Source organism: Ranitomeya variabilis, chromosome 5 (genome assembly GCF_051348905.1).
Source record: "Ranitomeya variabilis isolate aRanVar5 chromosome 5, aRanVar5.hap1, whole genome shotgun sequence".
NCBI lineage: Eukaryota > Metazoa > Chordata > Amphibia > Anura > Dendrobatidae > Ranitomeya > Ranitomeya variabilis.
Window position 1 is genome coordinate 329,058,738 of NC_135236.1, and position 144,179 is coordinate 329,202,916.

Consider the following 144,179-nt stretch of genomic DNA (forward strand, 5'->3'; position numbering starts at 1 on the left):
ACTGAGCTGGCAGCTAAAGTCCGCCTTCAGGTTCAGACCTCAGGAGGTCTGACTGCCCCGGGGAAATCCGCCAGTGACACTGGTGCAGCATCAGCTGCTGGCCAAGGATCGAAGCCTGCACAGTCGGAAGGTGTCCACTTTCGGCTGATGTCTTGTGATTTGCTATAAGAATAAACCTCGAAACCATGAAGATGTAAATAGTTCTTAACTGTTTGTTTTCTGATTTTTACTACTGAACCCGTCCAGGGTTAACTCTTAAGGGGATCCTTCTGTGGACCTGGGATCCCTATTGTTTTGCTTTTGTTTGATTTTTCTAAGGTTTTATTTGCACAAGTTTCTAGAACTGCTGAAATCATGAACAGTGCATGATCCGAACTTCTTGTACATAGTTTGCACCTTATTAAAGGCGCTCCCTACTGGTTTTACTTAAAGAAGGACTCTTTGTGAAGATACCACACTGGAACCTTTGCTGAGTATGGACTGGTAGCCTGAGAAGGCGTGCTACCTCATAGAGACTTGGTCCCCTCTTAAAGGGGATGTTCATTTGTTGCGCTTCGACCGTGATATTGCTTTAAGATTGGAAGCAATAATGTCTTGACCAAAGAAAATGATGATAATGTTTACATGAGAAAGTTATATGTATTTAATTAGTTAATTGTGAAGAAATACTGATGATGTTCTCTGAGAAGAAAAAGGTGAAAGAAGAAGGATGCAGTGGACCCGTAGGGATAGACGTGGTGTCCAGCATGCAAGATAGAAAGAAAGATAATGAGAAGGCTTAATGTTCAATAGAAAATGTTTTTGATAATGCTGATAGATAGTTAGGATAGAAGGTAAACCCTGAGTCCTCATAGGAGTCATGAAGAGATGACTCAGTGCTCTTAAACTGAAAGTAATGTTATGTTCTATACTGTGTATAGTAGTTGAAAAGGCAGTAGGCCCTGGCTGAACGGGGCGGTCCTGTAACTGAAAGGAGAGGCAGTAGGTCTGGTGCCGATAGGACAGGCGGTCCTGCAGATTTAAAGAAGGAGAATGAGAAAGTTAAATTACCTTATAATGTGATTATAGGAAGGTCTTTAGTGGATAAAGAGTGTATGTCCTTAAAGGCGATGTTAAATTATTGTCCAACAATTTTGCACTTAGTAGAATACCCGGTTGGGTAACAGGAGTTATTTATAGCCTGTGATTTATAATGTTAACCATGTTTGTAACGTTCAAGTGTCCTTACCTCCCATAAAGGGAAGCCTGTTCAAGTATACTTATTGTTATTGCACTCAACAAAACTGTATGTCTTTTTGCTAACTTGTATTGTTGTTTTCTTCCCAGTCCCGGAGTACTGTGTTTAACCAGGGGGGAGTGCAGCGCCCCAGAGTCCTGGTCGTTGCAGTACTGTGGCTCCGCCACTATGGGGAGCCATGGTGCGTCCGTTGGCACTGAAGGAGTTCATCTGATCAGGTATCACAGACACCAATACATTTCACAGCTGGGCCTCCGGGGGGAGCTAAGGGTTCTATTCACTAGGCCACTCCCCACCATAGTGGGTAAACTGGGGGTCAGGCAGGAAGTTAGATCAGAAAGCTGACTGGGTTGGAACCAGGCAACACCTTGTGGCAGAGGGTGTTGTGGGGGGAAGATACAGTAGGGTCTCTGTCAGGGGTGGGATCCTGACAGAGGCTTGGCAACTTGAACGAACGTAACGGGACCGCGCCTGCTCCGGGTAGCGGCGGTGCCCAAGGAAGGACTAGAAGCGAGATAGATTGTGCTGAGTGAGAAACGAGATCAAGCAAAAGGAGAATACCAGTAGGGGTCGTGCTGTAAGACCGGAGCAACACCCTACTGAGGCGCACTACCGGTGACCGGAACGCCGAGGGAGTATCATAACATTCAGCTTCAAGCAATACTCTAAACAGCGGCAGGACAGTCAGTCTAAGGCGGGCTGTCTCACCTAAATCACCTATGCAGTCTTGGGGGGCAACTTGTGGAGAGGGGCGACTCTAGGGTCCCGGAAGAGCTCCGAGCCTACCCGTCAAACGGGTGCCGTCCCAACCAGAACAACAGGGAGGGACGGAGGATTAGAAGAACATCATTTAATCAAGTTGTGAGGGAACTTAAGAAACAGACACAACGGTTGTGGGGACTTTCCGTAAGCACAGCAGGGAAGGACCACAACACATAGCGCTAGAAGGAAAGCACCGATTTCCACCTGTGAGGGGAACTCCGGAGGTGCCATTGGACCGGCCGGACTTGCGCAGCCTGGTGAACCGTATTCCGGACTGAGGACCCAGAGATCTTCAGTAAAGAGGTAAAGAGACTGCAACCTGGTGTCCTCGTTATTTACTGCACCGCACCACTACAGCCTCACCCCCATCTACATCATCCACTCCTAGTAATCCCCTGTGCGCCCCACGGCAGGGTCACGGACCGGGGCCTAGCCGCTGTGACAACCCCAGAGCAGAGACTCAGAGGCCCGGTACCGGGTACCCCTCGGCCCTGCGGCAGTGGGGGCGCTACATATGTATTTTGTTTCTGTTTTTTTCCCTAGCGATTGTATGATTAAGGCTCTGGTAGAGCCGAATAGTCATAATTTCCTCTGGTCGCTTTCATATCACATAGTTGTTCTGTCAATAAATTTTCACCATTGCAATATACAAACAGAGTGTGCGGTGTACTATATTCTATATCTAGGCAGAAACTATAATTGACATGATCTGCAGGACACAACGGGGCTAAATAGCAAACCTAAAACCAGACTAGAGCTGAGAAAAGTTAACCCCTGACATGATCAGACCGGGAAAAGGGAAGACAGGACTCAAAATCCGGTCTGGATCATGACACTAACTTAAAGGAACTGTAATTGTCTGGATTACTTTCAGAATTGTGAAGGGACCGACTTGCATAAGGGATCATCCTCTCTCTCCCGTCCTGTATCTGTGACAACACAGCCCCAAGACCCAGCAAACTCCCATCAGTGTGGCGAATAAATGGTTGAGAAAAGTCTGCATAGGCCAACACAGGAGCTTCCGCCAATGCTTTCTTCAAATCTTGAAAAGCTTCCTCCTGATGTTCCCTCCAATGAATGCTCCAGTTCTTGGCACCTGAGGGCACCCCTTTAAGCAGCTCCAGCAGTGGTCTTGCTCTGCTGGCAAAGTTCTTCACAAAGCAGCGGTAATATCCAGTAAATCCCAGAAATGTTCGGACATCTTTCACTGTCTCTGGAGTGGGCCAATACTGTATCACCACAATCTTTTCTCAGGATGGTTTCACCCCATCCACAGAAACAACATGGCCCAAGTACTCAGTCTGTGTGCATTTTTGAGGTTTCACCTTTAATCCGTGCTTTTGGAGATGACTCAAGACCTGTTCCAATGTATAAAGATATAAAAGACAGCGCCTCACACGTTGGTGAAATAGATCACAATTTATTCTGCCTTCTGTGGCGACGTTTTGATCCCAAAGATCTTTTTCAAGCACAGTGCTTGAAAAAGATCTTTGGGATCGAAACGTCACCACAGAAGGCAGAATAAATTGTGATCTATTTCACCAACGTGTGAGGTGCTGTCTTTTATATCTTTATACATTGGACTACATACCAAGAAGGACTCCTTGGCTGAGACGTGCGCTCTTTATATGGGTAATGTTGACGCTGCTTTTCCCATGAGGTGCTGTGTTCTACTGATTATGCTCAACACCTGTTTCAGTCGTCGGAGATGTTCTTCAAATGAGGCAGCGTCGACTATAATGTCATCTAGATAGATAAGTGTGGCTTCAACATTTAAGTCGCCCAGACACCTTTCCATGAGATGCTGAAGAGTTCCGGGAGCGCTGGCACTTTCTAATAGCCGCTGGCAAGGTCCAATGTAGAAAAGAATTTGGCTTTTCCTAGCATGGTCAGGGATTCCTCAATCCTGGGTAATGGGCATGAGCTACCTCTTGAAGCTCATCAAGAGAATGCCAAGAGTGTGCAAAGCAGTCATCAAAGCAAAAGGTGGCTACTTTGAAGAACCTAGAATATAAGACATAATTTCTGTTGCTTTACACTTTTTTGTTAAGTATATAATTCCACATGTGTTAATTCATAGTTTTGATGCTTTCAGTGTGAATGTAAAATTTTCATAGTCATGAAAATACAGAAAAATCTTTAAATGAGAAGGTGTGTCCAAACTTTTGGTCTGTACTGTACTTCAGCTTCCAATGCAGGGGTCATGGGGTGCATCCTCATCATACCCTTTATACGTTCAGTCCAGCTCCACAACATGGTATTAGACCCTGTAAATTTTGGTAAATTGTTCAACATTGACCCCAGCGATATACTAGACCTAGGGCCACCCCTAACTGCTTGGTCTGCCGCCTCCGTGCTGTTAGACTGCATCCTGCCGACTACGCCAAGTGTAAGGTTTTAGCAGGAACGCGGGATGCAGTGATGAGCAGGAGCCAGAGCAGGAGTTAATGGATTTTATATACTGTATATGATTATCTCAACAGTCAATACTCCACGCAGGGAGTGGGGGTAGTAAATATACAGGCCCACAATGTGTACATAACAGTAAGGTAACTATAACGGGTGAAATAACAGGTTAACTTATCAGTCTCTGGTTCCTGGACAATGGTGGCTGGAAAATCCCACGATGGCACCGTAGGTGGTGTGAGAAATCCCTGAGCCAGTTCTGAAGAAAAGCGTAGCACTGTCTCTGTATGGTGACGAAATATCCTGGACTTCTTTCACGTGGCCTTGTGATCCTTGTAAGGAGTGCTGAACGGTGAAAGGTCTGCTGTATGGCTGAGGAAATACAACGTCCCGGACTGGAGCCCGCAGTCTCACCGCTGTGAGCCATGTGCAATGCCAGATCAGCACTACCAAGAGAGACTACAGATGTTAGATGCACCAACTGCTTAGTGATGTTAGGGTCGGAGAATAACGGGGGGTCAGTCTCAATAGAGGCACAGTCTGAATGCGTGGGGATGGCATGCTGCAAAGCGGGCCTGTCAATTGACGTCGGTCAGCGGAGAGGGAGTCAACCTTCTCCTGTATCACACGCTGGGTCACCACCAAAAGCCCCATTCCCACGCATGCAGTCTCTTTTATATCACACCCGCCCCCAACAGTCAGATGCAAAGGTCTGCAATTTCACCAGAATTTTGACATGGATTGTTCTGAAAAGTTGCAAAATGTTTGTGCAATACAGAGTTGTGTAATAATTTTGCTTTTGTTTGCATATTGACCTCAGTATCTCCCAGCTTTGCCAGAATGTTCACCGCTAGAGCAGGATGGGGGTGTGACAGGGGTGTGACAATACATCTTGCCTAATTCATTCCTTATTTATGACAGAAATCTTACTCCAGTCTGGGAATACTATAAACCAAATCATGGACAAAACAGAATTCATCATCTTTCCCCCATCTCACTCGACCCGCCCAACAGACTTATCCATTAAAGTAAAAGGCTGCTCACTCTCCCCAGTCCCACAAGCTTGCAACCTCTGGGTAATCCTTGACACTGGTCTCTCCTTCAAATCACATATCCAAGCCCTTTCCACTTCCTGCTGACTTCAACTCAAAAATATTTCCCGGATCCGTAAATTTCTCAACCAAGAATCTGCAGAAACCCTAGTCCATGCCCTCATCATCTCCCACCTTGACTACTGCCACCTCCTGCTCTGTGGCCTCCCCTCTAACACTCTTGCACCCCTCCAATCTATTCTAAACCCTGCTGCCTGACAAATCGACCTGTCCCCCCAACTATTTCCCGGCCTCTCCACTCTGTCAATCCCTGCACTGGCTTCCCCTTACCCAAAGACTCCAGTTCAAAATCCTAACCATGGCATACAAAGCCATCCACAACCTGGATCCTCCATACATCTGTAACCTCGTCTCCTGGTACTTGCCTGCACGCAACCTCTGATCCTCTCAAGATCTCCTTCTCTACTCCCCTCTTACCTCCTCTTCCCAGAGTCGCACACAAGATTTCTCCCATGCATCTCTTCTTCTCTGGAACTCTCTACCTCAACATATCAGACTCTCGCCTATCATGGAAACCTTCAAAAGGAACCTGAAGACTCAACTTTTCCGACAAGCCTACAACCTTCAGTAACCACCGATCTACCAAACCACTGCACGACAAGCTCTGCCCTCGCCTATTGTATCCTCACCCATCCCTTGTAGATTGTGAGCTCTCGCGGGCAGAGTCCTCTCTCCTCCTGTACAAGTCGTGACTTGTATTGTTTAAGATTACTGTACTTGTTTTATTATGTACACTCCTCTTCACATGTCAGGCACCATGGAATAAATGGCGCTATAATAATAAATAATAATAATGCAGTCGTTTTGCAAATTAGTCTGTCTCTCTATACAATTCCCAACAAACTTGATCATATTGAGCTAAGGGCTCATGAGGGTTAAAACATCATGTCCATAATTCCTTGTTCTTCTTTACCTTGAAAATTATTCAAAATTACATTGCCTGTATGCTTAGGGTCATTTTGCTGCTGCATAATACATGTGGGGGCAGTCAGATGACTCCCTGATGAAATGTCATGATTAGTGTTGAGCATTCCGATACCGCAAGCATCGGGTATCGGCCGATACTTGCGGTATCGGAATTCCGATACCGGGATTCCGATACTTGCCGCGTATCGGATACCGGAATCGGAAGTTCCCAGATTCAAAATGCACAAATTCAGCCAATGAGAATGATTCCAAGTGTGGGCACATCCTGTTTAGCATGGAGGGCATGAAACTACTGGCAAGGCTGTGATTGGCTGCTGAAATGATGTCATGATGCAGTTTAAAAGTCGCTGGCGCCATTTTGCGATCACTCTGCTGTGAATTCAGTTAGTGACAGGACGCTGTTTGCTGACTGAGGGCCAGTTTAGAGATAGCGATTTGCTTCTTTGTGCTTTCCAAAGGCTAATTTAGCAACCGCTGTGTTCACCTACTATTCACCTTGCTTTTGCCTTGTAGCGCTGTTTTCACAGCGATCTGCAAGGTCTGTGTGTGTGTGTGTGTGTGAGTGCAGCCCACTCTCTAGTCTGAGTGCAGCCACATAGGCCATCCATAGCTGGTTGTATTCAGTTGAGGGAGGGTGGTTCATTGCCTCATACTGTTCTTTTTTTTTTTTCCAAGTAGTGTAGTCTGCTGCTAATTTATTCAAAAAAATCCTATTAGTGTCTTTCCACCCGTCTCCAGCTAATTTGTGGAAAAACACTACATAGGATAACGTAGAGGAGGGTTTTTGGGCCTTGCAGCGCCATTTACGGCTGTCTGCACGGTCTCCGTGTGACTGCAGCTCGCCCTGTAGTCTGTGAGCAGCCATAGCCTGGTTGTCTCCAGCTCAGGGTTCTTCACTGCGTCATACTGCCAAATCAATTTTCATTTTGTTTTAAGTAGTGCAGGCTGCTGCACATTTTTTCAAAAAATTCCTATTAGTGTCTTTCCACCCGTCTCCAGCTAATTTGTGGAAAAACACTACATAGGATAACATAGAGGAGGGTTTTTGGGCCTTGCAGCGCCGTTTACGGCTGTCTGCACGGTCTCCGTGTGACTGCAGCTCGCCCTGTAGTCTGTGAGCAGCCATAGCCTGGTTGTCTCCAGCTCAGGGTTCTTCACTGCGTCATACCGCCAAATCAATTTTCATTTTGTTTTAAGTAGTGCAGGCTGCTGCACATTTTTTCAAAAAATTCCTATTAGTGTCTTTCCACCCGTCTCCAGCTAACTTGTGGAAAAACACTACATAGGATAACGTAGAGGAGGGTTTTTGGGCCTTGCAGCGCCGTTTACGGCTGTCTGCACGGTCTCCGTGTGACTGCAGCTCTATCTGTTGTCAGTTCAGCCCCCAAAAAATAAATAAATAATAAAGTTCACCAAACACACCAGTTACACCACTTTACATTTGTGTAGGCCACATTAGCTCATATTAAAGTCTAGTCCACACTTTAGAAAATTAGTGTTTCTTATACCTGTTAGGAGGAGTTGTTCAGGAATAAGCACACAAAGCCGTTAGTACTTTTCTGCTTATCTTTATCAGTCAACCAAGATGAAGAAGGCAGTGAGTAAGGCACGTGGGCGTGGGCGTGGGCGCGGAGCAGGGAGGGGACGTGGGGATTCTGTGCCTGCTGCGGGCACCGGTGACTCATCAGCACCCACTTTCACCAGGCAACAGTCATTCATGCGCAGCTTTGTGTCAGAGCGCCGTACACCGCTGCTGCGTGAAGAACAAATTGAAGCCGTTGTCGGATGGATGGCAGCTAATGCATCAACTTCAATTAGTGCCACATCCTCTCAGACACAGAGCACTGGAGAGCAGCCATCTGTCTCTTCACCACCTGCCAAATTGCCCAGGCAGACAGAGAGCCCAGGACAGGAGCCGTCTCTACTTCTGTTCTCTGAATCTCTTGGCTTGGAAACAGGGGGCCAGCCAAGCAGCATTGGAGAAATGGAAGAAGAGGCAGGGTGCAGTGATGCCCAACAGCTTTTTCTCTCTTCCTCTGAAGAGGCGGGTGGGCCAGTGGCTCCGGTCACCACATCGCAGGCTGCATCAGCTGATGATGACACTCAGGTGCCACTTACTGGTGCGTGCTCTGCTGCTGAGACTACCCAGGAGGAGCAGTTGGGGGCAGAGGGTAGTGTAGATGATGAGGTCCTTGACCCATCTTGGCGTGAGGGACAGGAAGGTGGTGGGAGCAGCTCTGAGGAAGAGATTCCCCGTACGGCCCAAAGAGGGAGAGGGAGGGGGAAGACTGCGGATCCTGCAGCCTCCGCTTTGGCACCCGTTAGGAGCATGTCTCTTCCAAAAGCCAAAAAGGGCGCTCCCAAGACTTGCAGTGCCTGGTCCTTTTTTGACACAGTTGCAGATGACATTTGCTATGTCAGATGCAAGGTGTGTCATCAAAAAGTCAAAAGAGGGAAAAATGTCAGCAACCTCAATACCTCCAACATGTGGAAACATGTGCGCACCAGGCACCCGGCGGAGTTAGAAAAACACACTGAAGAGCTAGGCCAACCAACAGCGGCAGCTACCACCTCTTCAGCTCGTGTTGCCTCTTCCTCCAGCTCACACGCAGCTGGTTCGGCTTCCTCCCAGGATCGCCGTGGAAGAACCTCTGGCCCTGTTGTCCAGAGACCCGCTGTAATTCCACCCGCAGCACCACTTTCCCAGTCATCCACACACTCCCAGCCCAGTCTACAGCCATCGGTAGTACAGGCATGGGAGAAAAGGCGGCCTTTCTCGTCAAACCACCCACGAGCACAGGCTCTGACTGCAGGCATTGCCAAACTTCTGTCACTGGAAATGCTGTCATTCAGGCTGGTGGAGACTGACAGCTTCCGTGACTTGATGTCATTGGCAGTCCCACAGTACAATGTGCCCAGCCGCTTTTACTTCAGCAGGCAAGCCGTCCCTGCCCTGCACAAGCATGTGGAGGGACACATAAAACACGCGCTACTGAACGCCGTCAGTAGCAAGGTCCACCTCACCACCGATGCGTGGACCAGTCAACATGGACAGGGGCGATACCTTTCCCTCACTGCCCATTGGGTTAATGTCATTGAGCCAGGTACAGACCGTGCGAGTGGCGCAGGACGTGTCCTGCCCACTCCAAGGATTGCAGGAATCCATTCTGTACGCATTGACTCCTCCTCTTACACCAGTTCCTCAGAATCATCGCTGCAGGAGCCGTCACAGTCCACCTCCACATGGACCCGTGATGAACGTGTACCTGTTACGACCGACATGAGCACAGCTGTCATGGTTCTCAATGGCAAGAGAACGTAGTAAAGCATACAAAAAGGACTAGCTCTTGGAAGATGGGAACTCGAGCTGACTGTGAGCTAAACCTACTGCACAAATAACAGTGGCCGGGTAGCGTGCCTACGTTTTATCCCTAGACGCCCAGCGCCAGCCGGAGAACTGACTGACCCTAGCAGAGGAAAATACAGACCTGGCTTACCTCTAGAGAAATTTTCCCCAAAAGGCAGACAGTAGCCCCCACATATATTGTCGGTGATTTCAGAGGAAATTGACATACGAAGTATGAAGATAGGTTTAGCAAATTGAGGTCCGCTTACTAGATAGTAGGAAGACAGAAAAGGGAACTTCACAGTCAGCTGAAAACCCTTTCAAAACACCATCCTGGAATTACTTTAAGACTCTAATATCAACTCATGACACCAGAGTGGCAATTCCAGCTCACAAGAGCTTCCAGCCTCAGAAATAAACAATCACAGAGAACTGGAACAAAAATGCAAAACAAACTTAGGACTACAAGTCCAACTTAGCTGATAGTAGTCTAGGAGCAGGAACATGCAACAGAAAGGCTTCTGGTAACATTGTTGGCCAGCATAGAAATGACTGAGGAGCAAGGCTAAATAGACAACTCCCACATCCTGATGGAAACAGGTGAACAGAGGCGATGAAGCACACAAGTTCAGTACCACCAGTGACCACCGGGGGAGCCCAGAAACCAAATTCACAACAGTACCCCCCCCTCAAGGAGGGGGCACCGAACCCTCACCAGAACCACCAGGGCGATCAGGATGAGCCCTATGAAAGGCACGGACCAAATCGGAGGCATGAACATCAGAGGCTGTCACCCAAGAATTATCCTCCTGACCGTAGCCCTTCCACTTGACCAGATACTGAAGTCTCCGTCTGGAAACACGGGAGTCCAAGATCTTCTCGACAACGTACTCCAACTCACCCTCAACCAACACCGGAGCAGGAGGCTCAACGGAAGGCACAACCGGTACCTCATACCTGCGCAACAATGACCGATGGAAGACATTATGAATAGAAAAAGATGCAGGGAGGTCCAAACGAAAGGACACAGGGTTAAGAATCTCCAATATCTTGTACGGGCCGATGAACCGAGGCTTAAACTTAGGAGAAGAAACCTTCATAGGGACAAAACGAGAAGACAACCACACCAAGTCCCCAACACAAAGACGAGGACCAACACAACGACGGCGGTTGGCAAAATGCTGAGTCTTCTCCTGGGACAACTTCAAATTGTCCACCACATGCCCCCAAATCTGATGCAACCTCTCCACCACAGCATCCACTCCAGGACAATCCGAAGACTCCACCTGACCGGAAGAGAAACGAGGATGAAACCCCGAATTACAGAAGAAAGGAGAAACCAAGGTGGCAGAACTAGCCCGATTATTGAGGGCAAACTCCGCCAAGGGCAAAAAGGCAACCCAATCATCCTGATCCGCAGACACAAAACACCTCAAATAAGTCTCCAAGGTCTGATTAGTTCGCTCGGTCTGGCCATTAGTCTGAGGATGGAAAGCAGACGAAAAAGACAAATCAATGCCCATCCTAGCACAGAACGCTCGCCAAAATCTAGACACGAATTGGGTTCCCCTGTCAGACACGATATTCTCCGGAATACCATGCAAGCGAACCACATTTTGAAAAAACAGAGGAACCAACTCGGATGAGGAAGGCAATTTAGGCAAGGGAACCAAATGGACCATCTTAGAGAAACGGTCACACACCACCCAGATGACAGACATCTTCTGAGAAACAGGGAGATCAGAAATAAAATCCATGGAGATGTGAGTCCAAGGCCTCTTCGGAATAGGCAAAGATAACAACAATCCACTAGCCCGAGAACAACAAGGCTTGGCCCGAGCACAAACATCACAAGACTGCACAAAACCTCGCACATCTCGCGACAGGGAAGGCCACCAGAAGGACCTAGCCACCAAATCCCTGGTACCAAAGATTCCAGGATGACCAGCTAACGCAGAAGAATGGACCTCCGATATGACTCTACTGGTCCAATCATCAGGAACAAACATTCTACCAGGCGGGCAACGATCAGGTCTATCCGCCTGAAACTCCTGCAAGACCCGACGCAAGTCTGGGGAAACAGCAGATAATATCACTCCATCCTTAAGGATACCTGTAGGTTCAGAATTACCAGGGGAATCAGGCTCAAAACTCCTAGAAAGGGCATCCGCCTTCACATTTTTAGAACCCGGTAGTAGTGTTGAGCATTCCGATACTGCAAGTATCGGGTATCGGCCGATACTTGCTGTATCGGAATTTCCGATACCGAGATCCGATACTTTTGTGGTATCGGGTATCGGGTATCGCAACAACATTAATGTAATAATGTGTAAAAAAGAGAATTAAAATAAAAAATATCACTATACTCACCTGTCCGACGCAGCCGGGACCTCAGCGAGGGAACCGGCAGCGTTGTTTGTTTAAATTTCGCGCTTTTACTTGGTTACGTGAAGTCCCGGCTTGTGATTGGTCAGGGCGGCCATGTTGCCGGGACGCGGACCAATCACAGCAAGCCGTGACGAAATTACGTCACGGCTTGCTGTGATTGGTCCGCGTCCCGGCAACATGGCCGCCATTAACCAATCACAAGCCGTGACGTCACGGGAGGCTGGACATGCGCGTATTTTGAAAAGCGCGCGTGTCCAGCCTCCAGTGACGTCCCGGCAACATGGCCGCCATTAACCAATCACAAGCCGGGACGTCACGGGAGGCTGGACATGCGCGTATTTTGAAAAGCGCGCGTGTCCAGCCTCCCGTGACGTCACGGCTTGTGATTGGTCAGGGCGGCCATGTTGCCGGGACGCGGACCAATCACAGCAAGCCGTGACGAAATTACGTCACGGCTTGCTGTGATTGGTCCGCGTCCCGGCAACATGGCCGCCATTAACCAATCACAAGCCGTGACGTCACGGGAGGCTGGACATGCGCGTATTTTGAAAAGCGCGCGTGTCCAGCCTCCAGTGACGTCCCGGCAACATGGCCGCCATTAACCAATCACAAGCCGGGACGTCACGGGAGGCTGGACATGCGCGTATTTTGAAAAGCGCGCGTGTCCAGCCTCCCGTGACGTCACGGCTTGTGATTGGTCAGGGCGGCCATGTTGCCGGGACGCGGACCAATCACAGCAAGCCGTGACGAAATTACGTCACGGCTTGCTGTGATTGGTCCGCGTCCCGGCAACATGGCCGCCATTAACCAATCACAAGCCGTGACGTCACGGGAGGCTGGACATGCGCGTATTTTGAAAAGCGCGCGTGTCCAGCCTCCAGTGACGTCCCGGAAACATGGCCGCCATTAACCAATCACAAGCCGGGACGTCACGGGAGGCTGGACATGCACGTATTTTGAAAAGCGCGCGTGTCCAGCCTCCCGTGACGTCACGGCTTGTGATTGGTCAGGGCGGCCATGTTGCCGGGACGCGGACCAATCACAGCAAGCCGTGACGAAATTACGTCACGGCTTGCTGTGATTGGTCCGCGTCCCGGCAACATGGCCGCCATTAACCAATCACAAGCCGTGACGTCACGGGAGGCTGGACATGCGCGTATTTTGAAAAGCGCGCGTGTCCAGCCTCCAGTGACGTCCCGGCAACATGGCCGCCATTAACCAATCACAAGCCGGGATGTCACTGGAGGCTGGACACACGCGCTTTTCAAAATACGCGCATGTCCAGCCTCCCGTGACGTCACGGCTTGTGATTGGTTAATGGCGGCCATGTTGCCGGGACGCGGACCAATCACAGCAAGCCGTGACGTAATTTCGTCACGGCTTGCTGTGATTGGTCCGCGTCCCGGCAACATGGCCGCCCTGACCAATCACAAGCCGGGACCTCACGTAACCAAGTAAAAGCGCGAATTTTAAACAAACAACGCTGCCGGTTCCCTCGCTGAGGTCCCGGCTGCGTCGGACAGGTGAGTATAGCGATATTTTTTATTTTAATTCTTTCTTTTACACATTAATATGGTTCCCAGGGCCTGAAGGAGAGTTTCCTCTCCTTCAGACCCTGGGAACCATCAGGAATACCGTCCGATACCTGAGTCCCATTGACTTGTATTGGTATCGGGTATCGGTATCGGATTGGATCCGATACTTTGCCGGTATCGGCCGATACTTTCCGATACCGATACTTTCAAGTATCGGACGGTATCGCTCAACACTACCCGGTAGGTAAGAAACCACAAAATTAAACCGAGAGAAAAATAACGACCAGCGCGCCTGTCTAGGATTCAGGCGCCTGGCAGACTCAAGATAAATCAAATTCTTGTGGTCAGTCAATACCACCACCTGATGTCTAGCCCCCTCAAGCCAATGACGCCACTCCTCAAAAGCCCACTTCATAGCCAAGAGCTCCCGATTACCAATATCATAATTTCGCTCAGCGGGCGAAAATTTACGAGAAAAGAACGCGCAAGGTCTCATCACGGAGCAGTCGGAACTTTTCTGCGACAAAACCGCCCCAGCTCCGATTTCTGAAGCGTCGACCTCAACCTGAAAAGGAAGAGTAACATCAGGCTGACGCAATACAGGGGCGGAAGAAAAGCGGCGCTTAAGCTCCCGAAAGGCCTCCACAGCAGCAGGGGACCAATCAGCAACATCAGCACCCTTCTTAGTCAAATCAGTCAACGGTTTAGCAACATCAGAAAAACCAGTTATAAATCGACGATAAAAATTAGCAAAGCCCAAAAACTTCTGAAGGCTCTTAAGAGAAGAGGGCTGCGTCCAATCACAAATAGCCTGAACCTTGACAGGGTCCATCTCAATGGAAGAGGGGGAAAAAATGTACCCCAAAAACGAAATCTTTTGAACCCCAAAAACGCACTTAGAACCCTTTACACACAAGGAATTAGAGCGCAAAACCTGAAAAACCCTCCTGACCTGTTGGACATGAGAGTCCCAGTCGTCCGAAAAAATCAAAATATCATCCAGATACACAATCATAAATTTATCCAAATATTCACGGAAAATGTCATGCATAAAAGACTGAAAGACTGAAGGGGCATTTGAAAGACCAAAAGGCATTACTAAATACTCAAAATGGCCCTCAGGCGTATTAAATGCGGTTTTCCACTCATCCCCCTGCTTAATTCGCACTAAATTATACGCCCCAAGAAGATCAATCTTAGAGAACCACTTGGCCCCCTTTATTCGAGCAAACAAATCAGTAAGCAGTGGCAAAGGATACTGATATTTAACCGTGATTTTATTCAAAAGCCGATAATCAATACACGGCCTCAAAGAGCCATCTTTTTTAGATACAAAGAAAAAACCGGCTCCTAAGGGAGATGACGAAGGACGAATATGTCCCTTTTCCAAGGACTCCTTAATATATTCCCGCATAGCAGCGTGTTCAGGCACAGATAGATTAAATAAACGACCCTTTGGAAACTTACTGCCCGGAATCAGATCTATTGTACAATCGCAATCTCTGTGCGGAGGTAGTGAACCAAGTTTAGGCTCCTCAAAAACGTCACAATAATCAGATAAAAATTCCGGAATCTCAGAGGGAATAGATGACGAAATGGAAACCAAAGGTACGTCCCCATGAGTCCCCTGACATCCCCAGCTTAACACAGACATAGCTTTCCAGTCGAGGACTGGGTTATGAGATTGCAGCCATGGCAATCCAAGCACCAACACATCATGTAGATTATACAACACAAGGAAGCGAATAATCTCCTGGTGATCCGGATTAATACGCATAGTTACTTGTGTCCAGTATTGTGGTTTATTACTAGCCAATGGCGTGGAGTCAATACCCTTCAGAGGTATAGGAACTTCCAGAGGCTCTAAATTAAACCCACAGCGTTTGGCAAAGGACCAATCCATAAGACTCAAAGCGGCGCCAGAGTCGACATAGGCGTCCGCGGTAATAGACGATAAAGAGCAAATCAGGGTCACAGATAGAATAAACTTGGACTGTAAAGTACCAATTGAAACAGACTTATCAACCTTCTTAGTACGTTTAGAGCATGCTGATATAACATGAGTTGAATCGCCACAATAGAAGCATAACCCATTTTTTCGCCTAAAATTCTGTCGTTCGCTTCTGGACAGAATTCTATCACATTGCATAATCTCTGGCGCCCTCTCAGTAGACACCGCCAAATGGTGCACAGGTTTGCGCTCCCGCAAACGCCGATCAATCTGAATAGCCATTGTCATGGACTCATTCAGACCTGCAGGCACAGGGAACCCCACCATAACATCTTTAATGGCATCAGAGAGACCCTCTCTGAAATTCGCCGCCAGGGCGCACTCATTCCACTGAGTAAGCACAGACCACTTACGAAATTTTTGGCAGTATATTTCAGCCTCATCTTGCCCTTGAGACAGGGCCATCAAGGCTTTTTCAGCCTGAATCTCTAAATGAGGTTCCTCATAAAGCAACCCCAAAGCCAGGAAAAACGCATCCACACTGAGCAACGCAGGATCCCCTGGTGCCAAAGCAAATGCCCAATCCTGAGGGTCGCCCCGGAGCAAGGATATTACAATCCTGACCTGCTGTGCAGGATCTCCAGCGGAGCGAGATCTCAGAGACAAAAATAATTTACAATTATGTTTGAAATTCTGGAAGCGAGATCTATCCCCGGAGAAAAATTCAGGCAAAGGTACTCTAGGTTCAGATATAGGAGCATGAATTACAAAATCCTGTAAACTTTGAACCTTCATAGCGAGATTGTTCAGACCTGTAGCTAAACCCTGAGGATCCATTTTCATCAGGTGAAGTCAGAACCATTCAAGGATTAGAAGGAGAGAGAGACGAAGGCTGCAGTAAGCAGAGAAGCTAGTAAATCAACTAATGAGCAAACTCAGAAAAAAAAAAAAAAAAAATTCTCTGCAGACTTCTTTTCTCTCCTTTCTTCTGCCAATAATTTTAACCCTTGGCCGGCCAAACTGTCATGGTTCTCAATGGCAAGAGAACGTAGTAAAGCATACAAAAAGGACTAGCTCTTGGAAGGTGGGAACTCGAGCTGACTGTGAGCTAAACCTACCGCACAAATAACAGTGGCCGGGTAGCGTGCCTACGTTTTATCCCTAGACGCCCAGCGCCAGCCGGAGAACTGACTGACCCTAGCAGAGGAAAATACAGACCTGGCTTACCTCTAGAGAAATTTTCCCCAAAAGGCAGACAGTAGCCCCCACATATATTGTCGGTGATTTCAGAGGAAATTGACATACGAAGTATGAAGATAAGTTTAGCAAATTGAGGTCCGCTTACTAGATAGTAGGAAGACAGAAAAGGGAACTTCACAGTCAGCTGAAAACCCTTTCAAAACACCATCCTGGAATTGCTTTAAGACTCTAATATCAACTCATGACACCAGAGTGGCAATTCCAGCTCACAAGAGCTTCCAGCCTCAGAAATAAACAATCACAGAGAACTGGAACAAAAATGCAAAACAAACTTAGGACTACAAGTCCAACTTAGCTGATAGTAGTCTAGGAGCAGGAACATGCAACAGAAAGGCTTCTGGTAACATTGTTGGCCAGCATAGAAATGACTGAGGAGCAAGGCTAAATAGACAACTCCCACATCCTGATGGAAACAGGTGAACAGAGGCGATGAAGCACACAAGTTCAGTACCACCAGTGACCACCGGGGGAGCCCAGAAACCAAATTCACAACACACAGCCGTGGCCAAACGTCAACAGGCCGTCTTGAAATTAATTTTTTTGGGGAATCGTAGCCACACAGCGCAGGAGCTCTGGAATGCCATCAAGCAGGAGAGCGATGTGTGGTTTGTGCCAGCGAATCTCCAGCCAGGCATGGTAGTGTGTGATAATGGCCGAAATCTGGTGGCAGCTCTGGGCCTCGGCAACCTCACTCACATCCCATGTCTGGCACATGTGCTCAATTTGGTCGTGCAGAGCTTTTTGAGGGACTATCCGGATCTTGATGCACTGCTGCACAAGGTCCGCCTAGAGTGTGCTCACTTGCGGCGTTCCAGCACGGCAAAAGCGCGCATTGCGGCTCTTCAGCGCCGACACCGCCTGCCGGAACATCGCATCATATGTGACCTACCTACCAGGTGGAATTCCACGTTACATATGTTGGAGCGGTTGTGTGAGCAGCAGCAAGCTGTAATGGAGTACCAGCTGCTTCAGGCGCAAAGAAGTCGCACTCAGCGCCGTACAGACTTCACAACCACAGAGTGGGCCACTATGAATGACGTCTGCCAGGTTTTGCGTCCCTTTGATTATTCCACGCGGATGGCGAGTGCAGATGATGCACTAGTCAGCATGACTGTCCCCCTTATCTGTCTGCTTGAAAAATCACTGCAAGCGCTAAGGGATGATGTTGTGGAAGAGGTGGAGGATGAGGATTCACCATTTCCATCATCTTCTGGACAGTCAGCGCCACGTGGTTCCTCACAAACGCGTAGGCAGGGGACAGTTTGTGAGGAGGATGAGGAGGAGTCAATGGAGGAGGAAGACATCCGTCCAGAGGAGGGAGTTACACAATTGTCCAGTACTCAGTGTGTACAGCGAGGGTGGGGTGATGACAAGCGGGCAGAGATCACGCCTCCAGCAGGGGACAGCGTTTCTTGGGCAGTTGGCAGTCTGCAGCACATGGTGGATTACATGCTGCAGTGCCTGAGAAACGACCGCCGCATCGCCCACATTCTCAACATGTCTGATTATTGGGTGTTCACCCTCCTCGATCCTCGCTACCGGGACAACGTAGAAAGCCTCATCACACCGTTGAACCGGGAGCGAAAAATGCGGGAGTACCAAGACACACTGGTGAATTCCATCATCTTCTCCATTCCAACTGAGAGAAGTGCTGCTAGTGCATTCCAAAGCAGCTCAGTGCGTCCAGGCAGTGGTGGAGGCTCTGCACAAAGAGGGAGCAGAAGCAGTGCCTCTGCCCAAGGCAAGACCAGTATGGCCCAACTGTGGCACAGTTTTCTGTGCCCCCCACAAAAGTCTACACCATCACAGATGGCTCCAGTCAGCAGGAGGCAACGGTTCCGTCAGATGGTGACAGACTACATGTCTTGCCCTCTTGCTGTACTCCCAGACGGCTCTTCCCCTTTCAAGTTTTGGGTCTCAAAGCTGGATACATGGCCAGAGCTAAGCCAGTATGCATTGGAGGTGCTGTCTTGCCCTGCGGCCAGTGTATTATCGGAACGTGTCTTTAGTGCTGCAGGTGGTGTACTAACTGACCGTCGCATGCGACTATCCTCCGATAACGTTGACCGGCTTACTTTCCTGAAAATGAACAAGGCCTGGATCTCGCAGGAATTTGCCACTCCTCTTCCTGATTAAATAATTAGGTCACTGTATACGTTATCCAGGTCTCCTGTTGTGTTCATCTTTCTACCACCTGAACTTAAATTCCTGGGCTCCAACACCGCTAGATGTCTTCTGACATCATTTGGTGTCAGGCTGGCTGCGCCTGTGCGGGTGCGCTGGCCGAGATCCCGCCTCACAGTGTCGTCTAATGTAATCCCACCGCGGGCCTGGGATCCGTGGCCATGCGCAGTGCATATCCTCGCCTCTCACTCCCCTCCCTACGGCTTCTTCAGACTGTGCGGTGTCAGCTGATCCCTAATAGCATGCCACGGCCGTGACACCGCACAGTCTGAAGAAGCCGTAGGGAGGGGAGTGAGAGGCAAGGATATGCACTGCGCATGGCCACGGATCCCAGGCCCGCGGTGGGATTACATTAGATGACACTGCGAGGCGGGATCTCGGCCAGCGCACCCGCACAGGCGCAGCCAGCCTGACACCAAATGATGTCAGAAGATGGGCAGCGCAACATGTGTGCATGGCCAAGGGCTAACCTAACAGCGCAGGCTCCGGGACAGATTCAAACAACGCTGAGGAGGCGGCGCACGGCGCCAAGGGGGTAAAAATGATGGCTGTGCTGCGTCACACGACAAAGGAAAGTTCCACCTACCGGACGGTTTAACGCTGTGAGGGGACACATTTCATAAGTGTTAGGTTCAGCAAGTGCAAGGACCATAATTAAAAGAGCTAAGTTTACCTTTTCCAGCATTAGTGCTGTACACAATGGCTCTTTCAGCTACAAACGCCTGGGGGGGGGGGTTAAAGGTTTCCTTTCAACTTGCTCCAGTGCAGGCTTTGGCCTACACTCCACTCCCCCTGCTCCTCCTGCTGACCCTGGGCTCTAACACCGCCAGTTTTGGCCCAGATGTGCTAGCTGCACAGAGAAAAACACCAGCCAATGTGTCAGTGGGGTTCAGCACCGCCAGCTGTTCCCCTGCTGTGTAGCCGGCAACGTGTCCTGCGACCGCCACGCAGACACAAGAACTGAAATTGAAGGGAACCTGTCCCCCCTCCCCCAGGTGTTTCTATGTTTTACAGCCACCTTGTACAGCAGTAATGCTGCATGTGTGCAAGGTGGCTCAGAAACTTATTCTCCTTGCACTCGTGGAACTGAACACGTCTAAAATGTGTCCTCTGTGACCATTAAAACGTTCCTCAGGTGTGATTTTCCTTTGTATTGACACGCAACAAGCTCCTTGGTAACGCTGCCCGTCTTCTGGCATCATTGTTTGGCTGGGTGCGCCTCTGCGGCCGCCTTGCCCCACACAACGCCCCTCGGTGTCTTATTTATTTTGACTGCGAGGGTGTGATTGACGGGCATGAACGGTGCATTTCTTCGCCTGTCCCTCATCTCCTTCCGCCTTCTTCGGACTGTGCGGCTTCATAGCCGTGGCATGCGATAAGGGATCAGCTGACGCCGCATAGTCTGAAGCAGGTGTAAGGACCCGAGTGTGAGAGGCGAACATATGTGCTGCGCCAGGCCATTAATCCCATCCCCGCAGTGTTTTAACTATGTCAAGACACTGCGGGGCTGGGATTCGTGGGCATCGCGAACCGCACCGGCCGACATCAAATGATGTCAGAGGACGGGCAGCACTAACAGCGCAAGGCCAAGGGATAACACGACAGCGCAGACTCCTGTGCAACAAATAACGATGCTCAGGAGGCCGCGCAAAGCACCAAGGTGGCATTTTTGCAAGCTGTGCTGCGTCTCCTTACGAGGGGAACTCACGCCTCCAAAACAGTTTGACTGTGTAAGGGCCTAAATGTTGTACGTGTTCCTTTCAGCGTGTGCAAGGAGCAAAATTAAAAGAGCAACCTTTGACTTGTGCAGCACTACTGCTGCATAAGCTGTGGCTCTTCTACTTTGTAACCCCTGAGGGGGGGTTAAAGGTTACCTTTGAAATTGGTTCAATTAGGCTTCGGCCTACACTCTGCTCCCCCTGCAGAGCCCGGGCTCCAACACCGCCAGTTGGGGCCCGGTACTGCTAGCTGCACAGAGAAAAACACCAGCCAATGTGTCAGTGGGGTTCAGCACCGCCAGCTGTTCCCCTGCTGTGCAGCCGGCAACGTGTCCTGCAACTGCCACGCAGGCACAACAGACCCAAAGCTGCCGCCAGTGCAGGCTTCGGCCTACACTCTGCTCCATCTCCTCCTCCTGCTGACCCCGGGCTCTAACACCGCCAGTTGGGGCCCGGTACTGCTAGCTGCACAGAGAAAAACACCAGCCAATGTGTCAGTGGGGTTCAGCACCGCCAGCTGTTCCCCTGCTGTGCAGCCGGCATCGTGTCCTGCAAAAGCCACGCAGACACCAGAACTGAAATTGAAGGGAACCTGTCCCCCCTCCCCCAGGCGTTTGTACGTTTTACAGCCACCTTGTACAGCGGTAATGCTGCATGTGTGCAAGGTGGCTCATAAACGTATTCTCCTCGCACATGTGGAACTGAAAACACGTCTAAAATGTGTCCTCTGTGTGACCATTTAACCGTCCCGGAGGTGTGACTTTCCTTTGTAATGACACGCTGCAACCCCCTTGGTAGCGCTGCCCGTCTTCTGGCATCATTGTTTGGCTGCCTGCGCCTCTGCGGCCGCCCTGACCCACACAACGCCCCTCGGTGTCTTATTTATTGGGACTGCGAGGGTGTGATTGATGGGCATGATCAGTGCATCAGTTCACCTGTCCCTCATCTCCTTCCGCCTTCTTCAGACTGTGCGGCTTCATGGCCGTGGCATGCGATAAGGGATCAGCTGACGCCGCACAGTCTGAAGCGGGTGTAAGGACCCGAGTGCGAGAGGCGAACATATGTGCTGCGCCAGGCCATGAATCCCAGCCCCGCAGTGTTTTAACAATGTTAAGACACCGCGGGGCTGGGATTCATGGTCATCGCGAACCGCACCGGCCGACATTAAATGAGGTCAGAAGATGGGCAGCGCTAACAGCGCTAGGCCAGGGGATAACACGACAGCGCAGACTCCTGTACAGCAAATAACAACGCTCAGGAGGCTGCACCCAGCACCAAGGTGGGATTCTTGACATCTGTGCTGCGTCTCATTACAAAGGGAACTCGCGCCTCCAACACAGTTTGACTGTATAAAGGGCTAAATGTTATACGTGTTTCATTCAGCGTGTGCAAGGAGCAAAATTAAAAGAGCAACCTTTGACTTGTGCAGCACTACTGCTGCATAAGCTGTGGCTCTTCTACTTTGTAACCCCTGAGGGGGGGTTAAAGGTTACCTTTGAAATTGGTTCAATTAGGCTTCGGCCTACACTCTGCTCCCCCTGCAGAGCCCGGGCTCCAACACCGCCAGTTGGGGCCCGGTACTGCTAGCTGCACAGAGAAAAACACCAGCCAATGTGTCAGTGGGGTTCAGCACCGCCAGCTGTTCCCCTGCTGTGCAGCCGGCATCGTGTCCTGCAAAAGCCACGCAGACACCAGAACTGAAATTGAAGGGAACCTGTCCCCCCTCCCCCAGGCGTTTGTACGTTTTACAGCCACCTTGTACAGCGGTAATGCTGCATGTGTGCAAGGTGGCTCATAAACGTATTCTCCTCGCACATGTGGAACTGAAAACACGTCTAAAATGTGTCCTCTGTGTGACCATTTAACCGTCCCGGAGGTGTGACTTTCCTTTGTAATGACACGCTGCAACCCCCTTGGTAGCGCTGCCCGTCTTCTGGCATCATTGTTTGGCTGCCTGCGCCTCTGCGGCCGCCCTGACCCACACAACGCCCCTCGGTGTCTTATTTATTGGGACTGCGAGGGTGTGATTGATGGGCATGATCAGTGCATCAGTTCGCCTGTCCCTCATCTCCTTCCGCCTTCTTCAGACTGTGCGGCTTCATGGCCGTGGCATGCGATAAGGGATCAGCTGACGCCGCACAGTCTGAAGCGGGTGTAAGGACCCGAGTGCGAGAGGCGAACATATGTGCTGCGCCAGGCTATGAATCCCAGCCCCGCAGTGTTTTAACAATGTTAAGACACCGCGGGGCTGGGATTCATGGTCATCGCGAACCGCACCGGCCGACATTAAATGAGGTCAGAAGATGGGCAGCGCTAACAGCGCTAGGCCAGGGGATAACACGACAGCGCAGACTCCTGTACAGCAAATAACAACGCTCAGGAGGCTGCACCCAGCACCAAGGTGGGATTCTTGACATCTGTGCTGCGTCTCATTACAAAGGGAACTCGCGCCTCCAACACAGTTTGACTGTATAAAGGGCTAAATGTTATACGTGTTTCATTCAGCGTGTGCAAGGAGCAAAATTAAAAGAGCAACCTTTGACTTGTGCAGCACTACTGCTGCATAAGCTGTGGCTCTTCTACTTTGTAACCCCTGAGGGGGGGTTAAAGGTTACCTTTGAAATTGGTTCAATTAGGCTTCGGCCTACACTCTGCTCCCCCTGCAGAGCCCGGGCTCCAACACCGCCAGTTGGGGCCCGGTACTGCTAGCTGCACAGAGAAAAACACCAGCCAATGTGTCAGTGGGGTTCAGCACCGCCAGCTGTTCCCCTGCTGTGCAGCCGGCAACGTGTCCTGCAACTGCCACGCAGGCACAACAGACCCAAAGCTGCCGCCAGTGCAGGCTTCGGCCTACACTCTGCTCCATCTCCTCCTCCTGCTGACCCCGGGCTCTAACACCGCCAGTTGGGGCCCGGTACTGCTAGCTGCACAGAGAAAAACACCAGCCAATGTGTCAGTGGGGTTCAGCACCGCCAGCTGTTCCCCTGCTGTGCAGCCGGCATCGTGTCCTGCAAAAGCCACGCAGACACTTGCTCTTGTACCTTCTGCTCCCCATCCTGGTTCCAGTACCGTCAGCTGGTTCCAGGCAGAGCCTTTGGCTTAGGTGCCTCCCTCTGGGTATCCGAGTTCCACCAACGTCAGGTGGTCCTTGGTAGTGCTTTCAGGCACGGGTACGTCCTGCTTAGTAACCGGGTTCCAGTAACGTCAGCTGGTCCTCGGTAGTTCCATTGGCTCTTGGACCTTCGGCTACCCATCCGGGTTCCAGCACCGTCAGCTGGTTCTCGGCAGTGTCTTTTGCTGTTGTACCTTCTGCTCCCCATCCTGGTTCCAGTACCGTCAGCTGGTTCCGGGCAGAGCCTTTGGCTTAGGTGCCTCCCTCTTGGTATCCGAGTTCCACCAACGTCAGGTGGTCCTTGGTAGTGCTTTCAGGCACGGGTACCTCCTGCTTAGTAACCGGGTTCCAGTAACGTCAGCTGGTCCTCGGTAGTTCCATTGGCTCTTGGACCTTCGGGTAGCCATCCGAGTTCCAGTTCCATCAGCTGGTTCTCGGCATTTTCTCAACCTTCTTGTACCTTCTGCTACATTTCCAAGTTCAAGAGACTAAACACGATGACCCGGAAGACCACCCCTAAGATGACGACGACACCGGAGACGACAACCACCGTGATGACGACGACCCTGGAGACGATGACCCTGAAGACCACCCCGATGACGACGACCCCGGAGACGACGACCCTGAAGACCACCCCGATGACGACGACCCCGGAGACGACGACCCTGGAGACGACGACGACCTGGAAGACCGAGAAGCAGAAGAACAAGAGGCTGCAGAACAAAGAGCAGAAGAACATTAAGCATAACACTAAATATCAGAGCAAAAAATATTATCTAAATTATAAGCAGAAGAAGACTAAGCAGTGTATGGGGGTGAGTCCGTTCCTCCTCGTGGTGCCCCTGGATAAAGCCTGATGCTGCAGGCCAAACTGAACGCGGACAAATGTAACTGTTTTGTGACAGGCAGAACGGAAGGTGTAATCTTCAAACTTTTATAGATAACAACTACGGGAATGCCTGTCACAAATAAGAATATGATGAAGAAGTAGAATATGATGAAGATAATAGTAAAATAAAAAGAATATGAACAATGTAACCAAAAAAATAATAGGTAGAAGATGAAGAAGAAGATGAATAAGGTAAAGAAGTTGATGTCAAAGAAGCTGATGATGAGGATAATGAAGAAGAAAATGTGGGAGAAGTAAAAAAGAAGGTGAAGGGCGTGGAAGTAGTGAAACATCAATATCTGACAAAATAAAAAAAAAATTAACATAGTCAAAATCTTTCTAACGCCGAACGTCATAAAAAACAAAACAAAATCCTGCTATTCTGTTACATTGGGCTAAACCTCTGTGCCTTTAATGTCTCCGCCATGTCCCCCAATACATCCTACATTATTCTTAGTTGTTTTCCTTCATGTAGAATGAACCTACAAGTTTATAAAGGGTTTATTTTAATTCCGATATTTTCGTCCCATTGACTTGCATTGGGATCGGGTATCGGTATCGGATTAGATCCGATATTTTGACGGTATCGGCCGATACTTTCCGATACCGATACTTTCCGATATCGGAAGGTATCGCTCAACACTAGTCATGATTGATTAGTGTCTGCTTGCATTTCCCAAAAATTCTGACTAAATCCCTAACTTAATTTAGTGAAAAACAGCCGCAAACTTACAAGGAACCTCGACCATGCTTCATTGATATCACACACATTCAGTTTTGTAATATTTAACATTTTCACTCATCCACCTGTCCAAGGCACCTGAAGCCATAGTCTGCATTCAAAAATACTCTATGTATGACTAACTGAATGTAGAAATATTTTTGAACATTTCTTTGCAGTGTTATAGTGGGTACGGAAAGTATTCAGACCCATTTAAAGTTTTCACTCTTTGTTTCATTGCAGCCATTTCTTTAATTCAAAAAAGTTCATTTTTTTCTCATTAATGTACACTCTGCACCCCATCTTGACTGAAAAAAACAGAAATTTTTGCATATTTATTAAAAAAGAACTGAAATATCACATGGTCATAAGTATTCAGACCCTTTGCTCACACACTCATTTACAACACACGCTGTTCATTTCCTTGTGATCCTCCTTGAGATGGCTCTACTCCTCTAAAGGTACCTTCACACTAAACGACTTTGCAACGAGAACGACAGCGATCCGTGACGTTGCAGCGTCCTGGATAGCGATATCGTTGTGTTTGACACGCAGCAGCGATCTGGATCCTGCTGTGATATCGCTGGTTGTTGCGCTGAAAGTCCAGAACTTTATTTGGTCGTCAGATTGGCGTGTATCGTTGTGTTTGACAGCAAAAGCGACGATGCCAGCAATGTTTTACAATGGTAACCAGGGTAAACATCGGGTTACTAAGCGCAGGGCCGCGCTTAGTAACCCGATATTTACCCTGGTTACCATTGCAAAAGTAAAAAAAAAAAAACACTACATACTCACCCTCTGATGTCTGTCACGTCCCCCGGCGTCCGCGCTGCTGCTCAGAGCTTCCTGCACTGAATGTGTCAGTGCCGGCCGTAAAGCAAAGCACAGCGGTGACGTCACCACTGTGCTTAGGGCCGGCGCTTACACAGTGCAGGGAAGCTGAAGGCGACAGACACGGCAATGTAAGTATGTAGTGTTTGGGTTTTTTTACATTTACACTGGTAACCAGGGTAAACATCGGGTTACTAAGCGCGGCCCTGCGCTTAGTAACCAGATGTTTACCCTGGTTACCCGGGGACTTCGGCATCGTTGGTCGCTGGAGAGCTGTCTGTGTGACAGCTCTCCAGCGACCACACAGCGACACTGCAGCGATCGGCATCGTTGTCGATATCGCTGCAGCGTCGCTTAATGTAATGGTACCTTTAGGAAGCCAGATGTGTTTATTTAAACTGATAGGACTTGATTTGGAAAGGCACCCAACTGTCTATAAAAGAACCCACAGCTCACAGTGAATGTCAGACCGAATGAGAATCTTTAGCTCAAAGGAACTAGCCAAGAGCTCAGAGACAGAATTGTGGCAAGGCACAGATCTGGCCAAGGTTACAAAATAATTTCTGCAGTACTCAAGGTTCATAAGAGCACAGTGGCCTCCATAATCCTTAAATGGAAGAAGTTTGGGACCACCAGAAGGCTTCCTAGACCTGGCTGTCCAGCCACACTGAGCAATCATGGGAGAAGAGCCTTGATGAGAGAGAAAAAGAAGAGCCCAAAGATCACTGTGGCTGAGCTCCAGAGATGCAGTAGGGAGATGGGAGAAAGTTCCACAAAGTCAACTATCACTGCAGCCCTCCACCAGTCGGACCTTTAACCCCTTCATGACCCAGCCTATTTTGGCCTTAATGACCTTGCCGTTTTTTGCAATTCTGACCAGTGTCCCTTTATGAGGTAATAACTCAGGAACGCTTCAACGGATCCTAGCGATTCTGAGATTGTTTTTCGTGACATATTGGGCTTCATGTTAGTGGTAAATTTAGGTCGATAATTTCTGAGTTTATTTGTAAAAAAAACGGAAATTTGGCAAAAATTTTGAAAATTTCGCAATTTTCACATTTTGAATTTTTATTCTGTTAAACCAGAGAGTTATGTGACACAAAATAGTTAATAAATAACATTTCCCACTTGTCTACTTTACATCAGCACAATTTTGGAAACAAATTTTTTTTTTTGCTAGGAAGTTACAAGGGTTAAATTTTTTTTGATTTCTCATTTTTACAACAAAATTTACAAAACCATTTTTTTTAGAGACCACCTCACATTTGAAGTCAGTTTGAGGGTTCTATATGGCTGAAAATACCCAAAAGTGACACCATTGTAAAAACTGCACCCCTCAAGGTGCTCAAAACCACACTCAAGAAGTTTATTAACCCTTCAGGTGTTTCACAGCAGCAGAAGCAACATGGAAGTAAAAAATGAACATTTAACTTTTTAGTCACAAAAATTATCTTTTAGCGAAAATATTTTTATTTTCCCAAGGGTAAAAAGAGAAACTGGACCACGAACGTTGTTGTCCAATTTGTCCTGAGTACGCTGATACCTCATATGTGGGGGTAAACCACTGTTTGGGCGCACGGCAGGGCTCGGAAGGGAAGGAGCGCCATTTGACTTTTTCAATGAAAAATTGGCTCCAATCTTTAGCGGACACCATGTCGCGTTTGGAGAGCCCCTGTGTGCCTAAACATTGGAGCTCCCCCACAAGCGACCCCATTTTGGAAACTAAACCCCCCAAGGAACTTATCTATAAGCATAGTGAGCACTTTAAACCCCCAGGTGCTTCACAAATTGATCCGTAAAAATGAAACAGTACTTTTTTTTTCACAAACAAATTATTTTAGCCTCAATTTTTTCATTTTCACATGGGCAACAGGATAAAATGTATCCTAAAATTTGTTGGACAATTTCTCCTGAGTACACCGATACCTCACATGTGGGGGTAAACCACTGTTTGGGCACATGGTAAGGCTTGGAAGGGAAGGAGCGCCATTTGACTTTTTGAATGAAAAATTATCTCCATCGCTAGCGGACACCATGTCACGTTTGGAGAGCCCCTGTGTGCCTAAACATTGGAGCTCACCCACAAGTGACCCCATTTTGGAAACTAGACCCCCCAAGGAACTTATCTAGAAGCATAGTGAGCACTTTAAACCCTCAGGTGCTTCACAAATTGATCCGTAAAAATGAAAAAGTACTTTTTTTCCACACAAAATTTCTTTTAGCCTCAATTTTTTCATTTTCACATGGGCAACAGGATAAAATGGATCCTAAAATTTGTTGGGCAATTTCTCCTGAGTACGCCGATACCTCATATGTGGGGGTAAACCACTGTTTGGGTGCACGGCAAGGCTCGGAAGGGGAGGCGTGCCATTTGACTTTTTGAATGGAAAATTAGCTCCAATCGTTAGCGGACACCATGTCGCATTTGGAGAGCCCCTATGTGCCTAAACATTGGAGCTCCCCTACAAGTGACCCTATTTTGGAAACTAGACCCCCCAAGGAACTTATCTAGATGCACAGTGAGCACTTATAACCCCCAGGTGCTTCACAGAAGTTTATAACGCAGAGCCGTGAAAATAAAAAATAATTTTTCTTTCCTCAAAAATGATTTTTAGCCCAGAATTTTTTATTTTCCCAAGGGTAATAGGAGAAATTGGACCCCAAATGTTGTTGTCCAGTTTATCCTGAGTACAATGATACCCCATATGTGGGGGTAAACCACTGTTTGGGCGCACGGCAGGGCTCGGAAGGAAAGGCACGCCATTTGGCTTTTTGAATGGAAAATTAGCTCCAATCATTAGCGGACACCATGTCGCGTTTGGAGAGCCCCTGTGTGCCTAAACATTGGAGCTCCCGCACATGTGACCCCATTTTGGAAACTAGACCTCCCAAGGAACTAATCTAGATGTGTGGTGAGCACTTTGAACCCCCAAGTGCTTCACAGAAGTTTATAACGCAGAGCCATGAAAATAAAAAATAATTTTTCTTTTCTCAAAAATGATTTTTTTAGCCCAAAATTTTTTATTTTCCCAAGGGTAAAAGGAGAAATTGGACCCCAAAAGTTGTTGTCCAGTTTCTCCTGAGTATGCTGATACCCCATATGTGGGGGTAAACCACTGTTTTGGCACACGTCGGGGTTCGGAAGGGAAGTAGTGACGTTTTGAAATGCAGACTTTGATGGAATGCTCTGCGGGCGTCAGGTTGCGTTTGCAGAGCCCCTGATGTGCCTAAACAGTAGGAACTCCCCACAAGTGACTCCATTTTGGAAACTAGACCCCCAAGGGAACTTATCTAGATGTGTGGTGAGCACTTTGAACCCCCAAGTGCTTCACAGAAGTTTATAACGCAGAGCCATGAAAATAATAAATGTGTTTCCTTTCCTCAAAAATATTTTTTTAGCCCAGAATGTTTTATTTTTGCAAGGGTAACAGGAGAAATTGGACCACAAAAGTTGTTGTCCAGTTTCTCCTGAGTACGCTGATACCCCATATGTGGGGGTAAACCACTGTTTGGGCACATGCCGGGGCTCGGAAGGGAAGTAGTGACGTTTTGGAATGCAGACTTTGATGGAATGGGCTGCGGGCATCATGTTACGTTTGCAGAGCCCCTGATATGCATAAACAGTAGAAACCCCCCACAAGTGACCCCATTTTGGAAACTAGACCCCCCAAGGAACTTATCTAGATGTGTGGTGAGCACGTTCAACCACCAAGTGCTTCACAGAAGTTTACAACGCAGAGCCGTGAAAATAAAAAAATAATTTTTCTTTCCTCAAAAAAGATGTTTTAGCAAGCAATTTTTTATTTTCACAAGGGTAACAGGAGAAATTGGGCCTCAATATTTGTTGCCCAGTTTGTTGTGAGTATGTTGGTACCCCATATGTGGGGGTAAACCACTGTTTGGGCGCACGTCAGGGCTTGGAAGGGAAGTAGTGACATTTGAAATGCAGACTTTGATGGAATGGTCTGCGGGCGTCACATTGCATTTGCAGAGCCCCTGATGTGCCTAAACAGTAGAAACACCCCACAAGTGACCCCATTTTGGAAACTAGACCCCCAAAGAACTTATCTAGATGTGTGATGAGCATGTTCAAACCCCAAGTGCTTCACAGAAGTTTACAACGCAGAGCCGTGAAAATAGAAAATCATTTTTCTTTCCTCAAAAAAGATGTTTTAGCAAGCAATTTTTTATTTTCACAAGGGTAACAGGAGAAATTGGGCCTCAATATTTGTTGCCCAGTTTGTTGTGAGTGTGCTGGTACCCCATATGTGGGGCTAAACCACTGTTTGGGCGCACGTCAGGGCTCGGAAGGGAAGTAGTGACATTTGAAATGCAGACTTTGATGGAATGGTCTGCGGGCATCACGTTGCATTTGCAGAGCCCCTGATGTGCCTAAACAGTAGAAACACCCCACAAGTGACCCCATTTTGGAAACTAGACCCCCGAAGGAACTTATCTAGATGTGTGGTGAGCACTTTCAACCCCCAAGTGCTTCACAGAAGTTTATAACGCAGAGCCGTGAAAATAAAAAATAATTGTTCTTTCCTCAAAAATTATGTTTTAGCAAGTAATTTTTTATTTTTGCAAGGGTAACAGGAGAAATTGGACCCCAACAGTTGTTGCCCAGTTTGTCCTGAGTACGCTTGTACCCCAAATGTGGGGGTAAACCACTGTTTGGGCGCACGTCGGGGCTTGGAAGGGAGGGAGCACCATTTGACTTTTTGAACGCAAGATTGGCTGGAATCAATGGTGGCGCCATGTTGCGTTTGGAGACCCCTGATGTGCCTAAACAGTGGAAACCCCTCAATTCTAACTTCAACACAAACCCCAACACACCCCTAATCCTAATCCCAACTGTAGCCATAACCCTAATCACAACCCTAACCCCAACACACCCCTAACCACAACCCTAACCCCAACACACCCGTAACTCTAATTCCAACCCTAACCCTAATCCTAACCCTAATCCCAACCCTAACCCTAATCCCAACCCTAACCACAACTGTAACCCCAACACACCCCTAACCCTATCCGTAACCCTAACCACAAGCCTAATCTTAACCCTATTTCCAACCCTAGCCCTAATTCCAACCCTAACTCTAATTCCAACCCTAACCCTAAGGCTATGTGCCCACGTTGCGGATTCGTGTGAGATTCTTCCGCACGATTTTTGAACAATCTGCAGGTAAAAGGCACTGTGTTTCACCTGCGGATTTACAGCAGATTTCCAGTGTTTTTTTGTGCGGATTTCACCTGCGGATTCCTATTGAGGAACAGGTGTAAAACGCTGCGGAATCCGCACAAAGAATTGACATGCTGCGGAAAATAGAACGCAGCGTTTCTGCACGGAATTTTCTGCACCATGGGCACAGCGGATTTGGTTTTCCATAGGTGTACATGGTACTGTAAACCTGATGGAAAACTGCTACGAATTTGCAGTGGCCAATCCGCTGCGGATCCGCGGCCAATCCGCTGCGGATCCGCGGCCAATCCGCTGCGGATCCGCAGCCAAATCCGCACTGTGTGCACATGCCATAACCCTAACCCTACCCCTAACCCTACCCGTAACCCTAACCCTACCCCTAACCCTAACCGTACCTCTAGTTCTAACCCTAGTTGAAACCCTAACCCTAGTGGAAAAAGAAAAAAAAATAATTTCTTTATTTTATTATTGTCCCTACCTATGGGGGTGATAAAGGGGGGGGTTATTTATTATTTTTTTTATTTTGATCGCTGTGATAGAACCTGCCACAGCGATCAAAATGTACTTGTAACGAATCTGCCGAACGGCAGATTCGGCGGGCGCACTGAGCATGCGCCCGCCATTTTGGAAGATGGCGGCGCCCATGGAGAAGACGGACCGACACCGGGAAACTCGGTAAGTATAAGGGGGGGGAGATCGGGGCACGGGGGGGCGTCGGAGCACGGGGGGGTGACATAGGAGCACGGGGGGAGCGGGCAGGAGGACGGGGGAGCGGAGCACAGGACGGAGGGGACTACGGGACAGATCGGTGGCTTGGGGGGGCGATCGGTGGGGTGGGGGGGTCACTTCAGTATTTCCAGCCATGGCCGATGATATTGCAGCATCGGCCATGGCTGGATTGTAATATTTCACCAGTTTTTTAGGTGAAATATTACAAATCGCTCTGATTAGCAGTTTCACTTTCAACAGCCAATCAGAGCGATCGTAGCCACGGGGGGGTGAAGCCACCCCCCCTGGGCTGAAGCACCACTCCCCCTGTCCCTGCAGATCGGGTGAAATTGGAGTTAACCCTTTCACCATTCCATGACGCATACGCTGCGTCACAGGTCGGATTGGCACCGACTTTCATGACGCAGCGTATGCGTCAAAGGTCGAGAAGGGGTTAAAGAAGATTGGCCCGACAAAAGCCTCTCCTCAGCGCAAGACATATGAAAGCCCACTTAGTTTGCTAAAAAACACATGAAGGAATCCCAGACTATGAGAAAATAAGATTCTCTGGTCTGATGAGACAAAGATAGACCTTTTTGGTGATGCTTCTAAGCGGTATATGTGGAGAGAACCAGGTAATTCTCATCAACTACCCAATACAATCCCAACAGTGATACATGTTGTTGGCAGCATCATGCTGTGGGGGTGTTTTTCAGCTGCAGGGACAGGATGACTGGTTGCCATTGAAGGAAATATGAATGCTGCCAAGTACAGATATATCATGTTTGAAAACCTCATCCAGAGTGCTCTGGTGTGGACCTCAGACTTGGCTGAAGGTTCACTTTCCAACAAGACAATGACCCTAAGCCCATAGCTAAAATAACAAAGGAGTGGCTTCAGAACAACTCTGTGACCATTCTTGACTGGCCCAGCCAGAGCTCTGACCTAAACCCATTTGAGCATCTTTGGAGAGACCTGAAAATGGCTGTCCACCAATGTTCACCATCCAACCTGACAGAACTGGAGAGGATCTGCAAAAGGAATGGCAGAGGATCCCCAAATCTGGGTGTGAAAAACTTGTTGCATCATTTCTAAGAAGACTCTTGGCTGTACTAGCTCAAAAGGGTGCTTCAACTCAATACTGAGCAAAGGGTCTGAATACTTATGACCATGTGAAATTTCAGTTTTTCTTTTTAAATAAATTTGCAAAAAAATCTACATATCTGTTTTTTTCAGTCAAGATGGGGTGCAGAGTGTATATTACTGAGAAAAAAAATGAACATTTTTGAATTTACCAAATGGCTGCAATGAAACAAAGAGTGAAAAATGTAAATGTAAAGATATGGTTGAGAAGATGGCAACTGCTTAGATGTATAAAACTATTTGATTCTACATCTTTATGAAAATCTTTGGTGTTTAATTTATTATCTTCTACACAAATAGTTGTAGTTGACACTGGTTTTGCTATAGGTGGGCGTAAACTCAAAACCAAAGTTGTTAGAGTTGAGACTGGAAATGAAGGATTGCGGCTCTAATAGGGGTCCTTCCCAGATAAAGAGGATGTCGGCTATAAATAAACGCCAGAGCCTAAGGCCAGTATGTAGACAGTTATCCTTATAAATATAATTTTGTTCCCACATGCCAACATATATGTTTGCAAAGCTTGGTGCGAACCGCGTACCCATAGCGGTACCATGTACCTAAAGGTAACACTGCTTGTCATACATGAAGTAACAAAGGAACACATGAGCCGTGCGCACAGTGAACAAGGCTGTAGAGACATGTTCACACCACCAAGAGACTTGAAAACACAAAAAAAGCACAGTAAAACCAAAAACACGCTGTTGCAAAAAAAATCACAGTGAACAGCAAGTGCTAGTAAAAAGATGGAAAAAACAGGGTATTTGGTTGATACGTTTTTTGCAAAAAATGTATACTAAGCCGCTCTACCAAACGTCAAGGTATACCCATATCAGAGCAGTCCTAACTGATGTATGTAAGCCCTATCTGATGTATGGAAAAAACTGGTCATCTGTACAATACATACATGTCATACATGAATGTTGTGAAATTGGATTCTGGGCTCCCCCGGTGGCCACTGGTGGAATTGAACTTGTGTGCATCATCCCCTCTGTTCACCTGCTCCCATCAGGATGTGGGATTCGCTATATAACCTTGCTCCTCTGTCAGTTTCATGCCGGTCAACAAAGTAATCAGAAGCCTTTCTGTGCATGTTCCTGCTACCAGACAACTCTCAGCTAAGTTGGACTTTTGTCCTTGTTTGTTTTTGCTTTTTGTTCCAGTTCACAGCTGCTGTTTCGTTACTGTGTCTGGAAAGCTTTTGTGATCGGAAATTGCCACTCTGGTGTTATGAGTTAATGCTAGAGTCTTAAAGTAATTTCTGGATGGTGTTTTGATAGGGTTTTCAGCTGACCATGAAAGTGCCCTTTCTGTCTTTCTGCTATCTAGTAAGCGGACCTCGATTTTGCTAAACCTATTTTCATACTACGTTTGTCATTTCGTCTTAAATCACCGCCAATATATGTGGGGGCCTCTGTCTGCCTTTTGGGGAAATTTCTCTAGAGGTGAGCCAGGACTGTATTTTCCTCTGCCAGGATTAGTTAGTTCTCCGGCTGGCGCTGGGCATCTAGGGATAAAAAAAACGTAGGCATGCTACCCGGCTACTTCTAGTTGTGCGGCAGGTTTTAGTTCATGGTCAGTATAGTTTCCATATTCCAAGAGCTAGTTCTCATATATGCTGGGCTATGTTCTCTCGCCATTGAGAATCATGACAGTTTGACCGGCCCAAAAAGGGTTAAATTACTGCTGAGAAAGGAGAGAAAAAAGAAGTCTGCTACAATTTTTTTTTTTTTTTTCCCTCTAGTTCTGAGTGTGCTCATAATTGAATCACTTGCTAGTCTGCCTATACTGCAGCCTCCCTCTCTTTCTCTCCTTCTAATCCTTGAATGGCTCTGTGTTCACCTGTTTGAAATGGATCTTCAGAGTGTAGCTACAGGTTTGAATAATCTTGCCACGAAAGTACAACATTTGCAAGATTTTGTTGTTTATGCACCTATGTCTGAGCCTAGAATTCCTTTGCCCGAATTCTTCTCAGGGAATAGATCTCACTTTCAAAATTTTAAAAATAATTGCAAATTGTTTTTGTCCCTGAGGTCTCGCTCTGCCGGAGACCCTGCACAGCAGGTCAGGATTGTAATTTCCTTGCTCCGGGGCGACCCTCAAGACTGGGCTTTTGCATTGGCACCAGGGGATCCTGCGTTGCTCAATGTGGATGCGTTTTTTCTGGCCTTGGGGTTGCTTTATGAGGAACCTCATTTAGAGCTCCAGGCGGAAAAGGCCTTGATGTCCCTATCTCAGGGGCAAGATGAAGCTGAAATATACTGCCAAAAATTCCGCAAATGGTCTGTGCTTACTCAGTGGAATGAGTGCGCCCTGGCGGCGATTTCACTGGCCAACAGTGAAAATGTTTCTGAAATGAAAATAGCTGGTTTGTAATAATTTTAGCATCCTAAAAACGAATATGTTACTTAAAAATCATTATTAGCTCTTGTTGCTGAGATACAGGTCATTTAAGATTATTATGCAGGAAAATAGGGAAATTTTGAATTTTCAACAAATGTGTATTGGTAAACCTGATTACAGACCTGTTGAACCAATGTCAGCCATTTTATAAATTGTGTCTGCATAGTTTGTACTAATTGAAGTCTCTTTCTCTTGTTGCAGTAATTTTGTGGAGAGAATTTACACTTTGAAAATGCCTCGTAAATGTGCAAATATTGTTAACAATTTTTGTTACGTGTGTGGTTATGTGACATTTGCCAACCAAAGAAGACCAATTACTCCACTTGTGAAGACTGCTTACCATCATTACTTTGCTTATACGTGGCACTTAAATACGTGGCACTTATACGTGGCACTTAAATACGTGGCACTTATATACGTGGCATTTTGAGACCTATAATTTTTCCACATTTTGGTCCACAGAGTCATGTGAGGTCTTGTTTTTTGCGGGACGAGTTGACGTTTTTATTGGTAACATTTTCGGACACGTGACCATTTTTTATCACTTTTTATTCCGTTTTTTGTGAGGCAGAATAACCAAAAACCAGCTATTCATGAATTTCTTTATACCGTTCTGCGTTTGGTAAAATTGATAAAGCAGTTTTATTCGTCGGGTCAGTACGATTACAGCGATACCTCATTTATATCATTTTTTAATGTTTTGGCGCTTTTATACGATAAAAACTATTTTATAGAAAAAATAATTATTTTGGCATCGCTTTATTCTGAGGACTATAACTTTTTTATTTTTTTGCTGATGATGCTGTATGGCGGCTTGTTTTTTGCGGGACAAGATGACGTTTTCAGCGGTACCATGGTTATTTATATCCATCTTTTTGATCGCGTGTTATTCCACTTTTTGTTCGGCGGTATGGTAATAAAGCGTTGTTTTTTGCCTCGTTTTTTTTTTTTTTTTCTTACGGTGTTTACTGAAGGGGTTAACTAGTGGGACAGTTTTATAGGTTGGGTCGTTACGGACGCGGCGATACTAAATATGTGTACTGTACTGTGCAATTTATACTCTTGTAATGAATTCTTCTCGCTACCTACAGCACATACTTCCATGGCGTGTATCTAAAAAACGAGAGCTAATTAAACAATTCTGTGGGTATATTTGAGTTTCTCGACCCAAAATTAGTAATATTTGCCTATTTTCATCAAAGAAACATAAAAAAAGTTGTTTTTTGTTGGCCTGTGTTTTCAGAGAAGGTCTCTCTGATGCCATTAAGGATGTTATGGTCGGGTTCCCTGTGCCTGCGGGTCTGAATGAGTCCATGACGATGGCTATTCAGATCGATAGGCGTCTGCGGGAGCGCAAACCTGTGCACCATTTGGCGGTGTCTACTGAGAAAACGCCAGAAAATATGCAATGTGATAGAATTCTGTCCAGAAGCGAGCGGCAGAATTTTAGACGAAAAAATGGGTTGTGCTTCTATTGTGGTGATTCAACTCATGTTATATCAGCATGCTCTAAGCGTACTAAGAAGCCTGACAAGTCTGTTTCAATTAGCACTTTACAGTCTAAGTTTATTCTATCTGTGACCCTGATTTGTTCTTTATCATCTATTACCGCGGACGCCTATGTCGACTCTGGCGCCGCTTTGAGTCTTATGGATTGGTCCTTTGCCAAACGCTGTGGGTATGATTTGGAGCCATTGGAGGCTCCGATACCTCTGAAAGGGATTGACTCCACCCCATTGGCTAGTAATAAACCACAATACTGGACACAAGTGACTATGCGTGTTAATCCGGATCACCAGGAGATTATTCGCTTTCTGGTGCTGTATAATCTACATGATGTTTTGGTGCTAGGATTGCCATGGCTGCAATCTCATAACCCAGTCCTCGACTGGAAAGCTATGTCTGTGTTAAGCTGGGGATGTAAAGGGACTCATGGGGACGTACCTTTGGTTTCCATTTCATCATCTATTCCCTCTGAGATTCCTGAATTCTTGTCTGACTTTCGTGACGTTTTTGAAGAACCCAAGCTTGGTTCACTACCTCCGCACCGGGAGTGCGATTGTGCCATAGACTTGATTCCGGGTAGTAAATACCCTAAGGGTCGTTTATTTAATCTGTCTGTGCCTGAACACGCTGCTATGCGAGAATATATAAAGGAGTCCTTGGAAAAGGGACATATTCGTCCTTCGTCATCTCCCTTAGGAGCCGGTTTTTTCTTTGTGTCTAAGAAAGACGGCTCTTTGAGGCCGTGTATTGATTATCGACTTTTGAATAAAATCACGGTTAAATATCAATATCCGTTACCACTGCTTACTGATTTGTTTGCTCGTATAAAGGGGGCCAAGTGGTTCTCTAAGATTGATCTCCGTGGGGCGTATAATTTGGTGCGAATCAAGCAAGGGGATGAGTGGAAAACCGCATTTAATACGCCCGAGGGCCATTTTGAGTATTTGGTGATGCCTTTTGGTCTTTCAAATGCCCCTTCAGTCTTCCAGTCCTTTATGCATGACATTTTCCGCGATTATTTGGATAAATTTATGATTGTGTATCTGGATGATATTCTGATTTTTTCGGATGACTGGGACTCTCATGTCCAGCAGGTCAGGAGGGTTTTTCAGGTTTTGCGGTCTAATTCCTTGTGTGTGAAGGGTTCTAAATGCGTTTTTGGGGTTCAAAAGATTTCCTTCTTGGGATACATTTTTTCCCCCTCTTCCATCGAGATGGATCATGTCAAGGTTCAGGCTATTTGTGATTGGACGCAACCCTCTTCTCTTAAGAGTCTGCAGAAATTTTTGGGCTTTGCTAACTTTTATCACCGATTTATTGCTGGTTTTTCTGATGTTGTTAAACCATTGACTGATTTGACTAAGAAGGGTGCTGATGTTGCTGATTGGTCCCCTGATGCTGTGGAGGCCTTTCGGGAGCTTAAGCGCCGCTTTTCTTCCGCCCCAGTGTTACATCAGCCTGATGTTGCTCTTCCTTTTCAGGTTGAGGTCGACGCTTCTGAAATCGGAGCTGGGGCGGTGTTGTCGCAGAGAAGTTCCGACTGCTCCGTGATGAGACCTTGTGCTTTTTTTTCCCGTAAATTTTCGCCCGCCGAGCGGAATTATGATATTGGGAATCGGGAGCTTTTGGCCATGAAGTGGGCTTTTGAGGAGTGGCGTCACTGGCTTGAGGGGGCCAGACATCAGGTGGTGGTATTGACTGACCACAAAAATTTAATTTACCTTGAGTCTGCCAGGCGCCTGAATCCTAGACAGGCGCGCTGGTCGTTGTTTTTCTCTCGGTTTAATTTTGTGGTGTCATACCTACCGGGTTCTAAGAATGTTAAGGCGGATGCCCTTTCTAGGAGTTTTGAGCCTGACTCCCCTGGTAATTCTGAGCCCACAGGTATCCTTAAGGATGGAGTGATATTGTCTGCCGTTTCTCCAGACCTGCGGCGGGCCTTGCAGGAGTTTCAGGCGGATAGACCTGATCGTTGCCCACCTGGTAGACTGTTTGTTCCTGATGATTGGACCAGTAGAGTCATCTCTGAGGTTCATTCTTCTGCGTTGGCAGGTCATCCTGGAATTTTTGGTACCAGGGATTTGGTGGCAAGGTCCTTCTGGTGGCCTTCCCTGTCACGAGATGTGCGAGGCTTTGTGCAGTCTTGTGACGTTTGTGCTCGGGCCAAGCCTTGTTGTTCTCGGGCTAGTGGATTGTTGTTACCCTTGCCTATCCCGAAGAGACCTTGGACGCACATCTCGATGGATTTTATTTCGGATCTGCCTGTTTCTCAGAAGATGTCTGTCATCTGGGTGGTGTGTGACCGTTTCTCTAAGATGGTCCATCTGGTTCCCTTGCCTAAGTTGCCTTCTTCTTCCGAGTTGGTTCCTCTGTTTTTTCAAAATGTTGTTCGTTTGCATGGTATTCCGGAGAATATCGTTTCTGACAGAGGGACCCAATTCGTGTCTAGATTTTGGCGGGCATTCTGTGCTAGGATGGGCATAGATTTGTCTTTTTCGTCTGCTTTCCATCCTCAGACTAATGGCCAGACCGAGCGGACTAATCAGACCTTGGAGACATATTTGAGGTGTTTTGTGTCTGCGGATCAGGATGATTGGGTTGCTTTTTTGCCTTTGGCGGAGTTCGCCCTCAATAATCGGGCCAGCTCTGCCACCTTGGTGTCCCCGTTTTTCTGTAATTCGGGGTTTCATCCTCGATTTTCCTCCGGTCAAGTGGAATCTTCGGATTGTCCTGGAGTGGATGCTGTGGTGGAGAGGTTGCATCAGATTTGGGGGCAGGTGGTGGACAATTTGAAGTTGTCCCAGGAGAAGACTCAGCTTTTTGCCAACCGCCGTCGTCGTGTTGGTCCTCGGCTCTGTGTTGGGGACTTGGTGTGGTTGTCTTCTCGTTTTGTCCCTATGAGGGTCTCTTCTCCTAAGTTTAAGCCTCGGTTCATCGGCCCGTACAAGATATTGGAGATTCTTAACCCTGTGTCCTTCCGTTTGGACCTCCCTGCATCCTTTTCTATTCATAATGTTTTTCATCGGTCATTATTGCGCAGGTATGAGGTACCGGTTGTGCCTTCCGTTGAGCCTCCTGCTCCGGTGTTGGTTGAGGGTGAGTTGGAGTACGTTGTGGAAAAGATCTTAGACTCTCGTGTTTCCAGACGGAAACTCCAGTATCTGGTCAAATGGAAGGGATACGGTCAGGAGGATAATTCTTGGGTCACTGCCTCTGATGTTCATGCCTCCGATCTTGTCCGTGCCTTTCATAGGGCTCATTCTGATCGCCCTGGTGGTTCTGGTGAGGGTTCGGTGCCCCCTCCTTGAGGGGGGGGTACTGTTGTGAAATTGGATTCTGGGCTCCCCCGGTGGCCACTGGTGGAATTGAACTTGTGTGCATCATCCCCTCTGTTCACCTGCTCCCATCAGGATGTGGGAGTCGCTATATAACCTTGCTCCTCTGTCAGTTTCATGCCGGTCAACAAAGTAATCAGAAGCCTTTCTGTGCATGTTCCTGCTACCAGACAACTCTCAGCTAAGTTGGACTTTTGTCCTTGTTTGTTTTTGCTTTTTGTTCCAGTTCACAGCTGCTGTTTCGTTACTGTGTCTGGAAAGCTTTTGTGATCGGAAATTGCCACTCTGGTGTTATGAGTTAATGCTAGAGTCTTAAAGTAATTTCTGGATGGTGTTTTGATAGGGTTTTCAGCTGACCATGAAAGTGCCCTTTCTGTCTTTCTGCTATCTAGTAAGCGGACCTCGATTTTGCTAAACCTATTTTCATACTACGTTTGTCATTTCGTCTTAAATCACCGCCAATATATGTGGGGGCCTCTGTCTGCCTTTTGGGGAAATTTCTCTAGAGGTGAGCCAGGACTGTATTTTCCTCTGCCAGGATTAGTTAGTTCTCCGGCTGGCGCTGGGCATCTAGGGATAAAAAAAACGTAGGCATGCTACCCGGCTACTTCTAGTTGTGCGGCAGGTTTTAGTTCATGGTCAGTATAGTTTCCATCTTCCAAGAGCTAGTTCTCATATATGCTGGGCTATGTTCTCTCGCCATTGAGAATCATGACACATGAAGTAGTTATGTGTGAGTATAAAATTTATACTTTCGACTAGTGTTAAGCAATACCGTCCGATACTTGAAAGTATCGGTATCGGAAAGTATCGGCCGATACCGGCAAAGTATCGGATCTAATCCGATACCGATACCCAATACCAATACAAGTCAATGGGACTCAAGTATCGGACGGTATCCCTGATGGTTCCCAGGGTCTGAAGGAGAGGAAACTCTCCTTCAGGCCCTGGGATCCATATTAATGTGTAAAATAAAGAATTAAAATAAAAAATATTGCTATACTCACCTCTCCGACCTCTATACCTCACCTCTCCTGAATGCAGAATTAGGCATACAGGACCTGAAATTACATCACGGCTTGCTGTGATTGGTCGCGTCGCGGTCACATGGGCGGCACGCAACCAATCACAAGCCGTGACGTAATTTTAAAATGTGCGCGTTTCCTGCCTCCCGTGACGTCACGGCTTGTGATTGGTCGCGTCGCCCATGTGACCGCGACGCGACCAATCACAAGCCGGAACGTAATTTTAAAATCCTGAATGCCTAGAATTAGGCATTGAGGACCTGAAAATTACGTCACGGCTTGCTGTGATTGGTCGCGTCGCGGCCACATGGGCGGCACGCGACCAATCACAAGCCGTGACGTCACGGAAGGAAGTAAACGCGCGCATTTTAAGCAAAGAACGCTGCCGGTTACCTCGGTGAGGTCCAGGCTGTGTCGGAGAGGTGAGTATAGCAATATTTTTTATTTTAATTCTTTATTTTACACATTATTGTTGTTTCGATACTGATACCCGATACCACAAAAGTATCGGATCTCGGTATCGGAATTCCGATACCCGCAAGTATCGGCCGATACCCGATACTTGCGGTATCGGAATGCTCAACACTACTTTCGACAATGAATTGGATTTCAGTATCCTTATAGGTATTTAAAGCTTTAAGAAAAGATTCTGCTACTTTACAACTCATTTGGGGGTCAATGACTGTGTATAGGGATTTGATATCTAAGGTGCCTAGGATAAAAGTACTGTTCTATTCGAGGGAATCTAAAGTTTGGAGGGTATGAGTGGCATCCTTTATCTGCAAAACGCCGCAGCAACATTATCATCATCAAATTGGTACGGGGCAGATTCCAGTTAATTACTGGACAATGGACTAACTGCATCTATATATAACATATCAGCCATCTTCAGATCATTTGCAGTTACCTGCTAGACCAAGGTCTATAGGTCTCACCTAAGCAGGAATTATAAACGCAGTAAGTGCCACCATACTAACCCTAATTTCAATACATGGTGATTCTCTCTCATTTCCATTATTGTGACTTTTTGCATCTGTAGTTAATTATCCCTAAATCCCAGTCGACCTACAGCAGCTCTCCTAAACGGACAAGTTTTGGCACTCCTCACCTGTTTTTCGAGTAAGTCAATTAGTAATTATATAAAAGCAGTCTGCTTGTTTTTGTCCATGCTGACATAGGGTATTAACTACTGTATCACCCTATCATCTTCTACCACTGGACACTCCATCCTTCTATGGTCCCATGAACAATTTTCCACTTCCTCTACTACAAAAGTGAGTATCTCTTACTTTTTGTCATTCACAAGATACAATTTTAGCGCGGTGAATATTGCAATATATATCTCTTTGGTTCTATGTATTAACAGGGTCAGACACAGCACCTGTTATTCACCAGCAGCTGTTGTACAATTTTTTGTCTCTAGTGGATAGCGCCAGTGTATAGTAGCTTGAATATTTAAAAACTCATGATAAAAAAGCAGAAAATGCTGTATAGGGGATGCCGAGCACAAAAATACTTGATAAGAAACAGAGAGGTATACTATAACATGTAGCACAGAAAGTAAAAGTGGGTAGCTGTAAAGAGCAAATCAAGGTACAGTGACCTCCATTAAAATAGATCACCACCTTTTATGTTATTTATATTTTTGCACCACCTCACAGTAACAATCAATGTGGGCCTGACTACAGGGTATATGAACACAGAAACCAGTTGCTAGGCAAAATGTCATATTGGCAAATATCAATTAATCCTGAACATTCCCTCTACTGAACATAAATGAGGGTAAATAACATCAAAAGAAGATGCCAATGATAGCCAAAATAAATTATATATGCATGTTGCCAAGTATGAAAATGCAATGAACGGTATATTTCCTGTAGGTATGAATACAGCCACCATGAAAGTACTCCAGGCATCCCCCAATGCGCGTTTCGCTGCCAGCTTCTTCCGGGGTGTATCAGGGTAAGGGGCAGCCGAAAATATAAATGAGCGCCATCCTACCAGTGCTTGCTAGATGACGTGCTTCCTGGTAATGCTTATTTATGCAAAAGCCGAGCCTGCGTGTCAGTGTATGAGCATCACTGCATGTGTCGGAGGTAGGGAAAACTACGCAAGCGCACCAACAGGAGAGCTCTGTGACTCAAAGGAAAGGAGTGAAGACACCGGGGACCATAATATCAATCAATCAGTAGTTCTGAATCTCAAAGGACGTAGAGAGTAAATCTCTGGGCATATATAAGAGATATATACGAGATGACCTGTAATTCTTAAGCAATTATCAAATATCAAAAAACACTTTATAGCTGGAGTCTATATGTTAACATGATAAGTGTAGTAAAGATATGAAGGATACAACTATATAAGTATCCTTCTAACTATTCTCTACTGGAGTTGATGCCTGCAATAATAGTTAGTAGCATCTAGTGTGTTATAGAGGCCTCATCCAGAGGACACAAAAAATTCTTGTGTTCCTAGTGTCATTCAGTAGAGGACCTTACTTTAAAATAGTTTGTAGCATCTAGTGTGTTATAGAGGCCTGATCCAGAGGACACAAAAAATTCTTCTGTTCCTAGTGTCATGCAGTAGAAGACCTGACTTTAAAATAGTTTGTAGCATCTAGTGTGTTATAGAGGCATAATCCAGACGTAAAAAAAAACTTCTCTTCCTAGTGTCAGACAGTAGGGGATCGATCTGATTTTTTAATAGTTTGTAGCATCTAGTGTGTTATAGAGGCCTGATTCAGAAGCCACAAAAAATTATTCTGTTCCTAGTGTCATACCGTAGGGGACCTGACTTTAAAATAGTTTGTAGCATCTAGTGTGTTATAGAGGCCTGATCCAGAGGCAACAAAAAAATATTCTGTTCCTAGTGTCATACAGTTAGGGACCTGACTTTAATATAGTGTCAGGAAAATATGAATTATTTTCCATTGTTCAGGTTACACAGCCAGGGCTGCCTGCTACCCCTTCCCACCAATAGTTTCTGTAAAACCAAAATCCTTCTTGCAGCCCCTTCCACCCTCTCTGTAAATTTCTACTCCCCCTCTCTTCCACTAAATGGTCATTCTGGAATGTGAGTTTATGGCTCTGCCAGCTAGCAGAGGGCAGAATGTGTTTTTCCACCAAAATCCCTTTGTCTGCTAGGCATAACACTTAAAGTCAAAGTTCAATAACACACATTAATCCTAGAAACATGAAAATTAGATTTCCAGGATCTGGGCAATTAGGGCTATGCATGGCAGCGTTTTGCATCATTTATGGCCATCGGAAAATTGAGAGATGAATTTCTGCCCACCAGTAAGTCACAGACTTACCGTGTTTGGACTCTTAAGAATGGTAAAATCACAGGGGTAAAAATAATGCCAATATCGTTGGCCTGTGAGCTTCCGGGCAAAAGATATGGAAAAAAGGAGGTTTTGATAACTTTCCAAAATAGATGTATCTTCCAGTAAACAGCCCACATGTGAGGTCAGCCTAAGTGGGAGACCCTAAGTTTATGGCCGAACCATAAAACAGGAATGTCCCTTTTGGGAGGCATTCAGAGCCAGAGAGACAGCAGTGAGACACCATGCTGGGGTGCTGAATCATTTCTTTGGGAACTCTCCTCCCCTTTATCGACATGTCATACCTGTGACTGAGATATAGTAAGTTTCGTACTTTTATCCCTTTTATTTTATAACTGTTTGTACTTATTCGTATTTTGTCCCTTTTGTAAACACTGCCGGACGAACTAGATGGATGGACCTGTGGCTAGATCAGAAATGAGCACAGACCTTCTCTTCGACTCAGACATGTGCAAGGTGGAGGTAAAGTACTATTATGGGCTGGAATTATAAAGTAATGATTAGCTAGCTGGACCTTTTCACGATGAAGATGGATTCAAAATCAACTCCCAAACCTACTGTCAATTTTTAGAAGACAATTTGTTCAAGTAGTAACCCAGAACAAAATCTGCATTTTTCAAGAAAACCATGATTTTTATGCAGGACAATGCTCCGTCACATGCATTAAGGTACTCAACTGTTGTCTAGTTAGTAAAATATTTAAAAACTAAAGAATAATGACACGACCACCTTACTCACGTGACCTTAAACCTTATTGAGAACTCGTGGGCCCTTTATGAACAGTAGATGTTGAAAAACAGTTCATCTCTCTCTTTGAATTGTGTCTGGGAGGCTGTGGTTGGTGCTTCCCCAAAAAATTGTTCATCAACAGATTATGCAACTGACAAACTCCATGAATGGATGGAAAGCCTATGACTGTTCTTCAAAAGAATTGCGTGTGGTATACTCACTCTGTATGGGATTAGTGCTTAAGTAGGAGTCCAATAATTGATTCAATAGTATGAAAGACTCAGTACTTGTCAGTGTTGAAGTTAAGAAGACAAATAGTTTATTTTGTTCAATCCAAAATGTGATATAACTATTGACATGTTGGTCTACCACTCAGACCTTCATCAGAAGACTTCTGTATGTGATACAGAATACTAGTATAAGTCACACAATATAAAAAATAAAGAACAACAAGCAGTAAAATAGAAATCAGCAGCATATACTGTCAATGATATGAGTATATGTACATAATATACACAAATAGTAAAGACAGAAACTTTTAAGAAAATAACTAAAGATATACCGTATTTTTCGGACTATAGGACGCATCGGACTATAAGGCGCACCCAGGTTTTAGAGGTGGAAAATAGGGAAAAAAATATTTGAAGCAAAAAAAATGTGGTAAAATATTTAATAACATAAATAACATACTATTATATGTGGTGTTATTATATATAATAGTATGTTATTATGTTGGAAGCTGCGGGACCAGTGTGGTTTCTGTGAAGTACTATATGAAGATGCTGGAGGGTGAGTATAATAATGGGGCACAGGGCTTATAGTGAAAGCACCACTCCAGCACTGCAAAATAACACTGGAGTGCTGCTTTAAAATCCCATGGAAGAACTATAACTCCCAGCATGTCCTGCAGATCCTATGACATGCTGGGAGTTATAGTTCACCAAAGGAGTGGCAGAGTGCTTTATTGTGTTTTGTAAAGACTAACCTCTTAATTGTGGGAGCCAGCCTGTGGTGAGGTAAAAGCTGGAGCATCCCATGGCTGCACACACAGAGCCCTCTCTCTTGTTGCCTTTCCACAGCGCACGCTCAGGACATAAGAGGAAGCTGCAGATTCTAGGTGGGAGTCTGAAGGACCTATGATGATGTCAGAAGAGGGAGGGCTCTGTGCTGCCATGTGATGCTCCTGCCCGCCCACTTCTGACATCACACAGGTCCTCCTTGTGCACCACAGACAGCTCAGCGTCCAGCACAGGCAGGTATGCAGCGATCTCCTGGCCCCTGCTGCTGCCTCCTCCCCTGGACACGCAGATTCTCCCCAGAATCAGTGCTGGGGAAACTGTGTGTCGCTGCTTAAGTGCAGTATTCATTTGCTGCTCCCCGCTCACCGCTCAGCTGATCGGTGGGCGGGGAGCCGCTAATGAATATTCACTGCACTTAATCAGCGGGGCCATGTGGTTTCCCCAGCAGCGGGGACATCCTGAAGTGGGATATCATTGCGATCCCACTTGCTGCTGCCCCCCTCCCCACATGCTATATCCGTACTATAAGACGCACCCACACTTTCCTCCCAAATTTGGAGGAAAAAAAGTGCGTCTTATAGTCGGAAAAATACGGTATACTAAAACTAGAAAAGCGATATCCATAAGGTGATCTTAATTAGATTAAAAACATCATTAAAACCCTTACCGTTTGTCAAGTGACATGCATGTGGGTAAGGGCTGAGATGAACTAGTGGATGTTATCCAAATGCATGTCAACTAACAAACGGAAAGAGGTGGATTGGCTTTTGCATTTTTTTTAATCAAAAAACATGTTAACTAGGTACCGTATATTATTTTCAAGCACTGTGCTATTTATTTATTTATTGCAGGGTATTTAATCATTATATTTTTGTCTTTGCTTTTTTCTGTTCAGTGGACCAGTAAGAATGTGCCCTTACACGCTGCATGCACACCAGTTTATATCCCAATTCATACCTTTGGCTTTTTTCTGTCTGTTTGCATCATGTGCTTATAAAGGTATGATTTACCTTTCCTTTGAGCTGTGCATTATATTGATGTGGTCTGTCATGTCTGTGTGTCCAGTTATTGAGCTCAGTCCCTTCCAGCCCTTATCCACATGCATGTCATGTGACAAACGTAAGGTTTTATTAGAGTTAGGTTTGTCCCAATTAAGGTCACCGTGAAGAGGTGGAATGGCTTTCCCATTTTTTTGATCCAAAAAAATTTAACTGAGTACCGTATATTATTTTCAAGCACTATGCTATTTATTTATTTACTGCAGGGTATATTATCATTATGTTTCTGTCTTTGATTTTTTTCCTTAATGACTAGTGCAGCAGTTCTTAAAAATGTTTTTTTAATTGTGTACAGATTAATGATAGACCATATACACACATATTGTCCAGAAAATCTTACGGGGTAAGCACATAGAAATTCACTCCTTAACAAAAAAGTAATTTAAATGACAAACTTGACCTTCCAAATGAAGTGTACCTTTCAGCTTCCATCTAGGCTATAATGTGCATTAATTAGACAATGGATAGGTTAGATGATTGTTTCAATTTGTACTGAGGAGCACTTTATTATCACAATGGTGCCAAAACTCAAACAGGGAAGATAATAAATCACAGCTATGGCACCTATGACAGTCTATCATTGCTATGAAGCTGAAGCTATGATTTTACTGCTGCATGACAATGTATTTAAAGTGAAACTGTCAGCAGGATTTTGATCAGCAAGATAAATACACTGTCAGGTTGGTGACATTATACGGATTCAAATGATACCTTGGTTGGTGAAATCTTGTTGTTTAATTTGTATTTGTGGTTTACTTTTCAGTTAATGAGATTCTCATGCTTCGGGGCAGGCCTGTGGGGGGTCTTTATGTGGTGCTCTGCCTAGATATTCATCTGTATTGGCTTATGACCGCTCATTGATCCTTCAGTGACCTGCCCCTATTTTACATACTGCATATACTAAAGTAAGGTTCGAAAAAAAAAAACAATTTTACGTAACGTATCAAAATGGCCCAGAGATAGTGCCAGCGCTGTAGTATGATACATGCCTATATGCCTTTATGCTTTATGCCTATACATGCATATATTCTTTATGCCTATATTATTGTGGGGCAAAAACAAAAAAATTGGCTCCATCAAAATGGTGCCGGCGGCGGCGGCACCTGCGCAGTAGGATCTATCATACTCTAATACTGTAGATGCTATTGCACTAGCGCCACCACGGCACCATTTTGCTGGAGAAAAAAAAACAATTTGGCTCCATTAAAGTGACACCAGAGGTGGCGCTTGCCCAGTAGAATCTATCAGAACGCGGCAGATGCTACTGCGCATATGCCGCCAGCGTCATTTTCCTAGAGAAAAAAAATTTGGCTGTAGCAAAATGGTGACAGCACATGTGCAGTAGAAATATCAATGCCAGCCACCAGCCAATCAGAGGCCAACAGGTCGCATGGGCATACTGGCGCATGGTAATGATGTCATACGCACATTCGACTGAATTAAAATGCTGCCATTGGTGGATCCCTGGACTGGGCTTAGATCATCAAGGGATCTACAGTACATGCAGGCTGGCAAAAATTAAGAGACCACCACATCAAAACCCTGTCCTGGGCAGCACAATCTCCAGACCTGAACCCCATTGAAAACCTCTGGAATGTAATCAAGAGGAAGATGGATAGTCACAAGCCATCAAACAAAGAACTGCTTAAATTTTTGCACCAGAAAGACTGAAAGACTGGTGGAAAGCATGCCAAAAAGCTTGAAAGCTGTGATTAAAAATCATGGTTATTCTACAAAATATTGATTTCTGAACTCTTCCTGAGGTAAAACATTAGTATTGTTGTTTCTAAGTGATCATTAACTTGTTTTCTTTGCATTATTTGAGGTCTAAAAGCACTGTTTTTTATATTGAGCATTTCTCCTTTTCAGAAAAAAAATACAAAATTTATTGCTTGAAAATTCGGAGACATGTCTGAAGCTTATAGAATAAATGGACAATTTACATTTTACTCAAAAATACACCTCTAAAGAGAAAAATCAGACAATCTGAACATTTTGCAGTGGTCTCTTAATTTTTTCCAGAGCTGTAGTAATTGGTGCTACTGCTGTTGTTATTGTTGTTGTTCTAAAATTGAAAATTGCACTTATGGAATTCAAAGAATTTGATATTAAAACATTTAAAGGGAACCTGTCACCCCCAAAATCGAAGGTGAGCTAAGCCCACCGGCATTCTGTAATGCTGGAGATAAGCCCCTGGTGTATCCTGAAAGATGAGAAAAAGAGATTAGATTATACTCACCCAGGGGCGGTCCTGCTGCAGTCCGGGTCTGATGGGTGTCCAGGGCCCAGTCCAGGGCCTCCCATCTTCTTACGATGACATCTTCTTCTTGTCTTCATGCTGCGGCTCCGGCACAGGTGTACTTTGTCTGCCCTGTTGAGGGCAGAGCAAAGTTCTGCAATGCGCAGGCGCTGGGAAAGGTCAGAGGCCTGCGCACTGCAGTACTTTGCTCTGCCCTCAACAGGGCAGACAAAGTACGCCGGAGCCGGAGCCAAAGCATGAATACAAGAAGAGGGCATCATCCTATGAAGATGGGAGGCCCGGACCAGACCGCGATGCCCATAGGACCGGACCTCCCCCAGGTGAGTATAATCTAACCTCTTTTTCTCATCTTTCAGGATACATCGGGGGCTTATCTACAGCATTACAGAATGCTGTAGATAAGCCCCTGATGCCGGTGGGCTTATCTCACCTTTAATTTTGGGGATGACAGGTTCCCTTTAAACAATTTGACCCTTTTGGTCATTTTCACTTTCTGCCCTGCCCTGTGCAGGAGCCGAACACTCGAGGAAGTGTTGAATCTACAGCGTAAAGAAATGCAAAAGCGCAATAGGGTCTTATCCACATTAAAATGTTGAAAATGAAACTTATAACCACTCACCTTATGAGATTGTGTGATACACAACGCTTACACAGCCCGAAAAATAAGATGCTGCAGCTTCCATGAAACAGTAGATTTGAGTAGAAAGATTGGAGTGCTTCCAATACTGCTATTCGACTCTACAGCAAGCGCATAGTGGTCACTTGGTCATACACTGACGAGCAAAAGGGTAACAATGTTTTAAACTTTTGACTTTCAGACTCCATAGCTCACCATCCACTACTAATTTGAACGTGAGACTACTATCATTTTAGGCTAGTTTCACACATCAGTTTTTTCGCCGCATGCCGGCTCCGGCATCGCGCCGCAGCGCCGGTTCCGGCGTAATTTGTGAAAACCGGATGGGATGGATCCAGATTTCAGCTGGATCCGATGTCCGGATCCGGCAAGAAACCGAATCCATCCCATCCGGTTGGCATCCATTTTGTCCGATTTTCCATCCGGTTTTTGACGAATCCGGTTTTTAAGAATGCCCCTAGGAGGCTCCAAAATGTGATTGGCCCCCTCAAAACTATATATACAGTCTTCCTACAGCCCATCAGTCACAGGTTGGAGAGGATCAAGTGTTTGTAGAGAAGATGGATGTCTGTTGTGAATTTGCTTTTTGGCTCCCTCTAGTGGTTACTTGTGATTTGACTCTGGGTATGTCAGTCATCCCTTGTATGCTCACCTGGGCCGTTAGTTCAGGGGTGTTGCTATATAAGCTCCCTGGACCTTCAGTTCAATGCCTGGCAACGTTGTAATCAGAGGTAATCTGTTGTGCTCTTGTCTACTGATCCTGGTTCCTGCTAGATTAAGCTAAGTCTGCTTTCTTGCTTTTTGCTATTTGTTTTTGTTTGCATTTTTGTCCAGCTTGTACTTAATCTGTATCCTGTCCTTGCCGGAAGCTCTAGGGAGCTGGTGTTCTCCCCCCGGGCCGTTAGACGGTTCGGGGGTTCTTGAATTTCCAGCGTGGATGTTTGATAGGGTTTTTGTTGACCATATAAGTTATCTTACTACATTCTGCTATTAGTAAGCGGGCCTCTCTTTGCTAAACCTAGTTCATTTCTATGTTTGTCATTTCCTCTTACCTCACCGTTATTATTTGTGGGGGGCTTGTATCCTACTTTTGGGGTCCTTTCTCTGGAGGCAAGAGAGGTCTTTGTTTTCCTCTTCTAGGGGTAGTTAGTTCTCCGGCTGGCGCGAGACATCTAGCGACCAACGTAGGCATGTTCCCCGGCTACTTCTAGTGTTGGCGTTAGGAGTAGATATATGGTCAACCCAGTTACCACTGCCCTATGAGCTGGATTTTTGTACTTCGCAGACTTACCTATTTCTCTGAGACCCTCGCCATTGGGGTCATAACAGATGTCGTCATTGCGAAGATTCTGCAGAACAACGTGGATTTCATTGTGGAGGCGAATCGCTTGAAAGCAAGTGTTCTGGAGAAGGAGTGAGAGAGACAACGCATCATGCGTCTGCGCCGATGCTGTTTGTGGATCCACCCCATCACCGCACAGAGAATGACACGTGGGGTGTTTTCTACACTGCACATGGAGCTACGAGGAAACCCTGAGAAATTTTTCTCATATGTGCGGATGAAAGTGGAGAACTTTGATCTATTAGTGGACCGAATTGAACATCTCATCCGAAGGAGTGATACGTATTGCCGATTTTCTATTTCACCAGCCGAGCGTCTGATGGTCACTCTTCGGTAGGCCATTTTAATTGTATGTTCTTCTGTAGTACACTTTAATTGATTGTAATTTGATTTTGTAGTAATTTCTGCCTTGATTTTGTTCACAGATTCCTTGCTACTGGAGAATCCCTTTCGTAACTACATTTCCAGTTCAGACTGGGAATTTTCACCATCTCCGGAATTGTAAAGCACACTTGCCGTGCACTGTGGGACTCTCTGCACGATGAATTTATACCACATCCCACAATGGAGATTTGGTTGGAAGTAGCCGAGAAATTCCAGCAAGTGTGTCAGTTTCCCAATTGCTTGGGCGCGGTGGACGGGAAACATATCCGTATCGTGAAACCGGCTGGTTCGGGATCAGAATATTTTAACTATAAAAAGTACTTTTCCATTGTGCTGATGGCCATCGCCGATGCGGATTACAAATTTGTAGCGGTGGATATTGGGGCGTATGGCCGCTCAAATGATTCCCAAGTTTTCAAACTGTCTGCAATGGGGCGTCATTTGTATGGAAACACCTTTCAATTCCCCCCCCCAAGACCACTGCCTCAAACCTCTGGGCCACCAATGCCTTTTGTTTGTGTTGGGGATGAAGCCTTCCAGCTGTCAGAACATCTGCTGAAACCCTACTCCAGTCGTGGATTAACCCAAACTAAAAGAATTTTTAACTACCGCCTCACACGTGCACGGAGAATGGTGGAGTGCGCTTTTGGGATTTTGACCGCCAAATGGAGAGTTCTACTGACATCTATAAACTTGAATACAGACACTGTTGACGAGGTGGTGAAAGCTTGTGTTGTCCTACACAATTATGTGATATCCAAGGACCAGATTTCCATTGAGAACCACTCTGAAGAAACCACCTTGGCTGATTATAACAACATTACGTATAGAAGTTTTGTGACAGTTTCACAAATTAGGGACCAATTCGCAGAATACTTTATGTCACCGGAAGGAAGAATAGACTGACAGGATGAGAGAGTTTGAACAATTTGTCTTTGACATTGTAACCGTATCTTACCTTCTTTTACCCAAGTTGTGTACCTGTTTGGGTTCTACCCAAAATGTTTTACCTTCTTTTACCCAAGTTGTGTACCTCTTTGGGTTCTACCCAAAGTATTTTACCTACAGCAATAAACCATCTTTAACCCAAGTGTTAGCTATACCTTATAAATAAAATACAAATTTGCTTTAAAAACAGTTTTATTACAAAGTTTTTGAACAAAACAATAATAAAATTCTGTTTGGCAACACAAAAATAAACTTTATTTGGCTGCGCCAAAACTTAGAGGTTTGAATACGTCGAGGTGGTGATAGTGCTGGAGGGGCTGTCAGATAGGGACACTTCGACAGTGGGAGTGTGGAGAGAGGAATGTGGTGCTGGTGTTGGTGGGGAAGGATCAATAGGTAGTGGTGAAGGGGTGGAGAAAGCAAGTGAACAAGAAGCTGGGAGTTCTGTTAGGAATTTGGTATGATGGAGAGGTGTAGCTGATGGTTTGGAGGATTGGGAGGCTGAAGCATTGATGGGTGGAGAAGGGGGTTGGGACATGACGGATGAATGAGGCTGGTGGTAGTGATCAGGGAGAGGAGGCGCAGAAGATGTTGTTGGAAACTGGTATGGAGAGGGATGTTCATACTGGTCTGGATGGTGGGAAGGGGCACGGGCGGGACGCTGGTAGTGGTCTGGATGGCGGGATGGGCACAGTCATGATGTGGGTAATGGTGAGGTTGGTGGGACGGAGCTCGGGCACATTGCTTGTATGAGTCAAGAGGATGGTAGTGGCTGTAGTGAGGGACAGTGGCTGAAGGGGGGGCAGGTGCAGGAGGGGTGGCAAGTGCGGTGGCTTTGGAGGCAATGAGCGCTAGAGTAGACTGGCAGGCTTCCATTACTTGCATCTGCTGATCAGTAAATAGCTTCTCCATTTGCTCGAGTACCGACTGGAAAAAAGTGTGCTTCGGTGACTGACTTGCATCTGAACACATCGTTAGCAGAAGTGTATGCAACTCGAGTATGCTTTTATTTATTAAATTGAAACCTGCAGCCATTTGCTCAGACAAAACTTTGAGACAGTTCTGGAAGGATGCGTTCAGGTGCAAGAACTCAGGCGCATAGCTCTGTACCTGACCCCTCTGCCGCTGGCGCCCCAAAGCCACAGGTGTACTAGAGGTGGCAGCAGCAGAGGAGTGGGGTACAGGAAAAGCTATTTCCTCACCAGCAGATTCATGCAATGGAACAGGCCAGGATGCTCTAGCGCTGGTGGATGGGACCGAGGGATCAGATGGGTTGGAAGGCTGGGAAGGTGCAGAGTGGGAAGGTGCAGAGGGGCCGGGACTGTCGAAGTGTCCCTCAGTGGCAGACTCCTGAGGGATCGCCCCAGAAGGGTTCAATGCAGCTGCAGGCTCCCGAGTGCTCCCGACAGTGCTGTGGAACAAAGAAAAAAAAAGTAATTAATATACTGACATTGCATGGCCCTTGCTGAAACAACAAAAGAGGGTTAGACATGTAAAACATTGCTTATTACATGTGGTGGGTAATATTTACGTTCGGGTCACCATCGTTGACCTGAGGAACGACAGGGCTTGGGCATACTTGTATCGGCTCCTGCGTCCTCCAGAACCACTTGGGGCCCGAATCTCTTTGTTGAGCTCCTTCTTAAAGTGATCCCTGATAGATCACCACCGTTTCACAATCCTCTCACCTGTAAAAAAGGAGAAACACAAATTGATTAAGATACTATACTTAGAATGCATCAACATAACTGAACTGTGTATACTTATGTGCTTGATTCTGGGCCCGAACATCGAGATCCTCCCAGTTCTCAACCAGCTGTTGGCATACTTGTTCCCAGAGTCGACGGGTCACTATGACATCAGCATGGCGGCGGTCACCCATGTTCCACAGCGGCTCCCTGTCTCGGATCAGATCGATGAGGAGGTTAATATTGAGGCCAACCTCTTCACCGTCCGATTCAGGAGCCCGCTGTGAAGCCTGTTATAAAAAAGGACAAAAAAAAATAAAATTAGATTCAAAACATAAAGAAAATACCAAAAACCAAAAAAAAAAAAGCTGCTTACACAATGACGGCCGCCACGACTATCACGCCAATGACCCTGGGAGCCACTTGGAGGACCTCTTGATGGAGCACCAGAATCCGAACTCTAAATTAAAGACAAACATAAAAATTATGTGCTTGTAGTTAGCCTTTTTATGTGTTGTGTACATTTTGATATCCATAATGATCATTCTGTTCATGTTGTGCGATGTGTCCAATGATCTGTTTCTATGTGTTGTGTGCATTGTTCTTTCTGTAATCTTTTGTTTTTATGTGTTGGGTGTAGTGTGTGGTTTGTGGTTCCGCGATGCATGAAAGAAACATACCAATTGTGATCCCGCTCCAAATCTTTCTCCACCCCTTCGGTCTTCTTGCGGAAGCACCTCTTCTGCTGCAGCAGCAGCTTCCTAGAAAAATGAAAGATGGTGAAATACATTAATATATATATACTGTATATAGACAGAGAGAGAGCTAGACAGAGTGAGAGAGCTAAACAGAGAGCTAGACAGAGAGAGAAAGAGAGCACTAGACAGACAGAGAGAGCGCTAGACAGAGAGAGAGCGCTACACAGAGAGAGAGCACTAGACAGAGAGAGAGCACTAGACAGAGAGAGAGCGCTAGACAGAGAGAGAGAGCTAGACAGAGAGAGAGTGCTAGACAGAGAGAGAGTGCTACACAGAGAGAGAGAGCACTAGACAGAGAGAGAGCACCAGACAGAGGTAGAGAGCACTAGACAGAGAGAGAGCGCACTAGACAGAGAAAGAGCTAGTCAGAGAGAGAGCGCTACACAGAGAGAGAGAGCTAGACAGAGAGAGAGCTAGACAGAGAGAGAGCAAGACAGAGAGAGAGCACAAGAGAGCTTGAGTGAGAAATTATTTAAAAAATATATATTCACCTCAGTGCGCTGCCGACTAGAGGAAGGGCTCCCAGAAGAAGACATGGCTGATGGCAGGTAGGCTCTTGCTGGAAGGCAGGAAGACTAGGCTCTTGCTGGAAGGCAGGCAGGCTAGGCTCTTGCTGGAAGGCAGGCAGGCAAGGCTCTTGCTGGAAGGCAGGCAGGCTAGGCTCTTGCTGGAAGGCAGGCAGGCTAGGCTCTTGCTGGAAGGCAGGCAGGCAAGGCTCTTGCTGGAAGGCAGGCAGGCTAGGCTCTTGCTGGAAGGCAGGCAGGCTAGGCTCTTGCTGGAAGTCAGGCAGGCAAGGCTCTTGCTGGAAGGCAGGTAGGCTAGGCTCTTGCTGGGAGGCAGGCAGGCTAGGCTCTTGCTGGAAGGCAGGCAGGCTAGGCTCTTGCTGGAAGGCAGGCAGGCTAGGCTCTTGCTGGAAGGCAGGCAGGCTAGGCTCTTGCTGGAAGGCAGACAGGCAAGGCTCTTGCTGGAAGGCAGGCAGGTTAGGCTCTTGCTGGAAGGCAAGCAGGCTAGGCTCTTGCTGGAAGGCAGGCAGGCTAGGCTCTTGCTGGAAGGCAGGCAGGCTAGGCTCTTGCTGGAAGTCAGGCAGGCAAGGCTCTTGCTGGAAGGCAGGTAGGCTAGGCTCTTGCTGGGAGGCAGGCAGGCTAGGCTCTTGCTGGAAGGCAGGCAGGCAAGGCTCTTGCTGGAAGGCAGGTAGGCTAGGTTTTTGCTGGAAGGCAGGCTAGGCTCTTGGTGGAAGACAGGCAGGCTAGGCTCTTGCTGGAAGGCAGGGTGTGGCAAGGTGTTGGCACAAGGTCTCTTGCAGTATGGCAGGAAATGAGTGAGGGCCTCAATGGCATTGTTTTATATATGTGTCCTGGGGGCAGCCCTATAGGTTCTGAGCATGCTCAGATTAAAAAACTGGATCAGGCCACCGGATCCGCCTTTTTCCGGATCCGGCGCATTCCGGCATCCATAGACATGCATTGTAGCGAAAAGCCGGAAGAGCCGGATCCGGCCCTTCCGGCTTTTTCGCTGCAGACAAAAAACGTTACAGTAGACGTTTTTTCCAGACGCCGGAATCGAACTTTTCGCCGGATCCGGAAAAAAATGGAAGGAACACTGGGCCATCCGGCGCAATCCGGCGCTAATATAAGTCAATGGGGAAAAACGATTCCGGTTTTTATTTTTGCCGCTTCCGGTTTTTCACAAAAAAGCCGTAATCAGCCGGTATGAAAAAACCTGATGTGTGAAAGTAGCCTTATAGACAATCATCTTGGCTATCGCAAACATACTGTACATTTGATCCCAAATCCCAAATTTGATCCCTACACATTCCCAAAGTTGGTGCATCCTAGTTGACTCACTTGGGTATGTACTATATACAGTTTTTGCTCCAGCTTTACCCACAAGTGTTTGATTGGGTTGAGGTCTGGGGACTGTGTAAGCCAATCCACCATTTCGACTTCATTGTCATAGAAACATTTCTTTGCCAATCTTGATGTATGCTTCTGGTCATTGTCCTGATGGAACATTATGTCGTCCTCTTCATACCCATAGTACTCGTGTATATGAAACCACTCGCCTTTTAGGATACTTACATATAGCTCAGAATTGAGACCACTATCAGTCCTGGTCAAGTATCCAATGCCTTTGGCTGCGAAACAACCCCAAATCATCAGGCCTCCTCAACCGAATTTGACAATTCCTTCAATTTCTCGATTCATTAGCGCCTTTTTTGCCTGGTTTACTCTAGACCCACTTACACTCATAAGAGCCTAGTCTATTGATTTTCATCTTATCATTCTAAATCACCGATCTCCAATCTTCTATTGCCCACTTTTCGTACTTGTTTTTTCAAACTCAAGCCAAAGCTTCTCATGATGATATTGAGGTTCAGGCTTCTTCACCTTTTTTCAAGCCACAATTCTAGACTAGTGTAATGTGCATCAGTCGGTGCTTGCACAGACGTCTGTGATCTCACTATTACAAAGCAGACGAGCCACCTCCACTGCCGTGTTTGTCCTGCCAGAACTGAAAAACCTTCTGATGAACCTACTTGCTGACTCCAAATTTTTGACTGGACATCCACATCTTGACTTTTGAATGGATGGATTTACTTCATTTTGTATTCTTACAACTGTCATGGCACTCACATGAAGCAGTTTGGCAAATTTGTTCTTCTTCAGGAAGAGTTCAGAAATCAATATTTTGTGGAATAACCCTGATTTTTAGTCACAGCTTTCATGCGTCTTGGCATGCTTTCCACCAGTCTTTCACACTGCTTCTGGTGCAAAAATGTAAGCAGTTTTTTTTTGTTTGATGGCTTGGGACTATCTATAATCCTCTTGATTCTATTCCAGAGATTTTCAATGGGGTTCAGGTCTGGAGATTGGGCTGCCCATGACAGGGTTTTGATGTGGTGGTCTCTTAATTTTTTCCAGAGCTGTATATATGTGTGTGTGTTTTGAAGAATATTTCTTTTGAAAATGATGTGTAAATGACAGAGAATTGCTCTGTGTAAAAACTCATGTTAAAATTGCATTGCAATTGGATAGCAATTGCACTAAATTAGGTTGTAAATAGGATGTAAGCTGTTAAAAATTGGATTGTACTCACATTAAAAATGCATGACACTTGCATTACACTCGTCCAATTTTGCTGGAACAAAATTGGACCGATTTTACAATTGCTAGCGTGGCTCCAGCATTAGGGTATGTGCGCATGTGAGTATTTGCTTGCAGAAATTTCTGCAAGGTTGCTGCGTCTCTTGACAGCAAAAACACTGCGTCAGAAATGTGCATTTTGCCCTGTTTTTTGGTGCCTCTTTGCTGCAGTTTTGCATGCGTTTATGCATGTGTTTATGCATGTGATTTTTGCATGCGTTTTTGTACAGCAGTGAAGGATTTTTTTAACTAAATATATTTAAAAAACAAGTTTTGTGATGTAATTTCTTTGTTCCACACCTACTTTTTCATTCTGATGCATGTGAGTATTTGCTTGCAGAAATTTCTGCAAGGTTGCTGCGTCTCTTGACAGCAAAAACACTGCGTCAGAAATGTGCATTTTGCCCTGTTTTTTGGTGCCTCTTTGCTGCAGTTTTGCATGCGTTTATGCATGTGTTTATGCATGTGATTTTTGCATGCGTTTTTGTACAGCAGTGAAGGATTTTTTTAACTAAATATATTTAAAAAACAAGTTTTGTGATGTAATTTCTTTGTTCCACACCTACTTTTTCATTCTGATGCAGTAGCATCAGAGTAATGGGATTAGGACTTCGTTTCAGCAGCTCTTATTGACACAAAGCCCCAGGTTTAGTAACGCAAAAGTATCAGCCAGACTCCCTTATTACTAAACCAGTAAGTAAATGCACACACGCACACATTGTAACCAGACTCTATAGGAGCGTTAACAGAATGAACCAAACTGCAACTGTTATTTTTTACCAAAAAATTGAAAAAAAAATTATTTGGGCTCCCGCATAATCTTCATAACAAGCAGAGGGAAAGCAAACAGCTGAGGGCTGATGTTAATATTCTGAGATGGAGCCAATAACCATAAAAGTTCCCAGGCTATTAATATCAGCTCACAGCTGTTTACTTAGCCTTTACAGGGGGAGCCCAGAAAAAAATTGACACAGGGCCCCCCCCCATAAAATCTAACTAGCAAAGACTAGGCAGACAGCTGCAGGGCTGATATTAATGGCCTAGGAAGGGGCCATGGATATTGGTGACCTCCCAGACTAAAAACATCAGCTCTCTGTGCCCCAGAAAAGGCACCGCAGAAAAGATGTGCCAAATCTGGCACTTAATGTCACTCTCCCCAATTGCCCTGTAACGGTGACAAGTGGGGTAATGGTTGAGGGGGTTGATGTCACCTTTGTATTGTCCGGTGAAATCAAGCCCACAGATTAGTAATGGAGAGGCGTCTATAAGGCGCTCCCATTACTAACCCCATAGTGATATTATGAAAAAACACACACACAGAAAGTCCTTTAATTGAAATAATGACACAGTCCTTTATTGAATCTAAATTAAACCCTACTCACCAAATGCCTAATCCATTGAACCTAACGTGTCCTGTAACAAAAATAAAAATAATAGACCACAATATTCCTCACCTGTCCGCCCTGAAGATAATAATCCATAATGTCCCAATATGATCTTGATAACTTTGAGAGCAGTCACGGATGTGACTGATCTCAATGACAGCTAACTACATACTGACACAGGAGGTAATTGCCCCTGCAGTTTATAGCACTGAGCTTTGGTGAGAAAGTTCAGCGGAGTTCATCAGCTGATGAGTAGTGTTGAGCATTCCGATACCGCAAGTATCGGGTATCGGCCGATATTTGCTGTATCGGAATTCCGATACCGAGATCCGATACTTTTGTGGTATCGGGTATCGGTATCGAAACAACATTAATGTGTAAAATAAAGAATTAAAATAAAAAATATTGCTATACTCACCTCTCCGACGCAGCCTGGACCTCACCGAGGGAACTGGCAGCGTTGTTTGCTTAAAATTCGCGCTTTTCCTTCCTTACGTGAAGTCCCGGCTTGTGATTGGTCGCGTGCCGCCCATGTGGCCGCGACGCGACCAATCACAGCAAGCCGTGACGTAATTTTAGGTCCTTCAGGATTTTAAAATTACGTTCTGGCTTGTGATTGGTCGCGTCGCGGTCACATGGGCGACGCGACCAATCACAAGCCGTGACGTCACGGGAGGCAGGACAAGCGCACATTTTAAAATGCGCGCGTGTCCTGCCTCCCGTGACGTCCCGGCTTGTGATTGGTCGCGTCGCCCATGTGGCCGCGACGCGACCAATCACAGCAAGCCGTGACGTAATTTTAGGTCCTTCAGGATTTTAAAATTACGTTCTGGCTTGTGATTGGTCGCGTCGCGGTCACATGGGCGACGCGACCAATCACAAGCCGTGACGTCACGGGAGGCAGGACAAGCGCACATTTTAAAATGCGCGCATGTCCAGCCTCCCGTGACGTCATGGCTTGTGATTGGTCGCGTCGCCCATGTGACCGCGACGCGACCAATCACAAGCCAGAACGTAATTTTAAAATCCTGAAGGACCTAAAATTATGTCACGGCTTGCTGTGATTGGTCGCGTCGCGGCCACATGGGCGGCACGCGACCAATCACAAGCCGGGACTTCACGTAAGGAAGGAAAAGCGCGAATTTTAAGCAAACAACGCTGCCGGTTCCCTCGGTGACGTCGGAGAGGTGAGTATAGCAATATTTTTTATTTTAATTCTTTATTTTACACATTAATATGGTTCCCAGGGCCTGAAGGAGAGTTTCCTCTCCTTCAGACCCTGGGAACCATCAGGAATACCATCCGATACATGAATCCCATTGACTTGTATTGGTATCGGGTATCGGTATCGGATTAGATCCGATACTTTGCCGGTATCGGCCGATACTTTCCGATACCGATACTTTCAAGTATCGGACGGTATCGCTCAACACTACTGATGAGCCCTGGTGATCTCACATACAGCACCACCACTGCATGAGAAAGTTTACAAGAGTTCATCAGCTGATGAACTCATGTGACCTCTCTCACAGCAGCTCAGCTCTATACACTGTGGGAGCGATGACATCTCTCGATGTGACTGGGGACACTGGGGATTTCTTGGACTATGGGGACAGGATAGTATATGGTGGCTTATTATTTTTGATTTATTTATAGGAGACATGGGCATCGGTGATTGGGAGTTAAGGTGAGTATAATGTGTTTCTTATTTTTATTTGAATATGTATTTAATTATTTTACATGTTCTTTTTTTTAACTTTGAGCACAGGCGCCAGGTGACGAGAGACTTCTCCCATCAGCGGCTCCTGCTATCACTGTTATCAGTGTTTCCAGATGTAGTCTGATAGAAGGAGTAGTCTCTCATCAGCCGCCGCCTGCTGAATTGCGGTAAGCTTTTTACTGTGAGTCACCGCATCTCTGTGTGGTGACATTGATATCTGACAGTGTGACCCCGCAGAGCTCTGATGGTTGTAACGACCTACCGGTGGTAACGTTACCGTCAATCAGAAACGCTATCACACAGCATGGGAAACACCGGAGTTTAGTTTGTGTATGGTGTTCGGTTATATTTGTCAATGAAATCTACAATTAAATCAGTGAATATGGCAAAACAAAGTAAAAAAAATGTTATCGCCGTCAGAGTGCTGCGTGGTCATGCTGTCAGATGTCACTGTCACCCTGCAGAGATACTGTGACCCGCGATAAAAAGCTTACCGCAAATCAGCAGGCGCTGGCTGATGAGAGACTACTCCTCCCATCAGCCTACGTCTGCTGTCACTGATAAAACTACTGATGGGAAACGTAATCTCTTGTCAGTTGGCACCTGTGCTCAAACTTAAAAAAAATGTAAATAATAAATACATATTCAAATAAAAATAAGAAACACATTATACTCACCTAACACCCAATCACCTATGCCCTTTTCTCCTATAAATAATCAAAAACAATAAACCACCATATGCTCCCCTGTCCGCAGTAGTCCACATAATCTTAAGTGTCCCACTGCGATCTTATAGGTAGAACAGATGTGACTGCTCTAATCGGCCAACGGTGATACATTGACAAGAGCACCTTGTCAGTGATTGGTGAGCTTGTGCCACCACACTATATAAGGCAGCCATTGTGTGTATTGTGCATGCTTGATAAAGACCGTTTTAGGTCAAAACGTTGCATTATGGCAGAATAAAGACATTGGATTTTTTTTATCACCTGGACTGGATGCTGTTCCTTTTACTTTGAAGACTGTTCATTTCCAATTGGGTCATTGGACTGGAGGGTGCATCCCACTATTGATGTGCTGTTGGCTGCCTTCCTTTTTTATCATTGGACTGTTTGGACCTGAGCTGACGTGCACCAATTAACAGCAATGGAAGCTATTACTAATCCAGAGGTGGGTGATCTGGAAACTGCCTGTTTTTTTTCTTACACTGATGATGCTGCTGCAAGGATTTTATCAGGCACCCATAAAGATGTCTCATTTTTGAGTAAACCTACTGTTGACATGCTCAAGAAGAAATCTGAATCTGAAAAGAGGAAACTTATCTCCTTTGAGATAGGATTCTACATGGTTTACGACCACATTTGCGACCTACGTTACTTCCTGATAATTTACAATTTTGCACGAAATTTGAAGCGATTACTAACAAATTTGCATTTGACCTTATGCTTTTGAATATTGAGTTTCTACGTTTAGAAATGGAGACCGTTAAGAAGAACATTGATGATTTAAAAGCACAATTAACTGCCCAGATGACAGCACAGGAGATGAATGCTAGTAAAGCCCAATTGGAAGAAAATCTCTCCAAATATCGGGTGGATATTGAAACAACGAAACGGTCTAAATGGTTTTGTGTTGCAGAGGATTATAAGGCTGGACTAGTGTTTTCTTGGCATGCAGGTTTTCAATCCTTCTCTAATAACAGGAGGTCTAAATTCCATCAGGCGAGGAGATGGAAGAAACCGCAACCGAGGAATCAACAACGATTTGGTTTTACTTCAGCCGAATCCGATTCTACGGATGATTTGAGTATGGCGTCCACTTCTTCTTCTCATTTTTTAGGAATGGACAATATGAACAGGATACCACCATTAAAAGGAAGAGCCGCCGAGGTGGCAGGAAACATAGGAGGAGCAGTGATAGGTCGAGGACAGAGAGTGACACGCAATTCCTCAATGAAAACACGGAATATGGAAGGGAAACGGAAAGGCTACTGACTGATAGAGAACTGGTGGTAAATTTTTCATCCATTGCTTTATCCGAGGTTCAATTGGATGTGTTGGGGAAGGGCTTATCTTTTTGCTCGACTAATTTTTCCGACTGGTTTGATCTTGAATGTGATTTATATGCATTTTTTAGGAGGTTACATTTGGTTTCACACTTTGCGAATCAGAAGGGAATTGACTCTATTTCAAGATCTGAAGACACTATGAGTTTTTCTTTGCAAAAAGTTGGCCTTTATAATAAGAGTAACTTTCAACCACCCACCAATAATCATTTTATAAAGTCTTATGTTAAACTGGTGGAGAAGGATATTGCAGGTTTACAACATGATTTTTGAGTTAGGGGTGGACATAATGTGTCACGGATTGAAAGACAGGCCATGAATGATCTAGCAAATAATACTGCCATAACTATTAGATCTGCTGACAAAGGTGGGGCGGTGGTTGTTATGGACACTAAGAAATATGTGACAGACATTCTTAATCAATTATCGGACCAACTAGTCTATGAGAGATTGTCGAGGGACCCTACTTCTGGATTTCAGAGGGAATTACAGCTTCTGATCAATGAAGCCCTGTTGGATGGACTCATTGATCAAAAACTGTCTAAATATTTATTTGTTGAGGTACCTGTTACTCCCTTGCTATATACACTGTCCAAGATACATAAGGACCTATTGAATCCCCCAGGATGTCCAATAGTTTCGGGGAGGGGCTCCTTATTCAATAAGGTGGCTATTTTTCTGGATAAGGTGCTGCAAGATTTTTCTACAACAGATAAATCCTACATTAGAGACACGAGTGATTTTTTGGGAAAAATAAATGGAGTGGAGGTAATTGAGACTACCATATTAGCATCTTTTGATGTTGTTTCATTATATACCTCAATTGAACATGAGAGAGGGTTGCAGGCCATCGATGTGGTGTTATCAGGCTCGGACGTGGCCCCAGAGCGTGAATGGTTGGTCCTCACTCTGAGTTCATCCTCAGGAGAAATTATTTTCTCTTTGGGGATGATTACTACCTGCAGAAATGGGGCACCGCCATGGGGTCCAATGTGGCCCCGACGTATGCTAATATCTAGATGGCGGTGCTCGAGGACCAATACGTGTACAGATCCATCTACTGGCGCCATGTCCGAGCCTGCTGGCGCTATATCAATGACATTTTTGTCATCTGGGATGGTGATTTGGATGATCTCTTCATTTTTCATAATGAGATCAATGATATTTATCCTGCATTAAAGTTTACTTTGACACATTCTAGAGAACAAGTACAATTTTTGGATACGTTAGTGTACAGAAATGGTAATACCTTGGGCACTGACTTGTTTGTTAAAGAGACCGATAGAAACAGTTTACTCTTATACACTAGCAATCATCACAGAAGGATGGTTGAGTCGCTTCCATGGAGTCAACTGTTGCAAGTTCGGAGGATAATCTCTGATGAGGATAGGGTTGATGATCAACTAGACAGGTTGTGCAATAAATTCATCAGGAGGGGATATCCAGTAATGGAGGTCAGGAGATATAAAGAGAAGGTGAGGAATTTGACAATTGAGGATACATGTAGGAAAGTAGTTAAACCAACTCAGAAACGAATACCTTTTGTTTCTACATATGGTCCTGTGAGTGGGCGAATTGGTAACATTTTGAGAAAACATTGGGGCCTACTTCAGAAAGGGATGCCATCTATACCTGAGTTTGCTGTGCCACCTATCTTATCTTATAGACGTTGCCGTAATCTGAAGGATAAACTTGTCAAATCGGATGTTTGATCCTTTAAGGGCTCTGTACAAAGGACTTTGTGCCCACCGAAAGGAGGTAATTTCCCTTGTTTGGGGTGTGCTTGTTGTGGCAACATGTTGAAGGGTGATTTTTTTTATCACCCACATACTGTAAAGAAATTTTATATAGGAGACAGATATACATGCACTTCGAGTTTTGTTATATACTTATTAATATGCCCTTGTGGGCTAATGTATGTTGGTGAAACTACCATGGAGATTAAATCAAGGATAAGTAAGCACAAAAGCACGATTAGGACTAGATTGTTGGATTTACCGGTTCCTAAACATTTTTGTGAGTTTAGACATTCAGTGAATCAACTCAGGTTCAGGGTGATAGATGGTGTCCCACAACTGAAGAGGGGTGGGGACAGATTGCAATGATTGAAAAAGAAGGAGATGAAATGGGTTTCTACCCTGGGGACCTTACATCCTAGGGGTCTTAATGTTGATTACAACTTACAAATTTGTATATCCTAACCCCTCCCCTGATTTTTTCCTTAGACGGCATTTTTTGAAGTGTTATTTGATATTTTTAACCATTTTTTACATGATATTTATATGTTTTTTTCTTTTTTTTTAGATAGCGTTGATGTCATGGGGGTTTGAATTGAGGACATGGGGAATGAACTCTGGAAGATGACAGTGACATGATAAAGGAATTTCTGTATTAATAAGTTGTTTGTATTGATTTTCCCCATGCCATCTCTTTGTCTTCCCCTTTTTTTCTTTTGACATCTGATGCTAGATTATTGTTTTTTGATTTTTGTTTATTGTGCTTGAAGAACCCTTTTTCTGGTTGACACAGATGTGTAGGACAAAGGGATAATGAATAAAATATATGAGGTATATCTCCGGTTATCCGGATTAGATATATTTGCCAGGCGTCTTGGTGCTTATCTTTTTTTGAGACATGAAGGAGTTACATTTTGAGGGAGTTATCCGGGTTGCTGGGGAGATAACATTACACTCCCTGCTTTGCAGGTTGTCAGGGAGACAACAGGATGCTCTTTATGTGATTCGTCAGCTATGTGGCCAAGGATGGAAGCGCGGTCATGTGACTTAGTCACATGCCGTGCTGACATCAGCAGCCTTTTGTGTGTGTGTGCCAGGGATATGGAGGAGAGAGCAGCGAATAGGGATAGTTCTTATGGGATATGCTCAGAGTGAGTACTCGTGATTGGCCCATTGCTGGACATTTTGAGCGCCAGGATTGATATCCATGATGATAGGTTCTGGCTTTGTTTATATAGGATAGTTGAACCTGATAGGCTCTTTGGTTTCTGTGACAACAGGGAAGCCTGGCTGTGACTGGCCAGGTTTTTACATAAAGGGTTAATATGCACATACTACTTTTTGTTCATATTGTATTGTTCTGTTATTTTTTTTGTTTTTTATGTTGGAGATTTAAGATGTAGACATTGATGGGGTTAATTGTGTATTTTTTTATGTATTTTATATGTATTGGGTAATGGGCGGCACCTTGTCAGTGATTGGTGAGCTTGTGCCACCACACTATATAAGGCAGCCATTATGTGTATTGTGCATGCTTGATAAAGACCTTTTTAGGTCGAAACGTTGCATTATGGCAGAATAAAGACATTGGATTTTTTTCTCACCTGGACTGGATGCTGTTCCTTTTACTTTGAACACTGATAAGAGCGTCATCACTCCCACAGAGCATAGCACTGATCTGCTGTAAGGGAAATCACCAGAGCTGATCAGCGGATGAACTCAGGTGAACTTTCTCACCACAGCTCAGTGCTATACACTGTAGGAGCGATTACCTCCTGTGTCCGTGTATAGCTGAATATCTTTGAGAGCAGGTGACTTCAAGATGACTTCAAATCTTTAATTTGGCCTATATCAGAGGTTATCATATTAGTACTGTTTGGGAACTAATTTATCATCCAATCAGTAGGAACTTTCAGACCATTCAGGATGCTCATTTTATTGCACCAGAACTTGAACTATTGAATTAAAAAGGGGTTGGAGACAGTTTGACTTAGTGCAGTTTCACCAATCCGAAGATGGGTCATCCATTGGATTATTCTAGGAACTACAGTATTAGTTTTAATTTAGTATAAAATACATTCATATCAAATTATGTATGTATAGTATTTGTATATTAGTACAAAAATGAACAAATGAATTAACCCAACTAAATGATTAACGTTACTAATTGATTAATGCAACTAATTGATCAAATACTTGATGAAACTAATAATAGGTGATCAGTAAAATAATTGAGATCAATGCTAAGCCTAACCATAACAATGTATTTTAATTTTGAGAATATAGATATGTTAATTAATAATAATCTAATTTTTCTAGTCAACTTGTACTCTATTAAACACCTACCCTATCTAACCCTATATACTAATACATTGATGGAACTAACTGGGAAAGGGAGCTGTTATGATCCCAATGGCAAGGGATCTCAGAGATTAAGCAAAGTCTGCAAACATAAATACCAGCTCATATGGAAGTGGTAACTAGGCTGACCATATAGCTGATCCTAGCACAAACACTAACAGTAGCCGGGGAACGTGCCTACGTTGATCCTAGACGTCTCGCGCCAGCCGGAGAACTAACTAACCCTATCAGGGAAAATAAGACCTCTCTTGCCTCCAGAGAAAAGACCCAAAGAAATACAAGCCCCCAACAAATAATAACGGTGAGGCAAGAAGAAAAGACAAACGTAAGAATGAACTAGATTTTAGCAAAGAGAGGCCCACTGACTAAATAGCAGAAGATAGTAAGATGACTTATATGGTCAGCAAAAAAACCCTGCAAAATATCCACGCTGAATATCCAAGAACCCCCAAACCGACTAACGGGGAGGGGGGAGAATATCAGCCCCCTAGAGCTTCCAGCGATATCAGGAATCACATTTTGTACAAGCTGGACAAAAATAAGAACAATGCAAATAAACAAAAGTAAGAAAGCAGGACTTAGCTTATCTTGCAAAGAACCAGGACCTGAAGACAGGAGCAAACAGAAATGAACTGATTACAACGATGCCAGGCACTGGACTGAGAATCCAGGAAGTTTAAATAGCAACACCCCAGGCCTAACAAAGCAGGTGAGTACCAACCTGGTAAAAGACAATCCAAGTGCCAAATCACTAGTGACCACAAGAGGGAGCCAAGAAGTATAGTTCACAACAGGGAGCAATCTGTTTGTTTTTTTACAATTTGACAAGATCGATTAGTGGTATCTTCTTGGTAGAAGCACTTGTCACACTGTTTCTCCCTGATTGCACACTGACAGAAGATAAGAGGAGAAACAGTGTTTTAGTCAAATCACCCAGGAAAATTGGTTACTACAACCATCTTTTCCAGTGATTGCTGTCATTGGCTGGCATGACAATGATGTTATCAGGGCCTGAACCAATCAGGTCTCGATGAGGTCAGGGGTCACAGCCTGCATTGTGCACCAAAATGCTAGTGTTTAGAGGTACATGGGCATCCACGTACAAAACCACCAACAGTAGACAAACATCTGAGTTGGACAAAGCCCAGCAAGCAATGACGTTTATCTACCACCGACAGTCGCGAAGTAGTTACACAACTTACAATCAGGCAACATGTTGATATCGGACAGTGTGAATGGGGCTATACAATGCTACCTAAGACAGTAAGAGTGAGGCATTCCACTGTCAGAGAGCCCTAGCATTTGCTCAAGTGCTGACATTGGCATTGGTATTTCTGTTTTTAAAACAATAATTTGGCACCAGTTCATCAAGACCAACATACCAACATTGTTCATGCCAGTTTTCATGAGGCAGTGTGGTGGAGTCAGAGTTGCACAACTCTGAATGAATCAGTCTCACAAGTGGCTAGTGCCTCTGTGTGCTAGTAGAAACCAGAGCAAGATTTGTGGCATAAGATACATGATAAGCCATCATGAATTAGATAAGCAGTCATGGCCTCTCCTTATCCTGCCCAAGCACCATCCAGTGTGGTGGATCTGACAAACATTGGCATGAAAACACCAAAAGTCACAGAATTTTGGAGCTACCTCATGTTGCCCATTATCTAACAACTTTTCAAAGTGTTTTACACCAGATTTAAGGCATAAACATTTTGATGAAGCAGGAAGATTTTAGCTCTATGTAAAGGAGAATGGCAAAATCATCTTAGGACTGTAAGAGAGATCGTCTTTGTAAAATGAAAAATGAAAACATGTACTCAAAGCCGCATTGATATGCTATTAAAAAACCCTTATATTGTTTTAAATTTCTTTCAGCTACAATTTCAATAACAATTTCATATATTACCTTATACAGGTGAAATGTTCTTGATCCTTTTTTTGCCATTGTGTACATTTTCTTTTAGCACAAAGGCCTCCAATATAAGATCCAGACTCCAAGGCATATACCAAACATAGAAGCAGCCAGTTCAAATTGCACTGACTTGAGCTATGTTTCGGGGGAACGTCCACCTTCTCTCTCATGCTTAAGAAAGGGGGCATTCCCCTGAGACTTAGTAAGTCAGTGCATTTGGAGCTGGCTGCTTCTATGTCCACAACATATCTTGGAGTCTAGACCTTATATTGAAGGTTGTTGTGCTGAAAGAAAATATTACAATTGTCAAACAAGGATCAATGACATTTCATCTGTATATGGTAATATACAAAATATGAAACTGTTATTGAAATTGTAAGTAAAGGACTCTGCATACAGTCAAAGTTTTTTTTATATAGAATATAAATGCTGTTGTGAGTAAATTTTTTCATTAGCTACATTTTATGAATAGGAAAAATCCATGTGTGCAGCCATATCCTTGGCTTTAATGTATTACCTTTCAAAAATTTGGTTTTGAACATTTTAGATAGTCTTGGACTCATCTGTGTGATGCAAATAGATATGTCACCCATTCATGATAGAATTTGGATATCCATTTTGTAACTGTGTACATAAAATTTGTGAAATTTTACTTGTCAATCAGCCTGTAGCTGTACATATAGTATATTCAATAACTACAAATCGCAGTAGTAGCAGATGGCTGACAAGTTTTTTCTGTGTACCTGTCTATTCATGTTTTCTTTCCATTGGTAAAATATTAGTTATCCTATTCATTAGTATGCTGTCATGCATTTTCTTATAGACACTACCATCGCTTTCACAATACACAGACATACTGTACCTAACTATCTCTAATGCTGCAAAGTAATACAATTCCCTAGGCACAATGTGATTCAGTAAATACAATAAAATGGAAGAATTATGATTTGAAATATTTTTTTTTCTTTGTCTCAGTTTGATTTCAGATGAGTTATTTCAAATTAGCATCAATCTCATCCAGATTGTAACATCCTAATGACTTGTTCGTACATTATCATCCGTCTTCTGAGCGCATCACATTTTAGAAGCATATAACCTTTGTAAGATGTCCTTTTGTATGTTAAAAGTACTAAATTATGATGCTGCACATTTCTAAATCTTTCAGATACTAAATAGAATTTGAAAACTGACAGTGTCTTTAACATTTCTATCTTTCGAAGGTTATACACATACACATAGATTTTGTAGAAATTGCTAACAGTGCATTTAAAATACTTTCATAACTTGTGGTTAGTAGTAGTCTTATAGGTTGTGAGATGGGATTTGCTTTTAGCGTGTTCTATCAGATTGATATTTGGGAATTTTGGAGATTAACTTAACACATTGAACTTTTTTTCACATTCATCAAACCATTCTTGAGCAATGCCCCTTTCTTTGCTGAAAAAGGCCACATCCTTTAGGTAACACCATTGAGATTAAAGGGTATACTCCATCAAGTCAGCAACAATGTTTTAGGAAGGTGGTACGTGTGAACTTAGTTTTTCAGTAGAACATTTCTAAGTGTATCACACTATCTGCATTCTTGCTTTATTCCTATAGTGCATCTTCCTAACTATCTCTTTTCCAGGTAAGCAGCACGCATGCAATGTGGCTTTTGATATTGAATAAAAAAAATGTAATCAGATTGGGACACCTTCTTCCAATGCTTGACTATGTTGATGGAGGTGATTAGCTGGCTAATAGACCCCTAAAATTTAACTTTTATTATTCTACTTGAAAGTACAGGGTGGGCCATTTATATGGATACACCTAAATAAAATGGGAATTGTTGGTGACATCAACTTCCTGTTTGTGGCACATTAGTATATGGAAGGGTGAAAACTTTTCAAGATGGGTGGTGACCATGGTGGCCATTTAGAAGTCGGCCATTTCAATGGGAAGAGGGTCATGTGATACATCAAACTTATTGAGAATTTCACAAGAAAAACAATGGTGTGCTTGGTTTTAATGTAACTTTATTCTTTCATGAGTTATATACAAGTTTATGACCACTTATAAAATGTGTTCAAAATGCTGCCCATTGTGTTAGATTGTCAATGCAACCCTCTTCTCCCATTTTTGACACACTGATAGCAACACCACAGAAGAAATGCTAGCACAGGCTTCCAGTATCTGTTGTTTCAGATGCTGCACATCTCGTATCTTCACAGCATAGACAATTGCCTTCAGATGACCCCAAAGATAAAAGTATAAGGGGGTCAGATCGGGAGACTTTCATGGCTATTCAATTGGCCCATGATGACCAATCCACTTTCCAAGAAACTGTTCATGTAGGAGTGCTCGGACCTGATACCCATAATGTGGTGGTGCACAATCTTGATGGAAAAACTCAGGGAACATGCCATCTTCAGGGATAGTGCCATCTTCAGTGAATCTTCAGCCACTGATGTTTCTTCATTAGTGACAGTTTTCTTGCGTCCACATTTTGGCAAATCCAACACTGAACCTGTTTCACGAAATTTGGCAAGCAGTTTGCTAACTGTAGCATGGGAGATGGGTGGTCTCATAGGGTGTCATGCATTGAAATCTGCTGTAATGACCCGGGTACTGCGTTCACCAGACATCAACATAATTTCTATCCTCTCCTCACGTGTTAACCTCTGTGACATGTCAATGGCTGTAAACAAAGATAACTTTATTCTTTCATGAGTTATTTACAAGTTTATGTTAAAACCAAGCACACCATTGTTTTTCTTGTGAACGTCTCAATAAGTTTGATGTGTCACATGACACTCTTCCCATTGAAAAAATAAAGTTGGATCCAAAATGGCCGACTTCAAAATGGCCGCCATTGTCACCACCCATCTTGAAAAGTTTTCCCCTTCCCATATATTAATGTGCCAGAAACAGGAAGTTGATATCACCAACCATTCCCATTTTATTTAGGCATATCCATATACATGGCCCACCCTGTACATTACTCCAACAATAATCTTCTAAAAATAGTATAGAGGAATAATCAATGCCATCCAGGGTTCAGTCAAAAACACAAATAACTGTATATTTATATACATGGTTTTGGGATTATCAATTCCCTAAACAGTTCCTCACAGTCACCCTACCTGACAGCGAAGGGTGACACCCTAAATTGTTCAATATGGCGCCCCCACTCCATGTCGGTACCCCTGGACACCCTATTACCCCTTAAACTACAAAATAGGGATACAGAACAAACAAAAAATTGTGTATATGCAAAAAAAAAATCAAAAAAGGTGAATATATGCAGAAAAAAGGCCTTAACTGATGCAGTTTACTATTAATAGTAGATATAAGACCACAATCAATGTCTGATCAGGGTATCGGGACAGGTATTGCATCAAACATATAAATGACACTGTTTTAGAGGTAATCTCCCTTCCTTATGTAAATATATGTATATAGACCTATTGTTAGTCAGTTCTGGGTTATACACATGTATGAATATTTTAATATGACGAGATAGAATCTTCCTCCAGCCACTGGCTTAGATATCATGCCATAATATGCCCAATTTTAAATGACAAAGGCAAATATTTGTTAATTACCACTTATCTACACACAAAACCTATGCATCATACCCATTAATCAGTATATACACCACTTAGCCCCTTACAAATCCAATATATAGAGATATTTGCAGCCATATATGCAGCTAATTATATATCATACTGGACATTTACAGCTAGTCATGTCCCATAATAAGGAGAAGATATCAGATGAACCCATAAATGTGGAATAAATTCAAAATCTAAATGCTAAACTTGTGCAACATATCCAGAAATCAGCCTAACATTTTGTACACCTTTTTTAAGTATGATATGTAGATATATACAATTAGTCATGTCCCACAATCAGGAGCATATATCAAACAATCATCAATGGGAAATAGATTCAAGATCATGATACTTATAAGCCATGATGGTTAGCATGTATCACTCCCTCCTCCCAACGTGTTTCTCCGTTAGTCTCAGGGTTCATCAGGGTATGGTTGGAGTTAAGAATGTTCTTCACAAAAGACCACAAGGATATATTGTATTTTTTTACACAGCAATATTCAGAGAGTAAGAAACTTGAAGTACCAAAAGAAACTCCAATGCCAAGACGACTGTATGAAAAAAGACCTAGTCCATGCCCTCATCATCTCTCACCTTGACTACTGCAACCTCCTGCTCTGTGGCCTCCCCTCGAACACCCTCACACCCCTCCAATCTATTCTAAACTCTGCTGCCTGACTAATCCACCTGTCCCCCCGCTATTCCCCGGCCTCTCCCCTTTGTCAATCCCTTCACTGGCTCCCCATTGCCCAGAGACTCCAGTACAAAACCCTAACCGTGACGTACAAAGCCATCCACAACCTGTCTCCTCCATACATCTGTGACCTTGTCTCCCGATACTTACCTACACGCAACCTCCGATCCTCACAAGATCTCCTTCTCTACTCCCCTCTTATCTCCTCTTCCCACAATCGTATACAAGATTTCTCTCGCGTATCACCCCTACTCTGGAACCCTCTACCACAACACATCAGACTCTTGCCTACCATCGAAATCTTCAAAAGAACCTGAAGACCCACCTCTTCCGACAAGCCTACAACCTGCAGTAGCCACCGATCGACCAAACCGCTGCATGACCAGCTCTATCCTCACCTACTGTATTCTCACCCATCCCTTGTAGATTGTGAGCCTTCGCGGGCAGGGTCCTCACTCCTCCTGTACCAGTTATGACTTGTATTGTTTAAGATTATTGTACTTGTTTTTATTATGTATACCCCTCCTCACATGTAAAGCACCATGGAACAAATGGCGCTATAACAATAAATAATAATAATGATAATAATAATTTCATAAATAGTCTTAGGCTGGGGCATTCTTTAATGGTGCCTCTCTGTCCAAGCTGAAAATAAAAAGTAAGCACATAGTCTTGTTGTGTTTATAGCTATAAAAATCACAACTTTTGTGTTCTAATTTCTGCCTCTATTGTGCTGAAACTGAGCTTAATCAAATATGCTATTTAGGATGCTCGGGGCATGTTCAAGATGCTCAAAGCACCGTTCCGCACAATGGTTTATCATCCCTGCCTCCCTCACTGTTGAGGCCTGGTTTGCCTGAGCTTTTTTCAGACACTGGGGGCATGCAAAACCAATCATTACAGCAGAGCACAGAGCCTAATGGTCACATCAAGAGTTCATCAAAAACACTAACACAATTGAACTTTAGTGTTCTAATGGCTGCCTCTGTTCTGCTGCAATTTGTCCTGACAGTTGCTCTTTTATCATAGAAAATGGTTCCTGGTCCAGTTGTGATGCTCATGTGCCCATTCTTAGTGCTCTTTGAGAGGGACAGGGTAAAGCATTTGTGCATTTTGCGGCCATGCAGTTCCATACATCATACTGTAATGTACTGTGTCTTTTAACTTTTTGTGGCAATTGGTGCTACAGTAAGGACATTTATGGAATGTCCTTACTTTGACTACTTTGGCTATAACTTGTGTCACTGAGATACTTAGATACAGAGATACTCACAGGTTTAGAAACATGTATTTCCATCCTAGAAAAATAATAAAATTTTCTCATTTTCAAGTTAAGTCTCTGTCTGTCTCTGTCAAGACAGAAAGGATCTATCCAAAATGCTAATGGCCATACCATAATATACCTGAATCATGCAGAATGTAGGTTTCCTGTGCCCTCTGAAGCACAGATAACCAGTAGCCGGACCACCAAGGTTGTAAGGGACTCTAAGACTTACAGCAGAGGCCAGCAGGACAGCTGAACTGCAAGTTACCTGTCCACCACACACACCTGAGACACAGTAACACATAGAGCCTGGGGCGTGATAGAGTCCCTGTAAAAAGGCTCGAGCTACCTGTCATGCAGGTATTGTCCTATCCTATATGGGGGACAGAGAGAAGAACTGTGAGGACCTTATCTGAAGCCATAGGCAGTAAGGGACTACAACACCACCGCGCTAGAGGAAGGCTTTTAACTCCACCTGGTAAAGGGGACTCTGGATTCGCTTCCAAGCCGGCCGGATCCTGCCTGCCCTGTGATCTGGTACCCTGGACTGTGGCTGCCTGAAGTCTTCAGTAAACCAGGTAAAGAGACTGCAAACCTGTGTCCTTATTCTTTACTGTGCCATTGAACATTTTCCATCTACACCTGTGGGAAGTTATACCACCTAGCTGCCATAACATCACCCCAGAGAACCCTTTAAAGCAGCGTCGGTCCCCACTGACCGAATACCACAGGTGGCATCACGAACATAAACTTTATTCAATTTCCCCTTTTACATAGGCGCCCAGGGCCACGGACCGGGTTGCCACCGTGACATCCCCCTGTGAACACCGGACCCAGTACCGGGTACCCCACGGCCCTGGTGGGCGACTCAGCTACATATCTCCAGAAGCATGAGCTCGGCTTAAAGTACTGGTCACTACAATGGCAGTTTGCAATTTTCACTCAGCAACATCCACTGCTGTTTGTTTCTGGAAAACAACCATGGAGTCTAAATTGTCACTACACCTGTAAATAAATTCCCAAATGTGTATAGTTTCCAAAATGGGGTCATTTGAGAGGGGATTCTGCTCTTCTAGCACTTAGAGGCTCTGTATATGGAGTCTGCAACTATTCTAGGAAAATCTGCACTCCAGGAGGCAAATAGCGCTCCATCCCTCCCAAGTCTCGCCGTGTGGCTAAGCAGTACTGTACAATAGGTAAAATAACTACATATGACATGTATAGACAAATTTAATTGTGGGGATAATTATTGCTCTAAGCTTCTCTAAATTCATTCTGCATGTACGTGGCATCTGTACATATGTACATTGGTACACATTAGCAAGGTACAAATATTTTGTAGTTTATTAGCAGACATGGACGGGATATTAAGTGCAAAAACTGGAGCCTACAAATTATTATTTGTAATAATGTCTCATAATAGGGAATCTTCCACCGGGGGTTCCATCGGAATCACGTATTTTAGATATTTACACAGAAACCCCGGTGTAAGCGCTCATCACAGAGCGCAGGATAAATGTAAGCACAGCCTTACTGCGATCTTTGAGAGGCAGAATGAACAAGTCAACAGCAGGTGAAGAATTGGGTCTATTTATTTTTTATGCTGTTCTTCATGCGGTATAAGTGATTAGATGACATTCTTTGGGTCTGTGCGATTACAGAGATACCATATTTAAATTTTTTCATGTTTAGCTGCTGCCAAACACAAAAAAATACTTTTTTTGAAAAAGCATTGCGATATTTTGAGAGCTATAATTTTTTCATATTTCGGCCAACAGAGTCATGTGAGAACATGTTTATTGCGGGATGAGTTGACATTTTTATTGGTTCCATTTTTGGACACATTACATTTTTTGATCGCGTTCTATTCTGATTTTTGGGAGGTAGAATGAACAAAATCCACCAATTCAGGAATTGTTTTTTTGGAGCTTTTTTATGTTGTCCTGCATTTGGTAAAATTGATAAGGTAGCTTTATTCTTCAGGTCAGTAGGATTACAGCGATACAACAATTGTTTCATCTTTTTAAGTTCTGGCTCTTTTGCACAATAAAAACTATTATACAGAAAAAATAATTATTTGTATTTTTTTTACCTTATAGAGCTGTATGGTGGCTTGATTTTTGGTGGAACAAGATGATGTTTCAGCTATATCATTTTTAATTCCATTCGTCTCTTGAATTGCGTTTTATTCCACTTTTTTGGGGGGAATGATGATAAAGCATTGTTTTTGCCTCTTTTTTTATTTATTTTTTTTGCGGTGTTCACTAAAGGAGTTAATTAGTGAGACAGTTTTATAGGTCAGGTCATTCCACGTAAATAAAAATATTTATTTATGGGTACAATATATTTTTTTTTTTACTATTATTTTGTGATTATTTTTTTATATATATTTTTCAAACTGTGAGATATGGGAAACTGATATCTAATTGATATTCTGATATCTGATGGAATGCCCTGTCAGATACATTTTGGCCCAAAATACTTGCTCCCAAACTCAGCCCCTGCCCTTGAGATTCCCCAAGACCAATGTTTTCCTTTAATTAGCCCATGCAAGCAGGCCTTTGAAGCTCTCTCCAGGTGGGGCTAAAAGACCATAGACCCTGTGTCTCCCAGCACCAAGTTCCGCAATTATCACAGGGGTGTGAATTCTTGTGCAGGACCAGCCAACTAGAGTACTTTGATTGACTCAAGCCACAGGCAGACATTAGGGCACTACAGATATCAGCACAGGGCTCTTAGATATTGAATCTGGAAAATGACCGATAATAGAATGCAATATTTCTGAGCCTAGCAGAGCACATAATCGAAATCGCCATTCCTTCCCACACACGCCCGTACCCACACGCCCGTACCTGGCAGCCACCTGTAGAACTCTGCATTATTGAGTTTTAAAGCATAGCTACCAGGAATTACATACTGTAGGCATATTTGGTCTCCCTGCACAGATAAAATCCAGCAGAATCCAGTGGTGCTGCTGTCGTTCCATTTAGAGCTTCGGGGGGAAAGTTATGGACCTCCACAGTTCTGGCCTGGAAAACCATACTCTCAGATATGGGAGGAGGGAGGCTGCCCAGCCCAGTGGCTGGCACAGCATGTGGGAGGGAGCAGCCTAGGGGATAATAGGCAGCTCCTCATTTTGGACTTTTTCTACTGGCTGGAGGCCAATTAGCTGATGCGGCCAGAGAATCACGTAACAAAGATTTAGACCTGCGATCCATCAGCGCCTCCCTGTGATCACATGCTGCATAACACAGTAATTTTTATCTATACCCTACCCTTGTACTACACTCTTGACTGTATACTTGCATATCTGTTCTTATAAATAAATACCTGTATATTTCTAGTGCGCCTTTCGGTGATTAAATATAAAATTAATCTTGGGCTGCTCTTTTATCTCGTTTCATGAATCCCCACATCTGCACTCTCAGTTAGTTATTATACGCCACCTGGGTGAGTTTCTGACCCAATATAAGCCTGCTGTCGGACAGGGCTTATATTTAACGAGGAACTGGTGGCAGCATACCGAACTGTGTTAGTAAAGAACTCTGATAATGATGGCCGGAAGATCTACATATATGTTCTCAGCATGGTCTGGTGATGCATATTCCCCCTCACTGGGAGCACCTCAATAACTCGTACCTAAAAGGGAAGCTTTTGCCTGCGACTATTTACCCTCGGTGCAGTTCCCTGACTGACCTGGGGCAAATAGTGGCACCAGAGAGTCGATCCCTGCTGGGTCCTTCTCTCCCTTCCCCGGAGGTGAGTGAAGTCCACACACCACTTTCCCTGTGAAATCCGTCACACCACTTTTTTAATTTTTTTCACTTTTTTTCAGTTTATCTTAATTTGTCCTACTATGGGCTTTTCACTTTTTGCTGTCTGATAACTTGTAAAACATAGTAAGGTAGAAGCTATGCTATACTTTACAAACTGTCAGTGCTGCACTGACAGACAAAATTGCTACCATGCATGCTCTGAACATGGTGTGGCTTGTTTGCTAGCTCTGGTGACCCATGACAACATCGGGTCACCATGGAAACGATCGTCCCCTTGCGATGACATCACAGGGTGCCGATTGCGGAGAAGAGGGGGGCTCCCTCCCTCTGCATGCCTGCTAAATGTTGCAATCAATATCATCCAAGTTCATTAAGTTGTTTAAAGGGCATTCTCAACTCAAACACTCATGGCTAATCTGCAAAATATGTGAATATTAAATGTCTGCTAGATGTGAGTCTCATATCTGGGAACTGCACTTATATAACTGGTAGTTTACCGATAGCCATCTTGTCTAATGATGAGGTTGCCAGCTTTTACATTTAGGCCGGGGTCACACTAAACTTTTGGAAAATCGTTGTGAGTCCCCCTGCCGAGAGTTGTATAAGGCTATGTGCACACGATGCGGATTTACTGTGGATCCGCAGCAGATTTTTCCTTGCAAAAACACTGCAGATCCACACTGTGATTTACAGTACAATGTAAATCAATGTGAAAGAAAAAAGTCATGCAGATGGTGCGGAAAAATCCGCTCAGAAGCGCTGCGGATTTAAAAGAAGTTGGAAGCTAGAAGCTAAATCTGAGAGGAACCTGCAGATGTGTCAGGTATAAATCACACACAGCTCTGCTGTGAGCACAGGAGATCAGAGAGCGGCCACTACACTGGTATCCATCACACATCACACTGGTAGCTCCCCCTTCATATAAAATAAGCTCTGGATGCAGTTATCTTCCAAGCAGGGTCCTCCCCAGAGCTTGGAAGAAGTCATTTTTATAAAGTATCTAGCTGAAGAGCCCGGTGTTGCCGGGCATAGTAACTCTGATTAGTTATAGCAACTCACTTCTCTCATTTCCCCCCCACATCTCTCATTTTCCCCCTCATATCTCTCATTTTCCCCTCACATCTCTCATTTCCCCCTCACTCCTCTCATTTTCCTCCTTCACTCCACTCATTTTCCCCCTCACTCCTCTCATTTCCCCCCAACACCTATCATTTTGACCTCACACCTGTCATTTTTCCCTGTGACATGTATATATCACAGGGGAACAGGGGGAGAGAAGAAAAGGAAAGATGGGATAGTTCACCCAGAGAAGAATAAACAAAAATAGTGGTCCCCCCACAGGATGGCTATCACTTTCACACAATTAAAATGCCTGATTGATACATGGGGGAGTCGTACTGTTATAAGAAAAAGGATATGTCACGATTCATGACAGGGAAAATAGTCCAGGGTGTAGGGACAGATGGGGCAGTCTATCCCTTGCATGAAACAGAACCCAAGAATGTATGAATAGCACGTACCACAGACTTGTGTGCCCAATTGCTAGTCTCAGATAAATGTCCTAAGCTTGATAGGTGCTGATATCCTGAGTGCAATGAATGCAGTTATTGTTTGGAAGAAAAGTATTACTGTTACAGGCCCATTATCTGGAGCAACCCTCTCCACTATGATGTCCCTAATTTAGATAGATGACGAAAAACTGCAAATTGCCAAAGATGAGGACATTCAGCAAATGATCGAGCAAATAGCTGCAATATGGGTAAAGGATAAGAGAGATGTTGGTTTGTTAAGGATAACACAAGTATCCATCAAATTGAAGCCAGGTACTGTATCGGTGTGTATTAGATAATATCCCCTGAGCAGAGAGCAACCAGGTATGTCTAATTGAAACAGATTCTTTGCTAATCTTTTTGTACCACGAAGGATGTAAGGTTTCAAATGATAAACAGCTAAATAAATTTAAAAAATAATAAAAAAACGAGGAAAAAGTTGTTTTCTTAGGTCGCTGCATTTCATCTCAGCTGAAACACATAACACCAGAAAGGGTAAAAGGCCATAAGCTAAGCAATTGTGCCCACTTCCATAAGTACACTGAGAACATTCCTAGGGCTGATCGGCTACAGTAGAGAATGGATTCCCTCTGCATCACAAATCATGCACCCTCTATTTGATGTGTTGTCAATGTGAAACAAGGGTCAGCCATACCAACTGACCACAGAAGCAAAAGAGGGGTTTAAGGACCGGAAGGAAGCCATTCTCTCAGCCCCAGCACTATGAATCCCAAGTTATGACCTCCCTTTCAGTTTGTACTGTCATACAAATTGTGCAATAGTTGATCAACATGAGGTGGTAAAAAGTGAAGCTGTACGTTCTAGGATGTCTGCTCGGGAAGCTGAATTGAAAGTACTCGCTGAGGCATGTATAATGGCAGAGCATTCACCTATAGTGCCACGCATTGGGCAATTTACATGATTGCGGTCTCATATGGGAGAGCAGAAAATTTATTGGTTCTTCTGGTAAACCCGTTAAAAATGTAGACTTGGTGGCTCAGATGTCCGGGGAGGATGGACCTACAACTACTCCAGAGCCTGCAAGATCAGGCCTCTGCACTGAAAAAGAAGGATGGCAAAGGCACTCATGTGGCAAGGAAGAAGATGGACTGAGGAGAGCGGACAGTAAGTACTGCCTTCCTAGGGCACTGTTCCCCATGATGTGCTCTCTCTCTCATGGACTATCCCATCAGTCCTAAGACGCAATGGTAAGTTAGGTAAAAGCTAATTGGGTGACCCCAGAATTCCATTGTGCTGCTGCTATATTCGTATAGGGATGCATAGTCTGTGTATGCCTAAATGTGGGAAAAGTGCACAGCCTGAACATTGTACCTGCTCCAGCTACCTCAAATTTCAAACAGCTTCTAGAGGTAGGCATCTATGAATATGTGTTGGCATGTATCGACTAGCTGACATTTTTGATAGTATAACTGATTATTTATTTTATGCTCTAAATGTTGAATCAGCCTACATGAAAAAGCTTACAGTTATTATTAATCATCATTCTATAGTACATAGTTATCTCACAGCCTCTCAAGGAGGCTTCTGTCAAGTGGTAGGACCTGCCTGTTGCCGCTATATAGATCCTTCCGGACTAATGAGAATTACTCATGATATAGAATAACTTGAAATGATAAAGGAAAGGGGTGCGAAAAGCTAATTCACTGGATAATTTACCCTCCCTGAATGGCTCTTATGGTTAAACCCTGTGAACCTGTTCAAAGGAATAGGTGGATGGATATCGGGTGTAATTCATGTCTTAATTCAAGCAGTTTTAGTGATACTAATCATTGCAGTGATGATAAAGTTATTTGTTATGCTTTTAAAGAAAATTCTCAGTTCTTATTGTAAATGTTTTACAGGTAAACGTAAAGCTAAATTAAATACTGACTTCGAGATAAAGTAAACCCAAGTGATGACTGCCTCAATGACTGCACTCCAACCTGAAAGCATATTCTGGAACAAGCAAACTTCAGTAGACTTGGCTGATTGTATTTCAGAAGACCAAAGGTCTGAAAAAAGACAAAGAACCCACAGAGAACTTACAAAGACTCATTGACAATATGGACTCTATGAATTATACTAACAAACAAAAACTATATTCTATTTTCTAACACATTTTAATATATTAATATAAATGTGTACATTTCTATGTCATAAAAATTTATCTATATCATCCCCTTATAATAATCCCTCGATAGAAATAGGGTTAGAAGGAACAGAAGGTCTGACCCACAAGTATAATTTGAATGGATACACAGCATGTTGGTATCCCATGATATACACCGGATAAGCCATGTGTTTCGTGAAGTAGGGTTATCTTGCAGACCTGAGTAACAGGAAAGGATCAGCTAGGGCAGGGTAGATCAGATGATAAGAAGGGGAATTGTTAAAGAAATGGTTAATCTTTATCTTTTTAATATCAGAAAAATAGCAGAAAAACAAGTATTGTGCAATGTTATCATCTGAGTCTCTTTTAGCACAATTTCCCGGACATTCCACATAGCAGTGGTCAATAATTCCCAGAAACTGCCAAGGACATCTTGTTGTTTTTGTCTAGATTCTGTTTTTTTTTGTCCGAATCCACCCAAAAATCTTGAATATTCAGCCAGAATCTCATAAAATCGCAGACATGTGCAAAGCCTCCCCGCATTCTTTCACCTAATCTATTTTGTATACCAGGATGTGTCCGATAACCCATTGTATAATATATATATCCTTGCCAATTTATTATGTAACTCTATAGTTCCTTTTGATCGTGGGGCTTTAAAAGCCCAGCCCTGAAAATAAAGATGGGAGACTACTTGGGCAGACAACGAGCGTGTGTCTCTCTGATTGTTGCTTCATCGCTTAGGTACCTATAAGACAGAACACCTGAGTAGGTTAGAAATCCCATCTCTAACAATACCTGTATGTCATCTCCTCCTGTGTACAACATAGACCACCTATGTGACATCTCCTCCTGTATATAATATACTGTATACCTGTATGTCATCTCCTCCAATATATAGTATCTACCTGATGTCATCTCCTCCTGTATATAGTATATACCTGTGTGTCATCTGCTCCTATATAAAGTATATACCTGTATGTCATCTCCTCATGTATATAGTATATACCTGAATGTCATCTCAACCTGTATATAGTTTATACCTGTATGTCATCTTCTCCTGTATACAGTATGTACCCTGTGTGTTATCTGCTCTTGTATATATTATATACTTGTAAGTCATCTCCTCCTGTATATAGTATATAACTGAGTGTCATCTCCTCCTGTATATAGTATATACCTGTATGTCATCTGCCCTGTATATAGTATATACCTGTATGTCATCTCCTCCTGTATATAGTATATGCCTGTATGTCATCTTCTCCTGTATATAGTATGTACCTGTGTGTCATTTGCTCCTGTATATAGTATATATATATCTATATATCTGTATGTCATCTCCTCCTGTATATAGTATATACCTGTATGTCCTCTCCTCCTGTATATAGTATGTACCTGTGTGTCATCTCCCCTGTATCTATATATATAATTCTCTAAGGGTTTAATTGTCTGTCTGTCCTGGAAATCCCGCGTCTCTGATTGGTCGAGGCCGCTGTTGTGAATTCCGTTCTGGAGCTCCCTCCTGTGGTTGCTAATGGTATTTTTGTGAGTTCTGCCCTTGGGCTCCCTCTGGTGGTTTCGAGTGGAACTGCTGCTCCTTTGGGTAGCTGTGGCAGCTGCCTTCACTAATTGCCTTGCCTGGGTTTGTTATTTAAACCTGCTCTGGGCTTTAGTTCATGCCAGCTGTCAATGTTCTTGGTTGAATTTGGTTCTCTCCTTGGATTTCTCATTTGGCCTGTCCTTGTCAGCAAAAGATAAGTTTTTGCTAGTTCTTGTTTGTCCATTTGCTTGGACTCTATTGCTCTGCAAATATGTCTCTTTTTGTCCAGCTTGTCACTATGTCATATTCAGGCTAGCTGGAAGCTCTGGGAAAGCAGATTTGCCCCTCCACACCGTGAGTCGGTGTGGAGTTCATTTTTGTAAACTCTGCGTGGATTTTGTAGTTTTTAATACTGACCGCACAGTATCCTTTTCTCTCTGTCTATCAAGTTTAGTATTGGTCTCCTTTGCTGAAATCTGAATTCATTTCTGTGTACGTCATTTCCCTCTTCACTCACAGCCAATATTTGTGGGGGGCTGTCTTTCCTTTTGGGGTTTTCTCTGAGGCAAGATAGCTTTCTATTTCCTTCTTTAGGGGTAGTTAGTTCTTAGGCTGTGAAGAGGTGTCTAGGGAGAGTCAGGAACATCCCACGGCTATTACTAGTGTTGTTGTTAGGATTGGGGACTGCAGTCAGTACAGATACCACCTTCTCAGAGCTCGTCCCATGTTGCGTTTTAGCCACCAGGTCATATCAGTGTGGCCTCTTAACCACCAGGTCATAACAGTACACCTGGCCCACAATGTGTTAAATGCATCTCAAAAGAGGGAAAAGAAAGTTCTGAGCCATTTTTTTTTCCTTTGCAGCTTGTTTTGTCTTTTTTTCCCCTTAATCTCTGGGTGGTTCAGGATTTTGGTGCTGATATGGACGTTCAGGGTCTGTCCTTGCGTGTGGATCAACTCGCTGCAAGGGTACAGAGTATCCAAGATTATGTTGTCTAGACTCCGGTATTAGAGCCTAGGATTCTTATTCCTGATTTGTTTTCTGGGGATAGATCTAAATTTTTGAACTTTAAAAATAATTGCAGATTGTTTTTTGCTCTGAGACCCCGTTCCTCTGGTGACCCCATTCAGCAGGTGAAGATTGTTATTTCTTTGCTGCGTGGCGACCCGCAGGACTGGGCATTCTCCCTTGAGCCAGGAAATCCTGCATTGCTTAATATTGACGCATTTTTTCAAGCGCTCGGATTGCTGTATGACGAGCCTAATTCTGTGGATCAGGCAGAAAAAACTTTGCTGGCTCTGTGTCAGGGTCAGGAAGCAGCAGAAGTATACTGCCAGAAATTTAGAAAGTGGTCTGTGCTCACAAAATGGAATGAGTATGCCCTGGCAGCGATTTTTAGAAAGGGTCTTTCTGAAGCCCTTAAAGATGTTATGGTGGGGTTTCCTACGCCTGCTGGTCTGAATGAGTCAATGTCTTTGGCCATTCAGATTGATCGGCGCTTGCGCGAGCGCAAGGTGGTGCACCATATGGCAGTGTCCTCTGAGCAGAGTCCTGAGCCTATGCAATGTGATAGGATTTTGACTAGAGCAGAAAGGCAGAAATTCAGACGTCAGAATGGCCTGTGTTTCTACTGTGGTGATTCTGCTCATGCTATTTCTGATTGCCCTAAGTGTACTAAGAGGGTCCCTAGGTCTGTTACCATTAGTACTGTACAGCCTAAATTTCTCTTGTCGGTTACCCTGATTTGCTCATTGTCATCCTTTTCTGTTATGGCATTTGTGGACTCTGGCGCTGCCCTGAACTTAACCCCTTCACCCCCAAGGGTGGTTTGCACGTTAATGACCGGGCCAATTTTTACAATTCTGACCACTGTCCCTTTATGAGGCTATAACTCTGGAACGCTTTGACGGATCTTGGCGATTCTGACATTGTTTTCTCGTGACATATTGTACTTCATGTTAGTGGTAAAATTTATTCGATATAACTTGCGTTTATTTGTGAAAAAAATGGAAATTTGGCGAAAATTTTGAAAATTTTGCAATTTTCCAATTTTGAATTTTTATGCCCTTAAATCACAGACATATGTCACGCAAAATACTTAATAAGTAACATTTCCCACATGTCTACTTTACATCAGTACAATCTTGGAACCAAAATTTTTTTTTGTGACGGAGTTATAAGGGTTAAAAGTTGACCAGCAATTTCTCATTTTTACAACACCATTTTTTTTTAGGGACCACATCTCATTTGAAGTCATTTTGAGGGGTCTATATGATAGAAAATACTCAAGTGTGACACCATTCTAAAAACTGCACCCCTCAAGGTGCTCAAAACCACATTCAAGAAGTTTATTAACCCTTCAGGTGTTTCACAGGAATTTTTGGAATGTTTAAATAAAAATGAACATTTAACTTTTTTTCACACAAAATTTATTTCAGCTCCAATTTGTTTTATTTTACCAAGGGTAACAGGAGAAAATGGACCCCCAAAGTTGTTGTACAATTTGTCCTGAGTACGATGATACCCCATATGTGGGGGTAAACCACTGTTTGGGCGTATGGCAGAGCTCGGAAGGAAAGGAGCGCCATTTGACTTTTCAATGCAAAATTGACTGGAATTGAGATGGGACGCCATGTTGCGTTTGGAGAGCCCCTGATGTGCCTAAACACTGAAACCCCCTACAAGTGACACCATTTTGGAAAGTAGACCCCCTAAGGAACTTATCTTGATGTGTGGTGAGCACTTTGACCCACCAAGTGCTTCACAGAAGTTTATAATGCAGAGCCGTAAAAATAAAAAATCATATTTTTTCACAAAAATGATCTTTTCGCCCCCAATTTTTTATTTTCCCAAGGGTAAGAGAAGAAATTGGACCCCAAAAAATGTTGTGCAATTTGTCCTGAGTACGATGATACCCCATATGTGGGTGTAAACCATTGTTTGGGCGCATGGCAGAGCTTGGAAGGGAAGGAGCGCCATTTGACTTTTCAATGCAAAATTGACTGGAATTGAGATGGGACGCCATGTTGCGTTTGGAGAGCCCCTGATGTGCCTAAACACTGAAACCCCCTACAAGTGACACCATTTTGGAAAGTAGACCCCCTAAGGAACTTATCTTGATGTGTGGTGAGCACTTTGACCCACCAAGTGCTTCACAGAAGTTTATAATGCAGAGCCGTAAAAATAAAAAATCATATTTTTTCACAAAAATGATCTTTTCGCCCCCAATTTTTTATTTTCCCAAGGGTAAGAGAAGAAATTGGACCCCAAAAAATGTTGGCCAATTTGTCCTGAGTACGCTGATACCCCATATGTGGGTGTAAACCATTGTTTGGGCGCATGGCAGAGCTTGGAAGGGAAGGAGCGCCATTTGACTTTTCAATGCAAAATTGACTGGAATTGAGATGGGACGCCATGTTGCGTTTGGAGAGCCCCTGATGTGCCTAAACATTGAAACTCCCTACAAGTGACACCATTTTGGAAAGTAGACCCCCTAAGGAACTTATCTAGATGTAAGGTGAGCACTTTGACCCACCAAGTGCTTCACAGAAGTTTATAATGCAGAGCCGTAAAAATAAAAAATCATATTTTTTCACAAAAATGATCTTTTCGCCCCCAATTTTTTATTTTCCCAAGGGTAAGAGAAGAAATTGGACCCCAAAAAATGTTGGCCAATTTGTCCTGAGTACGCTGATACCCCATATGTGGGTGTAAACCATTGTTTGGGCGCATGGCAGAGCTTGGAAGGGAAGGAGCGCCATTTGACTTTTCAATGCAAAATTGACTGGAATTGAGATGGGACGCCATGTTGCGTTTGGAGAGCCCCTGATGTGCCTAAACATTGAAACTCCCTACAAGTGACACCATTTTGGAAAGTAGACCCCCAAAGGAACTTATCTAGATGTGTGGTGAGCACTTTGACCCACCAAGTGCTTCACAGAAGTTTATAATGCAGAGCCGTAAAAATAAAAAATCATATTTTTTCACAAAAATGATCTTTTCGCCCCCAATTTTTTATTTTCCCAAGGGTAAGAGAAGAAATTAGACCCCAAAAAATGTTGGCCAATTTGTCCTGAGTACGCTGATACCCCATATGTGGGTGTAAACCATTGTTTGGGCGCATGGCAGAGCGTGGAAGGGAAGGAGCGCCATTTGACTTTTCAATGCAAAATTGACTGGAATTGAGATGGGACGCCATGTTGCGTTTGGAGAGCCCCTGATGTGCCTAAACATTGAAACTCCCTAAAAGTGACACCATTTTGGAAAGTAGACCCCCTAAGGAACTTATCTAGATGTGTTTTGAGAGCTTTGAACCCCCAAGTGTTTCACTACAGATTATAACGCAGAGCCGTGAAAATAATTTTTATTTTTTTTCTCAAAAATGATTTTTTAGCACCCAGCTTTGTATTTTTACAAGGGTAACAGAATAAATTGGACCCCAAAATTTGTTTTCCAATTTGTCCTGAGTACGCTGATACCCCATATGTGGGGGGGAACCACTGTTTGGGCGCATGACAGAGCTCGGAAGGGAAGGAGCGCCATTTGGAATGCAGACTTAAATGGATTGGTCAGCAGCCGTCACGTTGCATTTGCAGAGCCCCTGATGTACCCAAACAGTACAAACCCCCCACAAGTGACCCCATATTGGAAACTAGACCTCCAAAGGAACTTATCTAGATGTGTTTTGAGAACTTTGAACCCCCAAGTGTTTCACTAAAGTTTATAGCGCAAAGCCGTGAAAATAAAAATTCTTTTTTTTTTCACAAAAATGATTTTTTAGCCCCCAGTTTTGTATTTTCACAAGGGTAACAGGATAAATTAGACCCCAAAAGTTGTTGTCCAATTTGTCCTGAGTACGCTGATACCCCATATGTGGGGGGGAACCACTGTTTGGGTGCATGACAGAGCTCGGAAGGGAAGGAGCGCCATTTGGAATGCAGCCTTAAATGGATTGGTCTGCAGGCGTCACGTTGCATTTGCAGAGCCCCTGATGTACCCAAACAGTACAAACCCCCCACAAGTGACCCCATATTGGAAACTAGACCTCCCAAGGAACTTATCTAGATGTGTTGTGAGAACTTTGAACCCCCAAGTGTTTCACTACAGTTTATAACGCAGAGCCGTGAAAATAAAACATCTTTTTTTTCCCACAAAAATGATTTTTAGCCCCCCAAATTTTAATTTTCCTAAGGATAACAAGAGAACTTGGACCCCAGAAGTTGTTGTTCAATTTGTCCCGAGTACGCTGATAACACATATGTTGGGGTAAACCCCTTTTTGGGCGCACGGGAGAGCTCGGAAGGGAAGGAGCACTGTTTTACTTTTTCAACGCAGAATTGGCTGGAATTGAGATTGGACGCCATGTCGCGCTTGGAGAGCCCCTGATGTGCCTGGACAGTGGAAACTTCCCAATTCTACCTGAAACCCTAACCCAAACATACCCCTAACCCTAATCCCAACGGTAACCCTAACCACACCCCTAGCCCTGACACACCCATAATTCTAATCCCAACCCTAATCCAAACGTAAATGTAATCCAAACCCTAACCCTAACTTTACCTCCAACCCTAACCCTAACCCTAACCCTACCCCTTACCCTAACCCTAAACGTGACTGAAATACGTGGCACTGAAATACGTGGCACTGAAATACGTGGCACTGAAATACGTGGCACTGAAATACGTGATACGTGGCACTTAAATACGTGGCACTGAAACACGTGGCACTGAAATACGTGATACGTGGCACTGAAATACGTGGCACTGAAATATGTGATACGTGGCACTGAAATACGTGGCACTGAAATACGTGGCACTGAAATACGTGGCACTGAAATACGTGGCACTGAAATACGTGGCACTGAAATACGTGGCACTGAAATACGTGATACGTGGCACTGAAATACGTGGCACTGAAACACGTGGCACTGAAATACGTGATACGTGGCACTGAAATACGTGGCACTGAAATACGTGGCACTGAAATACGTGGCACTGAAATACGTGGCACTGAAATACGTGGCACTGAAATACGTGGCACTATGACTGTCAGAAAATGTTCATTAAACGGTTAGGGGTGAGGTTAGGGGTAGAGTTAGGGTTAGGGTTTGGATCCCTTTATCACCTTGATGGTGGTGGGTGGCTTTTCAGTGTGTTTTCTGTTTTTTTTCGATAAAAATGCATGCGTTTTTAACGCAAACAAACGCATGTGCTTAAAAACGCAAGAAAATACTGCAGGTTGTATTTCTGAAAATGAACGCATGCAGAAAAAAACCGCATGCGTTTGAAAACGCGACCAAACGCGTACAAAAAAACCGCATGCGTTTTCAATGTTAAATATAGGGAAAAAACGCATGCGTTTTTTTGTGCAAAAAACGCTGCAGACAAAAACGCAAGTGTGAAACCAGCGACGCTTTTTATAGCAAAAAAGTTTTTGCGTCTCCACATTTTGAGACCTATAATTTTTCCACATTTTGCTCCACAGAGTCATGTGAGGTCTTGTTTTTTGCGGGACGAGTTGACGTTTTTATTGGTAACATTTTCGGACACGTGACCATTTTTGATCGCTTTTTATTCCGATTTTTGTGAGGCAGAATGACCAAAAACCTGCTATTCATGAATTTCTTTTGGGAGAGGCGTTTATACCGTTCCGCGTTTGGTAAAATTGATAAAGCAGTTTTATTCGTCGGGTCAGTACGATTACAGCGATATCTCATTTATATCATTTTTTTATGTTTTGGCGCTTTTATACGATAAAAACTAAAATATAGAAAAAATAATTATTTTGGTATCGCTATATTCTCAGGACTATAACTTTTTTATTTTTTTGCTGATGATGCTGTATGGCGGCTTGTTTTTTGCGGGACAAGATGACGTTTTCAGCGGTACCATGGTTATTTATATCTGTCTTTTTGATCGCGTGTTATTCCACTTTTTGTTCGGCGGTATGGTAATAAAGCGTTGTTTTTTGCCTCGTTTTTTTTTTTTTTTTTTCTTACGGTGTTTACTGAAGGGGTTAACTAGTGGGGCAGTTTTATAGGTTGGGTCGTTACGGACGCGGCGATACTAAATATGTGCACTTTTATTGTTTTGTTTTTTTTATTTAGATAAAGAAATGTATTTATGGGAATAATATATATTTTTTTATCATTATTTATTTAGGAATTTTTTTTTTTTTTTTTTTTACACATGTGGAAAATTTTTTTTTTTACTTTTTTACTTTGTCCCAGGGGGGGACATCACAGATCATTGATCTGGCAGTGTGCACAGCTCTCTGCCAGATCGACGATCTGCTGTGCAGGGCTGCAGGCTTACCAGCGTCTGCTCTGAGCAGACACTCGGTAAGCCACCTCCCTCCATGCAGGACCCGGATGCCGCGGCCATCTTGGATCCGGGACCTGCGGCGAGGAGGGAGGTAGGAGACCCTCAGAGCAACGCGATCACATCGCGTTGCTCCGGGGGTCTCAGGGAAGCCCGCAGAGAGCCCCCTCCCTGCGCGATGCTTCCCTATACCGCCGGTACACTGCGATCATGTTTGATCGCGGTGTGCCGGGGGTTAATGTGCCGGGGGCGGTCCGTGACCGCTCCTGGCACATAGTGCCGGATGTCAGCTGCGATATGCAGCTGACACCCGGCCGCGATCGGCCGCGCTCCCCCCGTGAGCGCCGCTGATCGATGATGACGTACTATCCCGTCGGCGGTCATACGGGCCCACCCCACCTCGACGGGATAGTACGTCTGATGTCAGGAAGGGGTTAATGGACTTAGAATTTGCCAAGCACTGTGGTTTTTCCTTGGAGCCTTTGCAGAGTCCTATTCCCTTAAGGGGGATTGATGCTACGCCATTGGCCAAGAATAAACCTCAGTACTGGACACAGTTAACCATGTACATGGCTCCAGCACATCAGGAAAATATTCGCTTTTTGGTGTTGCATAATTTGCATGATGTTGTTGTGCTGGGTTTTCCATGGTTACAGGTACATAATCCAGTGCTGGATTGGAGATCTATGTCTGTAACTGGTTGGGGTTGTCAGGGGATACATAGTGATATTCCTTTGATGTCCATTTCCTCGTCCCCTTCTTCTGAAGTTCCTGAGTTTTTGTCGGATTTCCAGGATATATTTGATGAGCCCAAGTCCAGTTCCCTGCCTCCTCATAGGGACTGCGATTGTGCCATTAATTTGATTCCTGGCTGTAAGTTCCCTAAGGGCCGACTTTTCAATCTGTCTGTGCCAAAGCATGCCGCTATGCGGAGTTATGTAAAGGTGTCCTTGGAGAAGGGGCATATTCGCCCGTCTTCGTCACCATTGGGAGCGGGATTTTTTTTTGTTGCCAAGAAGGATGGCTCCTTGAGACCCTGTATAGATTATCGCCTTCTCAATAAGATCACTGTCAAGTTCCAGTACCCTTTACCTTTACTTTCTGATTTGTTTGCTCGGATTAAGGGTGCCAGTTGGTTTACTAAAATCGACCTTCGAGGGGCATATAATCTCGTGCGTATTAAACAAGGTGATGAATGGAAAACAGCATTTAATACGCCTGAAGGCCATTTTGAATATCTTGTGATGCCATTCGGGCTTTCTAATGCTCCATTGGTATTTCAGTCCTTTATGCATGATATCTTCCGGAATTATCTGGATAAATTCATGATTGTGTATTTGGATGATATTTTGGTTTTCTCCGATGAATGGGAGTCTCATGTGAGGCAGGTTAGGATGGTATTTCAGGTCCTTCGTGCTAATGCGTTGTTTGTGAAGGGGTCTAAGTGCCTCTTTGGAGTTCAGAAGGTTTCTTTTTTGGGTTTCTTTTTCTCTCCCTCGGCTATTGAAATGGACCCTGTTAAAGTCCAGGCCATTCATGATTGGACTCAACCTACATCTGTAAAGAGCCTTCAGAAATCTTTGGGCTTTGCCAATTTTTATCGCTGCTTTATTGCTAATTTTTCTAGTGTGGTGAAGCCTCTGACCGATTTGACGAGGAAGGGAGCTGATGTGATGAATTGGTCCTCTGCGGCTGTTGAGGCCTTTCAGGAGCTTAAACGTTGTTTTACTTCTGCCCCTGTGTTGCGTCAGCCAGATGTTTCTCTCCCTTTTCAGGTTGAGGTTGATGCTTCTGAGATTGGGGCAGGGGCCGTTTTGTCTCAGAGAAATTCTGATGGCTCTTTGATGAAACCGTGTGCTTTCTTCTCCAGAAAGTTTTCGCCTGCTGAGCGTAATTATGATGTCGGCAATCGGGAGTTGTTGGCTATGAAGTGGGCATTTGAGGAGTGGCGTCATTGGCTTGAGGGAGCCAAGCATCGCGTGGTGGTCTTGACTGATTATAAGAATCTGATTTACCTCGAGTCTGCTAAGCGGTTGAATCCTAGACAAGCTCGGTGGTCTCTGTTATTCTCACATTTTGATTTTGTGGTCTCGTATATTCCTGGATCAAAGAATGTGAAGGCTGATGCCCTTTCTAGGAGTTTTTTGCCTGATTCTCCGGGAGTTCTTGAGCCAGCTGGGATCGTCAAGGAGGGTTGATTCTTTCTGCCATCTCCCCTGATTTGCGGCGGGTACTTCAGGAGTTTCAGGCTGATAAACCTGACCGCTGTCCTGTGGGGAAACTGTTTGTTCCTGATAGATGGACTAGCAGGGTAATTTCTGAGGTTCATTGTTCGGTGTTGGCTGGTCACCCTGGGATTTTCGGTACCAGAGATTTGGTGGCTAGGTCCTTTTGGTGGCCTTCCTTGTCGCGGGATGTGCGTTCGTTTGTGCAGTCCTGTGGGACCTGTGCTCGGGCTAAGCCTTGCTGTTCCCGTGCCAGTGGGTTGCTTTTGCCTTTGCCTATTCCTGAGAGGCCCTGGACGCATATTTCCATGGATTTTATTTCTGATCTTCCTGTTTTTCAGAAGATGTCTGTCATCTGTGTGGTTTGTGACAGGTTTTCTAAGATGGTCCATTTGGTACCGTTGCCTAAGTTGCCTTCCTCCTCTGATTTGGTTCCATTATTTTTTTAGCATGTGGTTCGTTTGCATGGTATTCCGGAGAATATTGTGTCTGACAGAGGTTCCCAGTTCGTTTCCAGGTTTTGGCGGTCCTTTTGTGCTAGAATGGGCATTGATTTGTCTTTTTCTTCAGCATTCCATCCTCAGACAAATGGCCAAACGGAGCGAACCAATCAGACCTTGGAAACCTATTTGAGATGCTTCGTGTCTGCTGATCAGGATGATTGGGTGACCTTTTTGCCGTTGGCCGAGTTTGCCCTTAATAATCGGGCTAGTTCGGCTACCTTGGTTTCACCTTTCTTTTGTAATTTTGGTTTTCATCCTCGTTTTTCTTCAGGGCAGCTTGAGCCTTCTGACTGTCCTGGTGTGGATTCTGTGGTGGACAGGTTGCAGCAAATTTGGACTCATGTGGTGGACAATTTGACGTTGTCTCAGGAAAAGGCTCAACGTTTTGCTAACCGTCGTCAGTGTGTTGGTCCCCGGCTTCGTGTTGGGGATTTGGTCTGGTTGTCTTCTCGTCATGTTCCTATGAAGGTTTCTTCCCCTAAGTTCAAGCCTCGCTTTATTGGGCCTTATAAGATTTCTGAAATTATCAATCCGGTGTCTTTTCGTTTGGCCCTTCCAGCTTCCTTTTCCATTCATAATGTGTTCCATAGATCCTTGTTGTGGAGATATGTGGTACCTATGGTTCCCTCCGTTGATCCTCCTGCTCCGGTGTTGGTTGAGGGGGAATTGGAATATGTGGTGGAGAAGATTTTGGATTCTCGTTTTTCGAGGCGGAAGCTTCAGTATCTGGTCAAGTGGAAGGGTTATGGCCAGGAGGATAATTCTTGGGTTGTGGCCTCCGATGTTCATGCTGCCAATTTGGTTCGTGCTTTCCATTTGGCTCGTCCTGATCGGCCTGGGAGCTCTGGTGAGGGTTCGGTGACCCCTCCTCAAGGGGGGGTACTGTTGTGAATTCCGTTCTGGAGCTCCCTCCTGTGGTTGCTAATGGTATTTTTATGAGTTCTGCCCTTGGGCTCCCTCTGGTGGTTTTGAGTGGAACTGCTGCTCCTTTGGGTAGCTGTGGCAGCTGCCTTCACTAATCGCCTTGCCTGGGTTTGTTATTTAAACCTGCTCTGGGCTTTAGTTCATGCCAGCTGTTAATGTTCTTGGTTGGATTTGGTTCTCTCCTTGGATTTCTCATATGGCCTGTCCTTGTCAGCAAAAGATAAGTTTTTGCTAGTTCTTGTTTGTCCATTTGCTTGGACTCTATTGCTCTGCAAATATGTCTCTTTTTGTCCAGCTTGTCACTATGTCATATTCAGGCTAGCTGGAAGCTCTGGGAAAGCAGATTTGCCCCTCCACACCGTGAGTCGGTGTGGAGTTCATTTTTGTAAACTCTGCGTGGATTTTGTAGTTTTTAATACTGACCGCACAGTATCCTTTTCTCTCTGTCTATCAAGTTTAGTATTGGCCTCCTTTGCTGAAATCTGATTTCATTTCTGTGTACGTCATTTCCCTCTTCACTCACAGCCAATGTTTGTGGGGGCTGTCTTTCCTTTTGGGGTTTTCTCTGAGGCAAGATAGCTTTCTATTTCCTTCTTTAGGGGTAGTTAGTTCTTAGGCTGTGAAGAGGTGTCTAGGGAGAGTCAGGAACATCCCACGGCTATTACTAGTGTTGTTGTTAGGATTAGGGACTGCGGTCAGTAGAGATACCACCTTCTCAGAGCTCATCCCATGTTGCGTTTTAGCCACCAGGTCATATCAGTGTGGCCTCTTAACCACCAGGTCATAACAGGCCGCCAGGCCTCGACCAATCAGCGACGGGCATTGTCCTCCACTGTTGTCAAGTGCCACCATTGTGTTGTCTAAGGGTCTAATTGTCTGTCTGTCTCGGAAATCCCGCCTTGCTGATTGGTCGAAGCCAGCCGGCCTCGACCAATCAGCGACGGGCACAGTCTGCCGCGAATTCTGGAATCATCATTGTCCTCCACTGCTGTCAAGTGCCGCCATTGTGTAGGGTGTGTGCCTGCGTCTCCCTGTATGGGCGGCATCTCCCTGTGTTTCTATCTTAGAATGGGTCGTAAACGAAAATACGCCAATGAGGATGACAGAAAAGCAGCAGCAGCAGCAAGAAAATAACAACATCGGGAACAGGAGACACCACAACAAACTGCCGCCAGAAAAACCTAGGATGTGGAATCTCACAGACAACGTCTCCAACAGGAGACACCACAACAAACTGCTGCTAGACAAGCCCAGGATGCGGAATCTCACAGACACCGTCGCCAACCGGAGACACCACAACAAACTGTTGTACGACAGGAACACACTACACAATACAGGCCACGCACTATATATAACACAGCCCACTTACTATATAACACAGCCCACGCAGTATATAGCAGCCACGCGGTATATAACACAGGCCACGCAGTATATAACACAGGGCACATAGTATATAGCACAGCCCACGCAGTTATATACTCTGCCCTCTGCCTGAACAGTCAGTGCGGAGAGACGGGATGTGATATTTTGTTTTTATTGCCTCAGCAGCAGCATTACATGTGGCACAATGCTGTATGGAGCGTCTATGGGGCCATAACTGCATGGAGCATTATATGGGCCATCTATGGGGCCATAACTGCATGGAGCAATATATGGGGCATTATATGGGGCATCTATGGGGCCATAAAGAACTGCATGGAGCATTATATGGGGCATCTATGGGGCCATAACTGCATGGAGCATTATATGGGGCATCTATGGGGCCATAAAGAACTGCATGGAGCATTATATGGGGCATCTATGGGGCCATAACTGCATGAAGCATTATACTACGTGACTGGGCAAAATACTACGTGACTGGGCAATATACTACGTGGACATGCAATGTACTGTGTGGGCTACGCAATGTACTGCGTGGGCTGTGCAATGTACTACGTGGGCTGCGCAATGTACTGTGTGGCTGCGCAATGTACTGCGTGGGCTGCGCAATGTACTGCGTGGCTGCGCAATGTACTATGTGGGCTGCGCAATGTACTGCATGGCTGTGCAATATGCTGCGTGGGCTGTGCAATATACTACGCATAAATATTCTAGAATACCCGATGCGTTAGAATCGGGCCATCATCTAGTATAGTATAAACCTGTGTGTCATCTGCTCCTGTATATAGTATATACCTGCATTTCCTCTCCTCCTGTATATAATACTGTATATACCTGTATGTCATCTTTAATATATAGTATATACCTGTATGTCATCTCCCCTGTGTATAGTATATACCTGTATGTCATCTGCCCTGTATATAGTATAATCCTGTATGTCACCTCCTCCTGTATATAGTATATACCTGTATGTCATCTCCTCCTGCATATAGTATCTACCTGTATGTCATCTCCTCCTGTATATAGTATGTACCTGTATGTCATCTTCTTCTGTATATAGTATGTACCTGTGTGTCATCTGCTCCTGTATATAGTATATACCTGTGTCATCTCCTCCTGTATAAAGTATATACCTGTATGTCATCTTCTCCTGTATATAGTATGTACCTGTGTATCATCTCCCCTGTATATAGTATATACCTGTATGTCATCTCCTCGTGTATATAATATATAACTGTATGTCCTCTCCTCCTGTGTATAGTATGTACCTGTGTGTCATCTCCTCCTGTAAATAGTATGTATCTATATGTCATCTTCTCCTGTATATAGTATATACCTGTGTGTCATCTGCTCCTGTATGTAGTATAAATATCTGTATGTCATCTCCTCGTGTATATAGTATATACCTGCATGTCATCTCCTCCTGTATATAGTATTTACCTATATGTCATCTCCTCCCATATATAGTATGTACCTGTGTGTCATCTGCTCCTGTATATAGTATATACCTGTATGTCATCACCTCCTGTATATAGTATATATTATTATTATTATTGTTTTTTATTATCGATTTTTTTTTCTGCTGTTTGTGAGGTAGGATGTAGAAAAAGATGGCAAACTGCTGTTTTCTATTATGTGACTGTACAGCCCCCTTCACACAACCTATCATGTTTTTCATGGATGCCACGTGTGCCCTATTTGACCTATGGTGCTGCCCTCATGTCCGTGTTTTCCGAGCAGCCCAGATGACAAGGGCCAATACAAGTCTATTGGTCCGTGTAAACATGCCGTCTGTGTGCTGTGTGTATGCCATCAATGTGCCGTCCGTGTTTAACATGGAAAGTACTGTATATGAGAAGCTTTGTAATTTCATTTCCATTATCCATACCGGAAAAACATGGATGGCACACTGATTGAAAACACTGGTGACACCGATATCGTTGTAACATGTATGTATTTTATATGGATATGGGGGCCCCACTTTGAATTTTGCCTAGGGCTCCAATTTGTCTAAAACCGGCCCTGAATGTAACTGTATGTCATCTCCACTGTATATAGTATATACCTGTGTGTCATCTCCTCCTGTATATAGTATATACCTGTGTGTCATCTCCTCCTGTATATAATACATAGTAAATATAGGAAAACTGACTGAACAGCAATCTAGTCTGAACTGGTGAATAACCAAAAAAGACTTATATAGCAAATAGATCAATGGCTGCACTCAATTTTACTGTGCTAAAGCAAGGAAATGTGCGATACATGAAATGTGAATAGCATTATGGCTTGTGAAATCTATGAAAAAACACATGAGATGCTTAGCACAAGATTTGGCCAAAAATTGTGAGCCCATCCACCAAACGTCAAGGTAATCTCAGATCGGATGGGTACCTGACCTGTCTGCCTAGTGTGAACACTTACCTATGGCTAATAACATGGTAAAGCCTGCATTTATAGGAAGGTCAGAACCAACTGTGTTTGGATGTAATTAAAATCACAGCATGGTTAAGGGTGGGGCGTTCAAGTCCGAAAAAATAGTACATATTAAATATAGGAAAACTGACTGAACAGCAATCTAGTCTGAACTGGTGCATAACCAAAAAAGACTTATTTGTATATAGTATATACCTGTATGTCATCTCCTCCTGTATATAGTATATACATGTATGTTATCTCCTCCTGTATATAGTATATACCTGTGTGTCATCTGCTCCTGTATATAGTATATACCTGTGTGTCATCTTCCCTGTATATAGAATATACCTGTGTGTCATCTCCTCCTGTATTAGACCTCGTTCACACGTTATTTGGTAAGTATTTTTACCTCAGTATTTGTAAGCTAAAACTTGGAGTGAAACAATCAGAGGAAAAGACACAAAGGTATTCTCCCCAGCAGTCTATAACCTGTATGCTCATATTAATTGTTTAGATAGGTCAAATGTGGTGACAGATTCCCTTTAAATACTGTACATAGTTTCATTTACTTTTTCACTCCCTTTTCGATTATTTCTTCTTTTTCTTTTCTTTCTGTACTTTTTTTTTACATTTTTAACATGTGCTACTTTTTGCTTAGAAGCCTCTTTCGCTCAAAAACAGATTCTTTGCCACAATTTTCAACTTATCAAATCACCCCTGCAGTCTGGTATTTATCCATCTAATTTTATCCACAAAAGAACAAGCAAGCTTTTTAATCTCCATGAAAACAGATTGAAATTGCGAAATGCAAGTGTGAAATATTAGGAGTTTTCTAGTTCTCTTCGCTGAGACCAAAGGCCATGATTTACTGTTATGATCTCTGGAATATCTGCAAGAGCAAGGCTTGAGGACACTTTTCTTTACAAAACAAATTTTTCAACACAGAAGCGTAAATGGAAAAACAACTTCAAAGAAACAAAGAACTCAGTTGGTTTGCTCATGTACAGGTGCTTCTTACAAAATTAGAATACCATCAAAAAGTTAATTTAAGTTCTTCAAAACAAAAAATGAAATTCATATATTATATAGTGCTATTACAAACAGAGTGATCTATTTCAAGTGTTTATTTCTGTTAATGTTGATGATTATGGCTTTCAGCCAATGAAAACCCAAAAGTCATTAACTCAGTAAATTAGAATAATTAACAAAAATCAGCTGCATAGCATTTAAAAAGGTCCCTTATTCTGTTTCAGTAGGCTCCACAATCATGAGGAAGACTGCTGACTTAATAGATGTCCAGAAGGCAGTCATTGACACACTCCTGTTATGGACCTGGTGGTTAGGTGCACCAGGAATGACCTGATAGTTAAACACGGAATCAGGACGAGCTCTGGGGAAATGGGAACTCTGCTGACCGCAAACCCTACTCCTATCAACACAACTAGAAACAGCCGTGGAGCGTGCCTGACTCTGCCTAGACGCCTCTTCACAGCCTAAGAGCTAACTACCCCTAAAGAAAGGAAACAAAGCCTTACTTGCCTCAGAAAAAATTTCCCCAAAGGTAAAAGCAGCCCCCCCACAAGTATTGACTGTGAGATAAGAGGAAATCACAAACACAGGATGAAATAGGTTTTAGCAAAGAGAGGCCAGTCTAACTAAACAGATTGAGGATAGAAAAGGGATCTTTGCGGTCAACACAAAAAGCTACAAAAACCACGCAGAGTGTGCAAAAAATACCCCCACACCGACTCACGATGCGGTGGTGCCACTCTGCACCCCCAGAGCTTCCAGCTAGCCAGGTAGTTTCATGATAGCAAGCTGGACTAGAACTTAGCAAGAAAAACCATATGTAACAAATGAACAAGCAGGAACTTAGCTTGTGCTGGAGTAGACAGGTCCTCAGAAAGATTCAGGAGAGATCTGAACCAGAACTAGAACATTGACAGCTGGCATGGAGTAATGATCTGTGGGGTTAAATAGAGAATAGGCCTAGCCCCAAACGAGGGCAGCTGGAGAAGGAATCTCAGAACCAGCAGCTCCACTCACAGCCACCAGAGGGAGTCCACGGACAGAACTCACCGAAGTACCATTCATGACCACAGGAGGGAGTTCGAGAACTGAATTCACAACACACTCCACAAGGAGGGTAAACCACAAAAGGTCATTGCTAAAGAAGTTGGCTGTTCACAGAGTGTTGTATCCAAGCATATTAATAGAAAGTTCAGAGGAAGAAAAAAGTGGGGTAGAAAAAGATGCACAAGCAACCAGGATAACCGCAGCCTTGAAAGGATTGTTACGAAAAGGCCATTCAAAAATTTGTGGGAGATTCACAAGGAGTGGACTGCTGCTGGAGTTATTGCTTCAAGAGCCACAACACACACACACACACAGACGTATCCAGGACATGGGCTACAAGTGTCACATTCCTTGTCTTGAGCCATTCATGACCAATAAACAACATCAGAAGTGTCTTACCTGGGCCAAGGAGAAATAGAACTGGACTGTTGCTCTGTGGTCCGTAGTGTTGTTTTCAGATGAAAGTAAATTTTGCATTTAATTTGGAAATCAAAGTCCCAGAGTCTGGAAGAAGAATTGAGTGTAAAGTGTGAAGTTTCCACAACCAATGATGGTTTGGGGAGCCATGTCATCTGCTGGGGTAGGTCTGTGTGTCTGTGTGTTAGCAAGACCAAAGTCAGCTCAGCCATCTACCAGGCAATTTTAGAGCACTTTATGCTTTCATCTGCTGACAAGCTTTTTGGAGATGGAAATTTCATTGTCCAGCAGGACTTGGCACCTGTCCACACTGCCAAAAGTACCAATATGTGGTTTAAAAACAACAGTATCACTGTGCTTGATTTGCCAGCAAACTCACCTGACCTTAACCTCATAGAGAATCTTTGGAGTATTGTCAAGAGGGAGATGAGAGACACCAGACCCAACAATGCAGATGAGCAGAAGGCTGCTATCAAAGCAACAAAGCAACCTGGGATCCATAACACCTCATCAGTGCCACAGGCTGATCGCACCACTAAGTTCAGCATATGCACCAGGCAAGGGATGTGCGTCAAACCGGCTAGGCCGAGAGCTGCTACCAGATTTTGGCTGTTATCACACACCACCAGTCCAGACTTCAGGCTCACCAGCACTAACTACTGATGTGTCTGCTGTTTGATCCCTGTCCACAGCAGTGTCTCCTGTGCATTGTGGTAACTGTCCCCAAAACAGATAGGTTTTGCTGTTGTTTCTCTCTTACTGTGCTGAAGTTGGTGGTGTAGGTAATATTGTGACCAGATGAGGAGGTGGTAGAGAAAGCAGAGTAGGAGGAGGAGGCAAAATGGACAGATTAACATCCAGCATTCTTCAATGGTGTTGTGGCATTGGCTAGAATGCCTTCTGCCTCTGTCTGAGCCGCCACTACATTTACCCAGTGACCAGATAGGGAGATGTAACGTACATGGCCATGCTTACTGGTCTACATAGCAGTGGTTATGTGGATCTTGCTACTGATGGTGTTGCGTAGTGCACACCTGATTTGGTCTGCATCATGTTTGTGCAGAGCAGGAATGGCATGCCTGGAAAAGTACTGTCGACTTGGAACAGCATACTGCAGGACAGCCACCACCATCAGTTTTTAAAGCTGTTCATCTCCACCAGCTGGAAAGGCAGCATTTTAAAGGCCAGTAATTTAGTAATACTGTCATTCATAAGCATGGCTCGTGGGTGGGTAGAGGGGTATCTTCTCTCTCTCTCTCTCTCTCTCTCTCTCGAGAGAGAGAGTTTTGGGGATGGAGAGCTGAACACTTCATTTGTAACGGTGAGAAGATGCTCGATGACGCTGGTGGTAGTGGTGGTGCTGCTCTCACATCCTCTCTCTGCTAATTGTCAGCAGCAGGAAGAGCCCGAGACCACAGCAGAAGAGAATTATTTTTTGGCACACTACTCACACAGACAGAGAGGTAGAGTTAAATTATTTTTTAGGCACACTACTTGCAAAAAGACGGCTGCAGTGTACACAGAGTATTTTTGGAGCAGTACACCGACAGGCAAGGGTGTAGAGTACACACAGAGGCTTAAAAGCACAGTACTCCCACAGGTGGGGTTGCAGAATACCCACAGAGGTTTAAAGAAATAGTACTCCCACAGGTGAGTGTCACGAGAGCTTCATGTCCCCCTGGAAGACTTGGAGATAGCCGGCACATCAGGCAATAAATCACAGGTCTTATTTAGAGATGGTGTGATTCATGTCCTATTTTAAATTAATTTGGTTTCCTTCGGTACTGAGAGGATTAAGGACTTTTTTCCATGCTTGCTGAGACCATACAGCATGGTTTTTCTCAGCTGCAACTGCTTATCATTTACTCACTCTATATATATTTGCTCTGGGTGGTTAGTCCTTGTTGGAGAAAGATTTGTCTTCCTGTGTTGTTTGCTAAAGCTAAGTGGTTGGAGTAGAGTTGTTGTAGTAGCGTTCTGAAGTTTGTGTAGTACGTGTGTGTTTATCTCATTGTCTCTATTCCCATTTAGTTTATTTCTCCCTCTCCCTATCTTGCTTCCTATTGTTGGTTTGAGCTTTTGTATGAAAGAGGTTTTCTGTTATCCCGGATTCATCTTTGTTGTCTTGTTTACCTAACGTTTCTGTCAAATGCTTTATATAACTTGAGAGGAGACAGGTTAGGGTTTAACAGGTGCATAGCAAGGCCAGAGACCCAGGCCCCTCTACCTTTAAGAGCACTCCCAGAAAGGGATAGTTAGGGTCCCTGAAGCTGGGAAAGTTTGAGGCCCCTCTCCCTTACCGAAGGGATCCTGTCCCAGTTATTGCAAAACAATTGCAGTGTCTGTCGCTTGAACTGTCAGTGCTGCAATCTAGGGTCTCATAGAAGGATATTCTTGGTCTGGCGGGCAGTCAGGCTGAATGGGAACCTAAGGTGATCCTCCCGGATAAGATTTTCTGTGGGACACGATAAATTTGTTGTGTTCCGCAAAACCTACAAGCTTTATTTTAGGTTTCACCCTTGTTCATCTGTGAGAGAGGAGCAACGGGTTGAGATTGTTATTTCTCCCCTTCAAGGAGATCCTCATTCTTTGGCCTTTTCACTTCCATCAGACTCACTGTCTCTCTGGTTGGGTGATGGGTTTTTTGAGGCTCTAGGACTCGTGTATGATGATCCAGACCATGTCTCTCTTGCTTAGTCTAAGCTACATAACCTCCAGCAGGGAGACTGGCCAGCAGAGGAACTCTGCTCAGAGTTCCGTAGATGCACTACTGACACCCAGTGAAATTATACTGCTCTTAGGAGTCAGACGCACTAGCGCTTTACGAAACTCTTGAGCCATTTGAGGCCAACATGGCTCTTGTCATGCGCATAGATAGATGCCTCAGGGATATACCTGTGGTGGCTTTGCCCCTTATGGTAGTCTCTAAAAGTGAGGTTCTATCTGTGTGTTCTGAGGAACCGATGCAGTTAGGAGGGGCCTCAACTCACTATGAGTCCTTTGCGGTTCACTGCAAAACGGGGTTGTGTTTTTTCTGTGGTCAAAGAGGCATTTCATTGGTGTCTTTCCTGCTTTACCAAAGCACCAAAGCACAAAAACTGTTGGAAAACCTAACCCCAGGATGTGTGGCAGATAAAAAAAAGTTGGTGTACATATCTCGTCCTTATTTGTAGCTCAGTTTTTCTTACCCGCAGAACTGGTTATGGGTATGAAACGGAGAAAATATCTATTTATATGTTGCATTCTCAGGACCTTGGTCCTCCCTGTAGTACTCTGGCAAAGCCCATCCACATATTTCCAATTGACTCCGCACCTCTCAGGCAAATTTTACAGAAGTAGTGAATAATGTGAACCTGCGGATAGGGTCTCTTCACAGGGAGCTCCTTTCTTGTTATATCTTGTATCCCTACCCCTATTGTGTTAAGCCTTCCCTGGCTAACTGTTCATAATCTGTTAATTGACTGATAGTCCAGAGAAAAAGTTAAAATTGAATGATTTCTTCAAAAATAATTTCTACTGTTTCCATTAAAACTATAAACTCTTTTCTGTCTGATTCTGTGGATGTTTTCTCAGATAAAGGATGCCAGGAACTGCTTGACCACCGTGTGTATGATTGCCCCATAAACTTAAGGTACCTTCACACTGAACAACTTTACAACGATAACGATAGCGATCCGTGACGTTGCAGCGTCCTGGATAGCGATATCGTTGTGTTTGACACGCAGCAGCGATCTGGATCCTGCTGTGATATCGCTGGTCGGAGCTAGAAGTCCAGAACTTTATTTGGTCGTCAGATCAGCGTGTATCATTGTGTTTGACAGCAAAAGCAACGATGCCAGCAATGTTTTACAATGGTAACCAGGGTAAATATCGGGTTACGCGCTGCTGCTCAGAGCTGTCAGTGCCGGCCGTAAAGCAGAGCACAGCGATGACGTCACCGCTCTGCTTTAGGGCCGGTGCTTACACAGTGCAGGGAAGCGGACGCCGGGGGACGCGACACACACCGGAATGTAAGCATGTAGTGTTTTTTTTTTTTACATTTACACTGGTAACCAGGGTAAACATCGGGTTACTAAGCGAGGCCCTGTGCTTAGTAACCCGATGTTTACCCTGGTTACCCGGGGACTTCGGCATCGCTGGTCACTGGAGAGCTGTCTGTGTGACAGCTCTCCAGCGACCACACAACGACCAAACAGCGACGCTGCAGCGATCGGCATCGTTGTCTATATCGCTGCAGCGTCGCTTAAAGTGACGGTACCTTTACTCCCTGGAGCAAAATGACCCAAAACCAGATTGTACAATCTGTCAGGCCCTGAAAAGGCCACCATGAAAGATTACATCTCTGAAAGTCTTGCTAAGGGATATATTAGATCTTCCTCTTTGTCTGTAGCCATGGGGTTCTGTTATGATCCCAATGGCAAGGGATCTCAGAGATTAAGCAAAGTCTGCAAACATAAATACCAGCTCATAGGGAAGTGGTAACTAGGCTGACCATATAGCTGATCCTAGCACAAACACTAACAGTAGCCGGGGAACGTGCCTACGTTGATCCTAGACGTCTCGCGCCAGCCGGAGAACTAACTAACCCTATCAGGGAAAATAAGACCTCTCTTGCCTCCAGAGAAAAGACCCCAAAGAAATACAAGCCCCCAACAAATAATAACGGTGAGGCAAGAAGAAAAGACAACCGTAAGAATGAACTAGATTTTAGCAAAGAGAGGCCCACTGACTAAATAGCAGAAGATAGTAAGATGACTTATATGGTCAGCAAAAAACCCTGCAAAATATCCACGCTGAATATCCAAGAACCCCCAAACCGACTAACGGTGAGGGGGGAGAATATCAGCCCCCTAGAGCTTCCAGCGATATCAGGAATCACATTTTGTACAAGCTGGACAAAAATAAGAACAATACAAATAAACAAAAGTAAAAAAGCAGGACTTAGCTTATCTTGCAAAGAACCAGGACCTGAAGACAGGAGCAAACAGAAATGAACTGATTACAACGATGCCAGGCACTGGACTGAGAATCCAGGAAGTTTAAATAGCAACACCCCAGGCCTAACGAAGCAGGTGAGTACCAACCTGGTAAAAGACAATCCAAGTGCCAAATCACTTGTGACCACAAGAGGGAGCCAAGAAGTATAGTTCACAACAGTACCCCCCCTTTAAGGAGGGGTCACCGAACCCTCACCAAGACCACCAGGGCGACCAGGATGAGCAGCGTGGAAGGCACGAACCAAATCGGCCGCATGAACATCAGAGGCGGCCACCCAGGAATTATCCTTCTGACCATAGCCCTTCTATTTGACCAAATACTGAAGCCTCCGTCTAGAGAGACGAGAATCCAAGATCTTCTCTACCACGTACTCCAGCTCGCCCTCAACCAACACCGGAGCAGGAGGCTCAACAGCAGGAACCACAGGCACAACGTACCGCCGCAACAAAGACCTATGGAACACGTTGTGAATGGCAAACGACACCGGAAGATCCAAACGAAAAGAAACCGGGTTAAGAACTTCCAAAATTTTATAAGGACCAATAAAGCGAGGCTTAAACTTAGGAGAGGAAACCTTCAGAGGGACATACCGAGAAGACAACCAAACCAAATCCCCAACACGAAGTCGGGGGCCCACACCGCGGCGGCGGTTGGTAAAACGCTGAGCCTTCTCCTGTGACAACTTCAAGTTGTCCACCACATGATTCCAAATCCGCTGCAACCTATCCACCACGGAATCCACCCCAGGACAGTCAGAAGACTCAACATGACCCGAGGAGAAACGAGGATGAAAACCAGAGTTGCAGAAGAATGGCGAAACCAAAGTAGCGGAACTAGCCCGATTATTAAGGGCAAACTCCGCCAATGGCAAAAAGGTCACCCAATCATCCTGGTCCGCAGAAACAAAACATCTCAAATAAGCCTCCAGTGTCTGATTAGTTCGCTCCGTTTGACCATTAGTCTGAGGATGGAAGGCAGATGAAAACGACAAATCAATGCCCATTTTAGCACAAAAAGATCGCCAGAATCTGGACACAAACTGGGATCCTCTGTCGGACACGATATTCTCCGGAATGCCGTGTAAACGAACCACATTCTGAAAAAACAAAGGAACCAGATCGGAAGAGGAAGGCAACTTAGGCAAGGGTACCAAATGGACCATCTTGGAAAAACGATCACACACCACCCAGATGACAGACATTCCTTGAGATACCAGAAGATCAGAAATGAAATCCATGGAAATGTGTGTCCAAGGCCTCTTTGGGACGGGCAAGGGCAGAAGCAACCCGCTAGCACGAGAACAACAAGGCTTAGCCCGAGCACAAGTCCCACAGGACTGCACAAATGACCGCACATCCCGTGACAAGGAAGGCCACCAAAAGGACCTAGCCACCAAATCTCGGGTACCAAAAATTCCCGGATGCCCTGCCAACACCGAGGATTGAACCTCGGAAATGACTTTGCTGGTCCATTTATCAGGAACAAACAGTCTGTCGGGTGGACAAGAGTCAGGTCTACCAGCCTGAAATCTCTGCAACACACGTCGCAAATCAGGAGATATGGCCGACACGATTACTCCCTCTTTAAGAATACCAGCTGGCTCCGAGACTCCAGGAGAGTCAGGCACAAAGCTCCTAGAAAGAGCATCAGCCTTAACATTCTTCGAACCAGGCAGGTACGAGACCACAAAGTCAAAACGAGAGAAAAACAATGACCAACGAGCCTGTCTAGGATTCAGGCGCTTAGCAGACTCGAGATACATCAGATTTTTGTGATCAGTCAAGACCACCACACGATGCTTAGCACCCTCGAGCCAATGACGCCACTCCTCAAATGCCCACTTCATGGCCAACAACTCCCGATTACCAACATCATAGTTCCGCTCAGCAGGCGAAAACTTCCTAGAGAAAAAGGCACATGGTCTCATCACAGAGCAACCAGAGCCTCTCTGCGACAAAACAGCTCCAGCACCGATCTCAGAAGCATCCACTTCAACCTGAAAGGGAAGTGAGACATCAGGCTGGCATAAAACAGGCGCCGAAGTAAACCGGCGCTTCAGCTCCTGGAAGGCCTCCACGGCTGCAGGGGCCCAATTAGCCACATCAGAACCTTTCTTGGTCATATCCGTCAAAGGTTTAACAACGCTAGAAAAATTAGCGATAAAGCGATGGTAGAAATTAGCAAACCCCAAGAACTTCTGAAGACTCTTAACAGACGTGGGCTGAGTCCAATCATGAATAGCTCGGACCTTGACTGGGTCCATCTCCACAGCAGAAGGGGAGAAAATAAAACCCAAAAAGGAAACCTTCAGCACTCCAAAGAGACACTTTGAGCCCTTCACAAACAAAGCATTATCACGCAAAACCTGAAACACCATCCTGACCTGCTTTACATGAGAATCCCAATCATCCGAGAAAACCAGAATATCATCGAGATAAACAATCATAAATTTATCCAGATACTTCCGGAAGATATCATGCATAAAGGACTGAAACACTGAAGGAGCATTAGAGAGCCCAAAGGGCATCACCAAGTATTCGAAATGACCTTCGGGCGTATTGAATGCAGTTTTCCATTCATCTCCCTGCCTAATGCGCACAAGGTTGTACGCACCACGAAGATCTATCTTGGTGAACTGTTGTGGATTCTGTTTGTGGGCTCCCTCTGGTGGTTACTGCTGGTACTGGGTGACTTTGGTGGGTTGCGGCCTTTGGTTTCCACCTGTCCATCAGAGGCTGGGTGTTTCCTATTTTACCTGGCCTTTCTGTCATTCCCTTGCCGGCTATCAATGTATTCAGATGTGCTCTGTTTGGTTCCTGCCTACCTGCTCCCAGATCTTTCAGGATAAGCTAAGTGCTGATTTTCAGTTGTTTGGTTTTTTGTCCAGCTTGCTTATTATGTCTCTATGCTAGCTGGTAGCTCTAGTGGACTGAGGTTCTCCCCATGTGCCATGAGTTGGCACATGGGTTCTTGTAATCTCAGGATGGTTTTTTGATTAGGGTTTTTTGCTGACCGCTCAGACCCCTTTTGTATCGTTCTGCTTTCTAGTTTACAGCGGGCCTCAATTTGCTGAACCTATATATATCATCTCTATGTGTGTGCCTTCCTCTCATTTCACCGTCAATACATGTGGGGGGCAACTATACCTTTTGGGGTTCATTCCTCTGGAGGCAAGTGAGGTCTTATTTTCTCTGCAGTACTAGTTAGCTCTTAGGCTGGTGCGTGGCGTCTAGAACCAACGTAGGCACGCTCCCTGGCTATCTCTAGTTGCGTTTGTCAGGCGTAGGGCAGCGGTCAGCCCAGGTTCCATCACCCTAGAGCTCGTCCGATATTTTGTATTACTTTGCTTGTCCCTTGCTATCCCTAGCCATTGGGATTCATGACAGTATAGCCGGCCCACAAAGTGTTAATTGTTTGGGCTGAAGCAGGAGAAAAAGAAGTGTTTAAGGGAAATTTTTTTTTTTTTTTCTTTTCTTCAGAGTTTTGCTGCCTAGCCCTTAATTGCTGTCTAGATGCTTCTTACCTCCTCTTAACCCTTGAATGGCTCTGATATTAGCTGTTTAACATGGATGTCCAGAGTTTGGCTTCCAGCCTGAGTAATCTCACGGCAAAAGTTCAAAACATACAGGATTTTGTTGTTCACACTCCCATGTCTGAACCTAGAATTCCTATTCCAGAGTTCTTTTCTGGAGATAGATCTACCTTCCTGAATTTCAGGAACAATTGTAAATTGTTTCTTTCTTTAAAATCTCGCTCCTCTGGAGACCCTGCTCAACAGGTCAAGATTGTAATATCTTTCCTGCGGGGCGACCCTCAGAATTGGGCATTTGCATTGGCACCAGGGGATCCTGCATTGCTCAATGTGGATGCATTTTTTCTGGCATTGGGATTGCTCTATGAGGAACCCAACCTGGAGATTCAGGCTGAAAAGGCTTTATTAGCCCTCTCTCAGGGGCATGATGAAGCGGAAATATATTGTCAAAAATTTCGGAAATGGTCGGTGCTTACTCAGTGGAATGAGTGCGCCCTGGCTGCTAACTTCAGAAATGGTCTTTCCGAGGCCATTAAGGATATTATGGTGGGGTTCCCTACGCCTACAGGTCTGAATGAGTCGATGGCTATGGCCATTCAGATTGATCGGCGTTTACGGGAGCGCAAACCCGTGCACCAGTTGGCGGTGTCTTCTGAACAGGCACCTGAGACTATGCAATGTGATAGAATTCAGTCCAGAAGTGAACGGCAAAATTATAGGCGGAAAAATGGATTGTGTTTTTATTGTGGTGATTCAGCTCATGTTATATCAGCATGCTCTAAACGCACAAAAAGGGTTGATAAATCTTTTGCCATTGGTACTCTGCAGCCTAAGTTCATTTTGTCTGTGACTCTGATTTTTTCACTGTCTTCCATTTCCGTCGATGCCTATGTGGATTCAGGCGCTGCCCTGAGTCTTATGGATTGGTCATTTGCTAAACGCTGCGGTTTTAGTCTGGAGCCTCTGGAAGTTCCTATCCCTCTGAAGGGAATTGACTCTACACCATTGGCTATGAATAAGCCGCAGTATTGGACACAAGTGACCATGCGCATGACTCCCGTTCATCAGGAGGTGATTCGCTTCCTTGTACTGTATAATTTACATGATGTACTAGTGCTTGGTCTGCCATGGTTACAAACTCATAATCCTGTCCTGGACTGGAAAACAATGTCTGTGTTAAGCTGGGGATGTCAGGGGGTTCATGATTATGCACCTCCGATTTCAATCGCTTCATCTACTCCTTCTGAGATCCCTGCGTTTTTGTCTGACTATAGGGATGTTTTTGAGGAGCCTAAGCTCAATTCGCTCCCTCCTCATAGAGATTGTGACTGTGCTATAGAATTGATTCCTGGCAGTAAGTTCCCTAAGGGTCGTTTATTTAATCTGTCACTGCCAGAGCATACTGCTATGCGGAATTATATTAAGGAGTCCTTGGAAAAGGGACATATTCGTCCATCTTCGTCCCCTCTGGGAGCAGGTTTTTTTTTCGTGGCAAAAAAAGATGGTTCCCTGAGGCCTTGTATAGATTATCGCCTTCTGAATAAGATTACAGTCAAATATCAGTATCCACTGCCATTATTGACTGATTTGTTTGCTCGCATTAAGGGGGCTAGGTGGTTCACTAAGATAGATCTTCACGGTGCGTATAATCTGGTGCGGATAAAACAGGGTGACGAGTGGAAAACCGCATTTAATACGCCTGAGGGCCATTTTGAGTATTTGGTAATGCCTTTTGGACTCTCCAATGCTCCGTCAGTCTTTCAGTCCTTTATGCACAATATTTTCTGTGAATATCTGGATAAGTTTATAATTGTGTATTTGGATGATATTTTGGTGTTTTCTGATGACTGGGAGTCTCATGTTTTACAGGTCAGGAAGGTGTTTCAGGTTCTGCGGGCCAATTCTCTGTTTGTGAAGGGCTCAAAGTGTCTCTTCGGAGTCCAGAAGATTTCTTTTTTGGGGTACATTTTTTCTCCTTCTACTATTGAGATGGATCCCGTCAAGGTTCAGACGATTTGTGACTGGACACAACCTACATCTGTTAAGAGCCTTCAGAAGTTCTTGGGGTTTGCTAATTTTTATCGTCGGTTCATTGCTAATTTTTCCAGTATTGTTAAACCTTTGACTGATTTGACTAAAAAGGGTGCTGATGTTGCTGATTGGTCTCCTGCGGCCGTGGAGGCCTTTCAGGAACTTAAGCGCCGGTTTTCTTCTGCTCCTGTGTTGTGTCAACCAGATGTTTCACTTCCTTTTCAGGTTGAGGTTGATGCTTCCGAGATTGGAGCGGGGGCGGTTTTGTCACAGAGAAGTTCTAATGGCTCGGTGATGAAGCCATGTGCATTCTTCTCTAGAAAATTCTCGCCCGCCGAGCGCAATTATGATGTGGGTAATCGGGAGCTTTTGGCCATGAAGTGGGCATTTGAGGAGTGGCGTCATTGGCTTGAGGGTGCTAAACATCGTGTGGTGGTCTTGACTGATCACAAGAATCTCATTTACCTTGAGTCTGCCAGGCGTTTGAATCCTAGACAGGCTCGTTGGTCGTTGTTTTTTTCTCGTTTCAATTTCGTGGTTTCATACCTGCCAGGTTCAAAGAATGTGAAGGCAGATGCTCTTTCCAGGAGTTTTGTGCCTGACTCTCCTGGAGACTCTGGGCCTACTGGTATCCTTAGGGATGGGGTAATATTGTCCGCCGTATCCCCAGACTTGCGACGTGCATTGCAGGAGTTTCAGGTGGATAAACCGGATCGTTGTCCACCAGAAAGACTGTTTGTTCCGGATGATTGGACCAGTAGAGTCATCTCCGAGGTCCATTCTTCTGTGTTGGCTGGTCATCCTGGAATATTTGGTACTAGAGACTTGGTGGCCAGGTCTTTTTGGTGGCCTTCCTTGTCTAGGGATGTGCGTACCTTTGTGCAGTCTTGTGAAGTGTGTGCTCGAGCTAAGCCTTGCTGTTCTCGGGCCAGTGGGTTGTTGTTATCCTTGCCCATCCCGAAGAGGCCTTGGACGCACATTTCCATGGATTTTATTTCTGATCTCCCGGTTTCACAGAAAATGTCCGTTATCTGGGTGGTGTGTGACCGCTTTTCTAAGATGGTTCATTTGGTGCCCTTGCCTAAGTTGCCTTCCTCCTCTGAGATGGTCCCTTTATTTTTTCAGAACGTGGTTCGTTTGCATGGGATTCCGGAGAATATCGTTTCTGACAGGGGATCCCAGTTTGTGTCTAGATTTTGGCGGACGTTTTGTGCCAAGATGGGCATTGATTTGTCTTTCTCGTCTGCATTCCATCCTCAGACGAATGGCCAGACGGAGCGAACTAATCAGACCTTGGAAACTTATTTGAGGTGTTTTGTTTCTGCTGATCAAGATGACTGGGTTGCTTTTTTGCCGCTGGCCGAATTTGCTCTTAATAATCGGGCTAGTTCTGCCACGTTGGTCTCTCCTTTTTTTTGTAATTCGGGGTTTCATCCTCGTTTTTCCTCTGGTCAGGTGGAGTCTTCGGATTGTCCTGGAGTGGACGTGGTGGTGGACAGGCTACATCAGATTTGGAATCAGGTGGTGGACAGTTTGAAGTTGTCTCAGGAGAAGACTCAGCAGTTTGCTAATCGCCGTCGCCGCGTGGGTCCCCGACTTCTTGTTGGGGATTTGGTGTGGTTGTCTTCTCGTTTTGTCCCTATGAAGGTCTCTTCTCCTAAGTTCAAGCCTCGGTTCATCGGTCCTTATAGGATCTCGGAGATTCTTAACCCTGTATCTTTTTGTTTGGATCTCCCAGCATCGTTTGCTATTCATAATGTGTTCCATCGGTCGTTGTTGCGGAGGTATGAGGTGTTCCTTCGGTTGAGCCTCCTGCTCCGGTGCTGGTGGAGGGAGAATTGGAGTATGTTGTTGAGAAGATCTTGGATTCTCGTGTTTCCAGACGCAAACTCCGTATTTGGTTAAGTGGAAGGGTTATGGTCAGGAGGATAATTCCTGGGTGGTCGCCTCCGATGTTCATGCGACTGATTTGGTCCGCGCCTTCCATAGAGCTCACCCTGATCGCCCTGGGGGTTCTCGTGAGGGTTCGGTGACCCCTCCTCAAGGGGGGGGTACTGTTGTGGATTCTGTTTGTGGGCTCCCTCTGGTGGTTACTGCTGGTACTGGGTGACTTTGGTGGGTTGCGGCCTTTGGTTTCCACCTGTCCATCAGAGGCTGGGTGTTTCCTATTTTACCTGGCCTTTCTGTCATTCCCTTGCCGGCTATCAATGTATTCAGATGTGCTCTGTTTGGTTCCTGCCTACCTGCTCCCAGATCTTTCAGGATAAGCTAAGTGCTGATTTTCAGTTGTTTGGTTTTTTGTCCAGCTTGCTTATTATGTCTCTATGCTAGCTGGTAGCTCTAGTGGACTGAGGTTCTCCCCATGTGCCATGAGTTGGCACATGGGTTCTTGTAATCTCAGGATGGTTTTTTGATTAGGGTTTTTTGCTGACCGCTCAGACCCCTTTTGTATCGTTCTGCTTTCTAGTTTACAGCGGGCCTCAATTTGCTGAACCTATATATATCATCTCTATGTGTGTGCCTTCCTCTCATTTCACCGTCAATACATGTGGGGGGCAACTATACCTTTTGGGGTTCATTCCTCTGGAGGCAAGTGAGGTCTTATTTTCTCTGCAGTACTAGTTAGCTCTTAGGCTGGTGCATGGCGTCTAGAACCAACGTAGGCACGCTCCCTGGCTATCTCTAGTTGCGTTTGTCAGGCGTAGGGCAGCAGTCAGCCCAGGTTCCATCACCCTAGAGCTCGTCCGATATTTTGTATTACTTTGCTTGTCCCTTGCTATCCCTAGCCATTGGGATTCATGACAGTGAACCACTTGGCACCCTTAATCCGAGCAAACAAGTCTGACAATAGTGGCAAAGGATACTGAAACTTAACAGTGATTTTATTCAGAAGCCGATAGTCTATACAAGGTCTCAAAGACCCGTCTTTCTTGGCCACAAAAAAAAATCCCGCACCAAGAGGGGAAGAGGATGGGCGAATATGCCCCTTCTCCAAAGACTCCTTGACATAAGAACGCATCGCGGCATGCTCGGGTACAGACAAATTAAATAATCGTCCCTTAGGAAATTTACTGCCAGGAATCAAATCTATAGCGCAGTCACAGTCCCTATGAGGAGGAAGATCACTGGACCTGGACTCACTGAATACATCCTGATAGTCACACAAATACTCAGGAACCTCTGAAGGAGTAGAAGTAGCAATAGACACTGGCGGAGAATCGCAATGAATTCCCTGACAACCCCAACTCGAGACAGACATAGCCTTCCAATCCAAAACAGGATTATGGGTCTGTAACCATGGCAGACCTAACACGACCAAATCATTCATTTTATGCAGAACAAGAAAACGAATCACCTCCCGATGTTCAGGAGTCATGCACATGGTCACTTGTGTCCAAAACTGCGGTTTATTTTCCGCCAGTGGCGTAGCATCAATTCCTCTGAGAGGAATAGGAATTTTTAAAGGCTCCAGGACAAAACCGCAGCGCTTGGCAAACAACAAGTCCATAAGACTCAGGGCAGCACCTGAATCCACAAATGCCATAACAGGGTAGGAAGACAATGAACAAATTAAAGTCACAGACAAAATAAATTTAGGCTGCAAATTACCAATGGTGACAGGACTGATAACCTTGGTTAGGCGTTTAGAGCATGCTGATATAACATGTGTAGAATCACCACAGTAAAAACACAACCCACTCTGACGTCTATGATTTTGTCATTCGGTTCTAGTCAGGATTCTGTCGCATTGCATTGAGACAGGTGTCCGTTCAGACAACACCGCGAGAGGATTAGCGGATTTGCGCTCCCGCAAACGCCGATCAATCTGAATAGCCAGCGCCATAGAATCATTCAGACTTGTAGGAATTGGAAAACCCACCATCACATTCTTAATGGCTTCAGAAAGGCCATTTCTGAAATTTGCGGCCAGAGCACATTCATTCCATCGAGTAAGCACGGACCATTTCTGAAATCTTTGGCAGTACACCTCAGCTTCATCCTGGCCCTGAGAGATAGCCAGTAGAACTTTTTCTGCCTGAATTTCAAGATTAGGCTCCTCATAAAGCAATCCGAGCGCCAGAAAAAACGCATCAACATCCGCCAATGCCGGATCTCCTGGCGCCAACGAGAAAGCCCAATCCTGAGGGTCGCCACGCAAAAAGGAGATAACAATTTTAACTTGCTGAGCTGAATCTCCAGACGAACGAGGTTTCAAAGATAGAAACAATTTACAATTATTCCTAAAATTCCCAAATTTAAATCGATCTCCAGAGAACAGCTCAGGAATAGGTATCTTAGGCTCAGACATAGGACTGCTAACAACAAAATCCTGAATGCTCTGCACTCGTGCAGCAAGCTGATCCACACTAGTAATCAAGGTCTGAACATTCATGTCTGCAGCAAGCTTACAGCCACTCTGAGAAAAAGGGGAAGGAAGAAAGAGGAGAAAAAAAAACAAACTCAGAACTCCTTTTCTTTTAATCCCACTTCTGCAATGCATTAACTATTCATGGCCTGGCATACTGTTATGATCCCAATGGCAAGGGATCTCAGAGATTAAGCAAAGTCTGCAAACATAAATACCAGCTCATAGGGAAGTGGTAACTAGGCTGACCATATAGCTGATCCTAGCACAAACACTAACAGTAGCCGGGGAACGTGACTACGTTGATCCTAGACGTCTCGCGCCAGCCGGAGAACTAACTAACCCTATCAGGGAAAATAAGACCTCTCTTGCCTCCAGAGAAAAGACCCAAAGAAATACAAGCCCCCAACAAATAATAACGGTGAGGCAAGAAGAAAAGACAAACGTAAGAATGAACTAGATTTTAGCAAAGAGAGGCCCACTGACTAAATAGCAGAAGATAGTAAGATGACTTATATGGTCAGCAAAAAACCCTGCAAAATATCCACGCTGAATATCCAAGAACCCCCAAACCGACTAACGGTGAGGGGGGAGAATATCAGCCCCCTAGAGCTTCCAGCGATATCAGGAATCACATTTTGTACAAGCTGGACAAAAATAAGAACAATACAAATAAACAAAAGTAAAAAAGCAGGACTTAGCTTATCTTGCAAAGAACCAGGACCTGAAGACAGGAGCAAACAGAAATGAACTGATTACAACGATGCCAGGCACTGGACTGAGAATCCAGGAAGTTTAAATAGCAACACCCCAGGCCTAACGAAGCAGGTGAGTACCAACCTGGTAAAAGACAATCCAAGTGCCAAATCACTAGTGACCACAAGAGGGAGCCAAGAAGTATAGTTCACAACAGGGTTCTTCATTGTAAAAAAGAAAATGGGGGCCTGCATCCCTGTTTAGATTTTCATGAGTTAAATCTGATTACTATCCAAGATCCTTATTCCCTCTTACTTATCCCTGACTTATTTAATCAGACTATTGGGACAAAATGGCTCTCTCAGTGGAAACTCAGGGGAGCCTAATAATGTGATCAAGAAAGAGGATATGTGGAAGACGACTTTTAACACTCCTGTAGGGAATAATGAAAACCTTGTCATGCTCTTTAGTTTGACTAATGCTCCTGCCATTTTACAAAAATTTGTTAAGGACTTTTTTCAGCACCTTGTGGGTAGATTTGTAGTGTGTATCTTGACGATATTTTAATATACTCACCTGATCTCAAATCACATCAGGTATACGTCCAGCAGGTGTTACAGGTTTTACAGGATAATAAACTGTATGTCAAATTAGAAAAATGCGTATTTGCTGTACAAGAGGTTCAATTCCTGGGTTTCCTAATGCCTGCTGCAGGTTGTCGGATGGACCCTAATAAAGTCCATGCAGTTCTGGAATAGGATCTCCCAGAAAATCTGAAAATGTTGCAATCTTTTTGACGTTTACTAACTATATTCAAAAGTTCATCAAAAACTTCTCGTCGATTGTCAAGCTCCTCACTGACATAACAAAGAGAGGTACAGACTTCTTGAGGTGGTCCGACCTCTCCCTTAAGGCATTTTCTTCTTTGAATAAATGTTTTTCCACTGCTCCTGTAATCATGCAACCCAATGGTTCTGAACGATTTATTGTTGAGATTGATGCATCTGAGGTGATGGGTTGGGGCTGTGTTGTCTCAAGGGTCGTCCCCTGGTAAGTGGCATCCTTGTGCCTTCGTCTCTAAAAAATTATAATTGGCCGATAGGAACTATGATGTAGGCAATAGAAAACTTTTGTCTATCAAGTTGGCTTTTGATGAGTGGGGTCACTTTTTGGAGAGGGCAGTCCATCTTATCACTGTCATAACTGATCATAAAAATCTGTTGCACCTCGAATCCGCTAAACGTTTTAATCCTAGATAAGCTAGATGGTCTTTGTATTTTACCAGGTTTAATTTTATTGTCACTTACCATCCTGGGATTAAGCTGATGCTTTGTCTTGAAGTTTCACTGGAGGTGGCGGTCAGATGACTCTCTCCCTAATTTACAGGAAGGGGTGGTTGTCTCTGCTGTGTGTTCTGAGCTGGAGGGAGAGGTATTGAATGCTCAGGCAGATGCCCCTGCTTGTCCTTCAGGGAAATTTTTTGTACCATGGCATCTCAGCATTCTAGGGGCAGAGCATTGGATGGGGATATGTATTCCACCATCTTGCTAACTATTTGGCATGAGGGAGAGCTCTCCCAAATGTATGTAAAGTCAGTCAATCAAGAAACAGCTGACCGCACCACCAAGACGCTGAACTCATGAACCCACAGGCTGTCAGCATGAGCCGGCCACTAGATCTCGGGTGCTGGACCGGGGAAACATCACAATGCAGCTGCGAGTAAGGAAGGAGACGGCAGCACTAACCGATCTTCAGTGCAGGTAAAACTTTATTGCAGTAAAATCTTCACGGCTCGGGGGTGCATATACAGCAGAGTGTACAGGTCAAACGATGTCCATTTCGTGCTGCTGAAGCACTTCAACAGGTTTGTGAATGGACGGACATGACACCAGAAGAAGTACCTACCATAAGCATAACTCCTCCCTGCTTCATCCCGCCCACTCACCACACGAAATACTAAGAACAATTAAAAACAAGTGAATAACCTATGTGCTACTTATAACATGTACAGCTTATATAAACAGAATGATATAAATGTTATTACTGCAAGAGAGAGAACTAGCGAGAGCTATCTTCCCATAATGAGGATAAACCATTACCCATGTTTCTCAAACCCTGGGACTCCAAAAGTAAATTGGCACAAATATAACTCACCCAGAACCAGTGGAAAAAAAAAAAACTGAATTGGAACCCCATTCTACCAAGAAATCTCCCAAAAAACGTCATAAAAAAAATCCGGCTCAATTGCAAGCGTTACTGCAATGGCAAGGAGAAGGGACAAATTATATTAATAATGATGTATCCTATAAAGATAGTACAAATTATCCCATTTATTTCCAATGATATGTCCCATAAAGATAGTATAAGTTATCCCATTCATAGAAAGATCGACATGTCTACCCTGTCGTTCAAACCTAACCCCGGCCTCTGGGCCCGTCGCCTCTGTTCGCATTATCCATCTAGCCTCTTGTCTCAATAAGAGATTATGAAGATCCCCTCCTCTTTCGGACGGTGCCACTTTCTCAATACCAGCGAAAGTCATTACGCCGGGGTTCCCCCCATGGGCCTCTCGAATATGGTTAATGAGTCTAGGGACCCCTTTGCCGGATATAACGGATTTAAAGTGCTCCCTGAACCGTATATACAAATGCATTATTGTTTTACCTATATAATACCGCCCGCACGGGCAAAAGAGCACATATACAACATAATCCGTTTATCTTTTTTATTTTGATGCGAAACCATGTTACAAAAGATAAAGCGAATAATTGGCTAGAGCAGGGTGTCCCGAAGGGAAATTATCTTTGTGGACATTGCTCGTATTGTAGATACCATGTCCGAGAGCGGGTCTTGAAGATAGGACCCATCACCCATAAGGTGACCCACTCTATATCGTGCAAAACGGATTATGTTGTATATGTGCTCTTTTGCCCGTGCGTGTGGTATTATATAGGTAAAGCAATAAGGCATTTGTATCTACGGTTCAGGGAGCACTTTAAATCCGTTATATCCGGCAAAGGGGTCCCTAGACTCATTAACCATATTGGAGAGGCCCATGGGGTGAACCCCGGCGTAATGACTTTCGCTGGTATTGAGAAAGTGGCACCATCCGAAAGAGGAGGGGATCTTCATAATCTCTTATTGAGACAAGAGGCTAGATGGACAATGCGAACAGAGGCGACAGGTCCGTTAGGTTTGAACGACAGGGTAATCAACATAAAACTTAGCACTCAACTTAGGATGCTTGGAACAGAAGAATTTATTTTGCTGTATACTCAAAACGTTTCGGTTCAACATGAACCTTCTTCAGTTACTACAAAATGTAAAAAGTGCAAATAAATACAAAAAAACAAAATAACCAAAGTATTTACAAAAAGGAGAAACAATCGGTCAAATACAATGTAATCATACATGATACTCAGCGGAAGTGAATCTGGCAGAGAATATAAGCCAAAATCCGAGCACAATCAAATATAGGTGTAAGGAAGAGAGGAAGTGCAGGACAAATGTTAGATACGTGTCCACGTGGTATAAGGTAACTAGAGAACATACCGTATACGGAATACATGTGATGAATGGGGCCGGAAGTCAGTGGGCCACACAAATTCTATGCTGGGGGCTGTGGAAAGTAACAGGGTAACCAGAGGGTTAAACAAAGGACAACTGAGGGAGAAATATAGATGGATATGCTACTTACACCACAGCTGAGGTATGCAGAGAGAAGTGCTGTAGGAATTTAAAATAATAGTAGTAAGTGGGTGAAATGGAGGTAAACGCATTACCGTGTGAGGAGGGGTTAAATTACCTTTAGGAGAGCGAGGTGTAGGCGTGCATGCCGCCAGACGCGGAGTCCACCGCTAGTCTGGGGATGTAGACTCCAAATGGAGTTTAAGAAGGGAAGGGGCGGGACACCTTAGCCAGCAAACCAATGAGTGAGGAGACCTGGCCGGGAGTGACATATCGCTACTGAGAGGGGAAAAAAAAAAAAAAAAAAACAATGTTGTAGATGGGGAGCAAACTAAAATAAAACCTGGCTGGAGGCTAGCAACCGCAAATAGATGGGAATATGAAAGCAGCTAGGGGAACAGGTGACATGAGATGTATGGTGGGGACAAAGTGAGAGGGGTGTTGCAGGGAGCAGATGTGGGCAAGAGGGTGGGCGGAGCATACACTTCTATGGAGAAATGTGAACCATGTATAGCAAAAGAAGTGCCCATAGTCTGCTGAGGTGAAACTAGGTGCAAACTACTATCCAGATGTTGAGAGGAGTAGCTGTGCCCAATGCTGTAGACGTGCAGGAGGAAATTCGTGCTGGTGACCTCCAAGCTTGTTGTGTTTGCATACTAATATATTGTTCTGTTCTCTACTAGAGCCGCTTATATTAATATGATTGGAGGTCACCAGCACGAATTTCCTCCTGCACGTCTACAGCATTGGGCACAGCTACTCCTCTCAACATCTGGATAGTAGTTTGCACCTAGTTTCACCTTAGCAGACTATGGGCACTTCTTTTGCTATACATGATTCACATTTCTCCATAGAAGTGTATGCTCCGCCCACCCTCTTGCCCACATCTGCTCCCTGCAACACCCCTCTCACTTTGTCCCCACCATACATCTCATGTCACCTGTTCCCCTAGCTGCTTTCATATTCCCATCTATTTGCGGTTGCCAGCCTCCAGCCAGGTTTTATTTTAGTTCGCTCCCCATCTACAACATTGTTTTTTTTTTTTTGTTTTTTTTTTCCCTCTCAGTAGCGATATGTCACTCCCGGCCAGGGCTCCTCACTCATTGGTTTGCTGGCTAAGGTGTCCCGCCCCTTCCCTTCTTAAACTCCATTTGGAGTCTACATCCCCAGACTAGCGGTGGACTCCGCGTCTGGCGGCATGCACGCCTACACCTCGCTCTCCTAAAGGTAATTTAACCCCTCCTCACACGGTTAATGCGTTTACCTCCATTTCACCCACTTACTACTATTATTTTAAATTCCTACAGCACTTCTCTCTGCATACCTCGGCTGTGGTGTAAGTAGCATATCCATCTATATTTCTCCCTCAGTTGTCCTTTGTTTAACCCTCTGGTTACCCCGTTACTTTCCACAGCCCCCAGCATAGAATTTGTGTGGCCCACTGACTTCCGGCCCCATTCATCACATGTATTCCGTATACGGTATGTTCTCTAGTTACCTTATACCACGTGGACACGTATCTAACATTTGTCCTGCACTTCCTCTCTTCCTTACACCTATATTTGATTGTGCTCGGATTTTGGCTTATATTCTCTGCCAGATTTACTTCCGCTGAGTATCATGTATGATTACATTGTATTTGACCGATTGTTTCTCCTTTTTGTAAATACTTTGGTTATTTTGTTTTTTTTGTATTTATTTGCACTTTTTACATTTTGTAGTAACTGAAGAAGGTTCATGTTGAACCGAAACGTTTTGAGTATACAGCAAAATAAATTCTTCTGTTCCAAGCATCCTAAGTTGAGTGCTAAGTTTTATGTTGATTAAGTATATGGCGTGGGAGCCTAACTATAGCACCACTTCGTAGCTGTGCTCACGGTGTTGTTTCATGAACGACAGGGTAGACATGTCGATCTTTCTATGAATGGGATAACTTATACTATCTTTATGGGACATATCATTGGAAATGAATGGGATAATTTGTACTATCTTTATAGGATACACCATTCTTAATATAATTTGTCCCTTCTCCTTGCCATTGCAGTAACATGCTTGCAATTGAGCCGGATTTTTTTTTATGACGTTTTTTGTGAGATTTCTTGGTAGAATGGGGTTTCAATTCGCTTTTTTTTTTTTCACTGGTTCTGGGTGAGTTATATTCATGCCAATTTACTTTTGGAGCCCCAGGGTTTGAGAAACATGAGTAATGGTTTATCCTCGTTGTTAGGACTGGCGGAACCCACCAAGTAAAAGATGTAATAATATTGGTGCGTTCGCAGTCCGGGGTCCACCGTGCAGGTGAAAACCCGCTGCTAGCAAATGGCGGCGCTATATGGCGGTGGAAGCGAACCCTGCTAAGCCACAGGTCCGCAATACCGCACAAATGAGTGCAAGCAAGGAGTCGGCGAACTCAATCCCAAGACTCAGGGTAGAAGTCCGTTCAGACAACTTGCTCACCACACCGCAACTGAGTGTGTAGGAATAGCAAGAGCACCGAAGTGCGAACTGTGCCGTGCTGGCAGACACCACTAGTACCCAGACGTGGGTTAAGAAGCGCACTACTGGCGCGTGGCGCCGCACTGGCGGTCACAGCGATAGACGCTGACTCGTGTGTAACACGTGGAGTGTTTAGTCGGACGCTAGGTAGCAGCCATACACCTTACGCGAGCTTTCATACAGTAGGGTAGGGGTAATTAATGAATGACTTGCACTCACAACAAACACACGTATACAAATGTACACTAGCGCATGGCCGTGTGGCCATGCGAGCCTTATATAGCTGCAGCAAGTAAAAGACCTTCCTAAAAGGACCAATGAGAGACTGTCATACCAGAGCATGTGACCCTAAATCTCCACTGAGAGATCTTGCCCTGGGCATGCTCAGTGTGTGCAAAGCAAGACTTAGCCTTTGCACTTAAAGGACCTTCCTGAAAGGACCAATGGACTTAGCTGCAGTGTCTGACCATGTGACCCTCGATCTCCACTGAGAGATCTCACTCAGGGCATGCTCAGAATGAGAAAAGCAGGACTTAGTCCCACAAGCGTCTATTCGCCGCTGCCCAGCACTGACTTTAATGGCAGAAGCCAGCGAAGCAGCAGTAACTCTTTGTACAGAGCGGGACTGAGCAAGACGCTGGCACCGACGTCTCTGCTGAGCAGGCTCCACTGCGGCAGGAGAAGAATGGGAGACCGCAGCAGAGACGGCCCGAGATTCCCCCTGTGCAGAAGCGGGAACTCGACCCCTAACATTACCCCCCCCTCCTAGGCCCCCCCCTCCTTGGACCTCGCTACGCTCGAAGGCAGCAATAAGCTGCGGAGCCCGAATGTGCTCAGCAGGCTCCCAAGACCTGTCCTCAGGACCACAGCCCTTCCAATCCACCAGATAAAATTTTTTGCCACGTACCACCTTGTATCCCAGAATGGCATTCACCTCGTAATCGTCCATAGACGAACCTGATGTGCCAGCAGATGACTCGAAAAACCGGGACATGTATACGGGCTTCAAAAGGGACACATGAAAGGTGTCGGTGATACCTAGGCGAGGCGGAAGGGCTAAACGGTAGACCACGGGATTAACCCGTTCGAGAACCTTAAAAGGACCTAAGTAGCGAGGTGCAAACTTTGTAGACTCAACTCGCAGCCTGATGTTACGGGCGGAGAGCCACACTAAGTCGCCAGGAGCAAAGGTCGGAGCGGGGCGCCGATGTGCATCGGCGGAGGACCTCATTCTCTCCTTGGAAGCCCGAATGGCATCCTGAGTGCGATCCCAAATGTCCCGCACCTCCACAGCCCAGTCTGCCACCCTGGAATTGGCGGAGGACACGGGCATGGGCACAGGTACCCGCGGATGCTGACCATAGTTAAGGAGGAATGGGGTCTGTCCAGTGGAGTCGGCTACAGCATTGTTCAGAGCAAACTCCGCCCACGATAGCAAAGATGCCCAGTCATCTTGCCTAGCAGAGACAAAATGTCGCAGATATGTGACCAAGGTCTGGTTGGCTCTCTCTACCAACCCATTCATCTCGGGATGATAGGCAGAAGAGAGATTTAACTCAATACTGAGAAGATGGCAAAGCTCTCTCCAGAACCAAGATGCAAACTGGGGACCTCGATCACTGACAATTTTGTCTGGCATACTGTGAAGGCGGAAGATATGCTTAATAAACAACGCTGCCAAGGCCCGTGCAGAAGGTAGCCGAGGAAGCGGCACCAAATGCACCATTTTAGAAAAATGGTCGGTGATTACCCAAATGACGGTACAGCCACGAGACTTGGGCAAACCCACAACAAAGTCCATCCCGACCATCTCCCAGGGCCTGTCTGCCACCGGCAGAGGGTATAACAAACCAGCTGGCCATTGACGAAGAGACTTATTTTTGGCACAAGAGACACATGCCCGAACGTAGTCCCCGACGTCACGAACCATATGTGGCCACCAGTACGTTCTCGCCAGCAAGTCAGATGTCCTCTTTGCCCCAAAGTGTCCACCCACTCTGGACGAATGAGCCCAAGAGAGAACCTCCAGTCACAAATTGATGGGAACAAAAGTCTTGCCCGGAGGCACAGACTCTAGCGAAACCGGAGCTACGGTTCTAAGACTCTCTGAAGGGACAATAAGCCGAGGCTCCTCCTCGTCCTCCTCAGTTGACACAAGGGAGTGAGAGAGGGCGTCAGAACGAATGTTCTTCTCCCCGGCGAGATAATGGAGAGTGAAGTGGAACCGGGAGAAGAACAAGGACCATCTGGCCTGATGAGAATTCAGCCGCTGAGCTGTACGCAAATAGACCAAATTTTTGTGGTCTGTGAAGACTTGGAAGGGAAACCGAGCACCTTCCAAAAGATGTCTCCATTCTGAAAAGGCCAACTTCATTGCTAGCAACTCCCTATCCCCGATGGCGTAATTTCTCTCCGCTGGCGTGAAGGTCTTTGAGAAGAAGAAGCATGGATGCTTCCGACCTTGAGCATCCTTTTGATAGAGGACTGCTCCAGCACCAACGGATGAGGCATCCACCTCCATTAGGAATGGCTTGTCCACATCGGGACAATGTAAGATGGGAGCGCTAGCAAAATGAGACTTTATAGAAGTGAAGGCCTTGGAGACCTCTTCCGACCACAATTTGGGATTCGCTCCTTTCTTGGTGAGGGATACCAAGGGAGCTACCAAAGTTGAGAAGTGGGGAATGAACTGGCGATAGTAATTTATGAACCCCATAAAGCGCTGCACCGCTTTAAGAGAATGGGGTTCTTGCCAGTCCATCACAGCCTGTAGCTTGGCAGGATCCATAGCCAATCCCTGGGCAGAGATGATATAGCCCAGGAAAGGTAAAGACTCCTGCTCAAACACACACTTCTCCAACGTTGCATAAAGAGAATTCGCCCGTAGGAGTTTGAAGACTCTGCCAACATCTCTCCGGTGGGAGTCAATATCTGGAGAGAAGATGAGAATATCATCCAGATAGACTACGACCGAGGTGGAATGCATATCCCGGAAGATATCGTTGACAAAGTCCTGAAAAACGGCTGGGGCATTACAGAGCCCGAAGGGCATCACCAGATACTCATAGTGCCCATCCCTGGTATTAAAAGCCGTTTTCCATTCGTCCCCCTCACGGATGCGAATCAGGTTGTAGGCACCCCGCAGATCTAATTTGGTGAAAACCCTTGCTCCCCTTAGCCTGTCAGAGAGCTCAGAAATCAGGGGCAAAGGGTATTTATTTTTAATGGTGATGGCATTAAGACCCCTGTAATCGATGCAAGGACGTAATTCCCCGTTCTTCTTCTGTACGAAGAAGAATCCCGCCCCTGCGGGAGACACTGACTTCCTAATGAATCCTCTTGCCAAATTCTCCTGGATGTATTGAGACATAGCCTCCATCTCAGGAAGAGAGAGGGGATATACCCTTCCCCGAGGAGGTTCAGCTCCAGACAAGAGGTCAATAGGACAGTCATAGGGGCGATGAGGCGGTAGAGTCTCAGCTGCCTTTTTAGAGAATACGTCTACATAGCACCAATAACATTTGGGAAGAGAAGAAAGGTCTACGGGTACCTCGGTAGAAGAAACCTGTACACACTCACTCACACACCTGCCCATACAAGCCTTACTCCAACCCAATATTCTCCCTGAGGACCACTCAATATGTGGAGAGTGGAAACGGAGCCAGGGTATTCCCAGTAAAATCTCATCCATTCCCTCGGGAAGGACAAGAAGGGAAATAATCTCCTGGTGGGAAGGGGACATGGACAACGAGAAAGGGACAGTCTGGTGTGTGATTTGCAGTGGAAGTGTGGTCCCATTCACAACTCTAACTGTTACAGGTTTAGCGAACATAACTAATGGTATAGCGTGGCGCAAAGCAAAAGCAGAGGACATAAAATTCCCCTCTGCTCCTGAATCCACACAAAGCTCGACTGTTAGAGTGGAAGAGCCTAACAGGATTGTCCCTTTAAAGGAAAGTTTGGAGGAAAATGTAGCAGTGTCTAGTGAACCTCCCCCAATGGTTACTAGACGTGATCGTTTCCCGATCGCCGTGGACATTTATTGGCATAATGTCCTAGTTGGTGACAATACTTGCAAACCACGGATACTCGAGCGGCCTGAGACTTAGGTCCCACTCGAAAAACCTCCATGGCCTCATGGGAGTCGGACGCCAAAACAGGAGATACAAGAGGTCTGGCGAAGGTAGGAGCCAGCCGAAACCTCTGCCTACACTGGGTGTCCGCTCTAACCTCCGCTCGTGAAAACGGAGATCAATGCGGGTAGATACAGAAATAAGCTCCTCCAGTGTGGCGGGTATCTCCCTGGTGGCCAAGGCGTCCTTCACGTGGTCTGCCAGTCCCCTCCAGAACACCGGAATTAGAACTTTGTCTGGCCACTCTAACTCTGAAGCTAGAGTCCGGAACTGGATGGCAAACTGGCTGACCACGGACGAGCCCTGAGTAATAGTCAACAACTGGAGCGCGGTATCGTGGGTAACACGAGGTCCTAAGAAGACCTGCTTCAGTGCATCCAGAAAGAGAGGAGCACTCTGTACCGCACGATCATCATGCTCCCAAAGTGGCGTTGCCCACTCCAACGCCCTGCCCGACAGGAGAGATAGAATAAATCCCACTTTCACCCGTTCCGTAGGGAAACGTGACGCCAGGAGCTCAAGGTGTATGGAGCACTGGCTCACGAATCCGCGACATTGCTTACTGTCACCAGCAAACTTGTCGGGAAGTGGGAGACGGGATAAAGTCGGGGCAGGGGTGGCAGCGGACAAACTGGCTGCAGCTACACTTGCAGCCTGAACAGCAACAGCAGTGACATCCACAGCCGAAGTTGAATGCTCAAGAGCCGCCAACCTTCCCTCCAGCTGCTGGATGTACCGCTGTAAACGCTGATCGTCCGCCATTTACTAGCCAGACCCTGGCGCTAGTGTTCTGTTAGGACTGGCGGAACGCACCAAGTAAAAGATGTAATAATATTGGTGCGTTCGCAGTCCGGGGTCCACCGTGCAGGTGAAAACCCGCTGCTAGCAAATGGCGGCGCTATATGGCGGTGGAAGCGAACCCTGCCTTGCCACAGGTCCGCAATACCGCACAAATGAGTGCAAGCAAGGAGTCGGCGAACTCAATCCCAAGACTCAGGGTAGAAGTCCGTTCAGACAACTTGCTCACCACACCGCAACTGAGTGTGTAGGAATAGCAAGAGCACCGAAGTGCGAACTGTGTTGTGCTGGCAGACACCACTAGTACCCAGACGTGGGTTAAGAAGCGCACTAATGGTGCGTGGCGCCGCACTGGCGGTCACAGCAATAGACGCTGACTCGTGTGTAACACGTGGAGTGTTTAGTCGGATGCTAGGTAGCAGCCATACACCTTACGCGAGCTTTCATACAATAGGGTAGGGGTAATTAATGAACGACTTGCACTCACAACAAACACACATATACAAATGTACACTAGCGCATGGCCGTGTGGCCATGCGAGCCTTATATAGCTGCAGCAAGTAAAAGACCTTCCTAAAAGGACCAATGAGAGGCTGTCATACCAGAGCATGTGACCCTAAATCTCCACTGAGAGATCTTGCCCTGGGCATGCTCAGTGTGTGCAAAGCAAGACTTAGCCTTTGCACTTAAAGGACCTTCCTGAAAGGACCAATGGACTTAGCTGCAGTGTCTGACCATGTGACCCTCGATCTCCACTGAGAGATCTCACTCAGGGCATGCTCAGAATGAGAAAAGCAGGACTTAGTCCCACAAGCGTCTATTCGCCGCTGCCCAGCACTGACTTCAATGGCAGAAGCCAGCGACGCAGCAGTAACTCTTTGTACAGAGCGGGACTGAGCAAGACGCTGGCACCGACGTCTCTGCTGAGCAGGCTCCACTGCGGCAGGAGAAGAATGGGAGACCGCAGCAGAGACGGCCCGAGATTCCCCCTGTGCAGAAGCGGGAACTCGACCCCTAACACTCGTTATGGGAAGATAGCTCTCTCTAGTTCTCTCTCGCAGTAATAACATTTATATAAGCTGTACACGTTATAAGTAGTGCATAGGTTATTCACTTGTTTTTAATTGTTCTTTGTATTTTGTGTGGTGAGTGGGCGGGATGAAGCAGGGAGGAGTGATGCTTATGGCAGGTACTTCTTCTGGCGTCATGTCCGTCCATTCACAAACCTGTTGAAGCGCTTGAGCAGCGTGAAACGGCCATTGTTTGACCTGTACACTCTGCTGTATATGCACCCCCGAGCCGTGAAGATTTTACTGCAATAAAGTTTTACCTGCACTGAAGATCGGTGAGTGCTGACGTCTCCTTCCTTACTCTCCCAAAAGTATGATACAGGGCCACCTAAGGGCCCTTACCAAACTCAGGTTTCACAGCACCTGCTGGCACTCTGCTAATTATCAGCAAGGGCGGCATAATGACATTGCGGTGGGCATGGTGGAGGTGGCGGGCGATGCTTAAAATTCAAATGGGCATGTTTTATCTGGCATTGTAAGGGGATGGGGAACATGTATTCCACTATCTGGCTAACTATTTGACATGAGGGAGGGACCTCCCAAAAGTAGGAGTGAGAGCTCTCTCAACTGTATGATGCAGGGCCACTTGAGGGTATTTACCAAACTCAGGTTTCACGGCACAGGCTGACACTCTTCTAATTGTCAGCGAGGGCCGCATAATAATGTGGCAGTTGACATGGTGGTGGTGGTGGATAAAGCCCAAAATTCAAATGGGCATGTTTTATCTGGCATTGTAAAGTGATTGCGAATATGGATTCCACTATCTGGCTAACTATTTGGAATGAGGAAGGGACCTCCCAAAAGTAGGAGTGAGAGCTCTCCAAATGCATGATGCAGGGCCACTTGAGGGCCCTTACCAAACTCAGGTTTTACAGTACCTGCTGGCACTCTGCTAATTGTCAGGGAGGGCCGGACAATGACATGGCAGTTGACATGGTACTGGAGGCAGGTGATGCCCAAAATTCAAATGGGCTTGTTTGAAATGGCATTCTAATGGTATTCCACTATCTTGATAACTATTTGGCATGAGGGAGGGTCCTCCCAAATGTAGGAGAGCCCTCACAAATGTTATTTTTTTTTATTTTGAGTTATATACAGTACATGTAATTATGAAGGAAATAATGTTTCTTAGCATTTTTACCTTTAAAAAAACGTTTGGTTTGGTAGGTCTTTTCAAAAATCTATAAAAACAGCGCAATAGTCTGACAACATTATTTCCAGATACCATATGTGAGCCAGAAAGGCATGCAGGCATCATCTCATGCTGTTCCCATTTTGTTTTAGCGCTTTCCCATCTATTTAAGCTTTTTTCTCATGCCCCCAGACCTGTTTTTGGGGTCCAGCAGAAAGATATTCGGCTTTCCCAATGACTTGCATTGGATTCGTTATTCGTCACGAACACACAGACATTAGAAATTATTTGTGCCAATTTTCCCGAATCCGAATATTTCACTATTCGATCATCACTATTGTGTACCCATACTAGTGCCAGGAAGCATGAATCCCTACAAATTCCACATTTTTTTTTGTTTAAATCCATACTCTCTATTAGCTCAGAGACATAAAGAAGTGGCCACTGCACCTCTGTAGGTGTCCTATAAACTCTCAGTGCAAATCTCTGATGTGAACCAGTGAAACATATGAAAAAGTCCTATTTCTATATTATTTAAACCAAGTAAATGTATTAAGTTAATAGTTAGATTTAATAGTCCACTTCTAAAATATGATTTCCACATACTGTTATTGTTATAATGGATCATACGCTTTGGTCGTTTTATGCATTATTTAACAGTATATGTTGGAAGCTCGTGTAACTTGCATCCTGTAAAACCCTTTCTTCCTTCTGTTTACCGTCTGATGCCTTTAGCCTGTCCTCCAGCAAATTAATTTAAATGCACATCAATCTGCTAAGAATCAGTTTGCTATTGTGCTGACATTCCTGCAACATATCCCATTTTTTATTCTATGTACATCAACATTTAGCTGTAACTAATTTAGAAGGAACATGTAGTACCTCGTCCTAATGATCGTGCCACACATTATCTCTTTTATACTTGATTTATATCTTTGTGCTGCAATTTGTAAGGTCTTAGAGAAAACAATTCTGAAAGTTCTCTTACCCAGTAAATAAAATGATCTTGCTCTGGCAATATTTTATTTCCTTTGCTTTGTTGCTATACAGTTTAGATGTTCTAATTAGGCTTCTAAAGTGACTTCACCATTAATGATATGCTGTTTTATTAGGTCAATGAATTGCCATTTTTCACATTCAGATTCTATGACTAAAATTAACCAACTATTCTTCAATCTTGCAAGTTTTATAGACTATTGTACAGTGTGGGAAATAAGTATTGGATCCCTTGCTGATTTGGTAAGTTTGCCCACTGACAAAGACATGAACAGTCTATAATTTTAAGGGTAGGTTAATTTTAACATTGAGAGACAGAATATCAAAAATAAAATCCAGAAAATCACATTGTATAAATTATATAAATGTATTTGCATTTTGCAGTGAGAAATAAATATTTGATCCCCTACCAACCATTAAGAGTTCTGGCTCCTACAGACCAGTTAGACGCTCCTAGTCAACTCGTTACCTGTGGTAAAGACAGATGTCTTACATAGTCACCTTTATAAAAGACTTATGTCCACAGACTCAGTTAATGTCAAACTCTAACCTCTACAACATGGGCAAGACCAAAGAGCTTTATAAGGATGTCAGGGACAAGATCATAGAACTGCACAAAGCTGAAATAGGGTATAAAACCATAAGTAAGACACTGGGTGGGAAGGAGACAACTGTTGGTGCAATAGTAAGAAAATGGAAGAAATAAAAAATGACTGTTAATCGTCATCGATCTGGAGCACCATGCAAAATCTCACCTCATGGGGAATCCATGATCATGAGGAAGGTGAGAGATCAGCGTAAAACTACAGAAGGGGAACTTGTTAATGATCTCAAGGCAGCTGGGACCACAGTCACCAAGAAAATCATTGGTAACACATTACGCCGTAAAGGTTGAAAATCCTGTAGTGCCCGCAAGGTCCCCTGCTCAAGAAGGCACATGTGCAGACCCATCTGAAGTTTACAAATGAACACCTTTATGATTCTGTGAGTAATTGGAAGAAGATGCTGTGGTCAGTTGAGACAAAAATTTAGGTCTTTGGCATTAACTGGCCAATTGCTAATTTATCCCAAATAAGGTCCCACAATCCTTCTCACCTCATCTTTTACTCAGTCCTATAAATTTAGTTGCATCTTAAGGGGTGCACGCGTGTGGGGTCAGGCACGCGTATGGAGTGGCCCCCAAATGCAGGGCAGCGGGGTACTCGGTACCGGGTCCCTCGGTCTTGGTTCTAGGGGTGTCACGGTGGCCCGGCCCGGTCCGTGGCCCTGCTAAGGGGTGCCCAAATAAAGGTGTAGGTGAGAGTTTGCCAAGTGTTTGTGACGCCACCTGTGGTATTCGGTCAGGGTAACCGTCGCTGCTAGGGGTCCGCTGGGGTGATGGAATGGCAGCTAGATGGTGCAACTTCCCACGGGTGAAGTATGTCCCCAGGGCTTCCCTTGATGAGTAGATGGTGATGGTGTAGGTCGCAGTAAATGATGTGGACTGTTATGATCTGGTGACCTTGGAGCCACATGAAACTTTCTCTGGAGTTGGTGGAACCTGTACTGACCGCAAATCCTGAACTAACACCGCAACTAGAAGTAGCCGTGGGGTGTGCCTAACATACCCTAGACACCTCGACACAGCCGGAGGACTAAGTACCCCTCTAGATGGAAATAGGAATGCTACCTTGCCTCAGAGCAGACCTCCAAAGGATAGGCAGCCCCCACGAATAATGACTGTGAGTAGGAGAAGAATAGACACACGCAGGTAGAAAACAGGATTTAGCAAAAGAGGCCACTGTAGCTAAATAGGAAAGGATAGGACAGATTACTAGGCGGTCAGTATTAAAACCCTTCCAAAAATATCCACAGCAGATAATACAAAAAGTTCCACAATCTAACTAAAGACATGGAATGTATATCTGCCACTCCAGAGAATCCAACAAGACTGAGAAAATACTGACTCAATCTAAGCTGGACAAGAAAACACAAAGAATAGCACTGAATTGTGAAGCACATAGCATGTGTGCCACAGGGAAAAAAAAACCAGACACTTATCTCTGCTGATTTGGCAGAAAGGCAGGAGGAACCAAGCAGAGGTCCAACACCTCCCAACAACAATTGACAACTGGCAAGGAAGGACTAATGAATCCTGCATGCCTAAATACCCCAGTCAGAACTGCAATCAGCAGATACACCTGACCAGGACTGCAACTCAGGGGCAACTGCATTACCACCTACAACCACTGGAGGGAGCCCAAAAGCAGAATTCACAACAGTACCCCCCCCCTTGAGGAGGGGTCACCGAACCCTCACCAGAGCCCCCAGGCCGATCAGGATGAGCCAGATGAAAAGCATGAACCAAATCAGCAGCATGGACATCAGAAGCAAAAACCCAAGAATTATCCTCCTGGCCATAACCCTTCCATTTGACAAGGTACTGAAGCCTCCGCCTCGAAAAACGTGAATCCAAAATCTTCTCAACCACATACTCCAACTCCCCATCAACCAAAACAGGGGCCGGAGGATCAACAGAGGGAACAACGGGCACCACATATTTCCGCAATAAAGATCTATGGAAGACATAATGGATAGCAAAAGAGGCCGGAAGCGCCAATCGAAAAGACACCGGATTAATAATCTCAGAAATCCTATAAGGACCAATAAACCGAGGCTTAAACTTAGGGGAAGAGATCTTCATAGGAACATGACGGGAAGACAACCAAACCAAATCCCCAACCCGAAGCCGGGAACCAACACACCGACGACGGTTAGCAAAACGTTGAGCCTCCTCCTGAGACAACACCAAATTGTCCACCACATGAGCCCAAATCTGCTGCAACCTGTCAACCACAGAATCCACACCAGGACAGTCAGAAGGCTCATCCTGCCCAGAAGAAAAACGAGGATGAAAACCAAAATTACAAAAAAAAGGCGAAACCAAAGTAGCCGAACTAGCCCGATTATTAAGGGCAAACTCGGCCAATGGCAAAAAGGCCACCCAATCATCCTGATCGGCAGACACAAAGCATCTCAAATAAGTCTCCAAAGTCTGATTAGTTCGCTCGGTCTGGCCATTTGTCTGAGGATGAAATGCAGAAGAAAAAGACAAATCAATGCCCAGCCTAGCACAAAAGGCCCGCCAAATCCTAGAAACAAACTAGGAACCTCTGTCGGACACAATATTCTCCGGAATACCATGCAAACGAACCACATGCTGAAAAAACAACGGAACCAACTCTGAAGAGAAAGGCAATTTAGGCAAAGGCACCAAATGAGCCATCTTAGAAAACCGGTCACAAACAACCCAGATAACAGACAACCTCTGGGAAACCGGAAGATCAGAAATAAAATCCATAGAAATATGCATCCAGGGCCTCTCAGGGACCGGCAATTGCAAAAGTAACCCACTAGCACGGGAACAACAAGTCTTGGCCCGCGGACAAGTCCCACAGGACTGCACAAAAGAACGCACATCACGTGACAACGAAGGCCACCAAAAGGACCTACCAACCAAATCTCTGGTACCAAAAATACCAGGATGACCAGCCAACACAGAACAGTGAACCTCAGAAATCACTCTACTAGTCCATCTGTCAGGAACAAACAATTTCCCCACAGGACAGCGGTCAGGTCTATCAGCCTGAAATTCCTGAAGAACCCGCCGTAAATCAGGGGAAATGGCAGAAAGGACCACCCCTTCTTTCAGAATGCCGACCGGTTCAAGGACCTCAGGAGAATCAGGCAAAAAACTCCTAGAAAGGGCATCAGCCTTAATATTCTTAGAACCCGGAAGATACAAAACCACGAAATCAAAACGGGAAAAAAACAAGGACCATCGAGCCTGTCTAGGACTCAGCCGTTTGGCAGACTCGAGGTAAATCAAATTCTTATGATCGGTCAGGACCACAATACGGTGCTTAGCTCCCTCAAGCCAATGTCGCCACTCCACAAATGCCCACTTCATAGCCAACAACTCCCGATTGCCGAGAAGAAGGCACATGGTTTCATCAACGAACCAACAGAATCCCTCTGAGACAACACGGCCCCTGCCCCAATCTCAGAAGCATCAATCTCAACCTGAAACGGAAGAGAAACATCTGGTTGGCGCAACACCGGAGCAGAAGTAAATAAGCGTTTAAGCTCCTGAAAGGCAGAGACAGCCGCAGAGGACCAATTCGCCACATCAGCGCCTTTTTTCGTCAAATCAGTCAAGGGTTTAACCACGCTGGAGAAGTTAGCAATGAAACGGCGATAAAAATTTGCAAAACCCCAAAATTTCTGAAGGCTCTTCACGGATGTGGGTTGAATCCAATCATGAATGGCCTGAACCTTAACCGGATCCATCTCCATAGATGAGGGAGAAAAAATAAAGCCCAAAAAAGAAACCTTCTGCACCCCAAAGAGCCACTTAGACCCCTTCACAAACAAGGCATTGTCACGAAGGATCTGAAATACCATCCTGACCTGTTCCACATGAGACTTCCAATCATCGGAAAAAATCAAAATATCGTCCAAATATACAATCAAGAATTTATCAATATAAGTCCGGAAGATATCATGCATGAAGGATTGAAAAACAGATGGAGCGTTAGTGAGCCCGAATGGCATCACAAGGTATTCAAAATTGCCTTCGGGCGTATTAAACGCAGTTTTCCATTCATCACCCTGCTTAATACGAACAAGATTATATGCCCCCCGAAGGTCAATCTTCGTAAACCAACTAGCCCCCTTAATCCTAGCAAACAAATCGGAAAGCAAAGGTAAAGGGTATTGAAACTTGACCGTGATCTTATTCAAGAGGCGATAATCAATACAAGGTCTCAAGGAGCCATCCTTCTTAGCAACAAAAAAAAAACCTGCTCCCAACGGTGAAGAAGATGGCCGAATATGCCCTTTCTCCAAAGACTCCTTAACATAACTCCGCATGGCGGTATGTTCAGGCACAGAAAGGTTGAAAAGTCGGCCCTTAGGAAACTTACTGCCTGGAATCAAGTCAATCGCACAATCACAGTCCCTATGCGGTGGAAGGGAACTGGTCTTGGGCTCATCGAATACATACTGAAAATCAGACAAAAACTCTGGAATTTCAGAAGAGGAAGAAGAGGAGATTGACATCAAAGGAACATCATTATGAACCCCCTGACAACCCCAACTAGTCACAGACATAGATTTCCAATCCAACACAGGATTATGTACCTGCAACCACGGGAAACCCAGCACGATAACATCATGCAAATTATGCTACACCAGAAATCGACAATCTTCCTGATGGGCTGGTGCCATGTGCATGGTCACCTGTGTCCAAAACTGGGGCTTATTTTTAGCCAAAGGTGTAGCATCAATCCCCCTTAAAGGAATAGGGTTCTGCAAAGGCTGCAAGGGAAAACCACAATGCCTGGCAAACTCAAAATCCATTACGTTCAAGGCGGCGCCTGAATCCACAAATGCCATGACAGAAAATGATGACAATGAGCAGATCAAGGACACCGATAACAGAAATTTAGGTTGTACAGTACTAATAGTAAATGAACTAACGATCCTTTTTGTCCGCTTAGGGCAGACTGAAATGACATGAGAAGCGTCGCCACTAGGGTTGAGCGAAACAGGTCGGCCATTTTCAGAAGTCGCCGACTTTTGGCAAAGTCGGGTTTCATGAAACCCGACCCGACCCCTGTGTGGGGTCGGCCATCAGGTCGGCGATCTTCTGAATCTGGTATCGGAATTCCGATACCGAGCTCCGATATGTTTGCGATATCAGGAATCGGTATCGGAATCCATATTTAAGTGTAAAATAAAGAATCAAAATAAAAAATATTGATATATTCACCTTCGGACGCGCCCTGGTACTAACCGGCAGCCTTCCTTCCTAAGAATGAGCACATGAATGACCTGCGGTGACGTCACGGCTTGTGATTGGTCGCGTGAGCGGTCACATGGGCGGTCACGCGACCAATCACAAGCCGCAACATCATCTAAGGTCCTTCACGCGCTCATTCTTAGGAAGGAAGGCTGCCGGAAAGAAGCAGGGCACGTCCGAGGGTGAGTATACACCTAATAGGAATATACTCACCCTCGGACGCGCCCTGCTTCTTTCCGGCAGCCTTCCTTCCTAAGAATGAGCGCGTGAAGGACCTTAGATGACGTCGCGGCTTGTGATTGGTCGCGTGACCGCCCATGTGACCGCTCACGCGACCAATCACAAGCCGCGACGTCACCGCAGGTCATTCACGCGCTCATTCTTAGGAAGGAAGGCTGCCGGTTAGTACCAGGGTGCGTCCGAGGGTGAGTATATCAATATTTTTTATTTTGATTCTTTATTTTACACATTAATATGGATCCCATGGCCTGAAGGAGAGTTTCCTCTCCTTCAGACCCTGGGAACCATAGTATCCCATTGCACTGCATTGGGTTTCGTGTTTCGGCCGACCCCGACCCCGACGTTTTTATAGGATCGGCCGATTTCACTCGACCCGACTTTTGAGAAAGTCGGGTTTCGTGAAACCCGACCCGATCCTATAAAAATAAAAGTCGCCCAACCCTACTCATCACTATTCAGAAACCGTTCTGTATTAATTAATATTTTAGTAAGCATTCTACCTATTAATGCTTACATTTCACTGCTAATCATAAGAAATTTAGGTTCACATTAATTAAGATTTTTTTTATAATAGTCTAAGTAAAAGTGGTATTTGCAGCAAATTTATTAAAAGGAATGTGTAATCAGGACATGACCTATTCTTTAAATAAGTTTTTTTAGTTTAAATGTATTTTGCAGAACTCTGTATAGTTTTTTTTTTTTCATTTTTTCATATCACCACATAGTGAAACAAATCTAAAGGATGTGTGAAAATTGCAATATAATAGGCCTAATATTAGACTTATGCTTTCCTTTTTGTACAGATGACTCTTCAGCAATCAGTAGATAATACAGGATCCACCATTCACAATGGTCACAGCTCACCTCCTCTCCACCCTTTCACAAAGACCTTTGCCCTGATTAAAGCATGATTATACAGTATAATACTTCTATACAAATAAGGGCTTGGTCAGTCTATTGCTGTTAATGTCTATGTGACTGCAGAAAATGACAGCAAGCATGAACCCAATATTAGACCTAGTGGCCAGTGTGAGATTGCAAGATTATAAGACAAGATTTCAAATTTTGTAGATAAAGATTGTGAAAAGTTTGGATTGCAATATATACTTGCTGCAAATTGTGCATGTGTTGACCTTAATCCAAAAGAACACTTGTGGGGTGACATAAAAATGTCATTTCTGAGGCAAAGCCTACAAGTGCCAAAAAGTTATGGGATGTTATGGGATGTTAGCATCCTGGCCTGGAATAACAGTTGGCAGGTGCCAGAATTTGGTTGACTTTATGAAACATAGATGTGAAGCAGTTCTAAAAAACTGTGGGTATACATCTAAATATTGAGTTAGTGATTCAAAGTAATGATAAATCCACAAAAAAGTACATATTGTGAGTTTGTAAAGACAAATGCGACACTGCTATTTTTCTTAACAGCCCAATGTTCATTTTTTGTTATTTTCCTTAAAGTAGGTAAAATTTTATACATTTCTCTTCATGTTTTTATTTAGAAAACAGTGTGCAGTGTTCATAATGTATGGAAATAAAAACTAATATAAATATTTTGTGATTAACTCATGCTTTTGAACACACTACTATTATTTTGAACACTACTGTATGTATATATTCAATTAGGGATGAGCAGGTCAATCCACCAAAGACTGAGTTTGAGTCAAATTTACTGACAGTCTCAGTTTCATGTGAATTCAAACAGTTTGAGATGCAATTTGCAGTTTGCAAAAATAAAGATAGTCGGGAACCATTTCCTACACTGCTGAAGTATCAGGGGGCTGACAAACGTCATTTTACACTGACATACCGGCTTCGCCATAATGCCCTGCAGCTATAACCTCTTAAAGATTATCATTCCTTGTATAGTCTTCGTCAGCACAGGAGTCATCACTAGTGTTGATCAAGCAGTGAAATGCTCGAGTTCTCGCTACTTGAATCAAGTAGGTTGTACGTGCATGACTTGAGTTGTGAGCATAATAGAAGTGAATGGCAAAACTTAGAGCATTTTTCCAGAGGACAGAAACATTTTCTCCCTCTACCTCTCTCACTGATAATTTACTTATGGGGAACTGCTCGCTACTCGATCGAGCACCCGGATACTCACCCATCACTAGTCATTACAGATCAGCGTTTCCCAGTTGAGCACAGTTTGTGCAGCACAGTCATTTTCCATCTCCATAGGGTCTCTCACACTCCTGTAGAGTATAAGCTTTTAGGATCAGAAGATTTCTCTCTCTCTGTATTTTCCGAGCAATTATAAGCTTTCTAGTATTGAGATTTGCACAAATTTTTCAACACAAATCAAATTGGGGAAAAATTTGGTGAAATTGGCGAACTTGAATTTCAAAAGAACTGCTCATCTCTAATATATATTGTGGTAGATCGAATCACTCAGTTTCTTAAAGAGGTATACACGTGAACAATTTCTATTTTACCCCTTAGTGACAGAGTCAATTTGCTACTTAATGACCAAGCCAGTTTTTACAATTCTGACCATTGTCACTTTATGTGGTTATAAGTCTTGAACGCTTCAACCGATCTCACTGATTTTGAGAATGTTTTTTTGTGACATATTGTACTTCAAAGCGTAGGACCTAGTATACGAGAGATGCCCTAAAGTGGCTACCAGGTACACATAAAATTGGCCATTTTTATGCTCTAAACACTCTAATTTTTCATATTTCTAGTGTAGTAATGCTATTCAGTTTTCATGTTTCATGTTTGCATGTTTCGGCGCTGCAGTGTGCTGCCTTATTTGCTTGACTGTATGTGAGTTGGTGACTCTAGGTTCAGCACCTGTTCACACTTAGTCTATATTTGGATGTGACGGTCAGTTTTTTTAAATATATTGTACTTCATGTTAGTGGTAAATTTCTTTGATATGTCTTGCGTTTATTTATGGAAAAAAATGGAAATATGGGAAAAATTTTGAAAGTTTAGTAATTTTAAATTTTTTTATTTTATTACCTTAAATCAAAGAGATATGTCACACAAAATACAAAATAAATAACATTTTCCACATGTCTACTTTATGTCAGCACAATTTTGGAAACAAAATTTTTTTTGTTAGGAAGTTATGAGGGTTAAAAGTTGATCAGCGATTTCTCATTTTCACAACAAAATTTATAGAACCATTTTTTTTTAGGGACAACCTCACATTTGAAGTGACTTTGGGGGGTCAATATAACAGAAAATACAAAAAAATTGAACCATTCTAAAAACTGCACCCCTCAAGGAGCACAAAACCACATTCAGGAAGTTTATTAACCCTTCAGGTGCTTCACAAGAACTAAAGCAATGTGGAAGGAAAAAATGAACATTTTACTTTTTCACAAAGAATTTACTTTGGAACAATTTTTTTTTATTTTCACTAGGATATCAGAAGAAAATGGACCACAAAATTTGTTGTGCAATTTCTCCTGAGTATGCCAATACGCCATATGTGAGGGAAAGCCACTGTTTTGGTGCATAGCAGGGCTCAGAAGGGAGGGAGCACCATTTGACTTTTGAACGCAAAATTGGCTGCAATCAGTGGTGGCTCTTGTCGCGTTTGGAGATCCCCTGATGTACCTAAACAGTGGAAATCGCCCAACTCTAACTCCAACCCTAACCCCAACACACCGCTTACCCTAACCCCAGCACACCCATAACCCTAATCCCAATCCTAACCCTAACCCTAGCCCTAAACTTAGCCCTAATTCAGACTCTGAGGGGCGCTATACACTTTTTCCACAGCGCCATTAAGTAACAGCGCTGTGGTGTAAGTTCCCTTAACTGCCACCTTTAAAAGGTGTATCGGCAGTCGTTAAGGGGTTAAAGTCCACCTGGAACCAGCTGTTCAATCATCCTAGCACTAAACATGACTAACTCCTCTCATCACTTAATGCGCTTGATGACTTTTCCTAGCTTTATTTTACTGAAGTTAAGGCTACTTTCACACATCAGGTTTTTTATTTCAGGCAGAATCCGGCTAATCTTCCAAAAAACTGATCCGTTGCAAATAGTTTAAAAACTGATGCAACGGATCCGCTTTTTATTTTTGACATGGAGTTTACCTTGACTTCCTGGAAAAGGGGAGAGAGAGAGAGAGAGAGAGATCAGAAAGGAAAATCTGCATGATTTCAATGGAAAATGCTTGGAAAACCGGATTCGGAGGCCGGATTCATCATTTGACATCTCCGTTTCACACGTTTTTGGCCGGTTCTATCACTGTTCGCTCTTTGCTGCCGGAAGAAAAAACGTTCATCTGGACATTTTCTCCACCCACCGGAAATGACTATTTGGATGTATCCACAGAAAAACGGATGAAACGTCTGGCCATCAGGCGCAATCCGGCGCTAATACAAGTCTGTGAAAAAAAACGGATCCGGCGTAAAAAAAAAAAAACATCCGTTTTTTTCAAAACTGCCCGGATTGTGCCCGAAACAAAAAATCTGATGTGTGAAAGTAGCCTAACAACCTCAGTGCTACATATCTCCCCTCTAGTGCTTTGCCAGTGATTTTGTCTGAATATATATATATATATATCTATATATATAGATATATATATATACATACCGTATTTTTCGGACTATAAGACGCACCGGATCATAAGGCGCACCCCAAATTTGGGGTAAAAATTGCAGAAAAAAAGATTTTTTATAAGATGGGGGTCCGTCTTATTGTCTGAATTTACAGTATCTTACCTGAGGGCTGGCGGTGGCAGAGCAGGGTCACAGGAGGCATGGTGTCAGCAGAGGTGGGGTGATGCTGTACGGTGTGCACCTGAGCAGGGTCCCTTCCTGCTTAGGTGGGCAACGCCACGGCCTGGTGTCCATGGGAGGGTTGCAGCAGTGGTTACCGGCAGAGGTGCTGGGATGAGGAGGTGCTGGGATGAGGAGGTCCTGGGATGAGGAGGTCCTGGGATGAGGAGGTGCTGGGATGAGGAGCCGCAGTGAGAGGTATGGCATCAGAGGGGTCCCTTTCCCCGGTGAGGTGATGCAGCAGCCCGGTAAGCAGTAGAGCTGGGTGAATACTGTTGTTAGCGGTGGTGGCGGCCATCTTCCCGAGGCCGCGGGTGCGCAGATGAAGCGCTCTGCTTCCCGGGGCTTCAGGAAAATGGCCGCGGGATGCCGCGCGTGCGCAGATGGAGATTGCGGCAGCCATTTTCCTGAAGCCACGAACTTCAGGAAAATGGCCGCCGCGATCCCCATCTGCGCACGCGCGGCATCCCGCTGCCATTTTCCTGAAGCCCCGGGAAGCAGAGCGCTCCATCTGCGCACGCGCGGCCTCTGGAAGATGGCCGCCACCACCGCTAACAACAGGATTCACCGGGCTCTGCTGCTTACCGGGCTGCTGCATCACCTCACCGGGGAAAGGGACCCCGCTCACTGCGCCTCCTCATCCCCGCACGTCTGCCGCCGCACCTCTGCCACACCTCTGCCACCGTACCTCTGTCGCCAAGGTAAGCCTGCATTACGACTATTAGACGCACCCCCCATTTTCCCCCCTTTTTTGGGGGGGAAAAAGTGCGTCTTGTAGTCCGAAAAATACGGTATATATATATATATATATATATATATATATATATTACTAGCTGTACTACCCGGCTTCGCCCGGGTTAATGACTGCTGTTAGCAAAATAGAATGTGTTAACAAAAATTTATTCTGCACACAAAAACCACAAAACAAATAGATAGAAATGTAATTATTAAAAGGCAAAAACTAAGCAAATAGAAGCATTTCACAACATATATTAGCTTTGTTATACTGAGAATGTCTTTGTTGCCTATATTAACCAATCAGAGCTCAGGTTAATTAACTGTAGCAAAATAGAAGCTGAGCTGTGATTGGTTGCTATTGGCAGCCTGATAAATCCCCAGCCAACAGGAAGCCCTCCCCCCTGGCAGTATATATTAGCTCACACATACACATAATAGACAGGTCATGTGACTGACAGCTGCCGTATTTCCTATATGGTACATTTGTTGCTCTTGTAGTTTGCTTATTAATCAGATTTTTATTTTTGAAGGACAATACCAGACTTGTGTGTGTTTTAGGGCGAGTTTTATGTGTCAAGTTGTGTGTGTTGAGTTGCGTGTGGCGACATGCATGTAGCGACTTTTGTGAGATGAGTTTTGTGTGGCGACATGCGTGTAGCAACATTTTGTGTGTTGAGTTGCATGTGACAGGTTAGTGTAGCAAGT